The sequence below is a fragment of the Toxotes jaculatrix genome, chromosome 17 (assembly GCF_017976425.1).
Source record: "Toxotes jaculatrix isolate fToxJac2 chromosome 17, fToxJac2.pri, whole genome shotgun sequence".
Classification (NCBI taxonomy): Eukaryota; Metazoa; Chordata; class Actinopteri; family Toxotidae; genus Toxotes; species Toxotes jaculatrix.
This window is the reverse complement of record NC_054410.1, coordinates 15,074,894-15,214,111: the sequence shown is the minus strand read 5'-3', so window position 1 is coordinate 15,214,111 and position 139,218 is coordinate 15,074,894. Positions and strand designations below refer to the sequence as shown.

The 139,218-nt window shown below is 38.4% G+C and overlaps 12 protein-coding genes and 1 long non-coding RNA gene across 24 annotated transcripts; 8 read left to right on the top strand and 5 right to left on the bottom strand.

The window, feature by feature from the left end:
- The first annotated feature begins 37,106 nt into the window (after positions 1-37,106).
- On the top strand, positions 37,107-39,904 carry si:ch211-67f13.7 (uncharacterized protein LOC565426 homolog). Its single transcript, XM_041061310.1, has 8 exons — positions 37,107-37,604; positions 37,698-37,810; positions 37,888-37,994; positions 38,099-38,273; positions 38,362-38,476; positions 38,552-38,631; positions 38,914-39,002; positions 39,192-39,904. The coding sequence occupies exons 1-8, from the start codon at positions 37,107-37,109 to the stop codon at positions 39,902-39,904; spliced, it is 1,890 nt and encodes a 629-aa protein (XP_040917244.1).
- A 288-nt stretch (positions 39,905-40,192) lies between these two features.
- Positions 40,193-66,315, bottom strand: LOC121197386 (uncharacterized protein KIAA1522 homolog). 3 transcript variants are annotated; one of them, XM_041060976.1, is made up of 8 exons: positions 66,169-66,315; positions 57,633-57,951; positions 46,429-46,575; positions 46,229-46,272; positions 45,999-46,134; positions 45,704-45,811; positions 41,691-45,518; positions 40,193-41,186 (listed from the first exon to the last, which is right to left on the bottom strand). In XM_041060976.1, exons 2-8 carry the CDS (start codon positions 57,925-57,927, stop codon positions 41,122-41,124), a joined length of 4,623 nt encoding a protein of 1,540 aa, XP_040916910.1. In that variant the 5' UTR covers positions 57,928-57,951; positions 66,169-66,315; the 3' UTR covers positions 40,193-41,121. The 3 variants fall into 3 exon arrangements, with proteins under 3 accessions (XP_040916910.1, XP_040916911.1, XP_040916912.1); XM_041060977.1 differs by lacking the exon at positions 66,169-66,315 and adding an exon at positions 64,984-65,094; XM_041060978.1 differs by lacking the exon at positions 66,169-66,315 and adding an exon at positions 59,270-59,290.
- Positions 66,316-66,381: 66 nt separating this feature from the next.
- Positions 66,382-70,242, top strand: LOC121197391 (syncoilin-like). 3 transcript variants are annotated; one of them, XM_041060982.1, is made up of 5 exons: positions 66,382-66,517; positions 68,026-68,517; positions 69,001-69,411; positions 69,505-69,629; positions 69,721-70,242. In XM_041060982.1, the coding sequence occupies exons 2-5, from the start codon at positions 68,065-68,067 to the stop codon at positions 69,731-69,733; spliced, it is 1,002 nt and encodes a 333-aa protein (XP_040916916.1). In that variant the 5' UTR covers positions 66,382-66,517; positions 68,026-68,064; the 3' UTR covers positions 69,734-70,242. The 3 variants fall into 3 exon arrangements, with proteins under 3 accessions (XP_040916916.1, XP_040916918.1, XP_040916917.1); XM_041060984.1 differs by lacking the exon at positions 66,382-66,517 and adding an exon at positions 67,626-67,747; XM_041060983.1 differs by lacking the exon at positions 66,382-66,517 and adding an exon at positions 67,657-67,747 and having other exon boundaries at positions 68,023-68,517.
- A 142-nt stretch (positions 70,243-70,384) lies between these two features.
- On the bottom strand, positions 70,385-74,136 carry LOC121197389 (histone-binding protein RBBP4). 2 transcript variants are annotated; one of them, XM_041060979.1, is made up of 11 exons: positions 73,998-74,136; positions 73,407-73,554; positions 73,165-73,310; positions 72,680-72,853; positions 72,472-72,590; positions 72,219-72,379; positions 71,972-72,098; positions 71,774-71,851; positions 70,946-71,080; positions 70,718-70,828; positions 70,385-70,573 (listed from the first exon to the last, which is right to left on the bottom strand). In XM_041060979.1, the coding sequence occupies exons 1-11, from the start codon at positions 74,011-74,013 to the stop codon at positions 70,511-70,513; spliced, it is 1,278 nt and encodes a 425-aa protein (XP_040916913.1). In that variant the 5' UTR covers positions 74,014-74,136; the 3' UTR covers positions 70,385-70,510. The 2 variants fall into 2 exon arrangements, with proteins under 2 accessions (XP_040916913.1, XP_040916914.1); XM_041060980.1 differs by having other exon boundaries at positions 72,472-72,587.
- A 55-nt stretch (positions 74,137-74,191) lies between these two features.
- Positions 74,192-76,660, top strand: zbtb8os (zinc finger and BTB domain containing 8 opposite strand). The gene is made up of 7 exons (XM_041060985.1): positions 74,192-74,381; positions 74,616-74,640; positions 74,733-74,854; positions 74,957-75,039; positions 75,473-75,525; positions 75,837-75,873; positions 75,983-76,660. The coding sequence occupies exons 1-7, from the start codon at positions 74,300-74,302 to the stop codon at positions 76,067-76,069; spliced, it is 489 nt and encodes a 162-aa protein (XP_040916919.1). The 5' UTR covers positions 74,192-74,299; the 3' UTR covers positions 76,070-76,660.
- Positions 76,661-77,808: 1,148 nt separating this feature from the next.
- LOC121197390 (KH domain-containing, RNA-binding, signal transduction-associated protein 1-like) lies at positions 77,809-83,420 on the top strand. 3 transcript variants are annotated; one of them, XR_005896241.1, is made up of 11 exons: positions 77,809-78,202; positions 78,780-78,907; positions 79,055-79,171; positions 79,268-79,414; positions 79,851-79,978; positions 80,187-80,454; positions 80,600-80,676; positions 80,775-80,836; positions 80,976-81,147; positions 82,955-83,016; positions 83,096-83,420. XR_005896241.1 is itself a non-coding variant. In XM_041060981.1 (9 exons), the coding sequence occupies exons 1-9, from the start codon at positions 78,037-78,039 to the stop codon at positions 81,080-81,082; spliced, it is 1,200 nt and encodes a 399-aa protein (XP_040916915.1). In that variant the 5' UTR covers positions 77,809-78,036; the 3' UTR covers positions 81,083-81,995. The 3 variants fall into 3 exon arrangements, 1 of the variants encoding a protein (XP_040916915.1); XR_005896242.1 differs by having other exon boundaries at positions 82,955-83,420; XM_041060981.1 differs by lacking the exons at positions 82,955-83,016; positions 83,096-83,420 and having other exon boundaries at positions 80,976-81,995.
- A 1,132-nt stretch (positions 83,421-84,552) lies between these two features.
- tmem39b (transmembrane protein 39B) lies at positions 84,553-88,429 on the top strand. The gene is made up of 9 exons (XM_041059908.1): positions 84,553-84,720; positions 85,371-85,568; positions 85,658-85,877; positions 86,079-86,162; positions 86,531-86,685; positions 87,102-87,435; positions 87,525-87,712; positions 87,810-87,930; positions 88,059-88,429. The coding sequence occupies exons 2-9, from the start codon at positions 85,438-85,440 to the stop codon at positions 88,290-88,292; spliced, it is 1,467 nt and encodes a 488-aa protein (XP_040915842.1). The 5' UTR covers positions 84,553-84,720; positions 85,371-85,437; the 3' UTR covers positions 88,293-88,429.
- Positions 88,430-89,427: 998 nt separating this feature from the next.
- Positions 89,428-94,610, top strand: ccdc28b (coiled-coil domain containing 28B). Of its 2 annotated transcripts, none has more exons than XR_005896196.1 (6): positions 89,428-89,627; positions 90,868-91,201; positions 91,430-91,599; positions 91,847-92,001; positions 92,206-92,834; positions 92,967-94,610. XR_005896196.1 is itself a non-coding variant. In XM_041059932.1 (6 exons), exons 2-6 carry the CDS (start codon positions 90,966-90,968, stop codon positions 93,019-93,021), a joined length of 639 nt encoding a protein of 212 aa, XP_040915866.1. In that variant the 5' UTR covers positions 89,428-89,627; positions 90,868-90,965; the 3' UTR covers positions 93,022-94,610. The 2 variants fall into 2 exon arrangements, 1 of the variants encoding a protein (XP_040915866.1); XM_041059932.1 differs by having other exon boundaries at positions 92,812-92,834.
- A 139-nt stretch (positions 94,611-94,749) lies between these two features.
- LOC121197661 (TOG array regulator of axonemal microtubules protein 1) lies at positions 94,750-108,067 on the bottom strand. 4 transcript variants are annotated; one of them, XM_041061360.1, is made up of 23 exons: positions 107,873-108,067; positions 106,104-107,279; positions 104,317-104,383; positions 102,622-102,750; positions 102,188-102,451; positions 101,785-102,068; positions 101,355-101,578; positions 100,801-100,904; positions 100,546-100,710; positions 100,386-100,451; positions 99,888-100,054; positions 99,618-99,789; positions 99,197-99,433; positions 98,643-98,766; positions 98,282-98,387; positions 97,738-97,973; positions 97,427-97,585; positions 97,152-97,278; positions 96,943-97,058; positions 96,624-96,807; positions 96,312-96,531; positions 96,131-96,217; positions 94,750-96,035 (listed from the first exon to the last, which is right to left on the bottom strand). In XM_041061360.1, the coding sequence occupies exons 2-23, from the start codon at positions 107,133-107,135 to the stop codon at positions 95,782-95,784; spliced, it is 4,524 nt and encodes a 1,507-aa protein (XP_040917294.1). In that variant the 5' UTR covers positions 107,136-107,279; positions 107,873-108,067; the 3' UTR covers positions 94,750-95,781. The 4 variants fall into 4 exon arrangements, with proteins under 4 accessions (XP_040917294.1, XP_040917296.1, XP_040917297.1 ...); XM_041061362.1 differs by having other exon boundaries at positions 100,801-100,901; XM_041061363.1 differs by having other exon boundaries at positions 102,019-102,068.
- Positions 108,068-108,960: 893 nt separating this feature from the next.
- On the top strand, positions 108,961-116,451 carry LOC121197546 (kelch-like protein 28). The gene is made up of 6 exons (XM_041061206.1): positions 108,961-109,094; positions 110,007-110,267; positions 110,359-110,996; positions 111,133-111,576; positions 113,403-113,611; positions 113,754-116,451. The coding sequence occupies exons 2-6, from the start codon at positions 110,007-110,009 to the stop codon at positions 113,915-113,917; spliced, it is 1,716 nt and encodes a 571-aa protein (XP_040917140.1). The 5' UTR covers positions 108,961-109,094; the 3' UTR covers positions 113,918-116,451.
- A 1,060-nt stretch (positions 116,452-117,511) lies between these two features.
- Positions 117,512-121,641, bottom strand: c17h14orf28 (chromosome 17 C14orf28 homolog). Its single transcript, XM_041060907.1, has 5 exons — positions 121,300-121,641; positions 120,493-121,017; positions 119,936-120,025; positions 119,721-119,855; positions 117,512-118,663 (listed from the first exon to the last, which is right to left on the bottom strand). Exons 1-5 carry the CDS (start codon positions 121,383-121,385, stop codon positions 118,480-118,482), a joined length of 1,020 nt encoding a protein of 339 aa, XP_040916841.1. The 5' UTR covers positions 121,386-121,641; the 3' UTR covers positions 117,512-118,479.
- Positions 121,642-121,818: 177 nt separating this feature from the next.
- On the top strand, positions 121,819-132,745 carry mthfd1b (methylenetetrahydrofolate dehydrogenase (NADP+ dependent) 1b). The gene is made up of 28 exons (XM_041060906.1): positions 121,819-122,008; positions 124,216-124,300; positions 124,546-124,605; positions 124,732-124,785; positions 124,924-125,060; positions 125,256-125,356; positions 125,479-125,615; positions 126,108-126,219; positions 126,338-126,465; positions 126,620-126,717; positions 126,888-127,061; positions 127,250-127,386; positions 127,497-127,543; positions 127,638-127,745; positions 127,841-127,915; positions 128,011-128,113; positions 128,240-128,316; positions 128,618-128,758; positions 128,854-128,922; positions 129,137-129,248; positions 129,478-129,617; positions 129,953-129,994; positions 130,294-130,394; positions 130,671-130,848; positions 131,103-131,210; positions 131,356-131,508; positions 131,894-132,000; positions 132,104-132,745. The coding sequence occupies exons 1-27, from the start codon at positions 121,971-121,973 to the stop codon at positions 131,981-131,983; spliced, it is 2,805 nt and encodes a 934-aa protein (XP_040916840.1). The 5' UTR covers positions 121,819-121,970; the 3' UTR covers positions 131,984-132,000; positions 132,104-132,745.
- Positions 132,746-134,489: 1,744 nt separating this feature from the next.
- Positions 134,490-135,847, bottom strand: LOC121197402. Its single transcript, XR_005896244.1, has 6 exons — positions 135,694-135,847; positions 135,557-135,602; positions 135,038-135,048; positions 134,893-134,946; positions 134,782-134,799; positions 134,490-134,685 (listed from the first exon to the last, which is right to left on the bottom strand). It is a non-coding gene; the product is annotated as an uncharacterized LOC121197402 (long non-coding RNA).
- Between the last annotated feature and the right edge of the window lie 3,371 nt (positions 135,848-139,218).

Sequence of the window (139,218 nt, the reverse complement as noted above, 5' to 3'; positions counted from 1 at the left end):
ACTATGACGTTTTTTATGACATTTTGAGGTCAAAAAAAAATTTGACTTTTTTTGGTCGATTTTGACGCCTTACTATACTATGACGTTTTTTATGACATTTTGAGGTCAAAAAAAATTTTGACTTTTTTTGGCCCAAAAAAATCCTTACTATACTATGACATTTTTTATGACATTTTGAGGTCAAAAAAATTTTTGACTTTTTTTGGCCCAAAAAAAAAGCCTTACTATACTATGACATTTTTTATGACATTTTGAGGTCAAAAAAAATTTTGACTTTTTCTGGCCGATTTTGACGCCTTACTATACTATGACGTTTTTTATGACATTTTGAGGTCAAAAAAAATTTTGACTTTTTTTGGCCCAAAAAAACGCCTTACTATACTATGACGTTTTTTATGACATTTTGAGGTCAAAAAAAATTTTGACTTTTTTTGGCCCAAAAAAAAGCCTTACTATACTATGACGTTTTTTATGACATTTTGAGGTCAAAAAAAGTTTTGACTTTTTTTGGCCGATTTTGACGCCTTACTATACTATGACGTTTTTTATGACATTTTGAGGTCAAAAAAATTTTGACTTTTTTTGGCCCAAAAAAAAGCCTTACTATACTATGACGTTTTTTATGACATTTTGAGGTCAAAAAAAATTTTGACTTTTTTTGGCCGAAAAAAAAGCCTTACTATACTATGACGTTTTTTATGACATTTTGAGGTCAAAAAAAATTTTGACTTTTTTTGGCCGATTTTGACGCCTTACTATACTATGACGTTTTTTATGACATTTTGAGGTCAAAAAAAATTTTGACTTTTTTTGGCCGATTTTGACGCCTTACTATACTATGACGTTTTTTATGACATTTTGAGGTCAAAAAAAGTTTTGACTTTTTTTGGCCGATTTTGACGCCTTACTATACTATGACGTTTTTTATGACATTTTGAGGTCAAAAAAAATTTTGACTTTTTTTGGCCGATTTTGACGCCTTACTATACTATGACGTTTTTTATGACATTTTGAGGTCAAAAAAAATTTTGACTTTTTTTGGCCAAAAAAAAAGCCTTACTATACTATGACGTTGTTTATGACATTTTGAGGTCAAAAAAATTTTTTGACTTTTTTTGGCCCAAAAAAACGCCTTACTATACTATGATGTTTTTTATGACATTTTGAGGTCAAAAAAATTTTTGACTTTTTTTGGCCCAAAAAAAAGCCTTACTATACTATGACGTTTTTTATGACATTTTGAGGTCAAAAAAAATTTTGACTTTTTTTGGCCGAAAAAAAAGCCTTACTATACTATGACGTTTTTTATGACATTTTGAGGTCAAAAAAATTTTTGACTTTTTTTGGCCGATTTTGACGCCTTACTATGACGTTTTTTATGACATTTTGAGGTCAAAAAAAATTTTGACTTTTTTTGGCCGAAAAAAAAGCCTTACTATACTATGACGTTTTTTATGACATTTTGAGGTCAAAAAAAATTTTGACTTTTTTTGGCCCAAAAAAAAGCCTTACTATACTATGACGTTTTTTATGACATTTTGAGGTCAAAAAAAGTTTTGACTTTTTTTGGCCGATTTTGACGCCTTACTATACTATGACGTTTTTTATGACATTTTGAGGTCAAAAAAATTTTTGACTTTTTTTGGCCGAAAAAAAAGCCTAACTATACTATGACGTTTTTTTATGACATTTTGAGGTCGAAAAAAATTTTGACTTTTTTTGGCCGATTTTGACGCCTTACTATACTATCACGTTTTTTATGACATTTTGAGGTCAAAAAAAATTTTGACTTTTTTTGGCCGATTTTGACGCCTTACTATACTATGACGTTTTTTATGACATTTTGAGGTCAAAAAAAATTTTGACTTTTTTTGGCCGATTTTGACGCCTTACTATACTATGACGTTTTTTATGACATTTTGAGGTCAAAAAAAGTTTTGACTTTTTTTGGCCGATTTTGACGCCTTACTATACTATGACGTTTTTTATGACATTTTGAGGTCAAAAAAAATTTTGACTTTTTTTGGCCGATTTTGACGCCTTACTATACTATGACGTTTTTTATGACATTTTGAGGTCAAAAAAAATTTTGACTTTTTTTGGCCAAAAAAAAAGCCTTACTATACTATGACGTTGTTTATGACATTTTGAGGTCAAAAAAATTTTTTGACTTTTTTTGGCCCAAAAAAACGCCTTACTATACTATGATGTTTTTTATGACATTTTGAGGTCAAAAAAATTTTTGACTTTTTTTGGCCGATTTTGACGCCTTACTATACTATGACGTTTTTTATGACATTTTGAGGTCAAAAAAAATTTTGACTTTTTTTGGCAGAAAAAAAAGCCTTACTATACTATGACGTTTTTTATGACATTTTGAGGTCAAAAAAATTTTTGACTTTTTTTGGCCGATTTTGACGCCTTACTATGACGTTTTTTATGACATTTTGAGGTCAAAAAAAATTTTGACTTTTTTTGGCCGAAAAAAAAGCCTTACTATACTATGACGTTTTTTATGACATTTTGAGGTCAAAAAAAATTGTGACTTTTTTTGGCCCAAAAAAAAGCCTTACTATACTATGACGTTTTTTATGACATTTTGAGGTCAAAAAAAGTTTTGACTTTTTTTGGCCGATTTTGACGCCTTACTATACTATGACGTTTTTTATGACATTTTGAGGTCAAAAAAATTTTTGACTTTTTTTGGCCGAAAAAAAAGCCTAACTATACTATGACGTTTTTTTATGACATTTTGAGGTCGAAAAAAATTTTGACTTTTTTTGGCCGATTTTGACGCCTTACTATACTATGACGTTTTTTATGACATTTTGAGGTCAAAAAAAATTTTGACTTTATTTGGCCGATTTTGACGCCTTACTATACTATGACGTTTTTTATGACATTTTGAGGTCAAAAAAAATTTTGACTTTTTTTGGCCGATTTTGACGCCTTACTATACTATGACGTTTTTTATGACATTTTGAGGTCAAAAAAAGTTTTGACTTTTTTTGGCCGATTTTGACGCCTTACTATACTATGACGTTTTTTATGACATTTTGAGGTCAAAAAAAATTTTGACTTTTTTTGGCCGATTTTGACGCCTTACTATACTATGACGTTTTTTATGACATTTTGAGGTCAAAAAAAATTTTGACTTTTTTTGGCCAAAAAAAAAGCCTTACTATACTATGACGTTGTTTATGACATTTTGAGGTCAAAAAAAATTTTGACTTTTTTTGGCCCAAAAAAACGCCTTACTATACTATGATGTTTTTTATGACATTTTGAGGTCAAAAAAATTTTGACTTTTTTTGGCCCAAAAAAAAGCCTTACTATACTATGACGTTTTTTATGACATTTTGAGGTCAAAAAAAATTTTGACTTTTTTTGGCCGAAAAAAAAGCCTTACTATACTATGACGTTGTTTATGACATTTTGAGGTCAAAAAAAATTTTGACTTTTTTTGGCCCAAAAAAAAGCCTTACTATACTATGACGTTTTTTATGACATTTTGAGGTCAAAAAAATTTTTGACTTTTTTTGGCACAAAAAAACGCCTTACTATACTATGACGTTTTTTATGACATTTTGAGGTCAAAAAAAATTTTGACTTTTTTTGGCCGAAAAAAAAGCCTTACTATACTATGACGTTGTTTATGACATTTTGAGGTCAAAAAAAATTTTGACTTTTTTTGGCCCAAAAAAACGCCTTACTATACTATGACGTTTTTTATGACATTTTGAGGTCAAAAAAAATTTTGACTTTTTTTGGCCCAAAAAAAAGCCTTACTATACTATGACGTTTTTTATGACATTTTGAGGTCAAAAAAAATTTTGACTTTTTTTGGCCGAAAAAAAAGCCTTACTATACTATGACGTTTTTTATGACATTTTGAGGTCAAAAAATTTTTTGACTTTTTTTGGCCGATTTTGACGCCTTACTATACTATGACGTTTTTTATGACATTTTGAGGTCAAAAAAAATTTTGACTTTTTTTGGCCCAAAAAAACGCCTTACTATACTATGACGTTTTTTATGACATTTTGAGGTCAAAAAAATTTTTGACTTTTTTTGGCCCAAAAAAAAGCCTTACTATACTATGACGTTTTTTATGACATTTTGAGGTCAAAAAAAATTTTGACTTTTTTTGGCCGAAAAAAAAGCCTTACTATACTATGACGTTTTTTATGACATTTTGAGGTCAAAAAAAATTTTGACTTTTTTTGGCCGATTTTGATGCCTTACTATACTATGACGTTTTTTATGACATTTTGAGGTCAAAAAAAATTTTGACTTTTTTTGGCCAAAAAAAAAGCCTTACTATACTATGACGTTTTTTATGACATTTTGAGGTCGAAAAAAATTTTGACTTTTTTTGGCCGATTTTGACGCCTTACTATACTATGACGTTTTTTATGACATTTTGAGGTCAAAAAAAATTTTGACTTTTTTTGGCCGATTTTGACGCCTTACTATACTATGACGTTTTTTATGACATTTTGAGGTCAAAAAAAAATTTGACTTTTTTTGGTCGATTTTGACGCCTTACTATACTATGACGTTTTTTATGACATTTTGAGGTCAAAAAAAATTTTGACTTTTTTTGGCCCAAAAAAACGCCTTACTATACTATGACGTTTTTTATGACATTTTGAGGTCAAAAAAAATTTTGACTTTTTTTGGCCCAAAAAAAAGCCTTACTATACTATGATGTTTTTTATGACATTTTGAGGTCAAAAAATTTTTTGACTTTTTTTGGCACAAAAAAACGCCTTACTATACTATGACGTTTTTTATGACATTTTGAGGTCAAAAAAAATTTTGACTTTTTTTGGCCGAAAAAAAAGCCTTACTATACTATGACGTTGTTTATGACATTTTGAGGTCAAAAAAAATTTTGACTTTTTTTGGCCCAAAAAAACGCCTTACTATACTATGATGTTTTTTATGACATTTTGAGGTCAAAAAAAATTTTGACTTTTTTTGGCCCAAAAAAAAGCCTTACTATACTATGACGTTTTTTATGACATTTTGAGGTCAAAAAAAATTTTGACTTTTTTTGGCCGAAAAAAAAGCCTTACTATACTATGACGTTTTTTATGACATTTTGAGGTCAAAAAATTTTTTGACTTTTTTTGGCCGATTTTGACGCCTTACTATACTATGACGTTTTTTATGACATTTTGAGGTCAAAAAAAATTTTGACTTTTTTTGGCCCAAAAAAACGCCTTACTATACTATGACGTTTTTTATGACATTTTGAGGTCAAAAAAATTTTTGACTTTTTTTGGCCCAAAAAAAAGCCTTACTATACTATGACGTTTTTTATGACATTTTGAGGTCAAAAAAAATTTTGACTTTTTTTGGCCGAAAAAAAAGCCTTACTATACTATGACGTTTTTTATGACATTTTGAGGTCAAAAAAAATTTTGACTTTTTTTGGCCGATTTTGATGCCTTACTATACTATGACGTTTTTTATGACATTTTGAGGTCAAAAAAAATTTTGACTTTTTTTGGCCAAAAAAAAAGCCTTACTATACTATGACGTTTTTTATGACATTTTGAGGTCGAAAAAAATTTTGACTTTTTTTGGCCGATTTTGACGCCTTACTATACTATGACGTTTTTTATGACATTTTGAGGTCAAAAAAAATTTTGACTTTTTTTGGCCCAAAAAAAAGCCTGACTATACTATGACATTTTTTATGACATTTTGAGGTCAAAAAAAATTTTGACTTTTTTTGGCCGAAAAAAAAGCCTTACTATACTATGACGTTTTTTATGACATTTTGAGGTCAAAAAATTTTTTGACTTTTTTTGGCCGATTTTGACGCCTTACTATACTATGACGTTTTTTATGACATTTTGAGGTCAAAAAAAGTTTTGACTTTTTTTGGCCGATTTTGACGCCTTACTATACTATGACGTTTTTTATGACATTTTGAGGTCAAAAAAATTTTGACTTTTTTTGGCCCAAAAAAAAGCCTTACTATACTATGACGTTTTTTATGACATTTTGAGGTCAAAAAAAATTTTGACTTTTTTTGGCCGAAAAAAAAGCCTTACTATACTATGACGTTTTTTATGACATTTTGAGGTCAAAAAAAATTTTGACTTTTTTTGGCCGAAAAAAAAGCCTTACTATACTATGACGTTTTTTATGACATTTTGAGGTCAAAAAAATTTTTGACTTTTTTTGGCCGATTTTGACGCCTTACTATGACGTTTTTTATGACATTTTGAGGTCAAAAAAATTTTTGACTTTTTTTGGCCGAAAAAAAAGCCTTACTATACTATGACGTTTTTTATGACATTTTGAGGTCAAAAAAAATTTTGACTTTTTTTGGCCGAAAAAAAAGCCTTACTATACTATGACGTTTTTTATGACATTTTGAGGTCAAAAAAAATTTTAACTTTTTTTGGCCCAAAAAAAAGCCTTACTATACTATGACGTTTTTTATGACATTTTGAGGTCAAAAAATTTTTTGACTTTTTTTGGCCGAAAAAAAAGCCTTACTATACTATGACGTTTTTTATGACATTTTGAGGTCAAAAAAATTTTTGACTTTTTTTGGCCGATTTTGACGCCTTACTATGACGTTTTTTATGACATTTTGAGGTCAAAAAAAATTTTGACTTTTTTTGGCCGAAAAAAAAGCCTTACTATACTATGACGTTTTTTATGACATTTTGAGGTCAAAAAAAATTTTGACTTTTTTTGGCCCAAAAAAAAGCCTTACTATACTATGACGTTTTTTATGACATTTTGAGGTCAAAAAAAGTTTTGACTTTTTTTGGCCGATTTTGACGCCTTACTATACTATGACGTTTTTTATGACATTTTGAGGTCAAAAAAATTTTTGACTTTTTTTGGCCGAAAAAAAAGCCTAACTATACTATGACGTTTTTTTATGACATTTTGAGGTCGAAAAAAATTTTGACTTTTTTTGGCCGATTTTGACGCCTTACTATACTATGACGTTTTTTATGACATTTTGAGGTCAAAAAAAATTTTGACTTTTTTTGGCCGATTTTGACGCCTTACTATACTATGACGTTTTTTATGACATTTTGAGGTCAAAAAAAATTTTGACTTTTTTTGGCCGATTTTGACGCCTTACTATACTATGACGTTTTTTATGACATTTTGAGGTCAAAAAAAGTTTTGACTTTTTTTGGCCGATTTTGACGCCTTACTATACTATGACGTTTTTTATGACATTTTGAGGTCAAAAAAAATTTTGACTTTTTTTGGCCGATTTTGACGCCTTACTATACTATGACGTTTTTTATGACATTTTGAGGTCAAAAAAAATTTTGACTTTTTTTGGCCAAAAAAAAAGCCTTACTATACTATGACGTTGTTTATGACATTTTGAGGTCAAAAAAATTTTTTGACTTTTTTTGGCCCAAAAAAACGCCTTACTATACTATGATGTTTTTTATGACATTTTGAGGTCAAAAAAATTTTTGACTTTTTTTGGCCGATTTTGACGCCTTACTATACTATGACGTTTTTTATGACATTTTGAGGTCAAAAAAAATTTTGACTTTTTTTGGCCGAAAAAAAAGCCTTACTATACTATGACGTTTTTTATGACATTTTGAGGTCAAAAAATTTTTTGACTTTTTTTGGCCGATTTTGACGCCTTACTATACTATGACGTTTTTTATGACATTTTGAGGTCAAAAAAAGTTTTGACTTTTTTTGGCCGATTTTGACGCCTTACTATACTATGACGTTTTTTATGACATTTTGAGGTCAAAAAAAATTTTGACTTTTTTTGGCCGAAAAAAAAGCCTTACTATACTATGACGTTTTTTATGACATTTTGAGGTCAAAAAAATTTTTGACTTTTTTTGGCCGATTTTGACGCCTTACTATGACGTTTTTTATGACATTTTGAGGTCAAAAAAAATTTTGACTTTTTTTGGCCGAAAAAAAAGCCTTACTATACTATGACGTTTTTTATGACATTTTGAGGTCAAAAAAAATTGTGACTTTTTTTGGCCCAAAAAAAAGCCTTACTATACTATGACGTTTTTTATGACATTTTGAGGTCAAAAAAAGTTTTGACTTTTTTTGGCCGATTTTGACGCCTTACTATACTATGACGTTTTTTATGACATTTTGAGGTCAAAAAAATTTTTGACTTTTTTTGGCCGAAAAAAAAGCCTAACTATACTATGACGTTTTTTTATGACATTTTGAGGTCGAAAAAAATTTTGACTTTTTTTGGCCGATTTTGACGCCTTACTATACTATGACGTTTTTTATGACATTTTGAGGTCAAAAAAAATTTTGACTTTATTTGGCCGATTTTGACGCCTTACTATACTATGACGTTTTTTATGACATTTTGAGGTCAAAAAAAATTTTGACTTTTTTTGGCCGATTTTGACGCCTTACTATACTATGACGTTTTTTATGACATTTTGAGGTCAAAAAAAGTTTTGACTTTTTTTGGCCGATTTTGACGCCTTACTATACTATGACGTTTTTTATGACATTTTGAGGTCAAAAAAAATTTTGACTTTTTTTGGCCGATTTTGACGCCTTACTATACTATGACGTTTTTTATGACATTTTGAGGTCAAAAAAAATTTTGACTTTTTTTGGCCCAAAAAAACGCCTTACTATACTATGACGTTTTTTATGACATTTTGAGGTCAAAAAAATTTTTGACTTTTTTTGGCCCAAAAAAAAGCCTTACTATACTATGACGTTTTTTATGACATTTTGAGGTCAAAAAAAATTTTGACTTTTTTTGGCCGAAAAAAAAGCCTTACTATACTATGACGTTTTTTATGACATTTTGAGGTCAAAAAAAATTTTGACTTTTTTTGGCCGATTTTGATGCCTTACTATACTATGACGTTTTTTATGACATTTTGAGGTCAAAAAAAATTTTGACTTTTTTTGGCCAAAAAAAAAGCCTTACTATACTATGACGTTTTTTATGACATTTTGAGGTCGAAAAAAATTTTGACTTTTTTTGGCCGATTTTGACGCCTTACTATACTATGACGTTTTTTATGACATTTTGAGGTCAAAAAAAATTTTGACTTTTTTTGGCCGATTTTGACGCCTTACTATACTATGACGTTTTTTATGACATTTTGAGGTCAAAAAAAAATTTGACTTTTTTTGGTCGATTTTGACGCCTTACTATACTATGACGTTTTTTATGACATTTTGAGGTCAAAAAAAATTTTGACTTTTTTTGGCCCAAAAAAACGCCTTACTATACTATGACGTTTTTTATGACATTTTGAGGTCAAAAAAAATTTTGACTTTTTTTGGCCCAAAAAAAAGCCTTACTATACTATGATGTTTTTTATGACATTTTGAGGTCAAAAAATTTTTTGACTTTTTTTGGCACAAAAAAACGCCTTACTATACTATGACGTTTTTTATGACATTTTGAGGTCAAAAAAAATTTTGACTTTTTTTGGCCGAAAAAAAAGCCTTACTATACTATGACGTTGTTTATGACATTTTGAGGTCAAAAAAAATTTGGACTTTTTTTGGCCCAAAAAAACGCCTTACTATACTATGACGTTTTTTATGACATTTTGAGGTCAAAAAAAATTTTGACTTTTTTTGGCCGAAAAAAAAGCCTTACTATACTATGACGTTTTTTATGACATTTTGAGGTCAAAAAAATTTTTGACTTTTTTTGGCCGATTTTGACGCCTTACTATGACGTTTTTTATGACATTTTGAGGTCAAAAAAATTTTTGACTTTTTTTGGCCGAAAAAAAAGCCTTACTATACTATGACGTTTTTTATGACATTTTGAGGTCAAAAAAAATTTTGACTTTTTTTGGCCGAAAAAAAAGCCTTACTATACTATGACGTTTTTTATGACATTTTGAGGTCAAAAAAAATTTTAACTTTTTTTGGCCCAAAAAAAAGCCTTACTATACTATGACGTTTTTTATGACATTTTGAGGTCAAAAAATTTTTTGACTTTTTTTGGCCGAAAAAAAAGCCTTACTATACTATGACGTTTTTTATGACATTTTGAGGTCAAAAAAAATTTTGACTTTTTTTGGCCCAAAAAAAAGCCTTACTATACTATGATGTTTTTTATGACATTTTGAGGTCAAAAAAATTTTTGACTTTTTTTGGCACAAAAAAACGCCTTACTATACTATGACGTTTTTTATGACATTTTGAGGTCAAAAAAAATTTTGACTTTTTTTGGCCGAAAAAAAAGCCTTACTATACTATGACGTTGTTTATGACATTTTGAGGTCAAAAAAAATTTTGACTTTTTTTGGCCCAAAAAAACGCCTTACTATACTATGACGTTTTTTATGACATTTTGAGGTCAAAAAAAATTTTGACTTTTTTTGGCCCAAAAAAACGCCTTACTATACTATGACGTTTTTTATGACATTTTGAGGTCAAAAAAAATTTTTGACTTTTTTTGGCCCAAAAAAAAGCCTTACTATACTATGACGTTTTTTATGACATTTTGAGGTCAAAAAAATTTTTGACTTTTTTTGGCCGAAAAAAAAGCCTTACTATACTATGACGTTTTTTATGACATTTTGAGGTCAAAAAAAATTTTGACTTTTTTTGGCCCAAAAAAAAGCCTTACTATACTATGATGTTTTTTATGACATTTTGAGGTCAAAAAAATTTTTGACTTTTTTTGGCACAAAAAAACGCCTTACTATACTATGACGTTTTTTATGACATTTTGAGGTCAAAAAAAATTTTGACTTTTTTTGGCCGAAAAAAAAGCCTTACTATACTATGACGTTGTTTATGACATTTTGAGGTCAAAAAAAATTTTGACTTTTTTTGGCCCAAAAAAACGCCTTACTATACTATGACGTTTTTTATGACATTTTGAGGTCAAAAAAAATTTTGACTTTTTTTGGCCCAAAAAAACGCCTTACTATACTATGACGTTTTTTATGACATTTTGAGGTCAAAAAAAATTTTTGACTTTTTTTGGCCCAAAAAAAAGCCTTACTATACTATGACGTTTTTTATGACATTTTGAGGTCAAAAAAATTTTTGACTTTTTTTGGCCGAAAAAAAAGCCTTACTATACTATGACGTTTTTTATGACATTTTGAGGTCAAAAAAAATTTTGACTTTTTTTGGCCGATTTTGATGCCTTACTATACTATGACGTTTTTTATGACATTTTGAGGTCAAAAAAAATTTTGACTTTTTTTGGCCAAAAAAAAAGCCTTACTATACTATGACGTTTTTTATGACATTTTGAGGTCGAAAAAAATTTTGACTTTTTTTGGCCGATTTTGACGCCTTACTATACTATGACGTTTTTTATGACATTTTGAGGTCAAAAAAAATTTTGACTTTTTTTGGCCGATTTTGACGCCTTACTATACTATGACGTTTTTTATGACATTTTGAGGTCAAAAAAAATTTTGACTTTTTTTGGCCCAAAAAAAAGCCTGACTATACTATGACATTTTTTATGACATTTTGAGGTCAAAAAAAATTTTGACTTTTTTTGGCCCAAAAAAAAGCCTTACTATACTATGACGTTTTTTATGACATTTTGAGGTCAAAAAATTTTTTGACTTTTTTTGGCCGATTTTGACGCCTTACTATACTATGACGTTTTTTATGACATTTTGAGGTCAAAAAAAGTTTTGACTTTTTTTGGCCGATTTTGACGCCTTACTATACTATGACGTTTTTTATGACATTTTGAGGTCAAAAAAAATTTTGACTTTTTTTGGCCCAAAAAAAAGCCTGACTATACTATGACATTTTTTATGACATTTTGAGGTCAAAAAAAATTTTGACTTTTTTTGGCCCAAAAAAAAGCCTTACTATACTATGACGTTTTTTATGACATTTTGAGGTCAAAAAATTTTTTGACTTTTTTTGGCCGATTTTGACGCCTTACTATACTATGACGTTTTTTATGACATTTTGAGGTCAAAAAAAGTTTTGACTTTTTTTGGCCGATTTTGACGCCTTACTATACTATGACGTTTTTTATGACATTTTGAGGTCAAAAAAATTTTGACTTTTTTTGGCCCAAAAAAAAGCCTTACTATACTATGACGTTTTTTATGACATTTTGAGGTCAAAAAAAATTTTGACTTTTTTTGGCCGAAAAAAAAGCCTTACTATACTATGACGTTTTTTATGACATTTTGAGGTCAAAAAAAATTTTAACTTTTTTTGGCCCAAAAAAAAGCCTTACTATACTATGACGTTTTTTATGACATTTTGAGGTCAAAAAATTTTTTGACTTTTTTTGGCCGAAAAAAACGCCTTACTATACTATGACGTTTTTTATGACATTTTGAGGTCAAAAAAAATTTTGACTTTTTTTGGCCGAAAAAAAAGCCTTACTATACTATGACGTTTTTTATGACATTTTGAGGTCAAAAAAATTTTTGACTTTTTTTGGCCCAAAAAAACGCCTTACTATACTATGACGTTTTTTATGACATTTTGAGGTCAAAAAAAATTTTGACTTTTTTTGGCCCAAAAAAAAGCCTTACTATACTATGACGTTTTTTATGACATTTTGAGGTCAAAAAAATTTTGACTTTTTTTGGCCGAAAAAAAAGCCTTACTATACTATGACGTTTTTTATGACATTTTGAGGTCAAAAAAAATTTTGACTTTTTTTGGCCGAAAAAAAAGCCTTACTATACTATGACGTTGTTTATGACATTTTGAGGTCAAAAAAAATTTTGACTTTTTTTGGCCCAAAAAAACGCCTTACTATACTATGACGTTTTTTATGACATTTTGAGGTCAAAAAAAATTTTGACTTTTTTTGGCCGAAAAAAAAGCCTTACTATACTATGACGTTTTTTATGACATTTTGAGGTCAAAAAATTTTTTGACTTTTTTTGGCCGATTTTGACGCCTTACTATACTATGACGTTTTTTATGACATTTTGAGGTCAAAAAAAATTTTGACTTTTTTTGGCCGAAAAAAAAGCCTTACTATACTATGACGTTTTTTATGACATTTTGAGGTCAAAAAAAATTGTGACTTTTTTTGGCCCAAAAAAAAGCCTTACTATACTATGACGTTTTTTATGACATTTTGAGGTCAAAAAAAGTTTTGACTTTTTTTGGCCGATTTTGACGCCTTACTATACTATGACGTTTTTTATGACATTTTGAGGTCAAAAAAATTTTTGACTTTTTTTGGCCGAAAAAAAAGCCTAACTATACTATGACGTTTTTTTATGACATTTTGAGGTCGAAAAAAATTTTGACTTTTTTTGGCCGATTTTGACGCCTTACTATACTATGACGTTTTTTATGACATTTTGAGGTCAAAAAAAATTTTGACTTTATTTGGCCGATTTTGACGCCTTACTATACTATGACGTTTTTTATGACATTTTGAGGTCAAAAAAAATTTTGACTTTTTTTGGCCGATTTTGACGCCTTACTATACTATGACGTTTTTTATGACATTTTGAGGTCAAAAAAAGTTTTGACTTTTTTTGGCCGATTTTGACGCCTTACTATACTATGACGTTTTTTATGACATTTTGAGGTCAAAAAAAATTTTGACTTTTTTTGGCCGATTTTGACGCCTTACTATACTATGACGTTTTTTATGACATTTTGAGGTCAAAAAAAATTTTGACTTTTTTTGGCCCAAAAAAACGCCTTACTATACTATGACGTTTTTTATGACATTTTGAGGTCAAAAAAATTTTTGACTTTTTTTGGCCCAAAAAAAAGCCTTACTATACTATGACGTTTTTTATGACATTTTGAGGTCAAAAAAAATTTTGACTTTTTTTGGCCGAAAAAAAAGCCTTACTATACTATGACGTTTTTTATGACATTTTGAGGTCAAAAAAAATTTTGACTTTTTTTGGCCGATTTTGATGCCTTACTATACTATGACGTTTTTTATGACATTTTGAGGTCAAAAAAAATTTTGACTTTTTTTGGCCAAAAAAAAAGCCTTACTATACTATGACGTTTTTTATGACATTTTGAGGTCGAAAAAAATTTTGACTTTTTTTGGCCGATTTTGACGCCTTACTATACTATGACGTTTTTTATGACATTTTGAGGTCAAAAAAAATTTTGACTTTTTTTGGCCGATTTTGACGCCTTACTATACTATGACGTTTTTTATGACATTTTGAGGTCAAAAAAAAATTTGACTTTTTTTGGTCGATTTTGACGCCTTACTATACTATGACGTTTTTTATGACATTTTGAGGTCAAAAAAAATTTTGACTTTTTTTGGCCCAAAAAAACGCCTTACTATACTATGACGTTTTTTATGACATTTTGAGGTCAAAAAAAATTTTGACTTTTTTTGGCCCAAAAAAAAGCCTTACTATACTATGATGTTTTTTATGACATTTTGAGGTCAAAAAATTTTTTGACTTTTTTTGGCACAAAAAAACGCCTTACTATACTATGACGTTTTTTATGACATTTTGAGGTCAAAAAAAATTTTGACTTTTTTTGGCCGAAAAAAAAGCCTTACTATACTATGACGTTGTTTATGACATTTTGAGGTCAAAAAAAATTTTGACTTTTTTTGGCCCAAAAAAACGCCTTACTATACTATGACGTTTTTTATGACATTTTGAGGTCAAAAAAAATTTTGACTTTTTTTGGCCGAAAAAAAAGCCTTACTATACTATGACGTTTTTTATGACATTTTGAGGTCAAAAAAATTTTTGACTTTTTTTGGCCGATTTTGACGCCTTACTATGACGTTTTTTATGACATTTTGAGGTCAAAAAAATTTTTGACTTTTTTTGGCCGAAAAAAAAGCCTTACTATACTATGACGTTTTTTATGACATTTTGAGGTCAAAAAAAATTTTGACTTTTTTTGGCCGAAAAAAAAGCCTTACTATACTATGACGTTTTTTATGACATTTTGAGGTCAAAAAAAATTTTAACTTTTTTTGGCCCAAAAAAAAGCCTTACTATACTATGACGTTTTTTATGACATTTTGAGGTCAAAAAATTTTTTGACTTTTTTTGGCCGAAAAAAAAGCCTTACTATACTATGACGTTTTTTATGACATTTTGAGGTCAAAAAAAATTTTGACTTTTTTTGGCCCAAAAAAAAGCCTTACTATACTATGATGTTTTTTATGACATTTTGAGGTCAAAAAAATTTTTGACTTTTTTTGGCACAAAAAAACGCCTTACTATACTATGACGTTTTTTATGACATTTTGAGGTCAAAAAAAATTTTGACTTTTTTTGGCCGAAAAAAAAGCCTTACTATACTATGACGTTGTTTATGACATTTTGAGGTCAAAAAAAATTTTGACTTTTTTTGGCCCAAAAAAAACGCCTTACTATACTATGACGTTTTTTATGACATTTTGAGGTCAAAAAAAATTTTGACTTTTTTTGGCCCAAAAAAACGCCTTACTATACTATGACGTTTTTTATGACATTTTGAGGTCAAAAAAAATTTTTGACTTTTTTTGGCCCAAAAAAAAGCCTTACTATACTATGACGTTTTTTATGACATTTTGAGGTCAAAAAAATTTTTGACTTTTTTTGGCCGAAAAAAAAGCCTTACTATACTATGACGTTTTTTATGACATTTTGAGGTCAAAAAAAATTTTGACTTTTTTTGGCCCAAAAAAAAGCCTTACTATACTATGATGTTTTTTATGACATTTTGAGGTCAAAAAAATTTTTGACTTTTTTTGGCACAAAAAAACGCCTTACTATACTATGACGTTTTTTATGACATTTTGAGGTCAAAAAAAATTTTGACTTTTTTTGGCCGAAAAAAAAGCCTTACTATACTATGACGTTGTTTATGACATTTTGAGGTCAAAAAAAATTTTGACTTTTTTTGGCCCAAAAAAACGCCTTACTATACTATGACGTTTTTTATGACATTTTGAGGTCAAAAAAAATTTTGACTTTTTTTGGCCCAAAAAAACGCCTTACTATACTATGACGTTTTTTATGACATTTTGAGGTCAAAAAAAATTTTTGACTTTTTTTGGCCCAAAAAAAAGCCTTACTATACTATGACGTTTTTTATGACATTTTGAGGTCAAAAAAATTTTTGACTTTTTTTGGCCGAAAAAAAAGCCTTACTATACTATGACGTTTTTTATGACATTTTGAGGTCAAAAAAAATTTTGACTTTTTTTGGCCGATTTTGATGCCTTACTATACTATGACGTTTTTTATGACATTTTGAGGTCAAAAAAAATTTTGACTTTTTTTGGCCAAAAAAAAAGCCTTACTATACTATGACGTTTTTTATGACATTTTGAGGTCGAAAAAAATTTTGACTTTTTTTGGCCGATTTTGACGCCTTACTATACTATGACGTTTTTTATGACATTTTGAGGTCAAAAAAAATTTTGACTTTTTTTGGCCGATTTTGACGCCTTACTATACTATGACGTTTTTTATGACATTTTGAGGTCAAAAAAAATTTTGACTTTTTTTGGCCCAAAAAAAAGCCTGACTATACTATGACATTTTTTATGACATTTTGAGGTCAAAAAAAATTTTGACTTTTTTTGGCCCAAAAAAAAGCCTTACTATACTATGACGTTTTTTATGACATTTTGAGGTCAAAAAATTTTTTGACTTTTTTTGGCCGATTTTGACGCCTTACTATACTATGACGTTTTTTATGACATTTTGAGGTCAAAAAAAGTTTTGACTTTTTTTGGCCGATTTTGACGCCTTACTATACTATGACGTTTTTTATGACATTTTGAGGTCAAAAAAAATTTTGACTTTTTTTGGCCCAAAAAAAAGCCTGACTATACTATGACATTTTTTATGACATTTTGAGGTCAAAAAAAATTTTGACTTTTTTTGGCCCAAAAAAAAGCCTTACTATACTATGACGTTTTTTATGACATTTTGAGGTCAAAAAATTTTTTGACTTTTTTTGGCCGATTTTGACGCCTTACTATACTATGACGTTTTTTATGACATTTTGAGGTCAAAAAAAGTTTTGACTTTTTTTGGCCGATTTTGACGCCTTACTATACTATGACGTTTTTTATGACATTTTGAGGTCAAAAAAATTTTGACTTTTTTTGGCCCAAAAAAAAGCCTTACTATACTATGACGTTTTTTATGACATTTTGAGGTCAAAAAAAATTTTGACTTTTTTTGGCCGAAAAAAAAGCCTTACTATACTATGACGTTTTTTATGACATTTTGAGGTCAAAAAAAATTTTAACTTTTTTTGGCCCAAAAAAAAGCCTTACTATACTATGACGTTTTTTATGACATTTTGAGGTCAAAAAATTTTTTGACTTTTTTTGGCCGAAAAAAACGCCTTACTATACTATGACGTTTTTTATGACATTTTGAGGTCAAAAAAAATTTTGACTTTTTTTGGCCGAAAAAAAAGCCTTACTATACTATGACGTTTTTTATGACATTTTGAGGTCAAAAAAATTTTTGACTTTTTTTGGCCCAAAAAAACGCCTTACTATACTATGACGTTTTTTATGACATTTTGAGGTCAAAAAAAATTTTGACTTTTTTTGGCCCAAAAAAAAGCCTTACTATACTATGACGTTTTTTATGACATTTTGAGGTCAAAAAAATTTTGACTTTTTTTGGCCGAAAAAAAAGCCTTACTATACTATGACGTTTTTTATGACATTTTGAGGTCAAAAAAAATTTTGACTTTTTTTGGCCGAAAAAAAAGCCTTACTATACTATGACGTTGTTTATGACATTTTGAGGTCAAAAAAAATTTTGACTTTTTTTGGCCCAAAAAAACGCCTTACTATACTATGACGTTTTTTATGACATTTTGAGGTCAAAAAAAATTTTGACTTTTTTTGGCCGAAAAAAAAGCCTTACTATACTATGACGTTTTTTATGACATTTTGAGGTCAAAAAATTTTTTGACTTTTTTTGGCCGATTTTGACGCCTTACTATACTATGACGTTTTTTATGACATTTTGAGGTCAAAAAAAATTTTGACTTTTTTTGGCCCAAAAAAACGCCTTACTATACTATGACGTTTTTTATGACATTTTGAGGTCAAAAAAATTTTTGACTTTTTTTGGCCCAAAAAAAAGCCTTACTATACTATGACGTTTTTTATGACATTTTGAGGTCAAAAAAAATGTTGACTTTTTTTGGCCGAAAAAAAAGCCTTACTATACTATGACGTTTTTTATGACATTTTGAGGTCAAAAAAAATTTTGACTTTTTTTGGCCGATTTTGACGCCTTACTATACTATGACGTTTTTTATGACATTTTGAGGCAAAAAAAATTTTGACTTTTTTTGGCCCAAAAAAACGCCTTACTATACTATGACGTTTTTTATGACATTTTGAGGTCAAAAAAAATTTTGACTTTTTTTGGCCGAAAAAAAAGCCTTACTATACTATGACGTTTTTTATGACATTTTGAGGTCAAAAAAAATTTTGACTTTTTTTGGCCCAAAAAAAAGCCTTACTATACTATGACGTTTTTTATGACATTTTGAGGTCGAAAAAAATTTTGACTTTTTTTGGCCGATTTTGACGCCTTACTATACTATGACGTTTTTTATGACATTTTGAGGTCAAAAAAATTTTTGACTTTTTTTGGCCCAAAAAAACGCCTTACTATACTATGACGTTTTTTATGACATTTTGAGGTCAAAAAATTTTTTGACTTTTTTTGGCCCAAAAAAAAGCCTTACTATACTATGACGTTTTTTATGACATTTTGAGGTCAAAAAAAGTTTTGACTTTTTTTGGCCGAAAAAAAAGCCTTACTATACTATGACGTTTTTTATGACATTTTGAGGTCAAAAAAAGTTTTGACTTTTTTTGGCCGATTTTGACGCCTTACTATACTATGACGTTTTTTATGACATTTTGAGGTCAAAAAAAGTTTTGACTTTTTTTGGCCCAAAAAAAAGCCTTACTATACTATGACGTTTTTTATGACATTTTGAGGTCAAAAAAATTTTGACTTTTTTTGGCCCAAAAAAAAGCCTTACTATACTATGACGTTTTTTATGACATTTTGAGGTCAAAAAAAGTTTTGACTTTTTTTGGCCGAAAAAAAAGCCTTACTATACTATGACGTTTTTTATGACATTTTGAGGTCAAAAAAAGTTTTGACTTTTTTTGGCCGATTTTGACGCCTTACTATACTATGACGTTTTTTATGACATTTTGAGGTCAAAAAAATTTTGACTTTTTTTGGCCCAAAAAAAAGCCTTACTATACTATGACGTTTTTTATGACATTTTGAGGTCAAAAAAAATTTTGACTTTTTTTGGCCCAAAAAAAAGCCTTACTATACTATGACGTTTTTTATGACATTTTGAGGTCAAAAAAAATTTTGACTTTTTTTGGCCGAAAAAAAAGCCTTACTATACTATGACGTTTTTTATGACATTTTGAGGTCAAAAAAATTTTTTACTTTTTTTGGCCGAAAAAAAAGCCTTACTATACTATGACGTTGTTTATGACATTTTGAGGTCAAAAAAAATTTTGACTTTTTTTGGCCCAAAAAAACGCCTTACTATACTATGATGTTTTTTATGACATTTTGAGGTCAAAAAAAATTTTGACTTTTTTTGGCCCAAAAAAAAGCCTTACTATACTATGACGTTTTTTATGACATTTTGAGGTCAAAAAAAATTTTGACTTTTTTTGGCCGAAAAAAAAGCCTTACTATACTATGACGTTTTTTATGACATTTTGAGGTCAAAAAATTTTTTGACTTTTTTTGGCCGATTTTGACGCCTTACTATACTATGACGTTTTTTATGACATTTTGAGGTCAAAAAAAATTTTGACTTTTTTTGGCCCAAAAAAACGCCTTACTATACTATGACGTTTTTTATGACATTTTGAGGTCAAAAAAATTTTTGACTTTTTTTGGCCCAAAAAAAAGCCTTACTATACTATGACGTTTTTTATGACATTTTGAGGTCAAAAAAAATTTTGACTTTTTTTGGCCGAAAAAAAAGCCTTACTATACTATGACGTTTTTTATGACATTTTGAGGTCAAAAAAAATTTTGACTTTTTTTGGCCGATTTTGATGCCTTACTATACTATGACGTTTTTTATGACATTTTGAGGTCAAAAAAAATTTTGACTTTTTTTGGCCAAAAAAAAAGCCTTACTATACTATGACGTTTTTTATGACATTTTGAGGTCGAAAAAAATTTTGACTTTTTTTGGCCGATTTTGACGCCTTACTATACTATGACGTTTTTTATGACATTTTGAGGTCAAAAAAAATTTTGACTTTTTTTGGCCGATTTTGACGCCTTACTATACTATGACGTTTTTTATGACATTTTGAGGTCAAAAAAAAATTTGACTTTTTTTGGTCGATTTTGACGCCTTACTATACTATGACGTTTTTTATGACATTTTGAGGTCAAAAAAAATTTTGACTTTTTTTGGCCCAAAAAAACGCCTTACTATACTATGACGTTTTTTATGACATTTTGAGGTCAAAAAAAATTTTGACTTTTTTTGGCCCAAAAAAAAGCCTTACTATACTATGATGTTTTTTATGACATTTTGAGGTCAAAAAATTTTTTGACTTTTTTTGGCACAAAAAAACGCCTTACTATACTATGACGTTTTTTATGACATTTTGAGGTCAAAAAAAATTTTGACTTTTTTTGGCCCAAAAAAAAGCCTTACTATACTATGACGTTGTTTATGACATTTTGAGGTCAAAAAAAATTTTGACTTTTTTTGGCCCAAAAAAACGCCTTACTATACTATGATGTTTTTTATGACATTTTGAGGTCAAAAAAAATTTTGACTTTTTTTGGCCCAAAAAAAAGCCTTACTATACTATGACGTTTTTTATGACATTTTGAGGTCAAAAAAAATTTTGACTTTTTTTGGCCGAAAAAAAAGCCTTACTATACTATGACGTTTTTTATGACATTTTGAGGTCAAAAAATTTTTTGACTTTTTTTGGCCGATTTTGACGCCTTACTATACTATGACGTTTTTTATGACATTTTGAGGTCAAAAAAAATTTTGACTTTTTTTGGCCCAAAAAAACGCCTTACTATACTATGACGTTTTTTATGACATTTTGAGGTCAAAAAAATTTTTGACTTTTTTTGGCCCAAAAAAAAGCCTTACTATACTATGACGTTTTTTATGACATTTTGAGGTCAAAAAAAATTTTGACTTTTTTTGGCCGAAAAAAAAGCCTTACTATACTATGACGTTTTTTATGACATTTTGAGGTCAAAAAAAATTTTGACTTTTTTTGGCCGATTTTGACGCCTTACTATACTATGACGTTTTTTATGACATTTTGAGGTCAAAAAAATTTTTGACTTTTTTTGGCCGATTTTGACGCCTTACTATGACGTTTTTTATGACATTTTGAGGTCAAAAAAAATTTTGACTTTTTTTGGCCGAAAAAAAAAGCCTTACTATACTATGACGTTTTTTATGACATTTTGAGGTCAAAAAAAATTTTGACTTTTTTTGGCCGATTTTGACGCCTTACTATACTATGACGTTTTTTATGACATTTTGAGGTCAAAAAAAATTTTGACTTTTTTTGGCCGATTTTGACGCCTTACTATACTATGACGTTTTTTATGACATTTTGAGGTCAAAAAAAATTTTGACTTTTTTTGGCCCAAAAAAAAGCCTGACTATACTATGACGTTTTTTATGACATTTTGAGGTCAAAAAAAATTTTGACTTTTTTTGGCCGAAAAAAAAGCCTTACTATACTATGACGTTTTTTATGACATTTTGAGGTCAAAAAATTTTTTGACTTTTTTTGGCCGATTTTGACGCCTTACTATACTATGACGTTTTTTATGACATTTTGAGGTCAAAAAAAGTTTTGACTTTTTTTGGCCGATTTTGACGCCTTACTATACTATGACGTTTTTTATGACATTTTGAGGTCAAAAAAAATTTTGACTTTTTTTGGCCGAAAAAAAAGCCTTACTATACTATGACGTTTTTTATGACATTTTGAGGTCAAAAAAATTTTTGACTTTTTTTGGCCGATTTTGACGCCTTACTATGACGTTTTTTATGACATTTTGAGGTCAAAAAAATTTTTGACTTTTTTTGGCCGAAAAAAAAGCCTTACTATACTATGACGTTTTTTATGACATTTTGAGGTCAAAAAAAATTTTGACTTTTTTTGGCCGAAAAAAAAGCCTTACTATACTATGACGTTTTTTATGACATTTTGAGGTCAAAAAAAATTTTAACTTTTTTTGGCCCAAAAAAAAGCCTTACTATACTATGACGTTTTTTATGACATTTTGAGGTCAAAAAATTTTTTGACTTTTTTTGGCCGAAAAAAAAGCCTTACTATACTATGACGTTTTTTATGACATTTTGAGGTCAAAAAAATTTTTGACTTTTTTTGGCCGATTTTGACGCCTTACTATGACGTTTTTTATGACATTTTGAGGTCAAAAAAAATTTTGACTTTTTTTGGCCGAAAAAAAAAGCCTTACTATACTATGACGTTTTTTATGACATTTTGAGGTCAAAAAAAATTTTGACTTTTTTTGGCCCAAAAAAAAGCCTTACTATACTATGACGTTTTTTATGACATTTTGAGGTCAAAAAAAGTTTTGACTTTTTTTGGCCGATTTTGACGCCTTACTATACTATGACGTTTTTTATGACATTTTGAGGTCAAAAAAATTTTTGACTTTTTTTGGCCGAAAAAAAAGCCTAACTATACTATGACGTTTTTTTATGACATTTTGAGGTCGAAAAAAATTTTGACTTTTTTTGGCCGATTTTGACGCCTTACTATACTATCACGTTTTTTATGACATTTTGAGGTCAAAAAAAATTTTGACTTTTTTTGGCCGATTTTGACGCCTTACTATACTATGACGTTTTTTATGACATTTTGAGGTCAAAAAAAATTTTGACTTTTTTTGGCCGATTTTGACGCCTTACTATACTATGACGTTTTTTATGACATTTTGAGGTCAAAAAAAGTTTTGACTTTTTTTGGCCGATTTTGACGCCTTACTATACTATGACGTTTTTTATGACATTTTGAGGTCAAAAAAAATTTTGACTTTTTTTGGCCGATTTTGACGCCTTACTATACTATGACGTTTTTTATGACATTTTGAGGTCAAAAAAAATTTTGACTTTTTTTGGCCAAAAAAAAAGCCTTACTATACTATGACGTTGTTTATGACATTTTGAGGTCAAAAAAATTTTTTGACTTTTTTTGGCCCAAAAAAACGCCTTACTATACTATGATGTTTTTTATGACGTTTTGAGGTCAAAAAAATTTTTGACTTTTTTTGGCCGATTTTGACGCCTTACTATACTATGACGTTTTTTATGACATTTTGAGGTCAAAAAAAATTTTGACTTTTTTTGGCCGAAAAAAAAGCCTTACTATACTATGACGTTTTTTATGACATTTTGAGGTCAAAAAATTTTTTGACTTTTTTTGGCCGATTTTGACGCCTTACTATACTATGACGTTTTTTATGACATTTTGAGGTCAAAAAAAGTTTTGACTTTTTTTGGCCGATTTTGACGCCTTACTATACTATGACGTTTTTTATGACATTTTGAGGTCAAAAAAAATTTTGACTTTTTTTGGCCGAAAAAAAAGCCTTACTATACTATGACGTTTTTTATGACATTTTGAGGTCAAAAAAATTTTTGACTTTTTTTGGCCGATTTTGACGCCTTACTATGACGTTTTTTATGACATTTTGAGGTCAAAAAAAATTTTGACTTTTTTTGGCCGAAAAAAAAGCCTTACTATACTATGACGTTTTTTATGACATTTTGAGGTCAAAAAAAATTGTGACTTTTTTTGGCCCAAAAAAAAGCCTTACTATACTATGACGTTTTTTATGACATTTTGAGGTCAAAAAAAGTTTTGACTTTTTTTGGCCGATTTTGACGCCTTACTATACTATGACGTTTTTTATGACATTTTGAGGTCAAAAAAATTTTTGACTTTTTTTGGCCGAAAAAAAAGCCTAACTATACTATGACGTTTTTTTATGACATTTTGAGGTCGAAAAAAATTTTGACTTTTTTTGGCCGATTTTGACGCCTTACTATACTATGACGTTTTTTATGACATTTTGAGGTCAAAAAAAATTTTGACTTTATTTGGCCGATTTTGACGCCTTACTATACTATGACGTTTTTTATGACATTTTGAGGTCAAAAAAAATTTTGACTTTTTTTGGCCGATTTTGACGCCTTACTATACTATGACGTTTTTTATGACATTTTGAGGTCAAAAAAAGTTTTGACTTTTTTTGGCCGATTTTGACGCCTTACTATACTATGACGTTTTTTATGACATTTTGAGGTCAAAAAATTTTTTGACTTTTTTTGGCCGATTTTGACGCCTTACTATACTATGACGTTTTTTATGACATTTTGAGGTCAAAAAAAATTTTGACTTTTTTTGGCCCAAAAAAACGCCTTACTATACTATGACGTTTTTTATGACATTTTGAGGTCAAAAAAATTTTTGACTTTTTTTGGCCCAAAAAAAAGCCTTACTATACTATGACGTTTTTTATGACATTTTGAGGTCAAAAAAAATTTTGACTTTTTTTGGCCGAAAAAAAAGCCTTACTATACTATGACGTTTTTTATGACATTTTGAGGTCAAAAAAAATTTTGACTTTTTTTGGCCGATTTTGATGCCTTACTATACTATGACGTTTTTTATGACATTTTGAGGTCAAAAAAAATTTTGACTTTTTTTGGCCCAAAAAAAAGCCTTACTATACTATGATGTTTTTTATGACATTTTGAGGTCGAAAAAAATTTTGACTTTTTTTGGCCGATTTTGACGCCTTACTATACTATGACGTTTTTTATGACATTTTGAGGTCAAAAAAAATTTTGACTTTTTTTGGCCGATTTTGACGCCTTACTATACTATGACGTTTTTTATGACATTTTGAGGTCAAAAAAAAATTTGACTTTTTTTGGTCGATTTTGACGCCTTACTATACTATGACGTTTTTTATGACATTTTGAGGTCAAAAAAAATTTTGACTTTTTTTGGCCCAAAAAAACGCCTTACTATACTATGACGTTTTTTATGACATTTTGAGGTCAAAAAAAATTTTGACTTTTTTTGGCCCAAAAAAAAGCCTTACTATACTATGATGTTTTTTATGACATTTTGAGGTCAAAAAATTTTTTGACTTTTTTTGGCACAAAAAAACGCCTTACTATACTATGACGTTTTTTATGACATTTTGAGGTCAAAAAAAATTTTGACTTTTTTTGGCCGAAAAAAAAGCCTTACTATACTATGACGTTGTTTATGACATTTTGAGGTCAAAAAAAATTTTGACTTTTTTTGGCCCAAAAAAACGCCTTACTATACTATGATGTTTTTTATGACATTTTGAGGTCAAAAAAAATTTTGACTTTTTTTGGCCCAAAAAAAAGCCTTACTATACTATGACGTTTTTTATGACATTTTGAGGTCAAAAAAAATTTTGACTTTTTTTGGCCGAAAAAAAAGCCTTACTATACTATGACGTTTTTTATGACATTTTGAGGTCAAAAAATTTTTTGACTTTTTTTGGCCGATTTTGACGCCTTACTATACTATGACGTTTTTTATGACATTTTGAGGTCAAAAAAAATTTTGACTTTTTTTGGCCCAAAAAAACGCCTTACTATACTATGACGTTTTTTATGACATTTTGAGGTCAAAAAAATTTTTGACTTTTTTTGGCCCAAAAAAAAGCCTTACTATACTATGACGTTTTTTATGACATTTTGAGGTCAAAAAAAATTTTGACTTTTTTTGGCCGAAAAAAAAAGCCTTACTATACTATGACGTTTTTTATGACATTTTGAGGTCAAAAAAAATTTTGACTTTTTTTGGCCGATTTTGATGCCTTACTATACTATGACGTTTTTTATGACATTTTGAGGTCAAAAAAAATTTTGACTTTTTTTGGCCAAAAAAAAAGCCTTACTATACTATGACGTTTTTTATGACATTTTGAGGTCGAAAAAAATTTTGACTTTTTTTGGCCGATTTTGACGCCTTACTATACTATGACGTTTTTTATGACATTTTGAGGTCAAAAAAAATTTTGACTTTTTTTGGCCGATTTTGACGCCTTACTATACTATGACGTTTTTTATGACATTTTGAGGTCAAAAAAAATTTTGACTTTTTTTGGCCCAAAAAAAAGCCTGACTATACTATGACATTTTTTATGACATTTTGAGGTCAAAAAAAATTTTGACTTTTTTTGGCCGAAAAAAAAGCCTTACTATACTATGACGTTTTTTATGACATTTTGAGGTCAAAAAATTTTTTGACTTTTTTTGGCCGATTTTGACGCCTTACTATACTATGACGTTTTTTATGACATTTTGAGGTCAAAAAAAGTTTTGACTTTTTTTGGCCGATTTTGACGCCTTACTATACTATGACGTTTTTTATGACATTTTGAGGTCAAAAAAATTTTGACTTTTTTTGGCCCAAAAAAAAGCCTTACTATACTATGACGTTTTTTATGACATTTTGAGGTCAAAAAAAATTTTAACTTTTTTTGGCCGAAAAAAAAGCCTTACTATACTATGACGTTTTTTATGACATTTTGAGGTCAAAAAAAATTTTGACTTTTTTTGGCCGAAAAAAAAGCCTTACTATACTATGACGTTTTTTATGACATTTTGAGGTCAAAAAAATTTTTGACTTTTTTTGGCCGATTTTGACGCCTTACTATGACGTTTTTTATGACATTTTGAGGTCAAAAAAATTTTTGACTTTTTTTGGCCGAAAAAAAAGCCTTACTATACTATGACGTTTTTTATGACATTTTGAGGTCAAAAAAAATTTTGACTTTTTTTGGCCGAAAAAAAAGCCTTACTATACTATGACGTTTTTTATGACATTTTGAGGTCAAAAAAAATTTTAACTTTTTTTGGCCCAAAAAAAAGCCTTACTATACTATGACGTTTTTTATGACATTTTGAGGTCAAAAAATTTTTTGACTTTTTTTGGCCGAAAAAAAAGCCTTACTATACTATGACGTTTTTTATGACATTTTGAGGTCAAAAAAAATTTTGACTTTTTTTGGCCCAAAAAAAAGCCTTACTATACTATGATGTTTTTTATGACATTTTGAGGTCAAAAAAATTTTTGACTTTTTTTGGCACAAAAAAACGCCTTACTATACTATGACGTTTTTTATGACATTTTGAGGTCAAAAAAAATTTTGACTTTTTTTGGCCGAAAAAAAAGCCTTACTATACTATGACGTTGTTTATGACATTTTGAGGTCAAAAAAAATTTTGACTTTTTTTGGCCCAAAAAAACGCCTTACTATACTATGACGTTTTTTATGACATTTTGAGGTCAAAAAAAATTTTGACTTTTTTTGGCCCAAAAAAACGCCTTACTATACTATGACGTTTTTTATGACATTTTGAGGTCAAAAAAAATTTTTGACTTTTTTTGGCCCAAAAAAAAGCCTTACTATACTATGACGTTTTTTATGACATTTTGAGGTCAAAAAAAATTTTGACTTTTTTTGGCCGAAAAAAAAGCCTTACTATACTATGACGTTTTTTATGACATTTTGAGGTCAAAAAAAATTTTGACTTTTTTTGGCCGATTTTGATGCCTTACTATACTATGACGTTTTTTATGACATTTTGAGGTCAAAAAAAATTTTGACTTTTTTTGGCCAAAAAAAAAGCCTTACTATACTATGACGTTTTTTATGACATTTTGAGGTCGAAAAAAATTTTGACTTTTTTTGGCCGATTTTGACGCCTTACTATACTATGACGTTTTTTATGACATTTTGAGGTCAAAAAAAATTTTGACTTTTTTTGGCCGATTTTGACGCCTTACTATACTATGACGTTTTTTATGACATTTTGAGGTCAAAAAAAATTTTGACTTTTTTTGGCCCAAAAAAAAGCCTGACTATACTATGACATTTTTTATGACATTTTGAGGTCAAAAAAAAATTTGACTTTTTTTGGCCCAAAAAAAAGCCTTACTATACTATGACGTTTTTTATGACATTTTGAGGTCAAAAAATTTTTTGACTTTTTTTGGCCGATTTTGACGCCTTACTATACTATGACGTTTTTTATGACATTTTGAGGTCAAAAAAAGTTTTGACTTTTTTTGGCCGATTTTGACGCCTTACTATACTATGACGTTTTTTATGACATTTTGAGGTCAAAAAAAATTTTGACTTTTTTTGGCCCAAAAAAAAGCCTGACTATACTATGACATTTTTTATGACATTTTGAGGTCAAAAAAAATTTTGACTTTTTTTGGCCCAAAAAAAAGCCTTACTATACTATGACGTTTTTTATGACATTTTGAGGTCAAAAAATTTTTTGACTTTTTTTGGCCGATTTTGACGCCTTACTATACTATGACGTTTTTTATGACATTTTGAGGTCAAAAAAAGTTTTGACTTTTTTTGGCCGATTTTGACGCCTTACTATACTATGACGTTTTTTATGACATTTTGAGGTCAAAAAAATTTTGACTTTTTTTGGCCCAAAAAAAAGCCTTACTATACTATGACGTTTTTTATGACATTTTGAGGTCAAAAAAAATTTTGACTTTTTTTGGCCGAAAAAAAAGCCTTACTATACTATGACGTTTTTTATGACATTTTGAGGTCAAAAAAAATTTTAACTTTTTTTGGCCCAAAAAAAAGCCTTACTATACTATGACGTTTTTTATGACATTTTGAGGTCAAAAAATTTTTTGACTTTTTTTGGCCGAAAAAAACGCCTTACTATACTATGACGTTTTTTATGACATTTTGAGGTCAAAAAAAATTTTGACTTTTTTTGGCCGAAAAAAAAGCCTTACTATACTATGACGTTTTTTATGACATTTTGAGGTCAAAAAAATTTTTGACTTTTTTTGGCCCAAAAAAACGCCTTACTATACTATGACGTTTTTTATGACATTTTGAGGTCAAAAAAAATTTTGACTTTTTTTGGCCCAAAAAAAAGCCTTACTATACTATGACGTTTTTTATGACATTTTGAGGTCAAAAAAATTTTGACTTTTTTTGGCCGAAAAAAAAGCCTTACTATACTATGACGTTTTTTATGACATTTTGAGGTCAAAAAAAATTTTGACTTTTTTTGGCCGAAAAAAAAGCCTTACTATACTATGACGTTGTTTATGACATTTTGAGGTCAAAAAAAATTTTGACTTTTTTTGGCCCAAAAAAACGCCTTACTATACTATGACGTTTTTTATGACATTTTGAGGTCAAAAAAAATTTTGACTTTTTTTGGCCGATTTTGACGCCTTACTATACTATGACGTTTTTTATGACATTTTGAGGTCAAAAAATTTTTTGACTTTTTTTGGCCGATTTTGACGCCTTACTATACTATGACGTTTTTTATGACATTTTGAGGTCAAAAAAAATTTTGACTTTTTTTGGCCCAAAAAAACGCCTTACTATACTATGACGTTTTTTATGACATTTTGAGGTCAAAAAAATTTTTGACTTTTTTTGGCCCAAAAAAAAGCCTTACTATACTATGACGTTTTTTATGACATTTTGAGGTAAAAAAAAATGTTGACTTTTTTTGGCCGAAAAAAAAGCCTTACTATACTATGACGTTTTTTATGACATTTTGAGGTCAAAAAAAATTTTGACTTTTTTTGGCCGATTTTGACGCCTTACTATACTATGACGTTTTTTATGACATTTTGAGGCAAAAAAAATTTTGACTTTTTTTGGCCCAAAAAAACGCCTTACTATACTATGACGTTTTTTATGACATTTTGAGGTCAAAAAAAATTTTGACTTTTTTTGGCCGAAAAAAAAGCCTTACTATACTATGACGTTTTTTATGACATTTTGAGGTCAAAAAAAATTTTGACTTTTTTTGGCCCAAAAAAAAGCCTTACTATACTATGACGTTTTTTATGACATTTTGAGGTCGAAAAAAATTTTGACTTTTTTTGGCCGATTTTGACGCCTTACTATACTATGACGTTTTTTATGACATTTTGAGGTCAAAAAAATTTTTGACTTTTTTTGGCCCAAAAAAACGCCTTACTATACTATGACGTTTTTTATGACATTTTGAGGTCAAAAAATTTTTTGACTTTTTTTGGCCCAAAAAAAAGCCTTACTATACTATGACGTTTTTTATGACATTTTGAGGTCAAAAAAAGTTTTGACTTTTTTTGGCCGAAAAAAAAGCCTTACTATACTATGACGTTTTTTATGACATTTTGAGGTCAAAAAAAGTTTTGACTTTTTTTGGCCGATTTTGACGCCTTACTATACTATGACGTTTTTTATGACATTTTGAGGTCAAAAAAATTTTGACTTTTTTTGGCCGAAAAATAAGCCTTACTATACTATGACGTTTTTTATGACATTTTGAGGTCAAAAAAAATTTTGACTTTTTTTGGCCCAAAAAAACGCCTTACTATACTATGACGTTTTTTATGACATTTTGAGGTCAAAAAAAATTTTGACTTTTTTTGGCCGAAAAAAAAGCCTTACTATACTATGACGTTTTTTATGACATTTTGAGGTCAAAAAAAATTTTGACTTTTTTTGGCCCAAAAAAACGCCTTACTATTCTATGACGTTTTTTATGACATTTTGAGGTCAAAAAAATTTTGACTTTTTTTGGCCCAAAAAAAAGCCTTACTATACTATGACGTTTTTTATGACATTTTGAGGTCAAAAAAAATTTTGACTTTTTTTGGCCGAAAAAAAAGCCTTACTATACTATGACGTTTTTTATGACATTTTGAGGTCGAAAAAAATTTTGACTTTTTTTGGCCGATTTTGACGCCTTACTATACTATGACGTTTTTTATGACATTTTGAGGTCAAAAAAAAGTTTGACTTTTTTTGGCCCAAAAAAAAGCCTTACTATACTATGACGTTGTTTATGACATTTTGAGGTCAAAAAAAATTTTGACTTTTTTTGGCCCAAAAAAAAGCCTTACCATACTATGACGTTTTTTATGACATTTTGAGGTCAAAAAAAATTTTGACTTTTTTTGGCCGAAAAAAAAGCCTTACTATACTATGACGTTTTTTATGACATTTTGAGGTCGAAAAAAATTTTGACTTTTTTTGGCCCAAAAAAACGCCTTACTATACTATGACGTTTTTTATGACATTTTGAGGTCGAAAAAAATTTTGACTTTTTTTGGCCCAAAAAAACGCCTTACTATACTATGACGTTTTTTATGACATTTTGAGGTCAAAAAAATTTTTGACTTTTTTTGGCCGAAAAAAAAGCCTTACTATACTATGACGTTTTTTATGACATTTTGAGGCCAAAAAATTTTTGACTTTTTTTGGCCGAAAAAAAAGCCTTACTATACTATGACGTTTTTTATGACATTTTGAGGCAAAAAAAATTTTGACTTTTTTTGGCCCAAAAAAACGCCTTACTATACTATGACGTTTTTTATGACATTTTGAGGTCAAAAAAAAGTTTGACTTTTTTTGGCCCAAAAAAAAGCCTTACCATACTATGACGTTTTTTATGACATTTTGAGGTCAAAAAAAATTTTGACTTTTTTTGGCCGAAAAAAAAGCCTTACTATACTATGACGTTTTTTATGACATTTTGAGGTCGAAAAAAATTTTGACTTTTTTTGGCCGATTTTGACGCCTTACTATACTATGACGTTTTTTATGACATTTTGAGGTCAAAAAAATTTTTGACTTTTTTTGGCCCAAAAAAACGCCTTACTATACTATGACGTTTTTTATGACATTTTGAGGTCAAAAAAATTTTTGACTTTTTTTGGCCGAAAAAAAAGCCTTACTATACTATGACGTTTTTTATGACATTTTGAGGTCAAAAAAATTTTGACTTTTTTTGGCCCAAAAAAAAGCCTTACTATACTATGACGTTTTTTATGACATTTTGAGGCCAAAAAATTTTTGACTTTTTTTGGCTGAAAAAAAAGCCTTACTATACTATGACGTTTTTTATGACATTTTGATGCAAAAAAAATTTTGACTTTTTTTGGCCCAAAAAAACGCCTTACTATACTATGACGTTTTTTATGACATTTTGAGGTCAAAAAAAATTTTGACTTTTTTTGGCCGAAAAAAAAGCCTTACTATACTATGACGTTTTTTATGACATTTTGAGGTCAAAAAAAATTTTGACTTTTTTGGCCCAAAAAAAAGCCTTACTATACTATGACGTTTTTTATGACATTTTGAGGTCGAAAAAAATTTTGACTTTTTTTGGCCGATTTTGACGCCTTACTATACTATGACGTTTTTTATGACATTTTGAGGTCAAAAAAATTTTTGACTTTTTTTGGCCCAAAAAAACGCCTTACTATACTATGACGTTTTTTATGACATTTTGAGGTCAAAAAATTTTTTGACTTTTTTTGGCCCAAAAAAAAGCCTTACTATACTATGACGTTTTTTATGACATTTTGAGGTCAAAAAAAGTTTTGACTTTTTTTGGCCGAAAAAAAAGCCTTACTATACTATGACGTTTTTTATGACATTTTGAGGTCAAAAAAAGTTTTGACTTTTTTTGGCCGATTTTGACGCCTTACTATACTATGACGTTTTTTATGACATTTTGAGGTCAAAAAAAGTTTTGACTTTTTTTGGCCCAAAAAAAAGCCTTACTATACTATGACGTTTTTTATGACATTTTGAGGTCAAAAAAATTTTGACTTTTTTTGGCCCAAAAAAAAGCCTTACTATACTATGACGTTTTTTATGACATTTTGAGGTCAAAAAAAATTTTGACTTGTTTTGGCCCAAAAAAACGCCTTACTATACTATGACGTTTTTTATGACATTTTGAGGTCAAAAAAAATTTTGACTTTTTTTGGCCCAAAAAAAAGCCTTACTATACTATGACGTTTTTTATGACATTTTGATGCAAAAAAAATTTTGACTTTTTTTGGCCCAAAAAAACGCCTTACTATACTATGACGTTTTTTATGACATTTTGAGGTCAAAAAAAATTTTGACTTTTTTTGGCCCAAAAAAAAGCCTTACTATACTATGACGTTTTTTATGACATTTTGAGGTCCAAAAAAATTTTGACTTTTTTTGGCCGAAAAAAAAGCCTTACTATACTATGACGTTTTTTATGACATTTTGAGGTCGAAAAAAATTTTGACTTTTTTTGGCCGATTTTGACGCCTTACTATACTATGACGTTTTTTATGACATTTTGAGGTCAAAAAAATTTTTGACTTTTTTTGGCCCAAAAAAACGCCTTACTATACTATGACGTTTTTTATGACATTTTGAGGTCAAAAATTTTTTTGACTTTTTTTGGCCCAAAAAAAAGCCTTACTATACTATGACGTTTTTTATGACATTTTGAGGTCAAAAAAAGTTTTGACTTTTTTTGGCCGAAAAAAAAGCCTTACTATACTATGACGTTTTTTATGACATTTTGAGGTCAAAAAAAGTTTTGACTTTTTTTGGCCGATTTTGACGCCTTACTATACTATGACGTTTTTTATGACATTTTGAGGTCAAAAAAATTTTGACTTTTTTTGGCCCAAAAAAAAGCCTTACTATACTATGACGTTTTTTATGACATTTTGAGGTCAAAAAAAATTTTGACTTTTTTTGGCCCAAAAAAAAGCCTTACTATACTATGACGTTTTTTATGACATTTTGAGGTCAAAAAAAATTTTGACTTTTTTTGGCCGAAAAAAAAGCCTTACTATACTATGACGTTTTTTATGACATTTTGAGGTCAAAAAAATTTTTTACTTTTTTTGGCCGAAAAAAAAGCCTTACTATACTATGCCGTTTTTTATGACATTTTGAGGTCAAAAAAATTTTGACTTTTTTTGGCCGAAAAAACCGCCTTACTATTCTATGACGTTTTTTATGACATTTTGAGGTCAAAAAAATTTTTGACTTTTTTTGGCCCAAAAAAAAGCCTTACTATACTATGACGTTTTTTATGACATTTTGAGGTCAAAAAAATTTTTGACTTTTTTTGGCCGAAAAAAAAGCCTTACTATACTATGACGTTTTTTATGACATTTTGAGGTCGAAAAAAATTTTGACTTTTTTTGGCCGATTTTGACGCCTTACTATACTATGACGTTTTTTATGACATTTTGAGGTCAAAAAAATTTTTGACTTTTTTTGGCCCAAAAAAACGCCTTACTATACTATGACGTTTTTTATGACATTTTGAGGTCAAAAAAATTTTTGACTTTTTTTGGCCGAAAAAAAAGCCTTACTATACTATGACGTTTTTTATGACATTTTGAGGTCAAAAAAATTTTGACTTTTTTTGGCCGAAAAAAAAGCCTTACTATACTATGACGTTTTTTATGACATTTTGAGGCCAAAAAATTTTTGACTTTTTTTGGCCCAAAAAAAAGCCTTACTATACTATGACGTTTTTTATGACATTTTGAGGCAAAAAAAATTTTGACTTTTTTTGGCCCAAAAAAACGCCTTACTATACTATGACGTTTTTTATGACATTTTGAGGTCAAAAAAAATTTTGACTTTTTTTGGCCGAAAAAAAAGCCTTACTATACTATGACGTTTTTTATGACATTTTGAGGTCGAAAAAAATTTTGACTTTTTTTGGCCGATTTTGACGCCTTACTATACTATGACGTTTTTTATGACATTTTGAGGTCAAAAAAATTTTTGACTTTTTTTGGCCCAAAAAAACGCCTTACTATACTATGACGTTTTTTATGACATTTTGAGGTCAAAAAATTTTTTGACTTTTTTTGGCCCAAAAAAAAGCCTTACTATACTATGACGTTTTTTATGACATTTTGAGGTCAAAAAAAGTTTTGACTTTTTTTGGCCGAAAAAAAAGCCTTACTATACTATGACGTTTTTTATGACATTTTGAGGTCAAAAAAAGTTTTGACTTTTTTTGGCCGATTTTGACGCCTTACTATACTATGACGTTTTTTATGACATTTTGAGGTCAAAAAAATTTTGACTTTTTTTGGCCGAAAAAAAAGCCTTACTATACTATGACGTTTTTTATGACATTTTGAGGTCAAAAAAATTTTGACTTTTTTTGGCCCAAAAAAAAGCCTTACTATACTATGACGTTTTTTATGACATTTTGAGGTCAAAAAAAATTTTGACTTGTTTTGGCCCAAAAAAACGCCTTACTATACTATGACGTTTTTTATGACATTTTGAGGTCAAAAAAAATTTTGACTTTTTTTGGCCCAAAAAAAAGCCTTACTATACTATGACGTTTTTTATGACATTTTGAGGTCAAAAAAAATTTTGACTTTTTTTGGCCCAAAAAAAAGCCTTACTATACTATGACGTTTTTTATGACATTTTGAGGCCAAAAAAATTTTGACTTTTTTTTGCCCAAAAAAACGCCTTACTATACTATGACGTTTTTTATGACATTTTGAGGTCAAAAAAATTTTTGACTTTTTTTGGCCCAAAAAAACGCCTTACTATACTATGACGTTTTTTATGACATTTTGAGGTCAAAAAAAATTTTGACTTTTTTTGGCTGAAAAAACCGCCTTACTATACTATGACGTTTTTTATGACATTTTGAGGTCAACAAAATTTTTGACTTTTTTTGGCCGAAAAAAAAAGCCTTACTATACTATGACGTTTTTTATGACAATTTGAGGTCAAAAAAAATTTTGACTTTTTTTGGCCCAAGAAAACGCCTTACTATTCTATGACGTTTTTTATGACATTTTGAGGTCAAAAAAATTTTTGACTTTTTTTGGCCCAAAAAAAAGCCTTACTATACTATGACGTTTTTTATGACATTTTGAGGTCAAAAAAAATTTTGACTTTTTTTGGCCGATTTTGACGCCTTACTATACTATGACGTTTTTTATGACATTTTGAGGTCAAAAAAAATTTTGACTTTTTTTGGCCGATTTTGACGCCTTACTATACTATGACGTTTTTTATGACATTTTGAGGTCAAAAAAAATTTTGACTTTTTTTGGCCGATTTTGACGCCTTACTATACTATGACGTTTTTTATGACATTGTGAGGCCAAAAAAATTTTGACTTTTTTTGGCCCAAAAAAACGCCTTACTATACTATGATGTTTTTTATGACATTTTGAGGTCAAAAAAATTTTTGACTTTTTTTGGCCCAAAAAAAAGCCTTACTATACTATGACGTTTTTTATGACATTTTGAGGTCAAAAAAATTTTGACTTTTTTTGGCCGAAAAAACCGCCTTACTATTCTATGACGTTTTTTATGACATTTTGAGGTCAAAAAAAATTTTGACTTTTTTTGGCCCAAAAAAACGCCTTACTATACTATGACGTTTTTTATGACATTTTGAGGTCAACAAAATTTTTGACTTTTTTTGGCCCAAAAAAACGCCTTACTATACTATGACGTTTTTTATGACATTTTGAGGCAAAAAAATTTTTGACTTTTTTTGGCCCAAAAAAACGCCTTACTATACTATGACGTTTTTTATGACATTTTGAGGTCAAAAAAAATTTTGACTTTTTTTGGCCCAAAAAAACGCCTTACTATACTATGACGTTTTTTATGACATTTTGAGGTCAAAAAAAATTTTGACTTTTTTTGGCCCAAAAAAACGCCTTACTATACTATGACGTTTTTTATGACATTTTGAGGTAAAAAAAAATGTTGACTTTTTTTGGCTGAAAAAACCGCCTTACTATACTATGACGTTTTTTATGACATTTTGAGGTCAACAAAATTTTTGACTTTTTTTGGCCGAAAAAAAAGCCTTACTATACTATGACGTTTTTTATGACATTTTGAGGTCAAAAAAGTTTTTGACTTTTTTTGGCCGAAAAAAAAGCCTTACTATACTATGACGTTTTTTATGACATTTTGAGGTCAAACAAAAATTTTGACTTTTTTTGGCCCAAAAAAAGCCTTACTATACTATGACGTTTTTTATGACATTTTGAGGTCAAAAAAAATTTTGACTTTTTTTGACATTTTGAGGCCTTTCTAAAGTATGACTTTTTTGGCATAATTTGACGCCATAACGCGGTATGGTTTTTTTTTTATAACATCTTGAGGCCTTTCTAAACATTATCCTCTTCTAATTATCTCCAGCCGTGAATGAGCGGTGGTTTGACGCGCAGATTGAAAAGGAACGGTAAAGGACAGCAGTCGTTTGCGATGAAAACAAAGCGTCATCTCTGTATTTTGTGGAGTCTTTTATATCTCGGCCTCCTCTGCTGTGCAGCGGATACTTATGAGTCTCCATTTACCAGGAGGAAAAAGGTTTTCAAACTCGATATTCCAAAATCCAAACCAACCAAGCTGTCAACAGCAGGCGACAGACAATCAGCCCGGAAGGTACCTGCGAGCGCCTCTCCTTTGTCTCAGCTCAAGTTTCAAAGGCCCTTCCCTCCTCCGACACCTGTAACACCTCGATCCACGCGTCCAGCAAAGCCCGAGGCAAAGATCCAGTCGGACTTTGTGTACCTCCCAGACGTCTCTGTTACCTGCTCCACATCTGACTTTGTCGTGCGGGTCAAATCAACTTTCTACGGTCTGGGCGCAGATGCAGAGGAGTTGAAATTAGGTAGCAGCTGCAAAAGCAACGGGGTTCTCGGACCATACGGGGACCTGCTCTTCACGTATCCTCTGGCAGCGTGTGATGCCGTGCGCGAGGTAAGATGCCCATGCATGCAATTTTTTTTTCCCAGACTATGGAGACTCTGCATGTTAACTCTCGAAATCCCTGTTGACCCCCCTCCATGACAGGTGCCCCGAGGTTACCTGGTGTACAGATTCGTGCTCCATTATGAGCCTTCGCCAAAACGGTTCCCAAGCAGAGCGCACCGGATCGACGTCGACATTGAATGCCGTTACCAAAGGTTGGACTAGTCTCTTTGCTATTTTCAACATTTTGTGTGTGAAGGCCAGCTGCTCACATCCTCCAAAACCTGTCCAGGAACCATCACGTGTACCAGCTGGCTGTGAAGCCCACATGGCAAACTGCCGTTATGCATAAAAGGCTAAGAGGGCGACCCAGTGACTTCCAAATCGAGTTGATGGACGGTATGCGTGTAGTTAAGAGCTGTTACCGTTTTCAGACTTTGATTTCTCAAAATCCAGTGGCTTCATGTGATACAATACCCTTGAACCCTTGAATTCATTCTTAGATTCGTGGAGCATACCAGCCAAGTCCCAGGTGTACCAGCTTGGGCAGACAGTATATGTCCAGGTCTCTGCTCCGCATCTACCCTCTGGAGGAAAACTTTACATCAACAGCTGCTATGCAACACCATCCAGTGGCTCTAAATCGTCTCTCAAATACAATATCATCGACAATTTTGGGTATGTGAGATATTTAATATTTCTTGGTTTTGTCCTTGTCCTGATTTGCATTTACCTGGGATTAGTGACGTATTGTTGTCATCCAAAGCTGTATGCTGGACAGCAAGACAGACCCAGGGGCCTCTCAGTTCATCTATCGGACGGACAAGACCCTGCGATTCACCCTAAAGGCCTTCCAGTTTATTGCTGACCTTGACACTGAGGTGAGAGAGGAGAAGCTACGATTCCCTGAATTCACACAGTTGCGATTGTGGCTTCTAACCCTCTCTCTGTTTTAGGTCAGCATTCACTGTAAATTATCTCTCACATCAGAGGAGCCAAGTCCTGCACAGAAATCTTGCACCTACAGAGGGAAAAAGTGAGTCTTACTGCTATAATTCCCCTACCATCATTAACTTTTCAGTTTCCAAGCGGACTGAGCATATCTTTTTTTATAATTCTTTTTACATTTTTGTATAGTTTTCTTTTTATATATTTCCTACATTCTTACCCTAAACTTATTTAATTTTATTCTATTCTATGTTGTATATATTTACACACATTTGCACTGGAGGAGGAGTTGTTTTCATATTGTTGTACATGTAAAAAAATGTATAATGACAATAAAAGGCATTCTATTCTATTCTATTAATTATGATAGGTGGAAGGCCCTCACTGGTGACGACTCCATATGTGAATGCTGTGATTCACAGTGCACGACCACTAAATCCTGGAGGGCCATGATGGAAGGTCTGTGACAGTCTACCTTTATGCATTTTCTAGATTATAAGGAGATATTTAAGTACCCATTCCTAATTGGATTGATTAGATTTTGTAGTTTCTTTACCTTGCACTACCAGTGTCACAGCTTTAGTAGTCAACTCAAACTCAAAATCAAAATTGACATTTAAAATGTTTAAAATGTTGTTTTTTTTCAAGGTTCTGCAAGCAGTGAGTCGCTGCTTGTCTCCGATCAGCCGCACGCTGCAGAAGATGAATTTCTACCAGTCAGTCAGTCACTGGTCAGCATGAGCAGAGAAGGCAAGGCCACAGTGAGTCGTCACATTGATGAGCTGCACAGTCCTGAGCATCAGTGGGAAAGTGCAGATATTGTGAAGTACAGTGATGATGAGAATGATGAAAAAGAAGAAGGCCACCCGAAAGAGGAACCTGAAGATGAAGCACTGCTCCAGATGCTTGGAGCAGTGACAGAGCCTGAGCAAGAGAAATTAGCTTTCAGCCATGGTGTTTTATTGGAAGAGAGGAAAGAGGCTGACGTGAAGGATTTCAGTGAGTTTGGAGAAGATGGCTCAGGGTATGAAGCCGAGGAGGATTTTTTAGAGGGCGGAGAAAAGGAGGAAAGATCTGAGAGAAGAGAGGACGAGGTCTCTGATGCACAGCAGGTGATCCATTCGAATCAGAAGGAAGGTGATATGCTCCATCACTGGGTGCAGTTGGAGCAACTAAAAGGCAGCCTACAGAGTGAGGTGCAGCCACTGGAATCTGAAGGTGAAGAAGAAAATAGGACATATACAGGTAGAGGTGAAGAGAATGAGAGGACAAGAGCCTATGAAATGGAGGGGAAGAATCACGATGGTCCGGTGGATGTAGAAGGTGGCAAGGAAATGACCTGGTATTTCACATGGAGGTAGCATCAGTACTCTGCTTAAAGACTCTTATCACTGGTAACAAATTCCATTTCAATAGAAATAAACATGAAAAAGCAATTGACAGACTGTCTTTTGTCTTAACAATATACATCAGACTAAGACACCATTTCTTTTCTAAAATTATGAATGTCAAAAACATGGAAAATGTAGAGTCTAAAACTAGATACTTGTAGGTTTTAACTGGAAAATTAATAGAAGTCTAAAACAAGAAAATGCATGGACAGCAATCATTTCAGCAGAGAAAGTGATCCTCATCAGTCATTGCAATGGTTTCATTTGTCCATAAATCTTTATTTTTTCCATTATAAATGATCATTTAAAACATTATGATGTCTGAAAGCAACTTGAAATATATTCATAATTCAAAACAGAAATATCCACTGTTTGAGACATAATACCTGTAAGAAAGGCAAAGCCTTCATTATCAGTAACTAAAAGCAGCAGAAAATGTGCTCCAAAATAATGATTCCAGTATTACTTGCCACATCTGGTCCTTGTTTTTGTGATATCAGCGGTCATGCACTTAGATAGCTTTGAATCATAAAAAATGATGTGGGATTTTTTTGTGAAAAACATAAATTTGGATATGATTAAGACTTATATAAACGAACTCGATTCATATCATTATATTTGGCTGTAACACAACATTGCAAAGAAGACACTGTCTGCAGAGACCCTCCTCTGAACATGAACAGAATATATCAGGAAAAATAACTTAAGATAATTAATATTTTTTAACAAATATAATTGGTGTGGAAATACAGAAATATAGAACAGAACTCTATAGCACAGATCCATCATTACTGGATATGTTAAATGTACAAAATGTTGCTATATTTACAGATGAGCACCCAAAAGTCCCATTGTTAAGAGTACTGACTACAAGCTCTGATTCAGCAGGACAAAAGTGGTACAATCATTGTTTGACACTAGAGGGCGATGCAAACCCATCTCCTGCAACAGTAAAACCTCTGGCAAAAGAAAAACTATTTAGTCAAATGCAAAATGCGTACTTTAAGACCCACACCATTAACATCACATTCAAAGGATTTTCTACAAAATCCTGAATGTTTCAAAATGCATTTTTTGAAATAAGCAACTCATCTGTTTCAGTTTCTCGTCTTTCACACACAAAGACCGACTTGCAGTGAATTCAGTGTTATTGGTATTTTCTTCCCAGTCTCCTTCAGTCTTCACAATCATGTTGAAGGTGTCTCTCCTGCTTCAACAGTACCAGCTGTCCCATTTGTTTTCTCTGTAGCATCTGAGGTTGAAGAATAAATGCAGAATTAGTTTAATTCAGTGCAGAGGAGCTAGCCAAGCTAGTGCCACGGCTCTAAGGATGCCAATGTCGGCTGGCTTAGATGCAACTGAAAACAATGATGGTTTTGCAGCCACTTTGCCAATGGTCAGTTCAAACTTTGTAACTCTTTTCACCAAGTGTGAGATACTGTCGCGCGATATCTGAGACTGAGAAATGCAATTTGGAGGCTGACATGAATTTTTTTGTTACTCAGTTTGTGTATAATTACCGCCTAAATGTTATGGTGTGAATGCATCCTAAATATCAGCATGTTAGCCATGTCAGCGTGAGCATGTCAGCATGGTGATTTTAGAATTCAGCTCAAAGCATCATGGTGCCAAGGTACAACTTCACAGAGCTGCTAGCATGGCTGTAGCCTCTTGTACATACTTTTGTTTCAAATAGAAGAATCATTACGCCATCACAGCCAAAGTCTGACACATTACAGCAGATAAGCTGTCTTACCGTGGATACTCTCTTGCCATGCTTCCTGTCCAGCAGTTTGCTCCGTCCCTACACTGGTCTCATTCTCTTTGGACTTTGATTTGGGTTTCTTTGCTACAGGTGGTGGCACCTTGCCTCCCTTCTTCACTGAATCTGCTTCACTCACCACCTTTGTTACAGAGGAAATCTCCAGGTTATTCTGCACACTCGCCTTGGCCTCCGGTGCAGTCTCAATCACCACCTTCCTGTTGCTCTTGGAGAAGATAAAGCTTGCTGTGCTAGAGGGGGACTTATGGAGGTCTGTTGGTGATGTAGGTGAGTGCAGGCTGAGGCGAGATGCAGGGCTCTCTTTTGATCTGGCTGCTGTCCTCAGGCGGATGGCCTCCTGCAGGTTCATGGAAGGAGAGGCAGTCATGGCAGGAGGAGACTTTTTTGAAGGGGAGGGGATTGTGGATGAAGATGTAGATGGAGCCATAAGAGACTGGGACTTGGGCAGAGCTGGTTGTGAAATAACTGTGACAGGTGAAGAAGTGGATGTGGGAGAGGTCATTATCAGTGACTTTCTGATGGGCTTTTGAGGAGCTTCGCCACTCGCAGATGAGGTTGGGACTTGATCGCTGGACTGCTGTTTCCTCATCGTCACCTCAGCCTGTGGTGGCTCTTGAGTTGTAGGGGGCTCAGGACTGCTGTTGACAGACCGCAGCTTGACCATCTGCAGGAGGGAGGGGGTGACAATGGGAGTGGGTTCCTCTTGTACAACAGAAGCAGGGGTCGGTTCTTGGCTTTGGTTTTCTGTGCTTGCAGAACTAGGCTGGTGCTTAATGCTGGTAAGACCCTGCACTGGTAAAGGTGGAAGTAAAGGGATGTTTACAGGTGCAGAAGGAGCAGGAGCAGGTTCCTGAGCCTTTTCTGGTGAAGGAGAGCTTTCAGGAGCTAGTGGGACTGAGATGTCAGATGGTGGCAAAGTTGGGGCCTCATGAGCTCCTGCACCATCAGTGTTTGCGGGTACAACCTCAGGTGGGAGCAGAGGCTCTGTGGGAGGTGGAGGCGGAATACTCTGAGGGGGAGTAAGAATGTTGTTTGATGAAACTGGATTAGTTTCAGATTCGCATGGGATGTTCTCTTGTGGAAGTTCAATATCCTGCTCTGACAACTGGGATTGTGATAGGGGTGGTGGAGGTGGAATACTTTGTGGTGGACTGAGCTTGCTAACAAGTGTTGCTTCTACAGAAGGCTGAGAGGCATCTTCCTGAGAAAACGAAAGCGTAACCTCTTCAGTAGACGGAGAGGGGTTCTCTTTAAGAGGCAGAGGGGAGGCCTTGATAACCTGAGGGAGGGAGACATCTTTATCAAGTGTAGGGGGGACTTCTTGAACCACAGGAGTAGAGGACTCTTTGGGCCTCAAAGGAGGAACCTCTTGAGGTGATGGAGATGAGAACTCTTTGGGTGGTGGTGGAAAGACGTCTTTTGGTGGCAGAGAGACCTTTTTAATCGTAGGAGGGGAAGCTGCTTTTGGTGGAGGGGGGGCTGTGTAGGGCGGGGGAGGAGGGATACTCAGTGGTGAGGGCACAATACCCTGGGATGAACTGGATTTCTGTGGTTCAGCCTCTGTGGTCACCGTAATGGATTCAGTTGTCACCACTGATACAACAGATGTAGATGTCCAAGAGGAGTCACCACCAGGAATGGACTTCGCTGGTGGCGCCTGAACAGGCATGACTAACCCTCCCTCACCAAACAATGGGGGAGGTGGTAGGGGAAAATCTATCTCATCAGACCCACCAACACGCACTTGTGCCATCGGTGGAGGTGGTGGGGGCCAGGATGACTCGGGGGATACAACAGGTTGTACTGATGTGAGCCACTGATTTACATCTGTGGCTTGTGTTGATGTCTTCTTGGCGTCTTCTTCTCTCATCGCTGCCAGCCTTTCTTCACGTTTCTCCACAGCCTTCACTAACATCCCATTTAGTATGTCACTTACTTTTACTTTCTCATCTTTTTCTGTCACTTTGCTATTTCCTTTCAAATCTACATTTTGCACCAGTCTTTCATTATTCTCTTTATGAACCTCTGCATTCAAAATCACACTTTCTTGACCTTTCTTTCTCTCCAGCACACATAGGGATCCATTCATGGACTCCACTGTAATAGCTGAATTATTGTGCTTTCTTTCTACCACCATGCTCTTCACAGAGCCCTCTGTAGATGCAGAAAGGGACTGCCTCTGTTGTCTCCTGTCCTTTGGGTTCTTCTTTATAATGGCATAAACATTGTCAGGTGCCGGGGGTCCCAGCAGCAACTCAAAAGTACGCTTGTTGTGAGCCCAGACCTCTGGAGGAGGGGGTGGAGGTGCGTGGACTTTAGGTGGCGGAGGGATATTGAAGAGTTCTCTCAAGGTCCTTACAGAGGCGCTGACGCTCACAGTGTCAGCTGAGTCAGGTTTAGGATCCTCAGTAGATTTAGTGTTTTGAGGAGCCTCTGGCTGTATGAGAGGAGATTGAGCTGAACCAGCAGAAGTGGGCCCAGGAAATAACCTTTGAAGCTTTGCTAAGATGCCTCTCTTATGTCTGGGAGATGAGCTGTGAGACTGTTTAGAAAGCTGTGGGGATGTGGCATCTTGACTGGAGTAGCCACTGGATGGAGAGATTATTTTGCTTAGCTTATTCTCCTGAAGTTGTTCCTGCTTTTCTTCTGAGGCATTTCTGAAACCCTTTTCCTCAACCTTTGCAGCATCCCCTGCTTTTAGTGCCTGAGATTTAATCGGACTGAATGACACAGAGCCCGTAGAGTCCTCCAGAGAACTGGTGTCAGCATTGTAGCCAGGGCTATCCATGATTTTGGAGGCCATAAGAGAAGATCCTGATTTGTTTTTTTCATTTTCCTCACTTGTGGCTGGCATTCTGTGGAGAGAAGATTCCCCTGAAATGACCCTAAACTCCAAATCACGTGATCGTCGTTTCATCTTATTGTGGAGGGAATAGGAGCGGCTTGGAGGAGGAGGAGCCTTCTTGGGCTTCATGACAGAGAGGCTACGCACAAACTGCCCCTCTTTCTTAACCGCATCTACCTTCCCAATGACCTTGCCATTGGAGGTGCATTTGGAAGCCTTGCTAACAGAGGAGTGGACACTGACTCTGTCCTCTTTAGCAGAAACATCTCCATCCTGTGACCTCTTCTGCCTGGGGGTGCTGCTGCTGGAAATGGTAGAGGAGTCAGACACTAAGGTCTCTGAGGACTCAGAGTTGCTCCAACAGGAGCTATCGGACAGATTGGGGGGGTTCTGGCGGGAAGCGGAGGTGAAGTTGGAGGCTCTGGAGGAAGTGGTTCTGGATGAAGAGGCTCTAGAGGAAGCACGAGATGGGGCTGGGCTGGAGAGCAGCAGGCTGCTTTTGCTGACAGTGCGCAGGCTGCTGCGACTCCGTCCACGGCTGATTTCAACCACTTCGATGGACGGAGGCAACACAGCATTGGGAATGATTTTGGACATGTAAGCAGCCTGAGGTGACATGGACATGACAGGGCTGGGCGGCTCCTGCTGGAGGCTGTTGGCAGTTGTCATCCAGGGAACGGCTAAGGACCGGGGCCTCTGTCCACCTGACAAGTCAGGACCCAGGCAGTGCAACAGGGCCAAGTCATCCCTATGACCAGCATGGGTGGCATTGAGCTGCTCAACTTGGTCTTTGTTGAGGGGCTGAACGATGCTCTTATAATGGCCAGCAGCGGCTCCCTTTTGTGCCTCTGCTGCCTGATGTGGCCCATCAGTGGTGGGGCTGACGTCACTTTCACCATTATAAAGCTGTTCCTCATCTAACTTCTGAGTCAATGTCCAGCCCACTCTGTCCAACCCTGACGGGATACAGGATGACTAATTAGCGCAAGGAAATGGACATGCAAAGATACCATTCATTTTCTAATGCAAGACAGAAACATTAATTCCATGATGTTTGTAAACATAGCACATACAATTTAAAGAGTCATTCACAGACAGATGTCTTGTGTAAATAATACATTTTAAAAATCTTGCTGCCTACCCAGCTCTCTCTGAACATGCTGTGGGATACCCACAACAGTCTTCCTGTGTCTTCTCCTCTTTGCCTTTTCTGACTTTTTCCCAGAGTTCAAGGGCCTGAATGTTGATCCTGGGCCGACAAAGACGTGAGAGAAAAGAGAAAAACTTGATTCTTTGATCTTTAAAAAAAGTTGAATTTAAACTGAATTTAGTGTCCCATTATAGGTTAAATTAAAGGTCATTTTATGTATTTTTGTGTGTGTATCATGAGAAGTTGTATAATGATGGAGAGGATTTCTGAATTATGGTGAAGTTACCTTGCCTGGTGAGTCCAGAGCGGGATGATCTAGTGGACACTGATGATTGTACAGAGACGACAGAGGATGTGTCAGGAATGGTGCTGTCTGTCATAAACCCTCCGCCTTCCCCATCTGTTTGGGCCGTCATCATCGACTGACAAAAGGAGAAAAAAAATCACTTGTACCATAAATCTGAATTTGAAGTAAACATAAGAAAACAGCAATTCTGAGTGTGATGTGTCACTTACAATTGTGCTTTCATTATCCTGGTACTCGACTCCATTGTTGGTTTCTGCAAGGAGAGGAACATGTAACTCTGCAGATTTACAATGACATTTAAAATTCTTAACAGTGTGTCACACCCTCTTGAGCAATATGCAGAGTGTTATCAACATGTTGGTAAGAGACACCTCTAATTTAGTGCTGAGATGTAACGATGCAAAAATACCTTCCTGCTGCATCATTTTCAATCCCTCCAGGGCCTCGGTGTGCAGGTCCTCCAAGTACTTGGGTCTGCTGCTGGCCTCATTGAACACATTCTCCTGGAGCAGCAGGGGTGCTGAGGTCATGTTATCATTATCTCGCTTTGGGACAGCTTGAAGTAAAGAGATGGGGAGAGGGGATCAGTGTGGATCAACTCCAAGTTCTGTGTTACTGTAACAGCAGATAAGGGGTTCATATTGGCAGAACAAGATAATCTAAGCACTATAACAGTAAATATGTTTGAGAGTGTGAGTGCGAATTAAAAAGTCTGCACTCTGGTTCCACTCATGCAAGATTAAACTCAAGTGACTCTGACAATGCCTTTTAAGCAGGGATTATCAAATCAAAAATCTACTGTCAGTAACATATGCTTGGTATTATGCTTTTTTTCTCTAGCCTAAGCACCATTATTACAATTAGACATACTACTGATTAAATTGCTATCACATCTTGTTGCAAGAGTAGCACATTAGTTCAATCTTTCATTATCTAATTATAAAACACCTGAAATACCATGTAATGAACAGTGGGCACCATCCAAAAAAAAGACAATTTGCTTTGAGAGGCAAATTTCATTAAGTTGTATGAACTCCTCCAAAAACCCGAAAAACCTCCTCCAATGACTTTCTGTCATACATATTAAAGTTGAGTTGCTTGGTTGCTGTACAGATTATTGTCATTCATATATATATATATATATATAATTTCAACTAAGAAAAGACATAAAATCAATGATAATGTTTCAGTATCTTCACATTTGCTGACACCTGGTATGTCATGCAATTCTGTAATATATACGGTGCCCTCACTTGTCCAGGGCACAGTCTGGGATCATGGAGCTAACAACCTGCTAAGACACTTTTATGTAATGGTGACAGCTGCTCTACATTTAGCCACCTACTGTACTCTGCTGTCCAGACGGTAGCTGTAAGACCATGCTGGAATTAGCCTTGACAGCCACGTGCCCAGCGATCGTTTCTAATTGTTATCACTGTCTCTTTTGTAACAGCATTATGGATGTTCTGGTGTTAAAGAATCCCAATAATCAATTATCTCTAAATAAGTAAAACTCAAGTCACTTGTTTTCCTGGCTATTTGAAATAGCTAAAGTGGGACTGTGACTCACAGCACATCATATATAAGCAGAGTAAATATTATACACAGATTACAGTGAATGACCACACTTTTATAACTTTATTGTCTGCCTAAGGTGAGGCAGCCCATCCACCCTGACCTGGCAATACTTCAATAGTAAAAGAGAAATGTCAACAATCAGAGCATGAGCATTTTGATTTGAGTCAAAAATCAATCAGCTCCATTGTCTCAAAATAACAAAGAAGCGGCATGTACAGCTTTCACTTACCTTTCCTCTTGAAGACTGTTGGAAAGCAATAAATACTAGTACTGGAGTTATTAGTCAGAAGCACCACCATGATCTCTCTGATATCATATAAAAGTACACCAAAACTAAGTGGTGTTAAAGAATAAAGACCAAAAATTAGATCTAAAGGTGTAGTCCACAGTCTGTCAGTTCAAAAAACATCCTGGATAGATCGAGACAGGATGATAATCTTGCTTGTTTTTTGATGAAGTTGTTATTGTCAGTTCTGGTCTATGCAGAGCAGAGAAGGTCTCTACAGCCAATAGACAATCAGAGCTCAGACACTAATCCTCACCAGCCTAATTCCTGCCATCCCTCTCTCTCTTTCGCTCTGTATCTACCCCTCCCCATCCACTGCTCAACAAGATACCCAGCATCCCCACTGTTGCTCCCCATCTGCAGAGACGCTCACCCCGGATTGGTCAGTTAAGACACAGATAAAACCGAGATCACAACACATGTAAACATTAAAAGCAAAGCGAAAGCTGTTGTCAGGGATTTTAGGTATGAGCTGGTCACGGGCGGCTGCCTCACAGCTTTAGCCATCGTTACTAAATAACACTACACTGCTTTGTTAGATTCCACACAATTTTAAATATAGAGCTCTTGCAACACAAGGTGATTTATATACTTCCTCAGACCTCATTAAGAGACATATAACTTTACTGTTTTGCCACAAGGGGGAGTAAGTGATTTGAAATAATCTATTCCCAAAACAAGATTAAAAACATTTTTAAAAAGGGGCCTGCACATGGTCACACATGTGAAAAATGTTCCCTATTGTTTCCAGCAGCACTACATTAGAATTGTCTCCAAGCAGCAAGAACACAGAAGATGACAGACAAAATTCCTCAGCTAATCAAGACCTTCTACCAAGACATGAATTTTCTGATCTGGAGAAGTATCAAACTTTATTTAAAAAAAAATATTTTTGAGACAAATTTCTGTAGTTGAGACAAATTCTTCAACTTCTTTTCTTTTTTTTTAAAATTTCCACATAGGACACCTCAAACTAATCTGCAGTTGAGCAGTTTGCTCACTTCCTGGTGTGCTGAGCAGACATGACATGGAATGTGTGACATCTGAACAAATGGAAAACATTCTCATGGTCATGATCCTACCAAGTGAGTCAGACAAAAGCAGTTCACAAAGAAAAGAAAAGAAATGAATCGCATGTGTTACCAGTATATAGTAACAAGAAGAAACAGATCATTTTGATAGAACTCACTGCTAAAGGGGATACTTCAGCCTAAAGATGTAAACAGAAAGTTGACATACGTGTGTGGTAATGTCTGCCCAGGACAACATTTATCTAGTTACCATGACAGCACACACTTGACTAAAGAGGCCTAGAGTGATGGGCGGGCCATGACGGCAGGCTAATGAGGGGCTCATATCGTCACTGGTTCCATGATCACATTATAATTGTGTCCATATTAATCTTGACATATCAAAGACACCATCTGTCACTGCTGGATTGTGCGGAAGCTGGCGGTATTAGCGGGCTGGTAGTGATTATGTATGGAGCCCAAACTGATGTTTACATCTCGGATTTGGATAAACACATTAAATCTAATGGATGCGATACTGCATGACCAGTTCACTCAAGTTGCAGATTTCAGCCTCCAGAGAGGAAAAACAATATTTAAAAAAAAAAAAAAGGTGGGGGGGATTATGATTCAAGTTTAAGACATGTAAATAATGGTGGATTTAAAGTAGAACATTTTAACTGAGCAAACATCTGTTGGCAAGTTTGTTTAGGTAAAATATGGATTCTCTGACAGTAAACAGAGACAGAAGGGCTGAGGAAATGTGTTGCATCACCAACTGCAGTAAACAAATTATAACCAGTGAAACAGACAGCAGGGAAGGGTGTTTATGATATGAAACCATGCCAATACCTATTAACTTGTAGATATTGATACTGATTGACTAATGATTTTAGATGAGCATATTGGAGATATGTAAGATATGAGTATATATGAGAGCAGTAATTTAAGCTTTTTCAACCAAACTGCAAATGGTAAATAGCACTGTCAATGGACTTATTAGTTAGAGTGGTTGTGGAGACTGGAGACTGTAGATCAGGGGTCTCAAACCACCTGCCCAGGGGCTAAATCAGGCCATGAGAAAATGTCCTAACACCCCTCAAATGACTTGACCTCAAATTATTTTCTGGGAATCATTTATCTAACAATCATTTATCTAAATAAGAGAATAAAAACTGGCTTTGTATTTCTTATTTAACATTTAGCAAGCTGCAACTAATTGCACAACCGAAACACTTCAGCTCTGACCAACAGCAGTGTCATTTTCCATTTCACACCTGATAACGTTTAGTAATACTCAAGTCATGAGTTCACGTCTCTAAAATGTTCTGTTTGGATATTTCATTTTGTATTTATTTAGTCCACTGTTCAATTATAATTTATGTAAATTTTATTTACATAAAGCTGTGTGGACTAAAATTCTGGTGGGGAAGTAAAATCTTATTTGGGATAACAGAGCAAAAATTGAACTTGTTTCAGTCTAGAAATACTGGTATCAGTCTGTATAATAATACCCATGTGTGTTTGAAGAATTTAAACCTCCTTCCAGGTGGCTAATATGCCCGAACCCCCCCCCCCAAAAAAAAACTACTGAGGATGTGACCTCACTGTCTGAGCTGAGCTGTAGCTAAGGCTCTGCTTGATGCCAAAATGCCTCCTTCTGAACCTGAAAGATAAACTGACAAAGAGCACAGACGGTTTAAAAAAAGGGCTGGGCAGCTATTCTCCAGGAATACAATATCTGGTGGCATTACTCTGCTAAATGTGCATGACAGTAGGAAGGAACGGGGAACAGGAGAGAGGAAGATGAGCTGATCACTGCTTTAGGCAGAACACCACACACCAACAACATCAACACAGACAAGCTGACATTCATGTGATGTGACTCTTCCTAGAACTGCTTCATGGGAATCAAACAGATGCAAATATCCCCCCCCACTCCACACACACACACACACACCTCTCATCCCTGCCCTAACTTGCCCCTCTCTGTTTTGCTGCACCGCCAGGCAGACAGCCATGCAGAGACATTCTCTCCAGCTCTGAGGGTGCTGTCTGCCAGGTGCTTAAGCCTCTCTAATCAGCACAAACCGAACTGAACGCACTGTGGTGAGACTGGGAAAGGACTGAAGGCTCACCGTTTCTCTAAAAGCAAGTGTGTACAGTCTGGACACACTGGACAAAAGCATCCTGGTCAAAGCCGTGCGCTCCACTGACTATTCACGGTTTTCAATGAATTAAATATAAACATCACAGCCAACAGAAAAGAGGGAAGAGGTGTGGTATGACAAGGACAACAATCCAGGTAACAGATATACCTGCATTATCTGGCACGCAGGGATACACTCTAATTCACTCTCAGACAATACAATCTGTGTGTCCGAAAGTCAGCATCAGATACCTCCAAAAACAGACCCTCAATGTGCACAGATGCACACCTGCACCATAGTTAGTATCACAGCATCACTTTACATCCTGAACCTCCACACAGCCTTTATCGGTCAGTTTAATGGTCAAACTTCTGTTCTCAAACTCAGTGTCAGTTTCACAGTGATGAGGTCTCTGTCGACCATAAGTAAGAAATCAAATCCCATTAAAAACTGTGCAGGAGAATGTAAAATATTCAGGCCTGCTAGTGCATGTTTAATGTAAGCAAAACGTTGCTACAGGCTCCTACAAAATGTGATTACAGATGATAAAACTGGTGCAAGTAAGCAACACTAATAATAGAGCAGGTTTGCCAAAGGTGAAACTCTTAGTAAAGCATTGTGAGTCGAAATTAAAGAGAAAGAAAATCTGACTCATTTGTTTCTGGCTAATGTGGACAGATGAAAAAAAAAGAAAAGAAAAACTCCAAAAACTCCAAAATCATTTTCAGTCCACCACTTTGATCCAGACTGAAACATCTCAACAACAACTAAAATGAATTGTCATGTAACCTTGTACAGACATTTATGATCCCCAGAGGATGGATCATACTGACTTTAATGATCTCAAGATTTATTACTCTAGTGCCACCAGCAGGTCAGAGTTTTCAAACCAGGTCAAAACATTGCTGCTGTGTGCATGTTAGCATGATAATTCTAATATATTTAGCTGAAAGCACCACTGTGCATCAGTATAGCCTAACAGTGTTTACCATTTATTCTGTGCCGCAGAATGAATTAAATGGTGGATCACCATTCTAACACATCTGGACACTAAAACACCAGGTTGTGCTCAAGTACACTGGGCAACTCCATTATATACAAGCAGAGCCCAGGCTTATCACAGCTCCCGTCCTAGAACAAGTCTCGAAAGGACAGTGTGTTCCCAGAAAGGAACCTTTACTAAACTCTGCAGTGCTAATCAAATAAAACCAACAAAGTCATCTTTAGTAGCTGCATCATGAATTTCGTCTCTTTACAGTAAGCACCATTGCTCCAGCACCAAGCTGTCTAATTTAACTGCAAAAGTCATGACTGGTGGTGACTCATAAAACTTTCCAGGCACATTTTTATCAGTCTCTCTGTAGACTTGCCACAGTGTGTTGGCAAACATTTTCCTTTCGTGACAATAGCATGTGCAGTTGGTGCAAAGCCACAGCAAGGTATCTGCATATCTCCACAATGAAACCATGTATCATTTCATAAATTAAAAAAAAAAAAAAAAAAAGAAATACTGCTGCTTTCGGCTGTCCTGTTAGGTTTGGCAACATGGACACCAAACATTAAAGGATTGCAAAGAATAAAAGGAACCTGATGAAATGAAACATGAGCACAATATTCAGGTGGGACTAGAGGGCAAACTGGCACTTAGTAAACTTCTCTTACCGTTTGAGTGACCTAAATATGATCTTCTCTGCCATTTGGGTGTGGTGACTCTTCACCTATTGAAATAAATCCTAGTAAATGCTGATAAAACCCTGTGATTATAAATAAGAATTTGTGCAAGTGTTTACTATACAGGTAGTCAAGCCCTTAACTACAGAAATTCCCACGACGTCAGCATCAGCATGACTCTTACCCACATGCTATATATAACGCGTGGACAGAGTGTGTGTCTGACCTCAACTTTAACATATTTTATACTCAAAGCAACAAAGGTCCGTGCCCTTATCCTTAAAGGTAACATGGAAATCGACCACTTCCTTGCTTCAAAAAGGTGTTTAAATTTATAAAAGCACGAGCAATAATGATCAAGTGAACTTCACATAAAGGGTAAATAACGACAACATCTTTCAGAGGGACATATCTCCCTGAGGTGACAGTCTGTAAAAAGGCTGTTGATCAGTTCCCGCCATGAGAGGAAGAAAGTGAAACTCTATCATATGTCGGTTTTCTCAAACCTGTTCTCCTGCCCTTCATTGTTACTGTGTCATCATCACAACACAATAAGGCATCCTACGTCCCACAAACACACACAACTATTGTGCCGAAGCAATATTAAAGCCTACTTTTAACAGGAATGCAATTTTTCTCTTAATTGGATGAAGGTTGATGTAGTCTTTGGCCTCTAATAAGGATGCTGTAAGTCGTGCCTTGTTGCCTCCATGGTGACGTTTTGATTGTTTTTCTTTCACTTTCCTATATGAACCATGTGTTTCATGTTATTTTTCCATTTGTCTTTTACTTCTTCTAACATGTTACATCCCAAAGCTGAAAATGTGAGCTCCACTTACTGAAAACACGCCGCCTTCCTGATTTATGCTATAATGCTATCTCACCTTTGTGACTTAAACACAATCTAGTTGAGTGCACACAAAAGCTAACCTCATGATGAACCCGTTAAAGCTCCAAATCTTTTATACAGCTACATGTGGCAACGGTTTATCAGAGTTCAAATGTTCCACATAGCGCTTTTGAACTGATAGGCCTTTACATTACATGATAAACTGACAGAAAATAAAATAAAGCAACAGATAAATACACTCAGGCTTAACAATCCTGTTCCACTTAAGCAGTGTCTATGACTGAGTTTTCAACAAAAGAAGTTAAATAAATACACACATCATGTGATGTGAACCTGGCATGCAAATCAAACATACACACACACACATACACTCACACAAAGGGCTCCCTATTTCTTGCTTCCTCAGAGAAATATCTTTATAAAGCTCAGGAATGTGAGGAATCTCTCAGGGAGTGTTTAGAGTGAACAGGTGACCTTGCGAGTGTACCAGAGTAGGACAGTATGACCTAATCAGTCTTTCCTTCCTCCATATTTTCATTTTAAATGAACAAGGGAATTATTATTTAAGCCCACTACGAAGGTTAGACAGGATCTGAAAGGCCAGAGTTGCATAACAGCAGCATGTCATCTAGTTTTACACGGGATCGAGTGAACTGACAGCACAGCAGCGACATAAATCACAGTCAGACAGGTGCGCAAAGACCAGCATTAACAATGCAAGGAATCAGACAAACTGAAGTGAATTAAAATGTAAAGACAGATACCCTCTGCCCTCTGGCTCAGGTTGAAACATTGGTCAGGTTATCAAAGAACACAATGCAGAGTTAATGGGTTCATCAAGCTGAAAAGTTCAAGAGGCCAGAGTTTATCACTCCAAAACCTGCTACTATGCAGTTCCCTCTCTGGTCAAACTCCATGGGCCTTGTTTACAAAAATAGATTCACGCAAGAGCAAGGGGTAAGACAGCCCTGTGCAGGGTGACAGAGAATCCAGATGAACCTGCATTGTCATCCTTAAATGAAAGTGAAACGCAAACACACTTGGAGATTCAATCCTCCACTGTGTAAATAGAAGGTTCCTAGATCTTGTTTATCATCCAAATGAAGACAATATCACATGAATGCATGCAAACACTGGAGGGCCGGGTGGTATTTTCCATGCTTGGTGACACAGACACATTTAAGTCTGTCAACTCTTCTCCAGCATATAGAAGAACATACATGTTCTATGAGGGAACTTTTTTTTTTTTTTTTTAGGAAAAATATGATTTGCGAGAAGTGCTTAGGTCAGCAATTTCCGCATCCTGTGCTTCTTTCTACAAAAAATATTTTTACCCATGGATGATTTAAGATCAGATATTGATTTTTGTAACAAACCTTTTTGAAAAGTCAGTTGGAATATTGTGTGCTTTTCTTTTTTCCCTGTATCTCTGTATCTGTATCTCTACTTCACATGGGGGATTAGCTCAAATGGTAGAGCGCTCGCTTAGCATGCGAGAAGTAGCGGGATCGATGCCCGCATCCTCCAAATAATCTTTCAACCATTATCCTTTAAGGGATAAAGAAAGTTTATCTATCTACCTATCTTTATAAAAGACCTGAAAACATTTGGTGACTAAAACATGGAGAAAAGGAAGAAGTGCGATGAGTTTTAATTTTGATGGACTTGCACTGAAGCTCACACTGATCTTCAACTTCCTGTGTGTGTGTGTGTGTGTGTGTGTGTGTGTGTGTGTGTGTCTTAAAGATAGAACTTGAAACAGCCCAATATAACAGTCTCTCATATATACTCACTCCACGAGATCCTCTGTGGGTACCACTGTCTCACTGCGATGAGGAATGGTGTGAGTAGAGAGGTCAGGAAAAACAGAACCCCTTGTTCCTCCCTCACTGTAACGGTCCTGGCATTGCTTTTAATTAACTGGCACTGTGCCTGCCATACCAGGCATTTAGTGGGCAGGAGGCCCCTCTGGCATCAATACAGATCATCATCAGGGGCTCAGCTTAGAGGTATTCAATTTTATGGCCAAGTGTGTTACATTGCGCCATGTCCTGGTCCTGTAATAAACCTCCTCTGGATGCATTTTGGGAATTGCAAATCCCAAAATGCATCCAGCTCCTTCTCTAATCAGAGGAAGCGTCTGGCGTTTAGTTTGTTATGGCTGTTGCCAGAACCAACATTCTGCACACCATACACAACACATTTATAGCTGAGGGCTCCACAGCAGCATATGTTACTAAATGCTACATAAATCACAGTTAACAGTTGACGCTTCCAGCTTGGTAGTGATATATTTCTGTAACCTTAAGGCTTGTTACCTTAATGCAATTGATATACCCTTTACAAGAATATTCATTCTGACAGCCATAACAACAGCATTTAAAGGTTGATGTGTGTTTTTGGTAAAAAAACAAAAAAAAAAAAACAAAAAAAAAAACAAGAAGTTCACCAGGGCCTCTGCTCAATGTGGGAGGTGGCCTCTAAGCCGACCTTGGCAAAGGAGAAATACCTTATCTCTCTTCACAGTTTACCTTCTCTTACAAAACCCTTTGCTTCACACTGCTGCTGTAGTCAACCATAAGCAGCAAATATTGTGTAATGCTGACTAGTATACGCACACTGACGTATTTGTCTATGCATTCATCATCTTCCAAAGCCACAGTTGTGACTGAAAGCGTGTTTATACATATTCTTCTTCTGTTGTGGGTATAGTTTGTCTGTCCAAATTTAAGTCCCATGGAAATCCCCCTGACACTCTTCCTGAAGAACTACAAGCTCTGGGCTTCCACAATGAGAAGACGCAGCAGAAGAAGCAGGCGGAGCCTCCTCTGTCTGTAAAGCCATTCGCCAAGAGTGCACAAGCACTGCCAGACAACCATACACAAAACAGACCCAACCAAATACTGCTGGTACTTTTGTGTTTATTGCATAACCCAACTCAGTAAAACAAGGTTTTCCTTGTTTGTATGATGTTTTTTGTGTTTCAGGTCTGACTGCATCGAGGTGTGATTAGTGTGGGTATAAAACTGAAGTTAATACTTACAATTTACACCAAGAAAAAAAAAATTGTTCACAAAAAGAGGACAATGCCGCTACAGTGCAGCATGCTGACATACGAGTGCACGTATGCAAGCTCCAACAAGATCTGGTCGAGCACAGCTCTGGGAGTGTTGCTGCAATTTTCGTGGGAGTGTGAGAATACGTTTTTACGCGTTCACTTTGTGTGTGAATGAGGTTTTACTTAAGCTGTTAACTGTACAGGCGTTGTTTGTGTAAGTTAAGATGAAATACACCATCCACTTCATGAATGTCCTGTCTGGAGGACAGCCACCCTCTGTATAACCTGACGACCAGGTAAGCAACTGGCGGTATCGCAGAACAGGACAGACAGAGATTTTTTCACAGCAAACAAAGCGAGCCGAAGGTCAGAGGGCGAGTAGGAAGTCAGTCTGTTCAAACATCTTGCCAGTGAACAAACACACATGCCTGGGAGGCAAGGAGCAGGATATTCAACTAGTTCCCAGAACCTTATCCCTGCTCAACTTGGATGTCATGTTATTAAACTGCTCTCTCTATTTAACGTACTTAGAAAGAAATTATTGTTAAGCTATAATACATTACCCACAGGACCACAGTGCAATAAATGGCTTCCCTTGGCAGTAATACACTTCATCCTATTGACAAATATGTTGTTTGATTTACAAGTTTTGATTTCAAACTTCCAGACGCCCATGGGTTTCTTTCATGTCAGAACAAAACATTAATCAACTGAAAGGGTGTTGACTGAAATAGATGATTATTCAAAATACATAATATATTTGTGTGTGTGAGTGTGTGTGTACTTGCAGATATATCTTTGAGGGGACTAATTTGAACATAGACCTTACAGAGTGAGGACGTTTTGCTCAGTCCTCACAACTTTAAAGGGCTGTTTGAGAATTAAGACCTGGTTTTAGGGTCATGGTTAGAACTACTGTCAACTACACCACAGAGCACCTGACAAAATGCAAACTCACTTATAAAAGATGGGATGAAACTGCAGCACTACAGCATCCTGTGTGTTCTTACCATGACTGTTTCCGTGTGGATGCACCTGCCTTCCTGACTTCTGCCCTCCCTTGTTTCCACCCTGATGCCCAGCAGGGTGCACATCCAAGGCCAAGTCAAGTGCGGGGCCTAGACCCAGATTTTGCCCATTAGCGCCAAGGTCCTTCCTCTTCTTGCCCTTCAGCCAGCCCAGAGCCCGACCAAGGGAGCGACTGCGCTTCTTGCGTCCCCTTTTGCCGTGCTTCTCCTGGGCAAATATCTGAACCACATCCTGGGGAAGCAGGTCCCCAAAACCCAGGGAGTCACGGTTCGACATACCACCTCACACTGGAGCTATGTCCTGGGAAAAAAAAAAATATCAGAGAAGGGAAAGAGAACAGCGGATAAGTCAGAAATTTCAGTCATCACCATCCACATGTGCTGGTGCTGAAGGAGAATTAAAGAACCCCCGGCAGATTTTTCATTGATTTCTAACCTTTTCTTGGTCCCAATGATTTTATTAAAATCAACATACAGAGACTGTAGACTCGCTTTAAGTAATTCATCACAGTGAACTCAGTTTAAAAAAAAGTAGACAAACTGTCCACTTTATTTTTGTTATGCAACTACAAGCGGGGAGCAATCATGAAAACCAACCTTGCTGTTACGTTCATGGAAATCATAACATCCGATATTTGAGAGCTGGCTGCTGCAAAGAAACCTTTTTAAGTCAAAAAGCAGCCAAATTCAGAGCTCTTACAACAATGTCTGTATCTGATTACTGTCTGCCTTCCAGCTTTGATTTCCCATCAACAAAGTTCATTATTCTCATGCTGTTCCGCAGCTGATGTAGTAGCTATTCGGTTCCTCCTTGAAAGCACCACAAAAGCCACAAGAATCAGGATGATGGATGAACTATGACAAACAGGTTTCAAGTCTCAGCAACGTAAAGTGTATAAAACTGCAAGTATGAATCATTAAAAGCTGATAAATCCAGTTGTTCTACAAATAAATACAGCGTCAGACCACCCCAAATGCTATGTATGTACATATATCTGTTTGTATTTGTATTGGTGCGTCTCCGTGGGCACTGCTCATTCAGTCCACACGCTCAGCCTACACAGACCCCCCTCCTGTCTCTAAACCAAACTTCACAGTTCTGCAAAGAAAGAACTGGCACCGCTCCCTTCATTCCATAACATGGAGTCATAATTCACAAAGCCGCACCCGTAGGCTCATGCACTTTTACACACAGGCACAACAGCACACTAGGAAGAGCTAAAGAACAGAATAATAAACAGTCACCAATGTGCATCGAGGCGTTTTTAACAAACGGTCTCCACACACATATATCATTACAGTTTCTGTGTCATGTTTCATTGTCTTCCTTTATCCTTTTTCTTCCCTTTTTTCATTTTCATTTTAAGGAGCTCATCGTCTTCTCTCAGCCTCCTTCCTCCACCTTTCACCTTGCTAAACTCCTTTACTTCAAGGCAGATTTTTCAGCTTTTCTGCTCCTGGGAATCTATAGCTTGTATTGGGCTTCATCTAGCCGTGTACTTTATTAGATACTCATGTACAAATCACTGGGCTAAAAAGCAGGAACAAGCTGTTGAAGTGACAGGAGTCAGAGTTTGTAAATGCACAGGAGAGAGAGAATTGGAGAGAATTATGAATACCTGGATGAGCTGCCGTCCAGAAAATTCATGAAAAGTTTTGGGCTGCGACGCCGCTACAAGGTCATGCATGAAAAAAAAAAGAAGTGCAGACAAATTTTAGCACAAGCAATGTGTGAGCAATACAGTCTCTGGGAATACTTTCCTGTCCTGTGACAAGACATGAAACTAAACCACACAAACCTATGTCATGTTCTCTGAGGATTACAAATGTGACTTTTCCAGGCTGCTTCTCACCATCAAAGCTCTGTGTAACACAGAGGGGGGAGTTGTGATGAGAAGTTAAAGGACTATGGTTTGGATGTATCATGTGGAAACTTTTTCAAACAGATGTGGACTTTATAAAACCAGATGTTTTACCTATTATAGAGCGTAAATTAAACTTTGATCAGTTAAATCTTGATAATGTCAGGATCTATTAGATTTACCTGTACCCGCCCAGTTTTTGCTGACACTGTATTGTGTAAAATCCATTATAAGTTCATTACTGAAGTTATAGTTAATGGTGGAGCTGTACTGGACTACATTTTATCATATATAATATTATACGCAGTCCAGCAACAACAACAACACCTATGACCTCAGCGCTAAAACACAAACTGAATATTACAGCCATTAAAAAAATCCACTTAATGGCAGAACGGTTAGACTTGATTCCCAGAGGAGAAGTCAGAACAAGTTATCAGGATTTATTTTCTGGGCACCGTGAATATTTGACACAACAGTGTCATTGTTAGAGGAACGCTGCTAGCATGGCTAAAACTGGAAGTAAATCTGGTTCTGGTCTGTCCAGAAAGAGAAGTTTGCATCCAAACTCATGTCAGAAGTATGCAGCCCCATATGAGAGGCTTAAGCTGAATACTTGAAGTACTTCAATGCTTTTAAACTTTATACACATGGGGGCGTTTTTTGGGTGGTTTTGTTATCTTAATGTAGCCAAGCTGAAGCTGTTATTCACTGTAGCACATCTGAAGCGGCAGAGCGTGTATGGTATAGACGTACTACAAGGTGTGAGTTGTAGTGAAAGGCCAATAACAAGACAGAGCATCCATCACCTCTCGAGAAAAGTGCCATGCCCCTCCCTGCACTAAGCCCTGTGTTTCTCCAGCTCCAAATTACAGTCATTTGGCCATGACTAAGATGACTAAGATCCGTGCATCTGTATTGGCTACAGTCGCCAATAATCAGACGCTTCTCTCTGGGGGAAAGCGGGGCTGGTTCATTCGTTTATAGCCCACAGGCTGCTGGGAGTGCAACAGTTCCTCGTATTATTTCCATCACAGCGGGACCAGAGTAAGGCTAAGAACTTAGGGACGCGGCAGAGGACCACCCAGTGGACTGCTGTCTGTGTAGTCCGATCACAAGGAGTTGACTCATGCCACCGTTGTCATGGTTACACAAAACAACCTGCATTTTTCTGTTTTTCAAACAAATTTAATGAGGTGACACATGCCGTGGAGAAAACCACACCACTCCATACGTATATTTTTTTTGTTTTTAAACAATTTGTCTAAAGAAAACGTCATAGCTTTTAGGTTTATTTCCTGTCATAATCTTCTCTCTTGTAAATAAGCTTTACACTCACAATCTCTTTTCAAAGCTAGTGCACTGACATCTTAATTACAAAGCTGCTCCATTGCCCCAGCCATTACCTAACCCCTAACCACACCTCTCAGTTCATAAAAGCTGATACACAAACCACAGACAGGAAAGAGGAATTTCTAATCTGATCTTTTGTGAATAACAACAGATACAAAAATCAGACTAAAAACCTCCACAAGCATCGCCTACGCCACACCACATCAGGGTTTATCATGTTATCATAAAGATCATGATCAAGTCATGTGCCCTAAGCTGATGTACATACAAAAAAGCTGTATGCTCTCTCTCTCTCACACACACACACACACACTAAACCCGCTGTGGTTTTAAAGCCCATCCCCAGTCCTGCCAGAGCAGCCATGTATTCCAACATGCTGTTTACTTATCCTTTACAAAAGACGTCAGGCCACCACAGTGGACAGGAGGTACTGCTCTAACACAGCAAACCTCAGCGCAGTGTGTCAATACCTGCAGCAGTGACTGATTATCTGACATTGACAGCAGTGTGTACACATCAGCATAAAATAAACTGGGGCTGATAATGGTTTACACACTGTCATGAAATAGACTGCGAGATTCTGGGAACGACATTTATTGATTATGTACCTCCGAGAGCTACTGTGTACGTCGTGGAGCTTCAGGACACAAATTCCAGAGAAAATCTGGGTCTCCTCTCCACTTTTACGCAGGCGGGTCTACGGAGTTAAAGCAAAGCAAAGCGCTGACACCTGTCTTGCCTAAAGCAAAGCACAAGTAGAAAAGGTTACTACACATAGCCAGGTCCTAAATCCAGGATAATTTAGCACAGATCTCTATCTTACACTGGGCTCTACTGTACCTTTCTTTGACAAAGTGGTGTGTAAAAGAAAGAGGGAAAGCCAGTTGTTGTCGTAAAACCGCTTTAAACCCAAGTGACTCGAACGTACACACCCTAAACAGATCTTCATCAAAGCAGAACTGCAAGTAATTCTCAGTATTTGTTTTAAACAGAATGCCTTTAAGGTGGGATTTACAGCACAGGAAAATTCACTATCACTATTTACTAGACTGACTCTAAACACTATTCAAACTGGAGGGTTTAGCGGCCCTCCATCTGTGACAGAACTTACAGTGAACTCACATAATACTCATTTTAGTCTAATAGTCTAATACTACCCTTATCGACTCTGGCAAATATGAACAATGAGAATTTCGCAGGAAGTGGCGAACACTGGGGGTGGGGGTTAGGGGTCCTCCAGGAACTGAAGCTTTGACGGCAGTGAGTCATACAGGCAGACTGACGGAGCAGACTCCACTGCCTCACGGGGGGATAAGGCAAAGCCAACAGGGAGTGGCGGTGATGCAGGCAGCCACCTTTGTTTGAATTAGAACTGGCTCAGTTTAACCAGAAGGCCAGCCATATCTACCACTGAGCTGCAGGATTTCACATGGTATGACTTGGCTGTCACTGAGCCAAGGTTAAGGCCGAGCTGAATGTGGTTAGTCTCCACAAGAAGGAAATAACAGATTAGCAAGGTTAATAATCTCCATTTTTGGGGGGGAAAGGGATGTTCTGGATCTGTTCCAGTCTTCCTGCTGAGGTCACCAGAACAGGCTTCACAGACAATAACACTTTTCAAACTACACTTAAAACGACACTGTAACTAAATGGCAAGTGTTCAGCAGCGTGGAAACTGGTGTTACTGTGAGGCACCTGTAGGCTTCAGTCAGGGCGTTGGCTGTCTTCTCTGGGCATTATCAAACAAAGGAGAGCACTGCTACTCAAGAGCAAACTTAAGCAACCTTGTCTGGGCTAGAACTCTGCACACTCATGTGCAAACACTCAATGTGCAAGAGTTGCACTGTGATGGATGATGAGGCTACTTTGAGATAAACTGGGAATACGAAGTTCCACAACTTGACGAGGTGTGAAACCAGGGTCAGTCAGTGGAATGAGATTCTTCTCTTTGGGAGAGCCCTGTGGGACTCATGAGGCATCAATGAAGGATTTCCACTCTTAAAGGAAGTGGTCTCGTCTGTCACAGTGATTTACACAGTGACAGTGAGGATTAAGAGAAACATAAATAATGGCACCAAGTAGCTCATGAAAATTCTGTTTCAAGAGCGGGAGTCCAGGATGGCCACAAGTTTCCTACAATTTGGTTTTCAAACCAACATATCAGCATAAATACACACAGTGGTGAAGGACTTGGCCTGAGAGACGATCCCTTGCAGACATTATGTGGTCCCTTTGTTTGGTGCAGAAAGGATAAAGTTTCAGAAAAAGACCATGTAAGTAATGACAGTGATAAAAATAAACACATCAAGGCTGTAAGACAATAATGGCACAAATAAGCCAAAATGATATGTAACTGAGCTCGCTGACGCTCAGTCTGTGTGGTGTATGTTGAGAGGTGGTACCGTGCAGAGATCTGTGGACGGGGTAACGCAAGTTGGCGTGCTGCGAGGCCGCTGTAGCCATGCAGCAGCTTGTCTGGTAAGAGCAGCAGCTACATTCCTGAGAGATTGATAATTACCGACTGAAGAACTCTCTTCTCTCTCTCCAAATCTGCTTTCACCCCCCGACACACCTCCTCCTTCTCCTCGTCCTTCACCCATCATCCCCTCCTCTTGTTCTCCCTTCCCCTCCCTCGCTGCAACCAACCCCTGCCACACATCCTTCATACAGTGGCCTAGGAGACCGAGCCATGAAAGAAAAAAAGGATAATGGCTGGCGCATGAGAGTCATTTTGAGATAACATTATAATATGGGGTTGTGTGCACTGGCTGAGATTATTGTTCACTGAGCATGCTTTTCAGAGGGAAGTTACAAATATTGTAACTCCATGGAAACAAGAGCACATTTTGCAATATGCAATACAAAAATATGCATCAAAGAATGAAAAAACATTCGTTTGCACACACATTTGACACACATTTAAATATATTGTCAATAATATTAGAAAAATGCAATTTTCCTGACTGTAGAAACACATTTTGATCAATTTGTTACTACACTGGAAAATAAAATTAGCAAAACCTCAAAACAAAGACTTGCAACTCAAAATGGTTGCCGATTCATTTTCTGTCGAGCAACTAATCAATTAATGCACTGATGCAGTTTCAGCACTAATATTCTGAGTGGCTGACACACTGTTGTTGTCAACAATGCCTAATAAGTGCACCTTGCTAGTATGTGACATAATTGTACAAACAAATTTTTGGTCAGTATCTTAGACCAGAAGAGATCCTACAGTGTTAGTGTTTGAATCCACGTAAATTTAAGTTTCCATTGTTTTTTTTTGTTTGTTTATTTCCACAAATAGGATTAAAAAAGTGGAAATCTTAATATTCTGGGTCAGTATTCATAGATGGCAGACAGCAGAGAAAGTGGCAGACCACTGTAAAGTGTATTGTTTGCTTTACTTCCAGGGGTTGCCAGGGGTGTAAGTTTGGACTGCAGCCTCTGTGGAGCTTAAGACCCTTGAACTGACGGGTCAGACAGGGGTAAAAAAGAAACTGTTGTGCAGCCACAGTGAAGGCAAACGCAGCTGGACACTAGGGGTTTAAAAATACATCCTGGCACTTCAGTGTCTCTGCTCTGCCCCAGTCAGAACAAAGACTCTGCAGCTGTTTCGGATTGTTGTCAGTCTGAAGCTCGTTTGGTCCGACAGTCGTCTGAGTGGACAGAAAATTGCAGTGTGGGAATAAAAAGTCCCTCAGTTTAGAGCACAACTTATGTGAACTCTTAGAGGAAAAGAAACACACATGGGCAAGCTTTTTCTTTTTCATGCCCTACTGCCCCTAACAGCTACTGATTCAGTTTTCCAGACGTGTTGATAAGGACCCACTGATGAGTTACTCATCAGCTAATCCCTTTGATTAACAACACACTGTGTCCCACTCATCAGCCTGGAGTTTTCCCCTCTCACTGCAGGCCTGCATGAAACACACACACACATCTCTCACTCAGAGTTCACACACAGTCATATGTCTTTATCCATTACAATACCAATTGTTCCACCTGTTGCCCTTTCTGACAGCTTTCCCCTTTCCTCCACTGAGCTGGCACTTCATCATGGACGGGTCACGAGTGAACACGGTAAACAAGCTCTGCTGCACAAAGTTGAACTCACCTGTCTGCACCATGTCCCGAATACAGAATGCACTATCAGTCTTTCTTTCCAGTGAATTCCTTATCCTGTCCTATCCCTCATGTCTCCCTATACTTCTGTGTTATCATCCGGTCTCTTTCATTGGTGTCTGCCTTGATCTCCCTCTGAATCTCAGGTGTCTACCAGGCTCTGCTCTATCTCTCGTGCTTACTTAACACACCTGTAATCTCCATGGGTACAAGCCCTGGCACGGCAGGCTGGCTAAGGAAGGAGCACCAGTATGCGACACACCCTTTCTAAACAAATGGCACTGTCTCAGCCTCACCTACCAGAGGGTACAAGAGGTAAACGTAAAGCTATGAAGCTGAGAAAAAAAAACAAACTGTTATCGACCAATGATAGCTGCAGAGTTTTCAGAAAAGTTTGGATTTGGAGCTCACTTCTAGTCCAAAGTCCAGGAGAGGCAGCAGACAAACACAGAGGAGGGGGGGCTGAGGGGACACCCCCAAGAAGTCCTGAGGTGGTCGTGTTATCTGCCTCAGGTTAATCAACAAGCAGAGGGCCTATTAAGAACTGCACACGGACTGTCATTGAGCGGTATAGATTAAACCAAGTGTCAGAGCACCATGCTGTCAAACAGTCATTTGCTGCTGGGTCAGTGACGGGAGATAACACAATAGTCTTCATTGTCATAGGCTCCATAGCTGAGAGAGAAGCACTACAGGTCTTAAATTACCTCTGCTTAGGATCCCTCAAGGCCAAGCTAAGCAAATGGCCCACACCTAGTTTTTCATGCATGCCTATACTCAGCCTGCTGCCAACCATTTTCACCACACTTTATTTGATTACACTTTAGAGCACCCGTTTTGACATGTGGGGACTATTTTCTGTATTTTTAGAACATTTTTTTTCTGAGAACAACTGTAGTCAGAGACTAGTCAGACGACATAATGCTAGAGTTTCACTTAAACGTGTATGCTCTGCACATCTTTAAAGTTGACTTTGTAGATCCTGGTGTCAGTGCGATATAATTTTGATATATTGCAAGAACACTAAACCATATTTTCCACTATTTAAAATGCCAAAGCGTCGTTTAAGAGGCTTTATAGGGAGGAGCTGACAAAATCCATAATGGGTACTAATAACTGCATTTATTTGTTAAAGTTTTTACACAAAATAATAACAGTTACAAATACTTAATCATACCTTGTGAAACTTTACTGATCCAGATGGGCTGGTTCACCCTCTCTCCATTTGAAGCGTCTCCCCTGCTGCGTCCTTTCCTCTCCAGCTCCAAACTTTCACCGTCCGATGGAAAACTTCAGGTGAAGCATTTCCGCGAAAAGGACTTCAGGAAACAACTGCTGTCTGGATTTGTTTGTACTCGCCGGAGCTGAAGAGTTCGTTTGGATGCCAGCAGCTAAACTGACTTCTCCGTTGTCAGCACTGTTTTGTCTGCGGACGCTCCGCCGCACCACACACGGGAGGAAATGAAGAGAAGTTCGCGCTGCCGTCGACCTGCAGCTCCCACCTGGAGGAGAAGGGGCGCGCTCAGGTGAGAGCGAGAGGCTGCGGGAAATGTTGTGAGGACATCTAGTGGTGGAACCGAGGAACAGCAGGTCACAGCTGAGAAAGAGAGGAAGAGCAGGGATTTTCTTTACCCACGCTTAGTTTGCATTATCAGCTTTTTCTGTGAAGTCAGAAGTTTTATGTGGAAATGCACTTTTCCATACACAACATATGATTGATGATAAATGACAACCTGACCGTGAAGAGAAAGATTCAGATGCGTTAATCTAGATTACAATATAATTTAAAATATTATTTTGACTGTGACTTGAGTTTTGCCAGCAGGACTACCCCCCCTTATTTTTAAACCTTACGTCTTTATTGTTGGTTTTATTCTCGCAAAAAGACAAAACAGGACAAAACCAGGCAACATAAATACGACACCCAACAGTAAATGAACAAAATGCATGCATGTGTTTGCTGTATAATATCACACATATGGAGGTACGTGGTTTTCACAGGACAGTGAGACACTTTAGTAAACTATGACATCCAGTGTAATGAGTGATGATCATACTGTGCTGCCATGGACACACAGTAGTGTTGTAGGAACATCCAGTGCCCATTTATAACTGGCTTGTTTGCATACTTCTTTGCAGATGCTCACATCTCTCGAATTGTCTCTGTCATGACATTCCTCATGCATATCCCAGTGTCAGCTGGTGCATGTTTGTTTCCATTTGTCTGTGGGGAATTTGACAGGCAGGATGCAAAACAGCAACAACAAACACTGTATATGAACCATGCAAAATTTATGGGCAGCTGAGCTCAATACTCGAGGAACCTATCTGCATGGGCTCGCTAATATTTCCGTCTCAGCCTGTATGGGAATCTGGAGGGCAGGAAAAAAAAATTGAGGAAAGTTATTGCTCAGATAGTTTTCAACCATGATGCCACCGCCTTCTTAGATGCACATGAAAACAGGCCATAAAGCTGTTTAAATATAGTTTCTCTGTGACACCCAGGCTGGTCCAGACATGTGTTAGCTGACGCATCCAGAGCATGTAGGCCAGTCAGGCCTCAGCTCTGACACAGTTTGTGCTCCCATGCAGGGGGTATGAGAGAATCTTAGATAGAGTTTCTCCCGTGCCTCCTGTGTTATTAATAAACACAAAGTGTGCCTATGTTTTCCTGGAGACAGACACACCGCTGAGCTGTCCTTAAAGCTCAAAGCACACTGTGGCCATAGCTGTCTGGACTGTTGCCTCTGAACAAAGTGAGTAGAAATATGAGTTAATGTGAACTGTTACTCATTAGTATAAGATTTAGTATTTGACAATGACTCAAACAGGTTTTAAGGCGTTCTTATGTGTGGTTGTTTGCAGCTATCAGAGTTGTTAACTTGATTACATTTTACATTGAATACCTCTGTTATGCAAATTAACCTGAAACTAATGACCAGATAAAAGGGATTTCATCATCATTTACTGTTTTTGGTCATGTGATTAATAACAGTTCTCTCCCTCTCCTTCCTTCTACTTCACTTCTTAGCAGCTCATGGACATTTAAGGATCAATAGAGGATGAAAAAGAGATGGCATCTACTAAGGACTCACCCATGGAACTTGGATTCGTTGGAGAGATCACAGAAAGCAGCCACACCGATTCTGAAATAGAGACAATCATTCCCCCAGATGAGTGTACACAAGACCCCACAATGGAAATGGACCAGGCGGTCATGGACAACTTGGGGCAGCTTTTCGAGCGATGCATCCAGCAAGTGTCCCGTCTAGAGAAGCAGCGGGACGAGCTGATACAGGAGCTCCTCCATCTGCAGGAGCCCATGCTGCGGGTTGTGGAGCACCTGAGAGGGAAGGTGGTGGAGAAAAATAGGCTGCTTACTCTGACTCAGCTGGATTACATGGCTGTTTATGCGGAGGTGCAGCAGGTGAAGAGGAAACTGTTTGCCATGGCCAGAGACTGCATCCAGAGCCAGGTGACACTGGCTGCACAGGAGTATGAGGTGGCTCAGTCTGCTGTTACACAGGTAGGAATCAGTGGATTCATGATCTCTGGAGGGTTGATGGTGGGTCACTGTGAAGTATGCTGCTGAAACTGAAAGGATATCTGAAATCAAACCCATACAAATAAAGTTAGAGCAACGTTGTCTGTATTGGAGCACTGCATAAAATAAAATCAAACAAATAAAATCACAATTGCACACCTTTCAATGCTCACTTATAACAGTCCCATACATTACTCAAAGTGTGAAGTATGGGAAAACATATGTAGAACAAATACACACTTCATTTTCATACTTCAATACAGAATAATCATAAGCAAAACTTCTAACAAGAAAAAAAAACTCTTAGCAAATGAATGGCTTTAAATTTGGTATTAAAAATAATCCAACAGTAAAAAATGTCTAAAACTCAGGACTAATGTAAAAAGTCACTGTATTTCAATTCAAGAGATGAGCTGATCTTCTACATGTATAGGATATATTTTGTTTTTGTCAATCAATCCATAGGAAGAGCTCAAGGCCCACATCCAAAGTCTGACTCAGGAGCTATGCGAGCTCCCAGAGGCCCACAAAAACCAGCTTAACTCCCTGAGGGACCGGGCTACTAAGCTCTGCAGGCCCAGGACCATGAGCGATGTCAGCCAGTGCCGCCAGGCTTCTGTCAGACTGCAGCGGCGGTTCAGCGGCAGCGTGACGGCACTGGAGGGCTGGTACGAGCCTCGGCTCATGGCCCTGCTGAAGAGGAGGCAAATTGGGGAGGACGCATTGAGAAAGAGCAGAGAGCAGGCGATGGACCAGAAGGCCAGCCTGGGGCCCCTGCGACAGGAAATACAGAGACTGGAGGTGCAGAAATCCTGTCTGGAGCAGAGGATCAATCTGATGGAGAGGGAGAGGGAGGAGAGCATCACACAACACAAGGTACAGAGACTCAAGACAAGTAGGATACAACACGTTTAGAAAATGTGAAGTAAAACTATACTGTTTTTCAGATGTTTCTCCCCTTTACTGCAGGAGACTGAGGAAAAATTAAAAGAGACTCTGAGAGAACTAGAAGTGGAGTTTGAAGTTCAGAGAAAATCTAAGAAAGATTTGGAGGATCTTAAAGAAGGCCTTTTAACAGAGCTGAAATTTCTGAGGTAGGTTTATTCTGATGTATTTGTAACTTACTAAACATTGTGATCATCAGGATAAAAATTAAATATGACTAACAAATACCTTGTTTTGTAGAGGCTGCGATTAAACCAGAGGAACCACTGCAGAGGAAGAGCACTAAATTTCTATTTACAGTGGATATTCTTACCATGGAGATCTACATCAGACCAAACCACAATATTCACATTTAATGTCTAACAGCTGAAAATTCTGACTTTGTATTTATTCAATTCTACAGATTAATTAACTTAGCAATTCGTTTTACAAAATACTTCTTCAATACAACCTCACGTCTGCCACGTTGTGCCAACAACAAAAACAGGTTTAATGTAAATATTTTTTTATTATGAATATACTTAAGTTCACAAGAGATCAGATGCAGCACAGAAAAAAATGCAGAGAGAAAAAACACATACAAGTGACAACACACAATCTGGAAAATTCATACTACAAATATCAAGCAAAAAAGAAAACCTACAGTATGTACAATTTTATTAAAAATGGATCTCTGTAGAAAGGTTTCAGCACAACTAATCAAGAAGAAAGAAATAAAACCATCAAAATCCAAACCTGAACGATGATGGATTCATCTGCGATGGTTTCCATCACAACCCAGAATGGAGTACTGTGAGCTGGAAAAACTAAAAGATCTAAAAGTCTGACCGATTCAGACAGTGTTTTAAATACTTCACAACATGACGACAAAGCAGCATTTTCTTCTTTAATTTTCTACAAAACCTCTGCTGCCCAAAATGTTTGTTTGTTTTTTTTTTTCTTAAAAAGGCATTACTGCTTATGCACCCAACACTGGAAAAGTGATCCATTTTTAACAAGCATGTCAAATGAAGAGACGTGGAGACTGGACTCATGCCTGGACCTCTGAATCTGCAGCACCTTCTGGGTCCTCGTCATTGTAGATATTTTCAGCCTGAAGCAATTTAAAAATATTTACTTTAACTCATATGGACTGTTGTAATAAATGCCTTTTAATATTAAAGTTCTCCATATTGTGTCTTATATTTACGCAATTAAATGAAGCTCTGACACCTCTACCATGTAACACAGCTCTTACCATCTGCCAGACTTGCATGATGTTGTCCTCTGATACAGAGCAGATGACCCATGGCTCGTTGGGGTTCCAAGAGAAATCTGAGATTTTAGCTGTGTGTCCTCCATGGATGAACTAAGGACAAACAGAGCAGGAGGGATGACTACAGCACCTGAAATTTAGTTTTAAAAATACACTTTTTTTGTGATCATGCCGTGGGCACACACACGCACACAAAACCATAAAACTGACCAGCAGCTCAGGAGGCCCATCCTCAGCATCCTCTGGAGACTGCTCCTCTCCGATCTTACTGAGGTCCCAGACGTTGAGCCTTCTGTCTGTGCCGCTGGAGGCCAGGATGGTTTCGTTATGAGGAGACCACTGAACCTGTTGGGTTCAGATGGACTAGATGTTACGTTTCTGCCACAAAGTAAAACAAACAAGGCACCGATCCACCCCAGCTCCCTGGGCTCCTCACTAGGGAAGCCCCCTGCCCCAGCGTCTTTAGTGCACGTACATGCTTTTGTGTGTGTTTCGTTCACTTGGTGTGGGTAAAATGCAGAGAGTAACTGAAAAATGACTGTTGGCTTTTAGTTGTTTTCTATTAACAATGGCTCCTTTGAATCATATCATACAGAAAATAATTATACTATACTATTCCAGAACATGGTCAGCTGCACTCACTTATGGCTCAATTTTTTATTTACCGGCCAGTGTATAACATAACTCCAGTTCTTTGGGATCAAATTTGGGTATTAGAAAAACTGCAAGTGCAGAAGAGCCAACTCCATAGTTCATCTTGAAAATTTACTAAACCTTTCAGGTAAACACCTGCCCTCTGATTGGACTGTCATTGTCCAATCAGCTTCAGGTGTAAAAACTAGGTCATAGTTGTAACTTCAGCATCACGCAGTCTGTGGACACATGTCTTTGTGTAACTTCAACACTGACACCACTTGTTTGCAGATTTTATTCAGTCTCTCTCTCACACTAATCTGAAACCCATACAGAGTCGCCAAACAATAACTGCTATAAACTTTAGATCAAATGAATGTAGCTGATCAGAGGTTCAATTCTTACCTGGAAGATCTCGTCTTTGTGAGACTCAAACGAGTGCAGCTTCAGCTTCAGGTTCCTCAGGTCCCACAGAGCCACAGTCTAAAAATAAAAGTAGTCCGTTTTCACTGATTAACCTCATTATACAGAGAGAATAAGAACAGATTATGCATCATTTTATTGCAGCGTGCTGTGTAAGAGCTGTATAGAGCATGGACCTACCTTATCTGCAGAACCAGTGGCCAGGATGAACTCGCTGTAGGGATTGAAGGACAGGCAGTTGACCTCAGCTGTGTGAGCGTCCACTGCATGGCTGGGCTTGGAGGTGTTGTTGGATCGCGTATCCCAGCTGTGCCAACACAAACAAAAGCGCCATTGTTAAGAAGAGTTCAAACTAAACAAAAACTTTGTTTCTTGCAAGTCATCACAGAGGTTGATGAATTCTGTTGTTGAGATAAAGGCTGCTCACATCATGAGTTTCTGGTCATCGGCCACAGATCCAAAGAGTGACTCATGGAGCAAATGCCACGAGACGTCCTCCACCACAGCAGTGTGGCCTGTGAAGATGGTCTTGGCGTCAACAATCTTCCCTTCCTTGGGCACTGTGCTGATGTCCCACAGGCAGATAGTCTGTAACAGGGAGCGAGGATGGGTAAAAAATGTACTAACCAAACACAGTAAATAAACAGAAACAGTAAAGAAGAGAATAGCAGGCTGCTTACATGGTCATCAGAAGCACTGAGGAGGCAGCCACTGAGGTTTGGGTTCCAGGAGAGGCCGTAGCCCTCTTTTTGGTGGCCTCTCAGCCGCAGATCTGGGGTGCACTCGCCCGAAGGATCTTCAATAATGATAAAAACAAAGTAACAAAAATTGTGCAGACACAACACTTGCCGTACACTTTTGAAAAAAGTGTTTTGCCTGTAATCTTACCAGGTTTGGAGGGATGCTTTGTGTAATCAAAGACCAGCACATCACTTGTGGGGGTCTTGGTGGCAATAATGCAAGGATTCTGAGGCATGTAGCGAGCTCTGTTCACTTCTCCCTCATGGTTGATCTTGATTTCAATCTCTATCTTCCCACTTACAGATCCAAAGCCTCCAAACTCTGAAATAAAGAGCAGCATGTGCATGAAGTGATTGTTGCAAATGTCCATGTGTGGAAAAAAAAAACTCTATTCTACAATGGTGTAATTTAAGTAAGCATGGCAAACTGCATTTTTTAAACTAAAATATTATCAAAAACAAATGTACATACCTATATTTTCTGAAGCATTAAAGATTTCAGCAAAATTTAAATTTATTAATTCATTGAGAAAAATGGTGAGCCACAACATCCTAATATAAGAACTTTATGACAGCTTGATTACAATGAATGACAGTAATGTTTACAATAAAATATCACAGATTTTCCCTCACCTCCTTTCTCGCTGTCATAGTGCGAGGCATCAAACTGGGCATCATCATTTGGGAGCTGAACACTGGCGATCACAAGGTGATTCTGCTCATCAGAAGTGTGTGTCCCCAGAACCAGTCTGTGCACACTGTAGTCTTTACCCTCTGGTCTGCGAGTACGAGCATTAACACAAATATTTCATTCAGGCCTTTCTCTTGTCATGGTTTGGTGTATGTCAGGATGCAACAGACAACACATCACTCACCTGGTGACATCTGGCAGCCACTGGGCAGTGAGGCTGGGCCACTCCAGGGCGTGAGTCATGACCAGGTCATAGAGGAAAGGGGTGTTCTTCTTCCAGATCTTGTACTCCTCATTAATCACCCTTTCCTCCACAGCATCATCAAATGCGGCTGCAAAGTAATAGTAACCAGCAACACAAAGCTGTCAAAACTCAGCCATGCTGCGTTCAAGTTTCAAGGACTGAACAGGGAATAAATGGGACGCAGTGAAAGTTAACATTAGCTAGCACTCGGGTTTATTTTGCCGATAAGCTAACGTCAGCACACGTTGCAAGAGTTAGCTACATAGAAAGAAAATCCCAATCAGCCTGTGAGGTGGATCCTCAGCAACATATCAATCCATGTGGAACAGTGAGTTAACCTGCACTCGTAAATTAAAACCCAGCAGCCAGCCTGCTAGCCGCTAACGTTAGCTAACAGTTAGCTGGTTGGTTTCTAACAATGAAAGGAGACGCTGGCCGGCGCGCCAACAACCACCGGTCCATCCGGACTCGTACTTCAGGACACTCTGGACTCCACACAAACATATTTGGTCGTCTAATGAACTCCCTTACCGTCTTTATCAGCCATTGCGTCGTAGTTAAACCGCTAATACTGGCAAAGAACAGTATTTTTTGGAGGGGGACAGCGCTCCGAAGACAGCACGAAGGCTTGCAATGGCGCCAACTCCATAGAACACGACCAGCCAATCAGCATTCACCAAAACCGACAGGAAGTGATCACCGTAACACATCACTACTTCCGGGACCTCCTCCTGATTTCCATGTTGTAACCAGGTTGTAACTCGGGTGTACAACGACATGGTGAAGAGTTCGTTTGTTCATCTTTTTAGACGTTAAATAAACTCATAGCTACAATGGACGACCGTAAGTTAGACCTGACAGAGGCTCAGGAAGCTGTCAAGTCAAAATACCCACCGATCAACAAGAAATATGAATGTAAGTCTGCATTTATGATGAATAATGTAGTTGGCAAGGCTCCGCTACTGTTACTTTACTAGTGAAAACAATGATATAAAGTATTTTCAGTGTTCACGTTATAGCTTGGTTCATGCTTAACTAGATAAAACTGTTTATCTAAATTAAGTGACATACGGCACACATATTCGGCTGCTCTTAGCAACAAGTTAACTTGCTCTGTGTGATCATGCTACCATGTTTGTGATTTTACAGATTTGGATCACACAGCAGATGTACAGTGAGTGTGTTTTGAAATCTTCATAAAGTGTTTGTCAGATCACATGTTTCTCTGTTGTTCCTCGGTGGTCATTATATGTTTTCTCTTCCCAGAATTCACTCCTGGGGAGATTCTCTGGAGGAAGCGTTCGAGCAGTGTGCCATGGGCATGTTCGGCTACATGACGGATACAGAAACAGTGGAACCCACTGATACTGTTGAAGTGGAATCAGAGGGTGAGATTCACTGTCTGTTCAACACAAACCTCAATCAAAATGATTCTATCAACTGTACTGTCATTAAACTCTATGTTACCCCTCATCATACCTTCTCAACAGGTGAAGACATGGAGTCTCTTCTCTTCCATTTCCTAGATGACTGGTTATACAAGTTCAGTGCAGATCTTTTCTTTATTCCCAGGGTGAGTGTGTTGTGGTTAGTTCTGAGTTATGGCTTGTTACACCTATTGGTGGTGGTGCTACAGGAACAAACAACATTGTTATTTTTCTGTGTGAGGTTTGTGTGTTCTCCCTACCCAACACATGCACATCCTACACTACAAAGACACAATATCAAATGGATTAGAGACTGTTAACTCAAGATTGGTATTATGGTGAGAGACTGTCTTCATGTGCCTGCCCTACTGGCAACCAGTCCTAGTGTATACCTGCCTTGTACTTACTGTTTTCTGGGATAGACTCCAGACCTGTGCAAAATACATCCAGTAATTTTTACACCACTGTATCTTTTTCTCAAAACACATAAGTGGTTGTTGTTTATGCACAGACACCTTCATTATTTATGGCTCAATTACACAATAATAATGTGTTTCCTCATGTTATTCTCTTTGGCAGGAGGTCAAAGTGTTGCACATAGACAGAATGCGCTTCAGGATCCGCTCCATTGGGTAAGTCTAGGTACCTGTTCGTAATACATGAATGCTTTGTAGAACCTTGTTAGTTGTCTAATGTTATTTTGAAAACATGCATTTCTGAGTTCTGATTGCTAGATTTTTACAGCTGACAAAGGCTGTACATTGCCGTTCAATCTCACATAGCCCACATTGGTAGCTTTGTTTGTAAGTGTGACTAAATTTCCTCAGAGGTTAAGGCCATAAGCCTTAAATGTTTACACTATTTTGTTTATCATCTGTATTTTAGTTTTTAAAGCTTTTATTTTTCTCCCTAAAGCTTCTCATTTTTCTTTTATTTGTTAAAGGTGGGGTGAAGAATTCTCTCTTGCAAAGCATCCACAGGTAGGCTAGTGAAGGAAGTGAAATGATACTTAATAGAAAAATTATGTGAAATTAATAATGAAACATTACTGCAGTGCATTTTATGTCAAGTTCTATGTTGTGATTCCAGGGAACAGAGGTGAAAGCCATCACATACTCAGCAATGCAGATCCATGATAAAGACAAACCAGAGATATTTGCCATTGTTGATATCTGACGACACCTCCAGAGGCAAATCGCATTCATGGTTCGATGGAACTGGATATATCCACACGGCCAATTTAAGTGGCCTTTTTATCTAAGGCACTGATTATTGACTTGTAAAACCTTTTCTACTCGTAGGATGAACTGTTTTACTAACTAATTCTCTGATTAATTATATGACACTGATATCTCAAGAAACATTATTTCAGAAATCACGTTACTTTAAAATTGAATGAGGGACAACAGAATGGAAATAATAGAACTTTTTACTAAAGTCATTATAGAAGTAAAACTTATTTATTGGTTTTTTCAGCCAAGTTTTACTTGAAATCCTTTTGCAAATTCTTATTCTTATTTATGACGTTTGACCTTATGTTGATGCCTTATTAATCATTGTAAATAAATCAACAATTAATTGTTTATTTCTCTAGTGGGATTGAGGAAATGGCCTCTCGTACTTAAAATTAAAATCTAATTTTTGCATATTTTGTGAACTCATTCTGGGGCACAGAGCCATAAATGGGAACTATGTTATTAATAAATACATTTGAGAAAAGAATTACATAGAAAAGATGGTAAATAAACGATGCCCACATATAACTTTCACACATTCTTTTTGAATTATTTAAACCTCCACACATCGAAGTCTATAGTATATCTAAATGTGAGTATGCCGTGTTCTTTTGTTGATAACACTGTGGTTGTTATAAATTCTTCAGTCAGGACAGTCAAAATTGTGACTTTCTAGTTTTTAAAAGAATAAAAGCTAAAGATACATTGTGAACTTCATGGCGTTCGAAGGATTGAAATATTAGAATATGTAACCTTAAAAGAAAGGGTGCTTCCATTAAGACAACATAGAATACTAGCAGGAGGGTTTCTTTTCTAATACATCAGTTCAGTTCAGTTCAGTGAACTTTATGGTCATTCACTTTATGTCTCGAGTACATATAATGAACGAGATTTCATTGCACCAGCATTGCCAAAGTACCAAAGTGTAACGCCAAAGTGTAACAAGCTGTTTGCCACCTTAGAAATATTCTATATTCTAAGTCAAACAGGTTGGCTTGTCAGGGTGCAGGCCGGGCTTGTATGGACATTCAGAGGAGTTGCAGAACTATGTCTTGCATCCATGTGGTCATGAACTCCCTTCAACTAGTCCAGCTAGAGTTTTCACCTCAAAGGCTGCCAGAGGAGAACCATGGGATCTGGCAAGAAAGATCACAACAAATCCTGTGCAGTGATTCATCAAATGTAAGATGAGCATATTTTGTACAGCTGGGTATTTCAGGTTACACAACAATCAAAGACCCTGTGCTGTGATTATAGCTTCTCTTTGAAGGTTTATTTGTCAAATTGTGTTTTAGAAAACTTGGTGCTTGCTGACTTTAGAGGAAATCATACAGAAACAAACTTCTAAGGATATTTGATTGCAGAATAAATAGACAATAAATAGAATAAAAAAGGTACTTTATGAAAATGCAATTTGGCTTGAATGGATATATTAGTTTATGTATGACACTCTCAAGTTTAATAGATATTTCTATAGCATGCTCTCATCCAGTATGATGTCAGGGGAAAAAATCTAATCAATCAAAGAATATAAAACGGGGTTGAACTATTGGAAATCACTACTACCACGATAACAGTGACCCACTTACTGAGGAAAGTAAACAGAGCAAGGAGGCTACTTACTCCTCAGGGTTTGGTCTGCTCCTTGCTGCTCTCTGACGGTGACGTCATTGTCTCCACCACACTCTCTTCCTCCCATCACTCTCCGATGCAGCTGCGCCATCTCTCCTTTGTCCACTGAAGAGAGGAAAAAACGACTTGCGACTGAAAGACAGCGAGGGGGGCGCAGGTTGACGTGACCATCGTCTGCTTCGCCGCAATCCGAAATTGCTTCTGTTATCTACTTGGCTGCATTTTCTGCCTGAGGTCAGGCTAACGAACCTAGCAGAGGCTCTGTGCCAGTGCATTATGAGCCAAGCGAATGCTAACAAGAGCACACCCGAATCCGCCGTAGAGTCAAGCCCAGCACAGAAGAAAATCAAAATGGAAGACACTAAATACCTCCCGGAGCTCCTGGCAGAAAAAGACAGCTTGGATTCCTCGTTCACGCACGCCATGAAACTAATCTCTGCAGGTACTGCGATTTCTTGCTAGCTTCGTAAGGCTAATGCAGACTAGCAAGCGGTTGACCGGCGCGTGGCCTAGTTTCTTTTTGTTGGCCGGGGCAGAGCGACAGAAATCGGCCTGAACAATGGCGCACAGAGCACGTGGATGTTACCGATGTGGGTCAAACCCCTCTGGTTAAAATGGTGTCGAATTTTGTTCATTCAAATCACCAGGTTCTCAACGTACTCAGTTTCTTATGTTAATATTTCTAATTGTGCAAGAATCAGAGTTCAGTGTATAGCTTCAGCGACCCATTCATTTTTGCAAGTGCGTGGCATTTGCTATAGTTCACTCAATGCAGTTAATATAGTGTAGCCTACGACACAGAGGACACTTAAGAAACACCGAATGAGTGATCCAAAGGTTTGATATTTATATAAAAGATACAGAGTATAAAGAAGCTTTGTTTTGCCTGGTTTGCAGGCTGCTACAAGATCACCTGAGATGCAGCTCATTTTTGGCTAGCATTGCTAATACATTTGTACGACTAGATGGTCGTTGGATCTGTACATACATAATGTCAAAAACCATATTCTTGGCTACAGAGATCGAGAGGATCCAGAGAGGCGAAACCAAGAAAGAGCCAGAGAAGGAAACATATCTGGACCTGTTTGCTACCAAGAATCTTAAACTCAAAGAGCGAGTACTCATTCCCATCAAGCAGTACCCAAGGGTAAGAGCTGATCTTCTTTTCATCACACGGAGCTTTACCACTGTCTTAATGTGTGTTGTCCTGGGGTGCTCAGTCCCCCAAGCAGGTACAATCAACTGAAACAGCTGTGTCTGTTCTGCAAATTTTTTGTTTTAACAATTCCTGCAGGTGAACTTTGTTGGTAAGCTTTTGGGACCTCAGGGTAGCACAATCAAGAGACTGCAGGAGGACACTGGGGCAAAGATTTCAGTTCTGGGTAAAGGTTCCATGAGGGACAAGAATAAGGTATGTGTTTTCCTTGCTGCACTGTTCAAAAGATGTTACCCCGTAGTATTCCTGTGACTGATGTTAATCATCATTCACCTTTGATGTGTTTATCAGGAGGAGGAGCTGAGGAAGGGTGGCGAGGCTAAATATTCTCACCTGGTCATGGAGCTTCATGTGTTCATTGAGGTGACGGCACCCATCCCAGAAGCCTATCTGCGCATGGCTCATGCCATGGAGGAGGTCAAGAAGTTCCTTATCCCAGTATGTATCCCAGTGAACCTCTTATACCCCATTCACAGAAGTCAGAAATATTTTATGTACTCGTAAACCTAAAGATGTAGGGAGGACTGTTGGCAGATGGAATACAATATTCATAATTGTGTTTTGTTAAGTCTATAATGTGTGTTATTTGTTTAATCACCTGAAGCAATGTAGCAGTGCCATTTTTCAACAGTAGCCCAGAATAGACAAACTACACACTGGCTCTAGAGAGGGCCTTTTGTGTTTTTACGTTGTCTGAAGGCCACTGTAGGTTCTCCTGCATGCTTTGAAAGAGGGGGGTATCAGTTGATTAGAATTTGCAACCTCACTGCTGTGTGCCACTAAACCCTACACACTGGTCCTTCCAACATTTGCTTTCTGAACGTGCAAGCAGTTTCTTGTCTGGCCATGCTTAATTTTTTTGTCACGTCTGCAGGAGCCTGGTGAACACGACCCATACATGGATCCTCACTTCCTGAATGGATCCCAGGATGGTTCAGGCAGGGGGCGAGGTGGTCACTTAGGAAGGGGCAGAGGTGGACCACCTGGTGCTGGAGGACCAAGGTAAGAGCCTGATTGATCAGGACAGTAAAGCTAATTTCTTTTGCGGCACATTGTAACGTCATCTTGCATTTGTGTAAACGCACATACGCCTTCTCACAGAAACATGAAGCAGCAGTATGCAGCAAAGTGCTCAACTGGACATGGTTATATTGTTGTAACCGGTTTTATACATTTGATCACATTTTGCACACTGGCTAACTTTCCTCAGGGGACGAGGAATGTCACGTGGGGCCATTCGAGGAGCAATGCGTGGTGGAGCTCCACGAGGAGGACTAGGACGGGGCAGCGCTCCCAGAGGTGCACCATCTGGTAGGGGTGGTCCACCTTCTGTTCCTAATAGAGGAGGCTCAGCTCCCCGCTCTAGACCCCCTGCAGCTGGTGCGCCGAGAATGCTCCCCTCCTCAGCCCTGTCCCACCAGCAACACCAAGTTCCTCCCTCAGCATCACAGCCTAAAGCTGATGCTTATGAAGACTATGTAAGTGTCTTGAATCCTGTTTTTTGATTTCACATGAATTGTCTATTAAAAAATGGCGATTTCTTTCTCAGCCCAGTGAGTTCCATTTGTCTACAGCTGTGACTTCATGTGACATTGCTTAACTGTTAATTTGTTTTCCTTTTAGCCTCCATATGAAGAATCCTATGCAGAGCCTGCCTATGAAGGATATGATAGTTATTATAGTCAGCAGTCTGCACCTGCGTGAGTTAAAATTACTTTTAGGTGGCTTTATGTGCCCGTTTAGTGTGACCATATTTAAACTGGAGGTGTATTGTACTAACTCTTCTTTGTGTCTTCAGGGATACTGAATATTATGATTATGGACATGGGGAAGTCCAGGATACATCATATGAGCCTTATGGTAAGATTATAAATTTGGCATTCTTTGCCCTTGCCAATGAAACACACACACTGAGAAACACTGTTAAGCAATGATTGTATCGCCTGTCTACCACACTCTCACACGTTTTCTTCTTCTTCTTTTCTCACTGTCTTTGCAGCTCAAGATGAATGGGACAACTCATGGTCCAGCTCCGGGGTTGGAGGCAAAGCCCCCCCATCCAGGCAGAAGGGATCGTATAGAGAGCATCCCTATGGAAGATACTGAACAGCTACTGGTAGAGAGTTGCTTTGGCAACTGTCTCCGATTGTAACTCGCTTAACTTTTCAAAAGTAATTTTCCTCCCATTTGTTCCCTTTTTTATGCTTTATTTTATTTTATTTTTTGTTTTTTAAAAAACTTAGTAGAGATGTTTTGTTGGATGTATCATAGAGTGCCAGGGGAAAAACTTGAATGCAAGGTTTTTTTCATTGTTTATCTGCTTCCACTTAATGCTTGTTTCAGTTGCGTAGTTGGCAGTCAAGGTCCTAGTGACATAAACCTTAGCAGAGGAACAGGAGTGACATTTTAGTAATGGTTATCAGTTCAATTTCAGCGATTGTGGCGATAAACTCTTCTCTCATAGGCTGCATTTTAAAAGTCCTTCATGACTGGACAAAAATTCCCAGATTCATAATGCCTCAATGTAACTTGACCATAATTAGAAATAGATTTAGTTGCAAACTCAAACACAGCCCTGAACCGTTTAGATTAAAAACAAGTATTATCATATGTTTGTTTATATCACAATACACATCTTGTATTGTGTGACGTTATAGGATCTCCTAAAACTATTACGCTACCACTAATACATTTGACAAAGAAAAATGCCTCTATTTTTCCCACTCATTACAATTGTAATATTATGATCTGTTGTGCTATTACTTGCAAAATCATCACTGATGTTAGACTAATTCTTGTAAAGCTTGAAGGATTAATAATCCTTACTGTGTGTAAGGAAGGCTGCAGCCAACTCAATATTTTGTACATAACCTTAGGACAATTGTGTATGCTATAAGTCGTGCCGTCTCCAAAATGCATAATGCTTGTGTACCTTTGGCTAAATAGGATCCTAAATATATCCCAAAATGTTTTTCTGCAGTGCGTGTTTCAATAAAGTTTCTAGTTTCTTTTTAATCAATCTAAACATGGTATTTTGCCTTTGTTGTACCAAAGGAATGCCTTCAGTTTGTGAAAGTGGTCTTCAGTGGTTTCTCAACGCTGAAAAAGCTGTATGTATACACATGTCAGCCTGATATTTAAAAAAAGAAAAGAAAAAAAAAATCCAAACAAAAAAAGCAGTGTTTTGCCAACGTGTTTTTCAAAACTTATCTAAATGACACTTGTCTAAATGTCCAAATAAAAAAAAGAAAAAGCTCATCATTCCCTGAGGTAATGTGCTGCCAAATACATGTTTGACTTGAGAATGATATAGTGCTTGAACATGTATTGTTATTAACCTTTAGTTAGTTTATCTCTTCAAGCTCTCGAGAGCAATGTATCTTCAGCCACTTGAAATAACTGAATTTCAACAGTATTTCAAATCAAGCTTGCAGGGATCTTACTTGACTTTGATGCAAAGTCATGCTGGCTGGTTTTTATAAAAGAAAAAAATCGCAGTGGAGAGGATTCTAAAAGCCTAAAGATCGCCACAAGAAGGTAAAACTAACCCCAACACTCATTTGTTAGATTTTTGTTTTGTTTTCTGTGCAAAACATCAAGTAATGCAAGTCATCCAAAACATATCAAAAACATTGCAGTACAAAATTATGCTATCAGTAGTTATTACGAGCAAAATAAGCCGTACAAAACAATCAGAAATGGTTGTGATGCAACTCTTGCTCAAATAAAACCAATAATGGCCCATTCATTTCACTCAATACTTACCAATTTCCATCTTGATTATTTCTGTAGAATGTAGATTAATGAAAATTAGTAGTTGCACTCAAAGCGTTAAAATATCCCATTGGTGGACAAAAACCCTTCAGCTTGAGTTGCATGATACTTCTGTAGTCTAAAATTAGTCCTGCATGTTTGTTGTCTGTTGTGTACTTGTAGGCACTGGCATGTCCACGATCTCATTTCTGTTTCTCCTCTTAGGTTGTCAGAGAACTGCGTAGTTGCAGTTGGCACATTGAACTCCAGCTTACCGGGCCTCTGAGGTCAGTTGAAAGAAATTGCAGAAAAGTATTAGCCTTGAATTTTGCTGTTGAACTGATTCATTTCTTCTGTCTTCAACAGGTTCATTGAAATACCCTGGAAAGAGCACAGAGGCCTTGCGAGAGTGATCACTTCTTAATAAACAGTGATCCCCTGAGGGATTTGTCAGATTTTTTTTTAAGTGTAAGTGGAGCTTTCTCTCAGTGAGCAGAAATTTCTCTGCTCTTCTGAAAAAGTGTTGAAAGAATGTTTATTTTTGTTTTTTCGTTTTTTTTGTTTGTATGATCACCAATTGTGTGAATGTTATCCTTTTATTGAATGTCCAGATTTACAATATTTTCTTATTTGAAGACTTTTACCTTTTATTAAAAAACAAACAGAAAATAAAGTTTTTTTGTAACCTAAATTGTGTTTTGATTAAATATTTTGCTGTAAGAAGTTTGTCTTTACATCAGATCATTGAATGGTGGGCTGTAAGGATTAGCAGGTCAATTTGTTTTTATATTTAACCTACATTATATATGCAATATTTATCATATTTTGTCTCGTTTGAACTCATCTGTCACTTTTGACATACATTAATAAGGACAAGAGTGAGATTTACCCAAGAAAAACTACTGTAGTTGTGCTGTTCTCAGTAATATACTACTTGTTTACCCAGGACAAACCGGTTTGTAGACCAGGTTTTACACCATGTACTGCACAACCCTTTTCAGGATATTACAGATATACACCTGGTGTTATGAATTACTTCCCTATTTAAAACCATACCTGAGCTAAGAGGCCTGAGGCCTTTGGTGGGGCACAGCTGAACACCAGTAAGCTGAGAAGGTGCAGGTGACCTTAGTATTTGGCAAAACCTTGAGATATGCCACATTTTAACATTTGAATATGGCTCAAAATAGATGTGACAATATTAGGTTCCACATACCTTTCCCAGTTTATTCATTTATGAGTCATATGTTTGCCAAATGTGAGCAAAAGTTGGCACTGATTAGATTTAGTTTCACTAGGGTTTGTAAATGTTTCTCAAGCGTGCAAAGTTCATTCAGATATAATGAAGAGTGAATGCAATATTTTTCATACTGTGTTGATCCTGTAAGGTAGAAAAACACATTAAGACTAAAGCATCCCTTTGCACTAATATAAAATAAATATATCATCTGAGTTTATGGGTTAAGACTTTCGCTGGCCTGGTGCCAGTATCCATAACAGTCCAAAGATCCTGCAACTCTCAGCAGAGGTAGAGTTCATGTGTGGAAAAAGTGCTTGTATATGCAGCTGAAAATTAAAAGTTCATAATAAACCTTGTGCAGCAGGAAGGCAGGAGACCCTACTTCCCTTCAGTAAATGTTTTTATAACACAATATATTCAGTTGTAAAACGTCGCTTAATGATCCTGCGGCTGTATTGAAAAGAAACAAACACGTGTTAGCATATTACCTGTCATCTAAACACACTGCTGTCCCTGCCTGTCCCTGCCTTGCTGCGGCGGAATGTCCCTTTAAGTCACTCTCCTCCCACAGGTCGCTAACACATCCGCGCCCCCATCTATCAGCGGCTAGTTTCACATCAACAATGACTGTCTTGGCTGATATCAGTGAGCAAGACGCTAGCATTTCAGTAAATAACTGGAAAATTTGTTACGTTTAAGCCATTATCTATGCGACAGAGCAGCATCTAACAGACGACAGACGCTGTCTCTGGTAAGCTTACATTTTCTTGTCTAGCCTGTTTGGTAGGTTGGTTGGAAGCTAGGTAGCTAGCCAGACGTACCGTTAGCCTAGGCCTCAATCTTTGTATTTATTGAAGCATGGTCTTGGCGGTCACGCTGGGGTCCGTCCCTCATTGTATAGGTCCATGCTGTTTTTCCGCAGGCTGCCTCATGTCTCAAATGTAAACGGCTCCTGCGAAATATTTGATCTGGGAAGTGAGCAAATGATGTAGCTAAGAGGCTAGCTTGTAATGTCAGCTTCCGTAAAACTTGCACCATATTAAAGGGTTTGCATGCAGACAGTGCGAAGTACTTTCAAGTTAAAAGTTTGTGCTGCATATGTGTGAGGGAGAATTAATGCAGGTCATTGGATGCGTTTGTTTCTGGTGGCAGTGAAATGTTAAAATTTCAGCGAGGCATTTATGTGGTGTTTGTTTTGGCTCCGTGCACCACACCTTTCATTATCAGCTCTGTGTCAAGTCCAGCCACTGACCCAAATATCATTTCATTACTGATGCTCTGCCATGAAATTCTGTCTTACTTGATACACGCCCCCAGCTGATTTCAATCATTTATAACAATCACTCATTGAGTCTTTCCTCCCAGTCTGCTCAGTCTCACCTGCTTACTTCTTGTGAACAGGTACAAAGGAAAGAAATAACATAACTAGACACGTAGCTGAGAGAAGCGAGCCGTGGGTGTGTTTGCGATGGCTGGTGGAAGGAGAGGGGCTAACCGCACCACGTACTGCAGACCTCCACTAAGCAGTGAACCAGGCTCGGTCAGCAATGGCAACCACTCGACCAGTTCCCCGGTCACAGGGGTGCGATCTCGTACGAGGTTAGTCACATTCTGATACACTGCTCGTGATCACTAAACCTTTTTAATGGTTTCTTCAGGATTCTCTACGTCCTCTGTTCTGTCTGCAGGAATGGGTCTGGAACATGCATGTCCAGCCCCCCGCTGGCTGCTCAGACGGTGGTTCCTCTGAAGCACTGCAAGATCCCAGAGCTGTCTGTGGATTGCAACGTGCTGTTTGAGCTCCATCTTTTCTTCTGCCACCTCATTGCCCTCTTTGTCCACTATGTCAACATCTACAAGACTGTATGGTGGTACCCCCCATCACACCCTCCCTCACACACATCATTGGTGAGTGCTCAATAGTCAGGTGGTGACTGTTGATCATGTAGGAGTATTAGATATCAGTTGTTTATAAGACTTTATATGGACTACAGGAGATTAATCCATCACAGTTGTTTTTGAAGTTTGTATGTTTTGCTGTATGTGTTTTAGGCCACTGTTTTGTGGAGAGTGGGAGCAATAATTCTGAATTAATCTTGGTATTTACAGAATTTCCACCTCATCGATTATAACATGCTGGTGTTCACCATCATCATACTGGCAAGGAGATTAATTGCAGCAATTGTCAAAGAGGTAAGAAATCTAATTTCAACTTCAAAATGTCACTCTTTTTTACACTTGGAAGTGCTGAATAAAATTTTTGAAGCCTATAATTAGCTCAACTTCTGTTTTTCTGTAAATGAAAATAAAAGCAAAGCTGCATAAGCAGATACTGGAATTTGTGAAACAGGTCTTGCATTGTGTTTACAAGTCCAGACAGTCACCTCTGCTTTCAGAAATTCTCAAGAAAACGTGCATTTGAAGAGTTTTGCCAGTGGCTTTTTACTTTTACTCTGCCCATTTGTTTCTTGCTCTCATACATCTTTGGTTGTGTGTCTATGATGAATAAAAGTGTCTGCATGTAACTCTAATGTCTCTCTGCCTCCTCTTCTCTCCTCCAGGCATCACAAAGTGGGAAACTCTCCTTCCCACATTCCATCTTTTTAGTGATGGCTCGGTTTGCTGTGCTAACACTGACAGGCTGGAGCTTGTGCCGATCCCTTATTTACCTCTTCCGAACGTATTCTGTCCTCAGCCTGCTCTTTCTCTGCTACCCGTAAGTATCTTTAGGAAGAACAAAGGGACTCAAATTCATAGCAGCCACATGATGAAAGTCATCATTCAAATCTTGTTTGTTTATGTTTGGTATTTTGTTAAACTCTAGAGCACTGTAGTGCAGCCTTCAGTTGAAGCACTGCTTTGTAACATTTGGTTTATGAAATATTAATAACTTAATGCAGCTTTAAATCGAGCTACAATGATGTACCCCCTCATTTCCTGGCAGCCCTGGGAGCTTATGCTGTTTGGATGCTTCTATGTGAACAATATATATATATATATATATATATATATATATATGGTATCATTAACCTATATTTTGGCAGTATTACTCTGGCGGTAGTGGTGTAATTCCATCTACATGCAAAGGCCTCAGCTCCAGGAAAAGTTAAATCGAGTCATTGTGTCCCACAGATTTGGGATGTATATTCCGTTCTTCCGGCTGAACTGTGACTTCCGGAGAGCAGGTCCGCTCTCGCCCATCGCCAGCATCGGCTCCAAGGAGGTGGGCAGCGTGGGCCGGGGCAGGGACTACCTGACTGTGCTGAAGGAGACGTGGAAGCAGCACACCAGCCAGCTGTACGGCGTCCAGGCCATGCCAACACACGCCTGCTGCCTCTCCCCGGACCTCATCCGCAAGGAGGTGGAGTACCTGAAGGTGGACTTCAACTGGAGGATGAAGGAGGTGCTGGTCAGCTCAATGCTCAGTGCTTACTATGTGGCCTTTGTACCTGTCTGGTTTGTCAAGGTGAGAAACTGTAGGATTTAAGCATTCAGTACGCTGTAATAATGCTGCTCAGAATCTTAATATCCTTCCACCTGTATATTTTCCTGCAGAGTACACAGTATGTGGACAAGCACTGGTCTTGTGAACTGTTCATCCTGGTGTCAGTCAGTACGTCGGTCATTCTCATGAGGCACTTGTTGCCACCTCGATACTGTGACCTGCTTCACAAAGCTGCAGCTCACCTGGGCTGCTGGCAGAAAGTGGACCCCTCACTCTGCTCCAACGTCCTTCAGCACATGTACGTACACCTCGTAGTTTATTACTGGACTCTTAAGTTTGTTTGGATTTTATTTTAGTCAGATTTTGATCTCGTTCTTCTACCTCGTTTTGCACAGCTGGACAGAAGAGTACATGTGGCCTCAGGGAGTCCTGGTCAAACATAATAAGAATGTCTACAAGGCCATGGGCCACTATAATGTCGCAGTTCCATCAGACGTGTCCCATTATCGCTTCTACGTGAGTATTCCTAAATGAACAGGTCCTGTGGAAGCAGACTTGGAGATTTCATTTGTGGTGTTTTAAAGAGGCGGCCATTTGCACGGACTTTAATTACTGACAGCATCCTGTCTTTTTCCATCCCCCAGTTCTTCTTCAACAAGCCTTTACGAATTCTTAACATACTCATCATCCTGGAAGGTGCCATGATATTCTACCAGCTCTACTCACTGATATGCTCAGAGAAGTGGCATCAGACAATATCGCTGGCTCTGATTCTCTTCAGCAACTACTACGCCTTCTTCAAACTTCTCAGAGACAGAATAGTCCTAGGAAAGGCATATTCTTACTCAAACAGCTCGTCGGACCAGAAAGTCAGTTAGACTTAAGTTATTGTTTGTCACATTCACTTTGGAACAAGACAAACATGCCTAAGAGCTCTGTATTTTTTCTATAAACTGCATTTCGTGTCACGTTTTTGTTCTGATCTGCCATAATAAAAAGAAATATTTTTGTATTACTTTAAAGGTTTGTTTGAGTTTTATTTGGTTCTAAAACAAGTTTCCACTCTCGCCACAAGAGGCCTCTGTGTTTCAAAATGAAATTTTCATTAGCAAATAGGTGCGAAATGCTGATATGGAGACAAAGACAGACTGTAAGAATCTTAATCTTATTAACAGAGCACTAAATGTTGAAATTCAAATATCACTGACTAAAACTAACTGAATTGAAGTGGTTTGAAGTTGAATTTTAGATATTAAGTTGTTTATAAATGTCAAATGATCATGACCTGTCTGCATCCATAGTATTTCACTTTTCGTAAAGCTGGCGATAGTGCCTGAGTCAGATGTTGGAAAGAATGTGTTAAACCAATGCAACACAGGCTGAGATAAGTCACTATAAAATGGGAGCTCAGGAAATGCTGGGTCCTACAATTCCCATAATGCAAGTCAGTCTTTTACTAAGGGAATTATGTTAGAACCTCACTGCGTACGTAAAGCCTATGTTTTTCAAACTCCACTTTTATTTGAGGCTGTAAGGATAATGGGTGCTGTTGTGTTGTTGTACACTATACAGTATAATAAAACGGACTTGGCAGAAGGCACTGCACGACTGTTTTCACAGGCAGTGTATGTCTATAAATGAGGAATCAGAGGTAAGGCCCTTGAAGTTACGAGGGAAGGCGCTTATTTGTTGACCATCAACAGAGCTGCCAGTGACTCATATATGAAGATGTCAGTGAAATACATGTAAATAGACAGATGGACAACATTGGCCTCACCGTGTGGCCTGTCTGTATTATGCTCAGGTCTCGAGTATCTCCCTCCAGCCTATAGTAAGAGATATAAGGAGGATATTTGCAAAGAACCAGCAGCAGCTGATGGGTGTTCAGCGGTACGCAGCATCCCGCTCCATGCACCGAGTGAACAGTCGGCGCTGACCCGCAGATCTGCTCCCTCTCCCCGGGCACGCGGAGGGGCGCACTGGCCCTTTAAGAGAGAAAAAGACGACAGCTCCGCACGAGCTAAGCGCATCGATGCCGCGCTTTACATTTCATCAGTAATTTACACGGCTGCCGCGGGGACAATTCAACATTATGTTATATTGTTTAGAAAGGTTAATTCATATAAAGCGTACCTGCACGTTTTAAATCCCTGGAAGAGAAATGTAATGCTGTGCCCAGTCGGGTTTTTTTTCTGTGGTGCGTAATTGATACGGTAAGTCTTATTTGTGTCAGTCGTAGACGATAAATCTGGTTTATCTGTCTTCTCTCGTACTGGATGTAACAGTACGGTGTAACAAACTACTGTCTGCATAATGTCCTTAAATCATATATTCTACAGTAGTGATATAATCCAAGTGAAGAAGGATTTTAGGCGTATAAAGTTGGCTTTGTGTATGACTGTAGTGGCCATCTTTGGATTGTACTTTGAACGGAGGCTGGCGCAGTGTTCAGGAGATGTTACAACGGTGATTTCATTTGTTGTGATGCGATGAAGCCTTATTTAGGCCCTGTGCCGATGTTATAATAGCATTAATGTAAACACTTGGCTTAATACTGACATGCCATAAACAACGACTCTGCTGCTGTAACAGTTACATGGCACAATAACCACTGCAAAACTGCTAAGAGCTATAGGAATAATGTGGTCTAAAACTACTCCAAACAAACCAAATAAGTCTTATAATACTACTGTACCTTTTGGGAACTTAATTTATGTTAAGTATTTTATTTGTTGGATGTTTCAGTGGATTACCCTGCATTACAAATGTGTTCTATTTTTTTAGTCACTTAGAGTAAATAGATGGAGGGTTAGAGCTTTTAAAGTCCACTGACCTACTATAGATAAGTCTCAAGAATGCAGTACATTGATTTTCTCATTCAGCCATTTGACTGAAAGAGATGCACATTAAGTCCATTTGCATAAGGTTCTATAAGGTCTTGTGAGGTTCTGAATCTTTGTGCAACAGTATTGTCAGTTGTAGAGAGGCTTCTTTAAAATGTTATTTTGGTTTGTTGGGTTTGACTGATGCCCTCAAAACACTAACACTTCACTTCACACATATGCTCTAAGGTCTTTCCACTCTGAGGCTGCTCTAAATATATTTTTCCAGGCTACTGTTTCACTCCCACTTTTTTACACCAGGGAAGCAAAAGCCGGAAGTTGCTTCCATTAAAAACTTTCAAACAGATGCAATCCCATTTAGGTAGGTAGGTTAGTGGTACGCTCTTCCTCACTGTTACTTCTTATTAAAATGTAGTAACTCCCACTGTTGCTGTGGTTATTTCCATGCCAGATATGTTGTTGTGATTCCACGGGGATGCTGTTAAACTAATGAAAGCATTACTAAATGCTTGTTTTTCCTGCAGTGTGGAGAATGCTGAGCTGCAGCACTAATTTTGGCACAGGAAGGGAAGGCTGCTGCTTTTGAACTAACCTGCCTTTGTTGTTTCAGGACATCCTGTACACCAGTCGGGCAGAGCGTGCCCCCTCATCTTGCCCCAGAGGGCTTCACTGAAAAAAAAAAAAAAAAAAGATTAAAAGAAATAAATAATGGAAGACAAACGCAAGAAGCGCAGTCCAAAGGTGTCTCTCCCGCAGCCCCCGCCTCCCCCCATAAACCCCCGCAAACTCTCCGTCCTGCCTGCCAGCAAAAGTGCCACCTTCTCTCTCGGCCTGCCGCAGCCTCCCTCCCCCAAGAACAGAGGCAAATATAAGAGGTCCATAGGAGCACCAGGACAGCCCAAAGAGGTGTTCACAGCCGTCGTAGCTCCACCAAAGACCACCAGGTTTGTATCTGCGAGTATCAGAAAACTGTATTTATAACAGCTGCTGAAAATGCTTTTTGCTTTTTTGTCCCATTATTCATTTTCAAACACATAACTACCTAAATAGAAAAATGTATATCATCAAAGTCTCAATTTAAGGGTTATCAAATCCCTTCTGGGAAATTTCACAACAGCAGAAATAGAGGAGACAGGCTGCCAGAGATCATGATGTTTTCTGTTTTTCCTCAGGCCCCATAAGGAGAAGCCCAGGGCCCCCCAGCCAGCAGGGCCCAGTAAAGTAGTCCAGTCTTCACCCTTGCAGCACTCATTTCTCACAGATGTCTCAGACGTGAGAGAAATGGAGGGAGGGCTCCTCAACCTCCTCAACGACTTCCACTCAGGCAAACTACAGGCGTTCGGTAAGATAACCTTGGTTAGAAAGGCCACCGAGGGAATATTCAGTTACGGGCTGGAAATAAAGCCATTTGAAAAGCGGCTTTGTTACATGAATCAGACTGAAATCAAATAGCGGCAATGCTATTTTTACACATCTGCTGCCATGGAAATACTTATGACTTTGCTGTAATTCTCCTGCAACCAAAAGGGATGACACTTTATGCTATGGTGAAGTCACACCTCTCTGGTTTAACCCCTCTGTTTTCCTAGGTAAGGTGTGCTCCTTTGAGCAGCTGGAGCATGTGCGCGAGATGCAGGAGAAGCTGGCGCGATTGCACTTCAGCCTCGACAGTCACGTGGAGGAGCTTTCAGAGGACCAGAGGAAGTGCGCCTCTGACCACAACCTGGAACACCTGCTCAGTAACGTAAGCACAAACCACAGCAGCAGAGGGTCACCCTTCTCACACATAACCTCAGCTTTCACCAGGTCATAAAGCTATATACATTTCTACATCTAAAACGAGTTTGACTAGTCTGGTGGACTGTAATAAGTATCTGTCAGACTTTACAGCCATGTATAAGAACATTTTATTTTCTTATCTTTTCCTTTTCCTTTCTTTTACTTTTAGCTGTGAACCTTCCAATAGACTGGACAATACTGTGTAATGAAGACAGCCCATGTTGCTCTGTACTGGTATTAAAATTGTTATCACATGCTCTGCTGAGCTACCAGTATGTCCAAGTGTTAAATATTATCCAGCACAAACAGTGATGTGCAGTCCAAGAATGCCTTGAAAGAGTTTCTATTGTTAGCGTGTTGTGTGGCTCCTAGTTACCCACGCCTGGGGCTGGTATGCTCACTGTGGGGAAGCTGCAGTGCTGTGTGTGTGTGTGTGTGTGTGTGAGGGATGTGAGAACAAGCCTTCAGCTCACTGCAGACACTGATGCCAGGAACACTTGCTAGCTCTAACAGCAGTGGGTAACTGTGCCTCAGAGCAGATGGGCTGTGAAGTGACTTTCCTTTGTGTAGGTAAGGGAAGCTGACCATTTGCTTTTGTAAACATTGTAGTTGAACGATGGGAACTTCATTCAGATATCGACGTGACACACACACACACAGGCTATTATGTAATATGATCCCATTTAGTGCCTTGCAGTATCACTTCAGTTCCTATTTTTGGCTGTTTGTATTTTCGACACAACCTCTCATCCATGTGTTCCTTTGTTTTCTGCAGCTGGAGGAGCTCAGCACCTCAATGTATCCTTTTCTAATTAAATATCTGTTTATTTATGGGAAGTCACACAGCACTCCAGGCATGGATGCTGGATTTGAATAATGTTTTCAGTTCAAAGTCCTTCGGTGTGAATCCTTAATGTGTTCGCGTCCTAGACAAAAGCTCCACTTGGCTGAGAACCAGGACCTGCCCAAGACATCTGGTCCCTGACAAAGTGAGGTGTGGAGGACGGCGACCGACACACTCATCTTCCCCCAGCATCTAACCAGTCCAGGTTGCCATGGCATTGATCCAGCTGCCTTAGTAACAGAATGGAAAGATCCAGAGGAGGGGCTATTTTTTTTTCCATTCGGTCAATGAAGCCGAGGGAATGATACAGTGACTCAAAGCAGCGGAGCATTAAATGAACACTCAACCAAAAATCATAAACCCCTCATTCATGGCACAAGAAGCGATCAGAGGGTTTACTTCCCAGTTGCAGGAGAAGAAAACATTGTGTGTTAAAAAAAACATTTTTGTGGCATCATTTTACTTGGCTTCAGTTAGTAATTACATCATTTGGTATCAAATAATTGAATCCAAGTGAGTGTGGTTGTTGGTTCTGTTTTCCATTACGAAAAGCACATTTCATGAGAGTTTAAGACTTTATATTGTGTTTTTTCAATGTCATGTTATGCTCAGTCCTTTCCATAATTTTAGATGGTACATGTCTTTGTCAGAAAAGGTATAAAACGTGAGCCACACTTACGTAGCAAGTAGCAAACATAGTTGGCCCATGTTGACCACATCACTGTGGTTATCTCTGAAGTTAAAAGGGAGTTTTCACCTTTTGCTATTATTCTCAGTGCACTCTCTCATTTTTATATCTTTGCTAAATGTTTAATACTGGAAAACTGGGTTGGATTTAATCTCTGGGTGACCGTTTCTTATAATTGTGCATTTTAAAAGGGACTATGTGAGGAGACCTAATGTACAAAATGTATGTTTGATTAACTTATACTGTTTGGAAAATGACTAAAGATGTTTTGCCAATGTGCAGTTCAGCTACTGTATTTGCAGACTTTGATGGTTTAAAATAATTTAAGTAGGATGATTTTGTCTGTTCTGTCAGTGCTTCTTCAGGATTGCCTTTAGGTTTTATTTATAGTTACATTTGTGAATTAGAGCCCGGTAGCAGCATCCCTCCAAGCACAAACTAGTCCACCCTGCTACTGAAATGCTGTAAAATCCCCTACTTGAATCGTTTAATTTACACAGGGAGTTTGTCCACTCTGACACAGGAAGGCATTCACTTGTCTCTCATGACACTGTGATGGATAGCACATCCACAGAGTGATGCAGCTGGCACAAATCTCTGTGCAGTACCATTTCAGAATGGCAGCTACTTTCATGGTTAAAAGATTTAGGGGCTGAGATTATGATTTCCATTGCATTTAAACTCCAAACTTGGCAGCAACATTACCTTGGCCATAGTATTTAATCCCCGACAAGCCAATTAAAGTGATATAAGCGTTCAATCTGAAAGATCGAAGCACTGGCGCATTTAGTTATTTTAAAAAATTGTACTGCTCGCTAAGCCTACCTCTTTTCCAAGGCCTTGGAACATGTGATACCTTTCTCATTCTGGTTAGTCCATCAAAGACCATAGACTGCTATTTTTTGTTAGTTTACATATTCAGAGGGGTAATTCACCAGAACGCAGACTACCGTTAGCTTTACACAACATGCCATAAGAATTAGACACAGTCACAACAGAAAATTTGTGTGTTCTCATGTGTATTCAGTGACTGTATCCATGAATAAAGGCATATTAGGTAAAAGGCATAATAATGTGTGTTTCTTGGATAAAATGTCATTCAAAATTCATCTTGAAAAACAGTAAAATGTAGCTGTGACTCATTTCCCGCAACCCCCTCTCTCCCTTTAAAATCTGAAGGAGGCACCTGGAAGTTAGTTTTACAGAAATAAAACACTTTATTTATAGGTCGATCTGTCTTTGCTCTTGTTCACAAGCAAGTTTGATATAATTTAACAATAGATGAATTAAAAGGCTACTTGAAGACTGGCACTATTACAGAGACAAAATCAGATCTGGGCCTTCACTGTTTCTCAGGCAGCCACAGGAGTAGAGCAGAACTCCTTTTCCTTTCACGCTGGTTCCATCCAGCAGCATTAGTTAGAACCCAACTGTGATCTAGGCATCGGTGTACATATATATCTCCTTAACAAAAATAAACAATTTTGATCCTGCCAGTAAATTTTGGTCATGCACAAAAAAACCCCAAAAACAAAAAAAAAAAAACGAACAGTATCAACTCAGCACATCATAAACAGGACCTTTAAACCATTACACAATAGATAAATTATAAACTGTACCATCATACAGCGTACGATTAATACTGTGCAAATACACATTTGAGCTGTACAAAAGTGTTTTGTACTATTCTTGTTAATCTCAATTCACAAATCATCATAACAACTACATAAGACAGCTTAAAAATATCACATCACTTTTGATGAAACAGCAAAAATATACACCTTTCAGTTCCCTGTCTTCTTCCTCTTCCTTTTGTGCATTGCAATCTTACATTCTGCAATAGTGTCTCTGATTTGTCTACAGTACATGTTTATAGATAATGAAGAAAAAAAAAAGCAATGACAGTCATAGGATGAAATAATGTAAAACTCATGACGTCTTTCATGATAATGAGCTACCTTTTCAAAGTGCAAAGAGAGCAGGTTGAGTAAGTGTAAGACCTGATGTCAGTATGTTACATTGTCCATGTTTCTGTACCAGAGGAAATCTCACTGAGATAAGAATTAAGAGCTCCTAATTTTTAAGAACTTTCTCTTTATTGATATAAAAGTGCAGGCACTATAAGAAATGTAGAACATCTCTGTTTTCAAGTAAGGTCAGTGTTACTGTTCTTCTCTTCCAACATTTGGTTGTGTTTGGACTCGGCTTTACCATTAGGATAAGGTCCTCAGGAACTCGTTTAAACCTTTGTGGACGTTGGCAGGCTGGGAGGCAGCACACTCACTCAGGCTGGACCCCATCTGGGCGTAAAGCGCTTGGCACAGGTTGGCGGTAGCACCCCTCACGCTTCCGCCCCGGCCATGAATGGTGCCGCTGTGGGTAGAGGTGCCCAGTAGGTGCCACAACAAGGGCAACACTTTCTGCTCCACCACCTGGGGTTTGCGAGGGTAGAGCTCTGTCACAAGATCTGGAAATAGAAAGTGAGAAAGTGGTCAGAGAAACCAATCAGAGAGTGGAGGTCAGAACTTATTACAGCTTTCAGAATAATCACGACAGACGTACCTGCAACCTTTTCGATAAGATCCACCTTTGCTTTGCCACTTAAAAACTGAGCCTTGGTGCAGAAAGGCTGTAGAAGGAGTATGTTATCTGTCATGGAAACAAAGAAAATTACAATATGAAATCAAATTTTCCAAATCAGATGTAAAATTTCACCAAAAATCGGAATGCTTGAAATGAGTACCGAGATTTAAGATAAGTGCATTAATGGCTCCAATAGCAGCAGAGTAGATGGCATTGTTCTTGGAGTTGAGGTGATTGTCCACGATTGCTGGGACCAGGATGTTGACCACTTGTGACAGGTTGTCCTTCATCAAGTGGATGATTTTCTGTAGTGACTCAAGGGCATACAGGTTGACCTTGCTGTTGGACTCCTGCAGCCGGGCCTTGAAGGCATCAAACACCTGGCAGAAGAAAAACCGAAACAGAATAGTATGATGGCGGCTGAAAACTATGACAAAGAACATGATTTTTTTTTAAAAATGCTTGTACTAACTGGGAATATACTATTGATGACCATGTTGGGGTTGCGCTGGCAGTCAGCCACCAGCTGGTCGATTCCCTTGATCCTCTCTCTGAAGTCCTTTGAACCCAGCAGACCTGAGATCTGCTTGATGTATTCAGTCTTGTCTGCAATACTCTGTGTCTGAGATCTACAGCTGTAATGGCTATTGGACTCCCTGTAGATGAAGCAGAATACATTAAATGCTTTTCCTTTATATACATGTCTGTGAAAGCTACAAAAAGCTCTGCTTAAAAGGCTGAACGTATTGTTTACAGGCACCTCTGCTGTAGTGCCTGATATTCACACCCACCTGTTGGTCTGGTTGAGAGGCTCCCTGGTGAGAGATGAGGCCCTGACTGTGCCACTGCCTGGGAGGGAGCGTCTACCCCTGGCTGACTGAGTGTCTTGCGGCATCTCGCCAAGACCCTAAAAATAACCCACAATCTCCAGGTAAGATGAGAGTGCAGCATGTACCAGAAACACCAGTGTTGTAAATGCATAGAGGAACAAACGTTGCACCTTTGTCTTGAGAGTTAAGACAGTGTCTCTGACAGTTGGCAGGTCTTTGGTGGGGATATATTTCTCCAGGATCTTGTCGAAGTCGGGGTGGGATGACAGGGACAGCAGCATTCGACGCCCAAAGTACCTGTGGGAGGAACCGTTGTAATAATTACTCAGACACTGAGTCCCAATGTTACGAGCCTCTGTCTTACTTATGACTTATGGCTTCTCAGCAATCGAAAACTTAAGGACACATCTTTGTGTACAACCATGAAAGAGTCGTAGAAACTTACCTGGCTTCCTGTGAGGAGTCTTGTGCGAGTTTGGTGACAGCAGGTAATATTCTGTCCGTGAGATCTTTTGCCCCAGAGAGAAGACGGGCAGCACCAACCTTCTCTACCAGATTGGCCAGATGCTGAGCAGTGCATTTTCTCACCACTGCGTTGAGGTGACTGCCAGTGGAGGGCAAACCAATTCAGCAATCAAATATTCAACATTTTTTTTCAATATTTATTAAAAAAAAAAAAATAATAATAATAGGGCAAAGTACCAACAGCGATTCCAAATTCACTATGTGTGTATATGCTGCAGCATGCGTACTAACCTGAGCCCTCCAGTGAGCAGAGCATTGATGCTACGAGTGGGGGTGCAGTGCTGCACCATGCAATCCAGTGCTGCATCAACATCTTGCCTAATGAAGGCGTTGCTCTCCCCAGCCTTGTGCAGTAAAGCTTTAACTGTCCCCTCTAGCTCCTGGTCCATCGCCTTCTGCATGTGTGTGTACAGGTCACCCAGAGTACACACTGCAACCCTGGACACACCAGACCGGAGGTTCTTCACCTGAAGAGGATGAACCTTATTAATGCTCCAGGGCAAACAACAGAATTCCAGCATCAAACAGCAGGACATGGAGAGAGAGTAAAATTATCTATCTGGCAAAAAACAGTAAGAATTTTACAAAAGTACCAGATAGCCAAGACAGAGAATATATACTCTGTAATTACTGAGATGACAAATGAAACTGATCTGCAAAATGAGATATGAACATTTAAATTAGGAGAGAGGCAGTTCTAGTTCAGATGGAGTAAGGCAGCACATTGAAAACATGTAGAAATGATGTGGGAGTGTTATCCAACAAGTTATGCTACCTCTTGAATGAGAGACAGGCAGACATCATGAAGCCTGCTCTGGAGTGTGTCTGAGTGGTAGTGGGCCAGAGAGCGCAGGAACGTCAGACCCTCAATCTTCTTCTCCCTGAATTGGAAAAAAAAGGACACAGTTGGCAGCCATTTGGTATTGTTTTGGTACTTTCTTGATCACATTTAAAGATACTGGCTTCTGTTAAATAGAATGTGTTGGAAGTGGCTGGACATTATAAAAAGCTATAAATCTATAGGTTTAGTGGGATAGTGTTAAATCTTTAGGTTTTCATGCGATCCTATGTTTCAGAAAAATGATGTTGGACCCCTAAATTTGAGTTATCCATACAAGAGATTGAGTGTTTCTCACCAGTCCTCAGAGTTCAGCAGGTTGAAGCTCTGTGTCAGTGCTAGGTCAGGTTTGGAAAACGGACACAGCTCCGGAGACTCTGAGAGATTTTTCTTGTGCCCCATAGTGCCAGGGGACAGCTCATCTGAAAGGCCCATCAGACACCACACAACACACAGACACTGAGATTCGGTTTCATGTTGCATCTCTATCTGTCTGAAAACAAGTAGCATGTGTGGGTGGCGGTGCATTAACGGCAGGTTGTCAAAACAAAGGATTGTGGCACATTAACCGAAGCAAACATCTTATTCACCCATGCTCTGATGGCTCTGACAGCCTAATTAATGCACCAGCATTTTCTATAAACAAAGGCCTGTTAAAGTACTGGTTCATCTATTTGTAATGCACTGGAACACTGCTAAATTGCATGCCAGTGTCACACCCGCTGAGAGATTACACAGGGCAACATAATAAAAGATACACAAGGACATTTGTTTGGTTGATAAAACTAGATGTCAGAGCTTGGCATTTGGTGCAGCGTGCAGGTGAAGTGTTGGCTTTTTAGATCAACCAACCTGAGCTATGTGACAATGAAGGTCGGGTTCTGCTGAGACTAGGAGCCCTCCTAAGCCGCGAGAGGTTTTTGGGGTTCGGGGGCACTGTGGGGGGGCTTGGCTGGTGGGGTGGAGTGAAGCACTTGATGGGGCTTTGGGGTCCTGGTGGGCTGACAGGGCTGGTGGGGTTGAGAGGGGACTCATCAGAGAGACGGTCTGTTTTGGTGGAAGTCAGTGTGTTGCCGTTCAGATGCAGATCTACAACAAAAAAAGAAAAAGGTGTGGTAATTTAGGTGAAGAGCTAAAAGGTCTTGGAAAAGTTCATGTATAAACCAACAGTAAAAATCAGGAAAAGTAAAATGAGCTACTTAAACTCAGAAATCGATACCAATATAAGAAGAAACACATATTGTTTGTTCTTGTTTCCAGAACTTTCTCTTACCTTTGATGACTACTGCTTTGTTCTCTTCTGTAGGTGAATCAGACAGCATCTGTCTGACACGGTGGCGGATTCTGTCTCGTGTGTTTTCCCCCTGACCGGACTGCCTCTCGTGCTGATCCAGATGCTGCAGCCGCATCCTGTCCCGGCTGAACCTAGCATTCTTCACCCTCTCCTGCACATGCATCAGTAGAAAACACACCAGGTGGTACTTTGGTGAGTGGAAAACCTTCTAATGGTGTACTATGATTTGGTGGACAAAGTGTGACTAACCTTAAGCTCATCTGGACGTGGGCTGTCATCACTGTCTAAGTGACTGCCAGACACAGCGTGGCTGTAAATGCCAGCTGAGGGATCAGTGGGGGGTCTGGCTACTGATTCACCCTGCTCAAGTGACAAGGCGTCTCCTGGACGGCTGGATACCGCAGTGCCAAACATGCCTGAGAAGTGTGAGAGATGCAGACAACTTAAATGCATGACTGAAAAGGTGGACATGACAGTCTGAACTGAAAAAGAAATTAGTAGTAAGATCTACTTCCTTTTCAAACAATTTAACTGCAAACAGGATGGGAATCGCATCTTTGTATTCAAGAGCTTCACTAGAAAATGAAAACTGTATTTCATAGTGTTTCTTTGTAACTTGAGAAAGACTTTGGGAAACAAGACATCTTACCTTTGAGTCTGCTGTACAACAGCACAAAGACACTATCTCAGTAAGAAAGCAAAAATATGGGACAACCGACCAATGATTTGTGTCTTGTACAAACTGACCTCTTCCAATGACTCCTTCAGGCATGTCTGTGCCCGGTGAGTTCCTGCTGCTGTGGCTCTGTGATGCTAAAGATCAAAGGAGAGGATTTACTGATTGAGTTAATTATTTAAGCCCACAAAATATTATTACCAGGTGAATCCACTGTCACTGCTGACTGACCTCTGGCAGGCTTCAGGCCTCTGACTGATTCACGAAAGACAGGTTTGACCAACGGAGGGGAGGGACCTGTTGTCTCCTCCTCAGTTTTGATTGTGCCGTTCGAGTATGTGACTTTCTGCCCAACAACACCCACCTCAGGTGACAGTTCGTTTCTCTGAGTCAAACCTTGACAAAGCAGAAAAAAAACAGATGAGATGTAAATAGAATACAACCCAGTGCAACAGAGTGGGCAAACCCCCTTCACCCCTTTTATACCTTGAAGGCTGCTGAAGTCCATGGACACAGAAGACCTCAGTTTTGCAGAAGGCACTCTTGCAATGCGAGGTTTCATTCCTGAAGAGGCAGAGTTTCCAGGACTGCTGACAGATGTGACAAGTGAGAAAGTGAGAAATTACGCTGTGAAACTACTCAGCACAGTTCAACACACTGTCACACAACACCAGATCAATACCAGTTTACCACTGCTTTAACTCAGTAGGTCTGTGAGAAGGTAAAGTGCTCCAAAAATTAAACACCAGGCCGGACTTGAGACAACTAATGTTATAATATACTGTACAAAGTTGCACCAAGATAAAATCTGATTATTTAGTCAACTAGAGAAACCTGTGGTAGAAGTATAAGGCTTTTTTCATCTCTGTAAAAAAAAAAAAAAAAAAAAATTAATAATTAAAAAAAAAGGCTTTTTTCATGATCTCATGTTATTCTATTTAAAGAATGAGTCAACTCAAAGACAGACACAATGATGACCTCATATATGAAGTAGTGGAAAAATATTATACCCAGTATTCACAAAAAGCAGAATCCTTTACCTGGCTTTGATGCCATTGGAGTTCAAGTTGGCAACCGAGCTCAGACTGGAAAGACCACTTTCACTGGCTGAGCTGGTAAGCTTCGGAGAAGTGTGTGATGGTGAGTCCAGACCCAGGTCTAACCTCACAGCAGAATCGGGGCTGTCTGGATCTGGACTGCTAAGGCTCACTTTGGCCCTCTTCTTGGCAGCACTATTGCGCAGTGAGCGCAGAGAGTTTAGCATCTGTGAGCAACACACAAATTGGCACATATGAGCATGGAAAGGACTATTATTAATGGAACCAAACTTCGACCACCTGGACAAGCAAACTGGGCCCTCGTGACTTTAAGAACTTGTTTCTTTAAGAACTCTCACATGCAGAGTTGGAACTTTCAGTGTCCTACTTTTTCCACCTTTGTCTTTCTAAGGAAAAAAAAGAGTTTGCTGACCTCCTGCATGTCTAGAGGATCATCCTCTAGAGGATCTTGCACTGCACTGAAGCTGTCAGGGTCCAGGTGAAGGCTCTTTTCTAGCTGTTGGTTCTGAGGGCTGCCAGGAGCATTGGACCTCTGGCCATTATGAGACTGGGCCTGTTCTACTGGAGGGACTACTGGTGAGATAGAGAGAGTTGCCCTGGTGCTGCTCAGAGCCCGGCGGAATGATGAAGTGGAGGAAGAACTCACAAGGGAGGCGCGAATAGGCCTGGGAGAGCATCTGCTAGATAACTGGTCTCCTGGAGGGGGAAGAACAGGGAAGACAGCCAACATGATGATAAACAACAGACGCCACAAAATTTTCACATTCGGCAGACAAACCAAATATATATCGACTAATGTCTTTTTACTAGTTTACCCTTTGCTGTGCCTGCTGTGTCTCTCCAGGGGCTGGTGTCTCGCTGGTGAGGGCTGTTCTCTCTCTTGTTGGGCCAGGTGTTGGACATTGACAAGGAGGGGTCTCCGTGATGGCGGGAGAGCGTTGGAGTAAGCATGCCTCCAGGGAGTGTAGCCAGTGGGTAGGAAGGCAGTAGGAAGGAGCCGGATGTGGTGGGATTAGAGGGGAGGGAAAACGTGCGCTCAACACTGGGGTTCCTGGGGAGCATGCGCCCCTTGGGTGCCACTGTGAGACAGGGTATTCACACATCAGGAACCAAGAAAAAACTGGGTGTGGTAAAAGGTAGCAAGGTGGTGATATGGTTCATGTTTGGCTGAAGGTTAAAATTTGTTTTTACTGCAACCAGAGTTCTTAGTATAACTTCTGCAAATCTTTTTAAGGTAATAACTTCTTACCAACATCTGGGTCAGAGAGGCTGGTAGATTTAAAGATGTCAGGATCTAAGTTGAGGCTTCCACTTCTCCTGAGGCGTGAAGGAGACTCCCTCCTTCTAGAGAACTGTGGCTTCTGTGGTTCTGCAGAACCTAGATGTAAAGTATATTTTGCCATTTTGATTACAAATCTACAAGGCTTGCAAATTACTCAAACAGTAATTGAGAGAATCAATCCGCCCGGAAGCCCATAATTTAAAAAAGGAGTCTGAACCATATAAAGGTTGGACAAATCATAAATGATCAATCCAATCTTTCCTGTTATATATTTGATCTCATGGTATCATAGGGAAGACATTTAAAACTGTTGACAAATCTCTTTCCAGGACGATCTGCAAACCTTTATTTAATACATGATTTAGATATCTTCGTAAACAATCCTTAAATTCAGATTAAACTTAGAACTAACTGGAGTGGTAAACACAGCTTGCAAACTTTCCAGCCAGAAATTCAAAAAGTTTAGTCTAGTTGCTCCTGTGAGCACAGACACACGGAGCCTTATGCTGAGAGAACGCCACAGAGGGGCAGCTACAAAAACTGGGCATTTACGTAGTAATGTTATACAAGAGTGGAAAAATTTAGCAAGGCACATAATTGACTTTCATGGGGCATGGAAAACCACACTGCATTCAAATATCCTTGGTACACACGCCACACTACTAATCTCAATTTTCAGATTAGCACTCGCATGTGTCCTGATTACATAAGATATAGTAGGATCACTGGAAGTAATCCCTTTGTAGTGTAGTCAACATCAAACAGCCAATGAGTTGAGGAGATACAATCCAATATTGAATCTGATGTGAGAAATATTTTCAAAGCATGACATTCTGTCAAGCATAATTACATCAAAGAAAGCCTTTCCCTTCATAAAGAGTACTGTACACATTCTGGATATTTCCCTTTCATCTTTGGACTTCTACTTTTATTTTTTCACTGCTCTTGCTGAAACTGAGGAGTTGTCAGTTTAGGAAAGCTTCTAGCAGGTTATCTCTAACTTGATCGCACTGACAGGCTGTTATAAACCTGCAAAAGCCTCGCCACAGTCATAACAGCAGTAATGTCACACATTTGCTAGGCTAGATTCTCTACTGAAGCTGGCATAGTGCAACATGCTGCCCTCTGATATTCACTACATTCTCTTTAGGGCTGAAAATAATCTTTCACAATTAGCCTCCATCACGTGTCATGGTCTGTTTACTCTGTGTATTAGGGGAAGTGCTGCTGGCAACAATAAAGAACATTTTATCTTGTTTACTAGTAAAATGACAGATTTGTAGAGCTTCTCTAGCCTTGTAAAACATTAATTTAAGCCTCTAAACAAATATTCCAGAAGAAGGGAAATGATCAAGCCATGCTCTTAAGCTCATCTGAATTAAGAGATACAATAATTAGATAACAAAATCATTAGCATAATGGTCTCCTCTGGCATGTTGTGAGAGTAGTATGACACTTATCTGCCATGCAACTGTGCTCATCTCAGGGCTTTTGGTGACATGTGGCACGGTGACTCCACTGACTCAGCATGCTAATCCAATTTAAAGCTGCTCTAATTTCAGTCCAGCTGAAGCTGACCATGACAACCATTCAACTGCACTTGTCACCTCATCGGGAAATAATGTGAGCATCATGTTATGAGAAGGAAATATTGGCACTTACTAAAACTGGGTATATAGGTCTCTGGACTCAGCTTCCTGGACATAGGAAGGAAATCCTCGCTGGCCACCTATGGATGTGCAGAAAATTATTTAATTGCAAAAATTAGAGGATGAAGTTCAAATAACTGATGTACAACAATCCTTAAACATAACAGGGGCCTCAGTGTAATTCCATCCACTGGTCTGAACAAAGCAGTGTAGCAGATATTTGGCCCGCTCAGACAACAGACACTGGCCTTTGGGTGGATCTTAACTTAATGTATATGACCTCTACTGTTCTCATTAAAGTTTTACTGTCGCCACGCAACCTCTGAAATTTTGATCACAGATAAATGAACCATAGAGAGGGTTATGACAGATTTTGGCAGTGGTGCATGCTTTGAGCGAGTGAGTGTTGCTGGGGTTAGCTCTCCTCCCTACATCTGATCGAAAGTCATTGCAGAGCACTTGTTGAGATTGCAATCAACACTACAGCAGTAAATAAACCATGTTTTACAAGCATAACCCTGTGATATTTCCAATTATGTTTCACGCCCCCTTCACTAAGTGTGCTGTGTGGTAATGAGGTTGCTGGGAAACGGACACTGCTGTAAACAGAACGTTTTTCCAAACTGAGGCTCTAAGCTGGATGATAGTTTCCAGAACAAATATGGTCAATTAATACCTCATGAAACACAACCAATGGCCATTATTAGAACAGAGCTGATAATAGCTTATGTTTAATGTTTCATTCTAGTTTGTATGCCAATAAAATGTGAAGCAGTAAATGTTCCAGAATACATCCTTTAACACGGCAAAGTGGTAGGCTGACCCCAACTGTCAAGGCGTATTTTCACGACAATGGATTCTCCTCTTTGCCGTGTCACTGTGCAGGGAAATGAGTCACCCGCTGTATTTCTTCCAGGAAGAGTGTCAGTGATACTGGTGTTTACCTATCTGTTCCCCTCTATCTCTCTCTGTTTATAAAGAATTGAGAGCCACATTTTCAAGATACTGATTAATTTCTAAAAAAAAAAAAACCCAACATATTTCTAATGAAATGTGTGTTATGCATTAATAAGAATGCATTAATGAAAATCATATATAGACTGAGAGGTGGTTGAAAAGGACACCACAGAACTGTATAATACGATGTAGAAGATAAATCTGTCCCTCTCCTCCAAACTGTCACTGAGGAAAGTGCCACCTCTAAGATATATTTAGTCTCTTTGGACTGGTTCATTTAGGTGTGACTCAGCTTGTTCTAACAACAGAGTAAAAAGGCAAAAAAAAAAACTGACCCTGCAGAAATTGCCAAGATGATTAATTTCTAAAAAGGAAGCAAAGATATCCAGTGCACCATCCACAACAACTCCTTTCATGTTCTTTGCAGTGTCTGCACTTGTTAACTGATTGGGGGCAAATTGACATAACTGCCTGGCAGCTGAGATGCTCTGTAATTTCAGAGTCAATATGAAAAACACTCGGGTGCTCCTAGAACCTCTGTACAGGCAGAGAACAAATGACTGATTAAGCCCTAATTGCTTTGGATCTCAACGACTATTTTTAAAAGTCCCTTCAATGAAAAAGGTGAACACTGCTTACTGAGTCAATAGCTGCTTCATCAACGTCAAACACTGGTAGCTGGATAATCTAACCTCCAGCATACCTGATTATACCTCTAAGCTCTATGTTTTATTTTGACAGTGAATCATAAAATTAGTAAAAGTAAATGCCAAACTGGGGAAAGTTCCCAGAGGGCTTAATTATAACAAAAGATAAGTGAGAATATAGCATGACAGACCCCACCTGCTCAGAGCACTTTCCATTAGGTGTACTGCATTGCTGGTCATTCTCGGTGGATGAGAAGCTTGACATCTCCCAGGGTAGTTTGTTTTTCCCTTTACCTGCGCTGACAATCCTCCTTTGAAGTGGAAGGTCATCAGTGAGAGAGCCTAAGCTGCCATAGCCATACAATCGGTCACAGTCCGGTTCAGTTCTGTGGCTCCTGGCGCTGCTTATCCGCCCTCCGTTCATCACCCAGTCCAGATCGGCTCCCGAGCCATACTGCAGTGAGCACCGCTGTCCTGGTTTGGGCACTACTAAGCCATATTCCACTATACCCTCTGAGGAGAGTTTCGGAAGGACATGCCTTGCTCGTCTTGCCTGTACAGCTGCCATAAGACCCTCTGCATCCTCATTAAGCTCAACCATGTCCACAGCTTTCATCAGAGGCTGCTTTTTTCCTGTGTCAAGGCAATAGTCAAAAACGGCAAACAGTTCAAGGGCAGCGTGACGGACTTTCCTTTTGCTGTCTGCCAGATATGGTGCAACCTCAAAACAAAGCTTGGGGATGTTGAAATCTTTCCTAGGATGAGTGAGCATAGCTGCCATAATGATGTTAAGGACATCTTCCCGAACCCTTGAATTTTTGTGCTTCAAGTTGCCGATTACAAGATCTAATACTTGTTGTGGTGCAACAGTTTTCATCAGCTGTCGAAACACATTCATGTATTCATTCCTGGTGATGGTGCGAGTGTCCCCGAGGGCCTTGAGAGCCACTAAGACCAAGTGTTTGAAATATTTGTTTGCACTGGTATCTAACTTCTGAATGAGTAAGTTTAAAACTTGTAAGGTGCTGTACAACACTTTAAAATTACTGTCATCCAGAAGTCGGGGAAGAAAATTTATGAAGTCCTCAATACTATCAGATGGGACTGACTTAATGTCCACTTCTGAGAGGATGTGTTTGAGCTTTTCCACCCCATTTGTGCGATTTTGGTAATTCTTCGGGTCCAGAAGCTGATGGTGTAACTCCTGGGAGATCAATCCAGGTATCATTATTGATGGTCTTATGGATGTGGTCAAATCTGAGAATCCAAAGAAGCAAGCACAATCCCGTGAGGACAATAATATTCCTCCTTTTTAATTAGTGCTTTCATCCTGAGTGGTTGGAGATGGAAAACCACTCTCCTGTTTGTCAAGCTGTGAAAGCAAAACAGAGAAAATCAACAAGAGCAGAGAACTGGGCTGAACTAATTCCCATTTGCACGCTATGAGGATCAAAATGCATGGAGACAGCCTCGGCAATAATGTATTTGAACATGTTTCAACACTGGGCTTCGTAACGGTACTTTTTTTTTTTTTACCTGAGGGAGTGTGTTGTTGCTCCTTACCATCCCGATCGATCACCATGAACTACGTTAGATTAAAAGGGGCACGGACACAACCACTTGTGGCTGTCAGGCGCGGTAGTTATCAGCAGAACAGCGGCGATAACCTTTACCGCTGTATGTTGTGTTATTCCCTGCTTTTGTAACGTCAGTTACCAAGTGTGCTGACCGGAGTCTTAGCCTGTTATACGGTTCTAAGTAACGCCTTCAGTGGGCTTACAATCAGTCCCTGACTACTCGTTACCGTTAAGCAGCCTAATTAGTTAGCTAGCTACCTAAAACCTTTGCTAACTGCAACACCGCTCAAACGGTGCTAAGCTAACTCGCTGCTCCGCTAATTGTGTTGGTGGATAGTGGTGGCTGACTGTGGGCTAGCAAAGTTAGAAAAACACCAAGAAAACAGACCTTGCATTTCTCCTCGTCCTCTTCGGTGACGCTCGACGAGACTATCTAATGTTACGTCGTCCAAATTTCCATGTCATGCTTCGGCAGCTACGGTTGTCTAAGTCCAGACATTTTCACTGGTTGTTTTAGCTGGTGATATATGGAGTGTTTGGGAGCTACAGAGGTATTCACATCGAGAGGAGCCCACACACACACACATACTCGCAGACAGACACACACCGCGGCAGCAAAATGGCGAATAAATGTCGCAAACTGAGCGCTTCCATGGTGACGCGAGTTCCAGGCTCCTCCAGGCGGCATCATCATCACCGAGCTGCAGAGCAGACTGGGATAAACAGAGAGCGAGGCACGGTCTAGAAATTAAAATATAACAGGACTTAAACTGCATGTTACATGAACATTCTTAGAGTTCGATGTGTGCGCTTCCATCTGGTTTAGAGAGCACTTCAAAAAAACACAAATAAAGTGAACTGCCTTAGAATAATGATTTACGAAGTGCTCTCCTGCACCCATACTGTGGAGCAAGAGTTTTACATTTATTATAGTTATTTTAATAAATTTCACATAATAATATAACATATATATCACCTAGTATAGATAACACGTTTATTCATGCCATTGTATATAATAATAATTATATTATGTAAAGCTTTTAACAATGAAAGTAACCATATTTACTCAAAAGCACTCTGATGCTCTCTCTTTACTTAAAATGTATGTAACTTTACACATAATATCTCGTCATGTTTCAAATGGCGAGGCAAATGTTGAAGTTTTTACTCCACTAATTAACAGCTATAACCAATGGCTAATTTGCAAATTAAGGTTTTGAATGCAAATTCAGTAATGTGTCTGTGTGTGTGAATGTGAGTGAATGACCCTATGAATAAGGTCTGTGGGCTAATGTTTTTTATTTCCTTTAAATATATATATATATATTTTCTTTTTCTTTTCTTTTTTTGGCTTGTCGCTTACTAACACAAACATGGCTCTTCCTTGTAAACATCGCTGAATAGCGTTTTATTTTGAAAACAGCGGAAGTGGGTGTGCTGCTCTGATAGCTCGTTATTATAAGAGCTCATCGGTAGCTTAAAGGCTAGTTTGGCAGTAGGTTGTTTTCCTGATAGCCGCCCGGGGTCCACACTCGTCGCCGCTGAACTCCGCCACTGCAAAATCTGTCAATAACGTTACAGCGGCACACGAGACGGACTACAGGTTACAGGTTTGTTCTCCTTGATGTGTCGCTACGAAAATGTTATCTGACAGCTAGCTATAACGTCACGTTTTGTATCTGTCAGCCATGTTACTGTATATCAATCAATGATGCAGCTAGCCACAGTAACCGTGTTTATTTTTAGCAGCTAACCTGCGCTGACTGCAGTGCAATGAAACAGAGATATAGGCACGGTGTATTTTCTCGTGTCGAACATTGTTGACAGTACGATGGTTATATGAATGCTGGCGTTGATGTAAATACGATGTGCGTGGAAATTTGTTCCTGCAAAAAAAAAAAAAAACAAGCTGTTGGTGGGCTTGAACGTGTGTTAGCGCACTAGCCGTCTGCTGATGTAAAGCTAAGAGGCAGCTAGCGAGTTTTGATGTGGCCGTGTTCTCCGTTCAGAAATCAAACCAAGGCCCCAGTCAACAAACTAACCTTTGACGTTACTGTGACTGCATGTCATAGAGCAGCAAATGCACAGCATCATTTAGGCAGTCGGCTTGAAGTTAACCTGAAAATTGCATGCTTTCTAGCCTGTACGGCTGCTCAACTTCAAGCAGCGTTAGCATTGGATTAAGAAGATCATGCTTCTTTAGCTTGCCTCGCTGTAGACTGCCAACAGAACAGGTCAGAATAACTACTGCATTATTTCAAAACGTCCCTGAATGCATCATACTGCCCAGGCATGTTTCCGACGCGTGCAATAATTACGTCATGTTGCACAGGCCTCTGTTTAGTTTTAGTTGACTTTGTGGTCTTGTAGTCTTATGGACTAGATGACAACTGTTTAATTTCCAGGATTTACAGTATTTCCCTTGGTTGTTATTCACATGTCAGTTGATTAGACGGTATCACTGAGTCAGTATCCTTTACACTGTGTCAACACTGCACTGTTGTGTGGATTCCCGTTCTCAGATGGACCAGCAGGACCAGTCCTATATGTTTGCCAGTCTGACACGGCCTCACTCAGAGCAGCTGCTGCAAGGCCTCCAGCTCTTGCGGCAGGATCACGAACTATGTGACATTGTCCTGCGCGTGGGAGACGCCAAGATACATGCCCACAAAGTAGTGCTGGCCAGCATCAGTCCTTACTTCAAGGCCATGTTCACAGGTAATCTGTCAGAGAAGGAGACCTCTGAGGTGGAGTTCCAGTGCATCGATGAGACTGCCTTGCAGGTATGCTTGGAGCCAGCAGACACAAACTGCACTGATTAACTGCTGAAATGTGTGTTTTGTTTATGTGATGCATTCACTCTCTCTCTTCCAGGCCATCGTTGAGTATGCCTACACTGGCACGGTGTTTATCTCCCAGGAAACAGTGGAATCTCTTCTACCGGCTGCCAACTTACTCCAGGTTAAGCTTGTACTTAAGGAGTGCTGCTCCTTCTTAGAGAGCCAGCTGGATGCTGGGAACTGTATAGGTATCTCCCGCTTTGCAGAGACATATGGCTGTCATGACCTGTGCCTGGCTGCAACTAAGTTCATCTGTGAGAACTTTGAGGAAGTTTGTCAGACAGAGGAATTTTTTGAACTGACAAGGGCTGAGTTGGACGAAATTGTGTCCAATGACTGCCTTAAGGTGGTCACAGAGGAGACTGTATTTTACGCCCTGGAATCGTGGATCAAGTATGATGTAACTGAGAGACAGCAGCATCTGGCTCAGCTGCTGCACTGTGTTCGCCTTCCACTTCTCAGCGTCAAATTCCTCACTCGCTTATATGAAGCCAACCACCTTATACGAGACGACCACGCATGCAAGCACTTGCTCAATGAAGCCCTCAAATATCATTTTATGCCTGAGCACCGACTCTCCTATCAGACTGTGTTGTCGGCACGGCCCAGGTGTGCTCCGAAGGTGCTGCTTGCAGTTGGGGGCAAGGCTGGACTTTTTGCCACATTAGAAAGGTAATGATAATGTCTAGATAATCATTTTAAGCAGTATGAAAAAGGTAGCTTTCCAAACGTCTGTATTGTCTATGCATTATGTTCTGTGTTTACAAACAAAAAGACTTATCGGACAATATCTGCCTTTCTCTTGCAGCATGGAAATGTATTTCCCTCAGACAGATTCATGGATAGGACTGGCCCCTCTCAGTGTGCCACGATATGAGTTTGGTGTTGCAGTACTGGACCACAAGGTGTACGTGGTGGGAGGCATTGCCACGCACATGAGACAGGGCATTAGCTATCGGAGGCACGAGAGCACAGTGGAGAGCTGGGACCCTGAAAGCAACACCTGGTCTTCGGTGGAGCGTATGGCCGAGTGCCGCAGCACTCTAGGTGTGGTGGTCCTGGCTGGAGAGCTTTACGCCCTGGGAGGCTATGACGGCCAGTATTACCTCCAGTCAGTGGAGAAATATGTCCCCAAGTTGAAGGAGTGGCAGCCAGTGGCACCCATGACAAAGTCCCGCAGCTGCTTTGCCACTGCTGTGCTAGATGGCATGGTGTATGCTATTGGTGGCTATGGCCCAGCCCACATGAACAGGTAATACCAGTGAGAAGGGTAACGATATTTAATGTTTATGTTATGTTTATGTTTTCATGTTATGTACTAGTGGGGTTTTAAAAATACACAGTACACATGTTGTATTAAACATTAGAAGTCTAATTAACTTGCGTTAAAATTAGAAAGTACCAAAACTTTTTATGAATGTGTGTATAAACTGTAAATAGTAAAACCATGCATGCCCCATACAGTTTTGATTGGTGACATGAAGGGTAATCAGTAATTCACTATTTTACTGAATTATTAACAAAGCTGAAAATCATTCGTTCCGTATCAGCGTATTTTCTTTCTATGTATGTTATGATACATATCTTACCCTTCAACTGTAAACTCTTCCACTGAATTTTCTCTATAATGTGAAGACTGCCACATGAGATCAAAACATGCAACTAACCTTTCTTTGTTCCTACAGATGACATTTGACATCAGTAGCGTAAGGTTGTGGTGCTCTACCACATCTTTTTATAATAGCCTTTGATCCCAGTAAAAAGCTTCTGGCCCCTTTCAGACCTCCTAACCTGGCTTTTTCTCTCAAGGTCTTGTTAGTTATTTAATAGAACTGGCAATCAAGTGAAGGATGTCAAGTGTTGCTGAGAAAATGGTCAGGAACCTGTTAATGAATGAAGAGGAGTCAGAGCAGAAGTGGTTGCTGAAGTTTCATTGAGAGGGTGCCTGTCTGTGTGCTGCTAGTTAGACCTCTGTTGTTGCTGTGGATCTCTAGAGAGCAGTGTCTCTGTTGCTTGTTTCCTTGACTCCCAAAACCCCTCAGGAGAATGTGTTTGGACAAAGAATCTTTGGGGACTATTTTTTTTCTTCCCCCAGTGGTTTATATGTCCTTGCACACAGCAAAACAATCCCAGATTGACAGTGTTCCAGTGACTGCCAGGGGTTTCATTTGACTCTGGTCAAACTCTGTAATTCACCACTGTCATTGGTGGCATTGTTACTAGTTGCTCTGGTTGTGTGCGTGTGCGTGTGTGTGTGTGTGTGTGAGAGTGATCAGGCCATCTGAACAAAAATGTTCCTCTCTGTATCTTGAAATAAGAATTTATGACAAAATATTGCTTCAATTACATACTATAGTGCCACATTAAATATGCATGGTGTCCTACTTCTGAAACATATCTTTTGAAAGCATTTTTTCCTTTTTTTTCAAAGCTAATTAAATCTAAATTGCATTTACTTAATGCCTCTGACAGTTTTCAGAAGCATTCCACGAGCTTCCAGGCTGCTATTGTTTCAATTTATTTGTACAAGATTTGCTCGTATAGACTTGAAACTGTGATAGGTAGTCCATTGCAGCATTAAGCTGGGGCTCTCTTGAGGAATTAGGACTGCACTTTACTGAATATCTCTAAAGATATATAAAACTAATGAAATGTTAATGGCCTATTGCCACTCCAGTGCCACTCCATTATCTTTATAACAGTTTCTTATCTGATATATACAGGTTCATGATACATAATAAAACTGATATGCAAAGCAGATGTACTTAGTGTAAAAAATGGAATGGTTATATTACTTATTAGCATGTTCAGTGGTGTGTGCCTATGCAGCTGAGAGTAGGGACTGTTTGAAAACTATGGTGTCTTCAAGGATGTTCTGACATTAGACTTAGGTGCTGCACAGCTTGGCAGTCACTAGGGTTGTTGCCAGAACTTTTTCGGACACAGACATTTCAGAATCAAGAGACACAAAACCAAAACTGTCAAAGCACAGCACTAAGTGATATTTGTTATATGAGTGAAGTTTCCTTTTTAAATCATTGTACATTTTGTTAATGTTGCTGCATTTCTTGTGCACAGCGTGGAGCGGTACGACCCCAGCAAGGATGCTTGGGAAATGGTGGCTCCCATGGCAGATAAGAGGATCAACTTTGGAGTAGGCGTCATGCTCGGCTTCATATTTGTGGTGGGTGGACACAATGGAGTGTCGCACCTGTCCAGCATCGAGAGGTATGATCCACACCAGAACCAGTGGACAGCCTGTCGGCCAATGAACGAACCACGCACCGGTGAGTTCAGCTCATACTTGTACGATCTGTTTGTAGGACACTTTGTTGATAAGATTTGAACCTGTTGTGATTACTGCATCCAGAAGATGGTGGGTGACACCTGTAACTGACCACACGTGACTATGACATCATTATCTTTCAGGTGTGGGCTCTGCCATCGTGGACAACTACCTCTATGTGGTGGGGGGTCACTCTGGGTCATCCTACCTGAACACTGTCCAGCGCTATGACCCCATCTCAGACAGCTGGTTGGACTCGAGCGGGATGATGTATTGCCGCTGTAACTTTGGTCTGACTGCCCTTTGACCCATGGCCCAGCCAGCTAGGACCCAATAAGAGAACTTAGACACAAAGACTTTTCTTTTTTGTTGTCTCCTCCTTCTTCCCCACATTCATCCTCCAGGTGCAGGGGAATGCTGCACACCAACGGGAACACCAGAGGAGAGAGAGTCTGCTGGGTGGATGGATGTGCCGGGCTAGCTGGCTGGCTAGAGGGAGGCTATAGACCTGGCTGCAGAGATGAAGAGCTACAAAGCTGTGCGGTTAAGAAAGGAAGATGATTGGATGGCTGTTGTCACAGGCACAAGGAGATGACCGCTCTACTGCTGCTGGACCACAATGAGGACTCTGAGCCATTTCCCAGAGGATTGTGGGAGAAATCTTGTCACTTTTGTTTCAAAATTCTGTGTTATGTTAGCAGACATAATTTTCTTTGGTTTTCCTTCATGCCATTAATTGTGTTTCACACTTAATTTTTTTTTGTTTCCCTGCTGCAACCGGAACCATGTGTTTAAAATTTTGTAGAACACCGCAGTTTGCTTGTGTATTTGTATGAATATGTGATTGTTGGCCATGTGGTGTGTATGTCTGTGTGTATGCTCGAGGGGTACATGCATGTCAGATAGGATTGTTTGTTTTGTTAAGTGTTTGCGTGCAGAACTGATGCTCGGGCTGACACTGGAGTTCTGCATCAAAATCAGTGCTTCACAAAACAGAGAAAAGTTGGAATCTTTATATTTTCTCAAAAAGGGCTGCCTTTTTCTCTCTTGTAAATGGTCTAAATGAAATATATAGATATGAATATATCCTCTAGTGCATTGCCTGTAAATGTTTTTCTGCACTGGGTCACTAGTGTGTGCGCGAATGTGTGTGTAGTTTGTTTCCAAGGGTCAGTGTAGAGGTGAAGGATGAAATTCTCCTGAGAGTGTTTGCCACTAGCCTCTGCTTCATCCTTGGAGCCATTTAAACATCCCCATGTTCTAGCTTCTGTTACATCTTCCTAAGGTCAGGTCATGCACTTGCTACTCTTCACAATAGTTGAAATCGACCTTGGCCCTCTTCTCACCCTTTGGTCCGTACACAATACCAACTGGTGCTATATTTAGGATTCAGGATTCAGCTGTTTGTCTGTGTTGCCTCACACAATTAGGTCAACCTCTGTTCAGCCTCTGCTACATTACTGCGTTAGATGTTTAGTCATTTGATTTATGTGCATTTAAATGCGTAAAATCTAAATGGCCCCCAACCATGCAATAAAATGAAGTCCTACAGAAAGGGAAGCCTGTGGTTGGACAACCATCGACTTTCTCATAATTTTCTAACTCTAAAAAAAACAAAAAAAGAATTTGGCACTATCTTTGTTTTGATTTATTTATTTTGAATTATCATTTAAATGTTATCCTTGTTCATGTTTCTTTTCCTTCACTCTGGCTCTTATAGGATATGAGCATGCTTTGCCATTGTCTCAATGCCTGTTGTCAGTACATTGTCAGTCTCTTAGCTATGAACAAGACTCTTTTCTGCATTTGATCGGGTCTGACACCTGGTCTTTGCACTCACCAACCTGCCACCAAACATATGATCTTCATGTGGCCAAGGTCTCGCTTGCAAGCAGCTCAGGTTTGAGGTAATTTGTTCACTGCTTCATGTAAAGTGCCAAAACATGACAAATCCCCCCATTTTTCCTCACTCCTAGCACTAGAAACTCTGTCACTCGTGAGCCACAACCGAATCTCTTTCTTCTCGTCTTTATTGCTAATGTACTAGCATTATATTCTTCCATACTGTCACATGGAGATGGATGATAAAGCACCAAGGGCTGTGCTTGCCGACTCAGGCCAAGTTGTAAGTGTCACCCGTCTTGTGTCCTGGGAGAAAAACCAGACTAGCGGACTCTGAGGGCTCCCCTGGTTGTGTTTGACCCCAGGCTGGCTGAGGGTGTCACTCTGTGCAGCCTTGGGCTTGATTGACGGACAGGTGAAGCAATGCACAGCAATAGACCGGGGGAAAAAGCTAGGCGTGGTGTGTCTTGTTGAGTCACTGTTCATGTTCAAGTCTAGTTTCAGTTGCTTTGTTCACCGTTGTTTGCACATATGTGGAAACTTTAACCAAGCTCTGCATTGCACTTACCAAACTATTTGATACACATTGTTATTTGTACATATGTTTTAATTTAGGCTAATGGCATTTAGATAATGCAATAAGACTTCTGTTCCCCGTGTGGATGAATATGTTTTGTGTTTTGTCTCTTTAAAAAGCCAAGGCATTTCATATTGCTGTAACAGAACCTCACATGGCATGTCTGTGGATTCACACTGTTGGCTAGCAATGTGGACGTCCAGTGAAACATCAGATGGTACCATTGACTTTGCCTCATCCTACCAGACATCTTGTGTTGTTGTTTTGTTGTGCATGCTGGTTCATTTTTTACAAGGCAAATGTTTATTTAGGCAGATTCTAATGGATAGCTATTAATGAATCCTATTAATGAATGGCCAAATTGGAAAAAAAAAAGATATATATATATATTTAAAAAATCAGCCGTTTTTCACCACATAAAAGTCTTATAAACACTAGACAGGGACATGTGCTCTTCCACTTTGCCCTTGTACCTGATATGTTAGATGGGAACGTTAATGACGTTTGCCTTGCATATTGGTCAGGGTGTCACTGGTGAGACTTTTTGTTGCAGATTGTTCGCGTCACCATATAGAGTACTTTTCTTTTGATTTCTGGTTTATTTTGAAAGGGTAATCCATAGGCAACCTATTCGGTGTTCCTGCAAATATGTATTTTATTTTAGAAAGATGTGAATGACTTTCGTTTTGTATTTATAATTTGTACTGTTTGTGTTCTGTAACCTGATTTCGGTTCTCTATCTATTGTAATTGGTTTTGTTAAGTCACTTTACCACAGCACAAATCACGCAGGCGTAATTATGTGCTGTCGCCATGATTCATCGAGCATCAATGTTGTGTATAATGTCGTGATTTCTGAGGTGTATACTAACTACTACTAAATGAATTTTGGAGAGAGGCTGATGGAAAATCTGCAAACGTGAATCTGCAAAAGGAAGGGATGTTAAAATTTGAGTTTGTACGCATTTTTTAATATGGCCTAACCAATGTCATGTTTTTGCCACCACTCTCACCAAAGTGCTTGTTCAAAGAGAGCAGATGGACGACTAACACCTGGTCTGCAATGGCCTGCCACTCAAATGTTTTGTGTCTGAAAGAAAAATCCTTCGAAACTGATGTCAATGTTAGCCAAATGACCACTCTGCTTCTTTTACATTTCCCATCGTGTGTCTGGAGTAAGGTGATGATCTTGAATTTTATATCCTGTGGATTAATACTGGAAGTACAAGATAACCTTAGGTGTAGAAACAGTAGCTTTTCACATTTTATCATGTTTTGATTGAAGACATTTTACATACATTTTAGTCAGTTTGTGTGGTGCAGTTGTACCCAGTTTAAAATAAATGCCTGCCTTAAAAGGTAGTCTGCTTTTATGTGGCTCTTGTTGTATCCATCCATGCTATTCATACATGCAACAAAATAAATCAATACACACGTACGCCAAAATATTTGTATTTGCATTAGAAAGACAGTGTCTGCATAGAAAAAAAAAAAGCCATCGAAAACTGGTCTTGATAGAGAATTTATGCACAACTTTCATAAACTTTCCTTGGCAGAGGCACTGTGTGATACCGGTAATTCTTTGAGGTTAAAAACTATTACAAAATAACATGTAAATTTACATCATTTCTGTGTTGAAGACCGCAGTGTGTGCAGACCTAGAGTGGTAGAATTTTTGAATTCAATTTATCAATACGGACATGCTGCCAGCTCAGTGGCTTGGAAGCCAAACAGGTATTATTTTAAGTCCTCAACATGTGTTTGATTTATGAACTTTGTATTTTGACACTCACTCATTTAAGCATCCTAAGAAAAAAAAGAGTTAACCTGACATGGACCATGATCCTGTTTGGTTGTTTCTCATCCTCAGACCACAGTGTACATAGAAAAAGCACCAATTCAATTTTAGGAACGTGCTGATATGCATAAATGTAAAGTTAAACAGACCTTAGCAAGACTGCACACATGTAAAAATGTGGTACACCGTCAATGCTATCTGCTATACAAGGCTCCTAATTAGAAAATGCACCCTCACAGTGTAATCCATTTAACAACCTTGACATTTTTTAAAATCATATAAGTCTCCCCTGTGTGGCAGGTAATGCATACTGTGTGCATTATTCATTGTTGTGGTCATTTATGCATATCAACCCAGAACTATTATAGTCCATTATATTCTTGGATTCCAAGCATGCCCAAAAAGAAGTCATTTTCATTTTGCACAGTAAGCTTTCTGCAAGCATTCAGGTGAAAAGGAGCATGTGTCATTCAGAACTGTTACAGCTAACAGAGGGAGTAAATGCTAACAGGAATGAATTAAAAATTCTAATGATGGGATAAGTAGAGGAGCATGATTACAGTAATGCAATGGCATCCACGTAGTCATGACAAAATAATCATAGGCAGGGTGGATGAATGCTTTCACTCTTGTGCTTAGTGCGACTCCTGAGTTCACTTGTCGGAGGCACGGATGTAGACCAGAGAGGACAGCAGCAGGAGCTCTGGTGGCTTGTGTAAGAGGATCAGATTGTCACTCCTCAACCCGTCATAGTGCATCCAGCAGCCGTCAATCTGGAAGGCTGCAGAATAGTGATGCTCCTCCTTGTTGAAGAGTGTGGCGCCCTCTAGTAAGTACCTGTGAAAGAAAGAGAAAGAGTTCTTAAGACCATTTTCTTTATACTGTGCAGGGAAATATTCAGAGTCGTGAGGGAAAACAATGTGATTTTCTCTTTGGTCAAGGGACGAACGTGCATCAAAGGCTGAGATGAATCAAAAAAACGGCATGAAAACATTTAAAAATAGTGGTTTTAATGACAGCTATTTTGTGGATATTGAGTGCTGGATGGTAGAATCTCCTATAACAAAATGTTTTTTTCACTCTTGCTGGTACAAAGCCAGCAGGAGTCCTTTGCTTGGTCCTTTTTTATAGGAGGTGGCACTTTAATTAGAAAAAAGCTTTAATTAGCATGTTTTTCTTAACATTGTGTCTTTCACCTGAGTAATATTTCTAAAATAAGCCTATTTTTCCTCGACTGATGTAGAGAAAGTCATTCTGCTTTGATCCTGTAATGCTCAGACTCACACATTATTTTCAGCTTGTAAAAACAAAACACAGCAGCTGAGATTCAGGATCCATTTTAGCAGCTCTACAGAGGCTGTTCCTAACTTTTCATATCCTACTGCTCATGTTGGATGACTGTGGTATCAAACTACATGTATACTTTTAAGTGTACCAAAACCCCATCATAGCTCATACTTTGATGCACATTGAAATCAGGCAGCTATTTGTCTGTAAAGATTCTCAGTGATCCAGATCATGATATTTGTAAATGCTATACAAAGGCAACTGGACTTGTTTGAGCAAGTCAAGTCAAGCAAGTCCAGTTGCCTTTGTATAACATTTAAAAAGAAGCAATTATTTGGCTACACAAACATATTTTCCAAAAATAATTCATGACATGTTTTTATTTAATGTAATGACCATTAACTATTGGTCTGGCCTCCCTTTTATGACTCTTGCATTGTTTTTTTTATATCTCTGCCAAAATGCTGGAAACATGGCCCTGTGCCAAAGCCATAATATTACAGGTCAGTGCAGAGGAAATTCATATGATAGTGGCTTGCACCACGGTGTGGCCAAAGCATGCTACTGTACACCAAGCTAGTGGAAACACACTGTGGAAGTTTCATACCTGTGCTGACAGAGAGCTAGATGGTAAGGAACATAGGACAGCTCCTCTGACTTCCACTGCTGCATGTTGAGAATGACAAAAGGTGGAGGTCCATGACAGAAAACCCTCTGAGAGAGCTCCCTTAGTCCATCACACCTGTTTCAAAAGATGAGAAATTTGTCAAGACTGAGACTGAGCTGAATTAGAGGATGATGAACATCATTGCTATGTCTCACCCCAGTTCTGTGCAGAGCAGGAGCTTGGGGCAGAAGAACTCGTCCACGGCCGACTGAATGGGGTCTCTGTGAGGCAGCTCATGAGGAGGGCTGGAGGAAAAAAATTATAAGACACTGAAATTGTGTTAACCATCTAACAACGCTCCATTCATTAGGATATGACCTAGTCTGTGAAAGAAAAACACCACTTTTAAAGACTATTAAAGGTAGGTGGAGCAGCAATAAATGCACCAAGGTGGAGATTATTAAAGTCTAGTGTGTCAAAGGGTGAAAATTAAACGCTATTTAGGATTGACTGGTACACTGGAAGACCAGAACCATTTGTATTATTTACAGTGGTGACAGGGGACAAAGTCCAGCTGAGCTCTGCTTGGGGACGTTAGATATTTTTCACATTTGATACAGAACAGAACTGAAATCTACAAGAAAAATGCAGCAGCTGGTGCCAAGTTTTGACACCGAATGTTTGCTAATGTTGACAGAATGAAAAGAGGGGAAAAGCTGTCTTAAGCTCACTTTGCAGCATTGGGACATTGTACTGCTTGTGCGCCTTATACCTGATGTTGATTGTAGTCTTGACGAACTCCTGGAAGCGGGCAGGACAGCTCCAGTTGGTGCACAGGCTCTCCTGCATGGTGGACAAGAGGTTCTCCAGGTTCTCTGTGAAGTTCTCATGCTCATTACCAAACAGGTCAATCTCCAGTGCTGCCTGGTGGATCTCTGAGCGGTACTGTCTTTTAGACATCCTGTCCCAGATCCACAGCATCTTCACTGTGGTGTAGTCACAGGAGTCCATCAGGTAGAGGAAATACTCCACAAACTGCTTGCCCAGGAAGACGGCCAGCTCTCTGGAAAAGCCCTGGTTGTCCCGCAGGATCACATACAGGATCATGAGGAAGCCATCAATGGTGCAGGTGTTTTTTAGGTTGATTTTGACGTACAGAGGGGTGCATGATATGGCTTTCCGTCCAGCCTTAATGGTATAGACGCCACCCCAAGGCAGCACAGGCCTCCAGAAAGAACGGTCCTCTTCGTCATTGTTATTAATAGAGGCACGGATTTCCTCAAACAGCGTTTTAGACCTAAAGACACATATGCATGTGAGTTAGCATGAGAGGATCACAGAGAGGTGTTTTGAAGGAGGGTGAGGTTTAGCTTGTAGCACCGATGGATTTAGACTGGGTCATTTTGACAGACGGCGAATTTGGTACAAACGTAAACAGAGACTATGCCAATAGCTGCACGTAACGCTGGGTTAGCTTACAGCAACAAAACAAGCCAGTAACGTCGGGTTATCATTCGGGGAGTAGACATAGTGCAAAATCCTGCCAGTTTACACATATTAACAGCTACTATCAACTTACCGTTCGAAGTGGAGGTTGTTCTCAGTGTTTGAAATTCGCGTTTGGAGGTCTTCGGTGTCGTTCAAAACACAGAATCTACTCTCCATAGCTCCCTGTATTTCTTCATGTCTTGCATCGGACTAAACGCCAGATAGGCAAGTATAGTATTTTCTAGCACCTTCTAATGAATACCTTGATGGTGACACCTTAGCGGGGGATAAACCTGGATAAGACATTAAGTTGGGCCCATATAAACACTGCTCTTTTTTTTCGCTGTATAAATACAGTGCTGCCCTCTGCTGATTCTCGGCGTAACTACGTCTCAACACTTCCCTCTCCGTGGGCGGTAAAGCCGAACCGAGGATGCTATTGGTTAATAGATTTTTCTAGCGTGCTATAACAGATATATGATTGGCTCTCAGAGTTGACTGTGTGTCACTAGCCCCGCCCTCCTCAGTCGTCATGCCCACTGGTGAGATTTCGCTCTGCGTCTGACGCTATTCCTGAAAGTTAATACGCTGATTTTCAGCGGCAGTGCTGGACTTGTGAATGGGGCCTGCGCCACCGCCCCCCCCGACTCCGACGCTTTTTGAATAGACATAAGTTTTTGGAAGTACTCACTGCGCTCTTGTCAGGCACGGAGTGTGCAGGAGACACCAGCATCTTAGACCACAGACTTTCAGGAACAGAAGATGTCTGCTCAAATCATAAGTGGGAAAGAGGTTTCTGCGTAAGTATCAGGTTTTATCCGGCACGTTTATGAATGTCACAGAGAGACAGATAGGTGGAACCAGCCTGACGAAACATGTGTCTGTGTACTTGCTAACTAGGCAGCTAATAAGCCATCTTTGTTACATTAACTTAATAGCTAAAGTTATATGCTTTAAAACAGTTTTATGCACATTTTATATGCAGCTGTTTCATATATTTCATATTTCACTCCCGTGGTGGCAGCAGAAAATGGTTTCATAACTTAGTTTGAATTGGTTGTACATGGTGCGGGCCACGTGAAAGAAGTGGGGCCAGTAGTTTTGACTGATATTTGTGGATGATAAGCAGAGAAATCACAGTGGACTCTTTCTTCAGCTGCAGCTTCAGATGGATATTTGTTTCCTTACAGTTTTGCAGGTCAGCCTAAATGTGTTGACACTAAATGCACCGACTCACGATTGCCACACTTAGAATGTGGTAATCCATAAAGTTGGGTTGATTGAAAACATTGAATCCTGCAGTATTATGTAAGAAACTGTGTGGGGGGTGTGATATGATCTTTGCCCTATTGGTCCAGTGACCTCAAGTGGTGAGGCGCACAGACACTAACTTTTTAACAACTGTTCATTTGACTTTCTTTTAATATTTGTTTACAGTCTGCAGTTTGTTTCCTTATGTTACGAGTTCAAAGTTCAAATGAATCCAAATATTACTTACTATCAAAAGCTTTGACAGTTCCAAATATGTTTGCCTAAGAGACAAAATAAGTCCCTTCTCTAGAAATGTGCAAGACGTGTAGCTGCATGTGCTCGTCACAAGACATGACAGCCTGCCCCTTGTTAGCTGCCCCTCACAGTACTAATTAGTCAGATTATTTAATGCAGTACAAATTGTCTGTAGAGCCTCTGCACAGATCTGCCGTCTCTTCAGTTGTCTTTGAAGCTTGACAAAAGCTGATTGTGCTGGACAAGTGACCTGTATAGACTGAGACTGGCTCTTTCTTTCAGGAAATGTCATTTGTTACAACCCTTCACCCAAAAGCGTTTTCTCTAAAGAAGCAGGATTTACACAGGGGAAACAAGGAGAACAACTACAGTCCTGTAGTTGATCAGTGACCAGGAGTTGTTTAATCAGCCGTCATCGTGATAAGGAATGATCAAAGTTTTTATTAATAGTCCTTAGTTTCTGTGTTCTCCTGGGTGAATAAATATAAACCAACATAATAAGGTAGAAAATAACACTCCTGAATAATGAAGTTTCAATAGCAGGTCTATGTTTTATATTATTTGCACTGTGCCAAATGTGTATTGTGTCATTTTTATTTGTCTGGGTCATAGCCGCTTCAATGGGTGAGATGTAATTGCCTTTGGAATGCCTGATGTTGTCAATAGGGCTTGAAGACACTGGGACAAGCTTATCAGAGCACACTGTGGTTATTTGGACAAAAAAAACTGTTAGAGTACAAAACGCAAGTCACTACAAGGTCACTGGGGCACAAACCCTCAGATATTACTTGAAAGGAATTTGAAATTGGTGTCACTCCGTTGTGTCATGCATCCATAATCACTCACATGGTGTGTTTCATCATCTCTGCCAATGAAGTTCATGTGATGCACAGAGATGCTGCGTTTCAATCTAAATCTGTTTTGTAGGTTCAAGTTTTAAACAAGATAATCAGTCTACCCTTAGAGCTTTTTGTGTGACTGTTCTCATTCTCATGCTCAGTGAATTAGATAAATAAAGCAGCTTAGGCATTTGATTGATTGTGAGAATAGTATACAAAAAGAAATACAATCAGAGTTGGTCTTTGCTTATAATTATTATGAGCTTAAGTCCAGTTACCTTTGTGCCACTGCTTTGTCTTTGATTGGTTCAGTTGACTTTTTGTTGAGTGAAGTGATAAGACACATCTGAGACAGAGTATTGGAATGTCTCCAGACCATTAAATAAATAAAGATTAAGCAAAGACACAGACCAAAGGTAAGGCAAGTGACTCTCTGGTGTCCTGGTTTTGCATGTGCAGACAGGAGTCATGGCTGGGTGACTGGAAAATGATTACCAGATTCACCATGAGATGAATGAATCAAAACATGATGAGTTTGCATGTATCTGGGTGCAAAATCTGTAAATATTACGTGTGGTCCTAATCTTTCCCTTAAAAAATATGCTACATGCACAGAGTTTAACAACGCAGTGTGGTTTTATTCTGTTCTCTTGTGTTCTCAGGCAGGTGAGGGAGCGTCTGAAGAAGAATGTGGAGCAGATGAAGCTTCATGACCTCAACTTCAGGCCTGGTCTAGTGATTTTGCAGGTAAGTGCAAGATTCATCATGAAAAAAAAAACAAAAAATAATTGTGGCTAATTTTACCATGTGCTTTCCCACGGCTTTTAGATGGTTGGCAGGTAAGGATTTGGGTTATTTGTGTGTTTCTTGACCTTGTGTCATTGTGACACAACTGACACAGGTGTGTCAGTTTGTTTCCTTGCTGTAACACAGCATGGAAACAGACAAACTGTTCTTTGGTAAATGGACATGTTTATGTAAATGCTCTGCAGGTTGGAGACCGTGATGATTCAAATCTGTACATCACCATGAAGTTGAAGGCAGCAGCAGAGGTAAAAAGTTTATTTTTTGACATTCAAGACAATTACATGCAATCTGTACACTATAATTAAAACTGTATTTTGTCACTGTTAATCCTAACTTTAGGCCTAAACTCTTTTTTTTTTTTATAAATGTAGATTGGAATAAATGCCACACATATGAGACTTCCCAAGACGGCAACAGAAGAAGAGGTGAGGACGGATTTGAAGAATTAGTGTAGCCCTGACTTTTATTCATCTTTGCATTCATCTTCTTTTCGTCTGTGCTAATAAAGCTCCCAAATTACATTACGTCTACCTGAGAGTGTAAAAGCATCTGTCTCTCTGTAGGTTCTTCACAGCATCACTGAGGTGAACGAGAACTCGTCTGTCCACGGCCTCATCGTGCAGCTGCCCTTAGACTCGGTCCACAAGATCAACACAGAGAAGGTCACCAATGCCGTGGCCCCAGAGAAGGATGTAGATGGGTAAGATCCCACATAAACTAAAGATCAGGTTGCTCATCTTGAAGTTTCACTTACTCTGCTTTTGGGTCAAGTTGGTATTTTTCCCTGCTTCCTCTCGGTGAGGTTAAAAGAAGGATCTGGCTTGGATACTTTTAGGTCTGTTGACACTGTTAATTTAAGGTATTTAATGTATTGTGTGTTTTGGTCCTTTTGCAGGCTGACCAGCATAAATGCAGGGAAGCTGTCTCGTGGGGACCTGGGCGACTGCTTCATCCCCTGCACACCAAATGGCTGCATGGAGTTGATCAAGCAGACTGGTAAACACAGTAAATAAACACTATAAGAAAGTAAACACTAAAAGGCCGAAGTCTGTACGTGGACTGCAAGAAAGAAGTAAACATGGTCTGAATAAATCGACTGATTGACTGCTTTTCTACAGGTGTGTCTGTGGCAGGGAAGAGAGCGGTAGTGATTGGTCGCAGTAAGATTGTGGGTGCGCCGATGCACGACCTGCTGCTGTGGAGCCACGCCACTGTCACCACCTGCCACTCTAAAACTGCTGATCTCGCTGCAGAGGTACAGCAGCAACACCCTTATCCACTCTAGGAGAACAGTCACAGTTAAAATTGTAATCATCTTAATAGCCATTAGCGGTTGTGTATCTCACACCAGTGCAAGCAGAACATCAATTAGACTTTAGCCAGAAAATTATATAATGTAGCCAACAGTCTTGTTTGCCTCCCTTTTTTTAACAAACTGCATTTCTCTGTAGAGATGGTGAGATGGCTTACAGCCAGTAGCAGCTCAAGAGTCTAATCTAATTAACTATGAAACTTATTTAAAAGCTCTATAAACAGCGATGACATACTGGCAATTACTAATCTTTGCTGCCACCAAGAGGTCTAAACTATAATGTCTTGAAAAACAATATTTAGAAAATCTCTATTGAGTCTTGTTAAAAGTCCAGTCTTTAAAGTCTTTAAAGCCCAGAAATCAGTTTTCCACATGATATTCTGCTGTTATTCATTAAGCATTGATTCATTTGTGTCCATCACTGTTTATGTCTAGGTGGGAAAGGCAGATATCCTGGTTGTTGGCATCGGGAAACCAGAGATGGTGAAAGGAGAGTGGATTAAGGAGGGAGCGGTGGTCATCGACTGTGGCATCAACCACATTCCAGGTTTGGCCTTTTTGGTTGACTTGAATCATGGCACTGTGCAGTTTCCTTTAAATGAATCAGTAGATGTTGTGGTAATTGCATGATATTTACTTCAAAGTTCCTGACTGTGTCTTTTCAGATGAGACTAAACCCAGTGGGAAGCGGGTAGTGGGTGATGTCCACTACAGCTCAGCTAAGGAGCGGGCCGGCTTCATCACCCCTGTGCCTGGTGGCGTAGGACCCATGACTGTGGCCATGCTGATGGCGGTAAGGGCCACTTGTTTTCAACTGTATCTCATGTTCTTAACACAGGATTAGGTCACTTTTTGCGTAGAGGATGAAACTGCAATATGTCCTTTTGTAAGTTTCCCCTAATCTAGACGTTAAAGGAACGACTGACTGGCTGTGTATGTGTGTGTAGAACACAGTGCTGAGTGCACAGCGCTTTTTGGAGGGACATCAGCCAGGGAAGTGGAACATTTCTTACACCAAACTCAACCTGCAGAAGCCTGTGCCAAGGTTTGTCTCCTTGTCTTCCCATACTCTTAGTTATGTGCGTCATAAATTGTCACTGAAGAGTTTGTAAAATTACATGCAAGGAAAGCTGGTAGAAAACCCTTTACTGTGCTCTTTCCTAGCTGTTTCTCCCTTTGCTCAGGTTTTGCTTGGTGTTTTTGTAACCCCAACAGTGACATTGTGATCTCTCGCTCCTGTGTGCCCAAGCCCATCGACCGTCTGGCAGGAGAGGTGGGCCTGCTCTCTGATGAAGTGGAACTCTATGGCAAAACTAAGGCCAAGGTCCAGCTGAATATCATCAAACGGCTGCAGACCCAGCCAGATGGCAAATATGTGGTTGTGACTGGGTATGACGCCAGAACTTTTATCTACTGAACTGTTTCTTGAAAAATCTTTTAATTCCCTTTATTTTTCGGATCAGTTTACGCATATAATAATATACTGTCAATGAAAAGGGATGCTTCCCAAACGGTTAAACTATTTTCTACAGTTCCACGTGTTGATGTTCAGTTCTGACAGTATTTTCTGTCTGCAGCATTACACCCACCCCTCTGGGTGAGGGAAAGAGCACCACCACCATTGGCCTGGTGCAGGCCCTGGGAGCCCACATGAACCTTAACGTCTTTGCTTGTGTCCGACAACCTTCTCAGGGACCCACCTTTGGCATTAAAGGTGAGCTTTGGAGTAATGTACTTTCAGTGAAAGGTTGTGCGGGTTACAAGGTGTTGAGATCTACATTCTACACGGGTTCATGTATGCGTGGTTTTGTCCTCTGTTTACAGGTGGTGCTGCAGGAGGTGGATATTCCCAGGTCATTCCAATGGAAGAGGTACTGCACTGTTGTTTGAAGCTAGAAACTACGTTGATTATATAAAAAAATACAAAGAAAATGTAGAAATAACGAATAAATCTGTTCATTTTAGTTCAACCTTCATCTCACCGGTGACATCCACGCCATCACAGCTGCCAACAACTTGGTGGCTGCTGCCATCGATGCCCGCATGTTCCATGAGTCCACACAATCTGACAAGGTAGATTCACTTTTTAATTCAGTTGTTTTTATTTTTTTTAATACACTGTTTATAAGTTAATTAATAGACTGGAATCACTGTCTTTCTTTCTGTAGGCTCTGTACAACCGCTTGGTCCCACTCAGTGGAGGACAGAGGAAGTTCTCCCCCATCCAGATCAACAGACTGAAGGTAAGTGATCACATCACAGACTTGTAAGATTTGACTAAACTCACAATCCATGTTAAAGGGTGCCTTAAACACTGAATTCTTCTGTATTTGTGTAGAAACTGGGCATAGAGAAGACAGATCCCTCCACTCTGACTGAAGAAGAGATCACTCACTTCGCCCGCCTGGACATTGACCCAAGCTCTGTCACCTGGCAGAGAGGTATGAACATCTGAGATGTCCCTTAGTCTTCATAACTCTGATGCTTTCTGCCTCAACGCTGTGTATGGAATCCGGCCTTATGTACAATTTATATAATTCTCACATGGTATTTGTGTTTCACTTCAGTGTTGGACACCAATGATCGATTCCTGAGGAAGATCACCATCGGCCAGTCGCCAACTGAAAAGGGATATACAAGAGAGGTAAAAAGAGATGATTTATCATTCAGTGAGGGCTATTATGTGGAACCTTAGTAAAATAATAACTTTGGTGTCCCCCAGTGGTAGTATCAAAAAAGACGCAATTGCAAATAGTGCAACAATGATAGAAGTACAAATAGAAGCTACAATCACATACAAATTCATACATGGTGGATTTAACAATTGGATTGCCAAGTCTAGCCTTGACAAAGCCCAATAAAAAAAATACTCCTACTTCACACAACTGCACTGTTATTGATGAGGAGACTTGTATTTACGGTGCTTTCCTCCGTTTGTCCTCCAGGCCCAGTTTGACATCACGGTGGCCAGTGAAATCATGGCGGTGCTGGCCCTCACCAGCAGCCTGGAGGACATGCGTCAGCGTCTGGCCAAGATGGTCGTGGCCACCAGCCGCAACGGACAGCCAATCACCGCAGAGGACCTGGTAAGTGCTCTCCCCCGGAGCCTTCTTTACAGCCTGACCTTTTCTATAAGTACTGGAGAAACAAGGCCCCTACAATGTACTGTTTTGCTTCACAGGGTGTGAGTGGTGCTCTGTCTGTGCTAATGAAAGACGCAATAAAGCCAAACCTGATGCAGACTTTGGAGGTAGGTGAAACCGCAGCGTACATACTAACCTACACAGAACTTCACAAAAGCTCCAAACTTCCAAAGTTCAGCCTTTAGACTGATATTGTGCTTGTTTGTTGGTTTTTCAGTGGTTCTGTATATTTTTTCCACTAAATCTTTTGTGATCCATAAATGTATGCCACAGAGATGACAGTGCCTTCAGTTATGGGTTTTGTATCACATACATCCACAGGGAACCCCTGTGTTTGTCCATGCGGGCCCCTTTGCCAACATCGCCCATGGCAACTCCTCCATCCTGGCTGATAAAATAGCTTTGAAGCTGGTTGGACCTGAGGGTTTTGTAGGTAAGTGGAGCTGAGAAAATGACTCTATAGTAGCTGTTTTCAACAATAATATTATTTTGTGACTGATCTAGTGCTGCACTACTACTGCTACTGCTGTAGATGGTTTGCTTACACTGTACATGTTGATTGCACAAGTGATGGTGTAGCAGATATTTTATTATAGTAAGATGTTACTCTGTATTCCTACTATTCTCATCATCTCACGACACCTGTCAATTGTTCCCAACAGTGACTGAGGCTGGTTTTGGTGCTGACATTGGCATGGAGAAGTTCTTTAACATCAAGTGCCGCTACTCAGGCCTGAGGCCACATGTGGTGGTGTTGGTGGCTACCATCCGAGCCCTGAAGATGCACGGAGGAGGACCAACGGTGCGTTTGCATGAATTTTCCTCAGCATTTCAATAACAAGATGATTAGTTTAGTGGCTTTATTGTGGAAAAAAACACCTATGCTTTTACGTTTATGTGTGATTTTTACGTGACATTCTCATTTCTCTATTATGAACGTCCACATAATCACCCTAAGCATTTCCTGTGCACAAATCAACGTCTCTGTCAGTGAATGACAGTGCACCGCTGGGAAATTACATTTCCTGCTGAGCTGACGTCATAAAGCAACAACTCATTCATATTCTCACTTCTTCATTCACACAATTTGTGGCTGCATAATAAATGTATATTAAAATAAACATAATTTTTGTTCAGGTTACTGCTGGGATGCCACTGCCGAAGGAATACATTGAGGAGGTAATGCAAAATGTTCTTTGCTTTAAACGAGAACGGTCTTTTAATGAGCTGTAGATTAATGTTGAGTCATTGACATTGTTTATTTATTAGTTTGTTAGAAGAGTCTGAGCCACAGCTGCTCACTTCGTTAATCACATGTTAAGCAAGCATTTCCTTTTTAAAAGCTTTATCTGTGTTATAAGCACACAGCAAACACTTCACAAGCATCTACATTAAACTTTAATGGAGGCTGTGAATAGCTGTTTTTAATGACACTCATAAGTTTATGTAAAAGTGTGTTGGTGTATATGTGCTTGTAGAACCTCGAGCTTCTGGAGAAGGGCTGCAACAACATGAAGAAGCAGATAGAGAATGCACAGCACTTTGGTGTGCCTGTGGTGGTGGCTGTCAATGCTTTCAAGTAAGTGATGGATGATGACATAGAAAAGAAAACTAAAATGGCCTATACAACAACAAACATGCAGACATAACTTTAATTTCACTTAAAGCAGCACTAGTCAATATTTTAAATAAGCAAAGGATGACAAGGAGCTATATGTAATGTAAAAGGAGCTGCTTACAATAGATTAGGTGATAATAGTGATGCAAATGTGTTGTGTCATATATTGACATGCAGTAAAGATTATTCTGTGTCTGTTTATCTCTCATGCCTTTGTTATGCTGACACCTCTTGTAGGACAGACACTGAGGCTGAGCTGGACTTAGTTTGCAGAGTGGCCAAAGCCGCCGGAGCCTTTGATGCCGTGCGATGCACCCACTGGGCCGAGGGTGGTGCCGGTGCAGTGGCCCTTGGTCGGGCTGTCCAGAGGGCCTCTGAGGCCCCCAGCAAGTTTAAGTTCCTCTATGATTTGGAGGTATGGACTCTAACCTTGCTTGCTGCAGTTCGTCGATAGGGTAAAAATAAAGTACTTCATTTAATTTGATAGAAACTGTGTATATTTTTACTGTTTTGAATTTAAAAGGGCAATCAACATATTAGCCAGAAAAAATGGAATTTTCTCATCTACAAGGAAATGCTGCACATTTTGTTCAGTTGGCATTGATGTCCAGACATGTCAACTAAAGCACTGTGCTGACAGCCATATGTGTATTTTTAATTCCACTTTAGCTCCCTATTGCTGATAAGATTCGAATAATTGCCCAGAAGATCTACGGTGCAGATGATATTGAGCTTCTCCCAGAGGCTCAACACAAGGTGGAGCTCTACACCAAACAGGTCAGCAACCCCCAGAGTTGATTTGTGTTTTTTTTCATCTGTCTAGTCAGGCCTGTTCGTTGGCTGCTGCCTGCAGTGGAGATCATCTATAGTTGGATGTGTATGTATGTAAAGAATTTTTTTGTGTGTCCTCTTTTGCCCTCAGGGTTTCAGCAGTCTGCCAGTCTGCATGGCGAAGACTCACCTGTCGCTCTCTCATGAGGCAGACAAGAAGGGTGTGCCCACAGGGTTCATCCTGCCAATCAGAGACATCCGAGCCAGTGTGGGCGCTGGGTTTCTGTTCCCACTGGTTGGCACGGTAAGCTCTCATTTACATTGAGCAAATAGTGCCTTTGTTTTTACATAGTTTTGCCCCAGATTGTGTCTGGGAGACTAGGGTGTGTGTCTGCACCTACGCACCATCAGCTCCAATCACAATATGCACAGTTTGACTTTACTTTAACATTAATTTGTCTTTCTTATAGACCAGTAGCCTGCTTTTAAAAATTGAAGCGAGACTTGTAGTTCACAATTCAACTGTCTGAATCTTTTCGTTTAACTCAATTAGCTCAATTAGCTTGACTCAAAAGCTGCATTATGTGTATACACACTATGTGAGTGCAATAAGTGGCCAGGTTTTGTCGTGCATAATTTTTTTTTTTTTGTCATTAAAACTGCTTTGTCTGTCTGTGTGTTAATCTTAGATGCCTACAATTCCTGGTCTGCCCACCAGGCCTTGTTTCTATGATATTGACCTGGACCCTGAGACTGAACAGGTCAACGGGCTCTTCTAAAACTGGATTGTACGACAGTAAGGAGCCCAGTTAACACATACATGTATAAATCTCACACAGACGTTGGCTGTCACAAATCATAACTGCATATTTGCCCTTTCTGTTTCCTTTCTTTCTCAGTGTATAGATACAGCCCCCCCCACTGCGCCCACTGAGTCTTAATGAAATGTGATGGACTAATAACTGGGAGTGCCTCGAGCTCATCTGCTGGTGCCTTTTCTTTGTTGTTTTTCACTCACTCATTGACATCTGTAAATAATTGATTGGCTTTGCCCATAGGGCTGCTGATGGGTAAATCAAGGAACTTAATTCTCTAGAGACTTCCAATCTGTGATAGAGTTTTTCCCGTTGCACATAAACAAGCCACGCTTGTATTTTCACTTCCCAGAAATCCAAATAAATATAACGAGCATAGGCGGCGATCTGGCAGATCTGGAGTCTTGCATCAACTACTTGTTTACGTTTTTATATGCACTACACTAGGGGCATTTCCTCCAAGCCACCGTCTTTAACAAGTCCAAACATTAACGAGTCTGAACATAAAAATAACGCCTTAGAAAATATTTTATAATTAAAAATATTTTTAATTTTGTAGTAGTCTTGTGACTAATGCCTGTCAAATGTCTTATTTTGCTGTCCTGTATCCTAATTAAATGTTAACACTGACATTGCTGGACCACTCTACACTGCTGTGAAAATGAACTGTGATTTCCACTTTTCTTTCAGAAAAGATGAAATAAAGTCTTCTTGATGGAAAAGCCACACATTGACATTTTCTTGAGATTTGATGGGCTTTTTCTTTTCTTTTCTTTTCTATTTTATTTTATTTTACTGTATTTGAGGAAAGAGAGCTTTTCCTGCTACAGATAGCATGCTCTGTGGTTCAGCGTGTAATAAAAACTGCACATAACTGGATGCCCATACGAATCTCTGCAACTGACGCTAGGTAGTTAAACTAATTATGTACATATGTGCAATACACGGTGTGTTTAAAAGCAAAGGCTTCGATGTATTAAAATCAAAATAGCTTTTGCCTGCAGGGGGATAAAATCAGTTTATAAGTAAGCTGTCCATTGTGTGCAAATATTTCAATTTTTTTGTTAATAACTGAAACTTTTTGTGTTTTGCTGGTGCAACAGGAAAGCTTAACAGTGATCATCAGTCACTGTCAATTACTCTGTGAGAACAGGACTGGCTTAGCCTGTTTAGGAGAATGTAACATATAAGCACAAAACTAATCAAATGAAGGTCTTGAAGAAATAGATACGTTTTGGTAAACACACTATTGCTTTTTCTTTTCTTTTTTTTTTGCCAAGAGTTAAAAGATGGATACCCTTCTCACGTTTTACACCAAACATGAAGCTGCTGCCAGCTTCCCATTAGCTTAGCCTAGCATAAAGACCGGAAGCAGCTGGCCTCTCTCTGTCCAAAGGTAACAAACTCAGCTGACTAGCTGAAACAGTAATTACACATTGAGGCTCATTTGCATTTACAGGAGTTTTACAAGTGGTTGTGTGCCGGGATGTTTCTTGAAAAATGGTAAATAGCTGTTTTACACTGCTTTTTTTGGGTCAGATATAAGAAACATGACATAGCATGTTAATTATTGAGCTTTTGAGGTGCTTGTTAGGTTTTTGTTACCTCTACACAGAGCTAGGCTAACTGTTTCCCCATTTGTCTTTATGCTAAGCTAAGCTAACTGGCTACTGGCTGTAGCTTCATATTTGCCACACAGACACGAGAATAATGTCAATGAATCTCATGTCAGTTCTTTCTGTGCTTTAGCAGTGCATGTGCACTACTAAGTAACCATCTCCTGTGGACTGCTTTATTTATTCTGCACTTTATTCACTAAATTTGCACTACTGCCGACTATGCTACTGCCATACTGCACATTCTGTATTGTACATAGGTTTTTCTTCTCTTTTCTTCTGTTTTATTCATACTGAAATATTATCTGTACATAGGTTTTACTATTCTGTCTTTTTTTGTTGTTGTTTATTTTGTGTTTCGTTTTTTTGCTTAATGGCATCTCTCACTTGGTGAAGGAGAAACAGTTTCAATTTGCGTCCTGCACATATAGCGAATTGCGAATCTTTGAATATTTGAATGTTATTAAACCAATTTTATATTTGCACAGAGAGAAATTAGCATTCCATTGGTGATTTTTGAATATCCAAATTGGTCAGATATTCTGCTCTGGACTTCCTACAGGATGAACTCTTTATAAAGCTTCATGAACTTTTATCTTGCACCACCTTTAGCTCTGAATGTTCATCATTGTAATGTGCAGCCCTCATGGAGCCAGACACAGCCAGAAGTTCGTATTCCTGCCTTTCATAGTTATCAGCCTTCTGATAACTATGAAGGGCATCCTTTTGACCTGTAAAATGATGATGCTAAAACACTGAACTATAAAAGATCACATACATCTGTGGATGAATGTGTTAATATGGAGTCTCTCACTGACTTCATATTTAAGTGAAAAAACAACAACCCAGTCTTGCCCTTTTTGGGATTAATTTATTAGATATGTGAATAATTCTTTACAATTATTATCACAGAATGGCAACTCAAGGAGTTCTTTATTACTTATGGTGATGACCTCCGCGACCGCCACCGTGCTTCTCTCTCATTTCTTGTCCACGTCCACATCCTCCATGTTCTCCTCCTTTGCCTCCCTTTTTCTCTTTTCCTCTCCCCTGTAAACAACCAAAAGAATAATGACTGACTACATTTCCAAAAACACAGTCAACTGGCTGTATAGTTTTAATTCGAAAAGCTTGTAAAAGTTTTACCTTCCCCTTTCCTCCCTCCTGTAAAAAGATAATGTGAAATTAACACAATGGTCCTACAGAATGAGTGAATAAACCAGTGAGCACACATTAAGAAAATTAAAGATGCCTTACTCCATCTGAGTCAGACCCTGCGTTCTCCTCCTGTGGATTCTTTCCCATCTCGTCCTAAGACAGGGAAACAGCTTCATAAGTGCACATGTTTTCATGCTGTTAGTCACAAGATAAAAAACCCTGTAAGAAAACAAAAATGACTCACCCCTTTGCCTTCTGTGAGGGGAAGACAACAAACAAAGTTAAAAATGTGCAAAATGAGACAGAAATTACACATGAACTAAAATCAGATGTGTTTAAATTGTTTGAAAATGCACAGTATATGGACACAACACACGAATGACTCGAATTATTTTTTAGCAATAAACAGAACAACTGCACTTTCTGTTTGTGTGTGTGAGGCATTTGATTTTAAGGGAGCCAAAGTTTTACAAATGCAAATTATGTTTGCACAAATATGTATGCATTCGAAAATAAAACAGCTGAAAAATTAAAAGTGATTATGATATCATGCCAAACAGAGATCTGGTATACTAGACATGCAGTAAGTGACTGAGTACAAGATGCAGGCATTGTGGTACAGTGAGCATTGTAGCGATTGTGCCAATAGTACAGTACATAGCTCTCAGTCTAAAGGAATAATTAGACATTTTTTCAGCATTCTGCACAGAAAACAATTCTAAAACATTCTTTAAAAATATAACAATTAATCAAAGAGACTTACGTTCACTCATTTTGTTTTGTTGTCAAATGCCTTAGAAAGTCTTTGCCTGGAGAAAAAAAAATACCCAATGAAACAAGGATCTTAAAATTTAATGATTACATTCATAGCAGTCATTACAAATAATCAAGGATACAAACCTGGTGCAGAAATCAAAGTAATCTGTGTCAATATGTGTGTTCTCTCTGTATTTATAAGGGGAAGTTTGGGATGAAGAATGTGGGTGTGTTTATGCTGCATGCAAGCCTCAAGTTATGAAATGTGCCTGTTTGATAGCTGCAGGACACGTAAGATTTGGGTGTGGCTATGAAAACAACTGACAGTGTTTTTCTCTCTGAGAGTGATTGTCAGTTCTACCTCAAAACATTAAATGAAGGACTCTCAAAGACACTTGAGATCAGGGGCGTAACATCATGAGCCACGTTTTGTTCGTCGTCAAACCCTTTCTCAGAAAAATCATCTTCATGCACAACTATTTTCTGTTTGCTAAACAGTGTATGTTGTCGGGGAAACATGCTGTCTGGATTACATTTTATATACAAAAAAAACAAAAAACAAAAAAGCAAACATATCATACATATATGTCTATACATATATACACACATAAATAAATATATATAACTTTGTTCATATTTGGAAAATGTTCATTGCTGTCATGCTGATTATAGAGAGATAAAAGTTAAGTTTGTGTGCAGATCATGTAATTTTTTTTTTTTAATGTAAGATTAGGAATGCTTGCAGATTTGAAGACTAGCAGTGAGCATTAATCGAGTCCTAGGAGTAACAGAAACATTATGATGAGTTTGCTTCTGCAATGGATGCATTTATTTGGTTTATGCCTTGTGGCAAACTTGTTTCATTCGAACAGGTTCTGCAGGATACAACAAACCTATGTTGGAGCAGCAGCATTATTGTGGCTAAAACAATTTCTGAGTCTCAAATAAACACTTGCATGACAAACCAAATTCACGTTGAGCAGCATTAGTGGATGAAGTAGTGAGATTTATTTCTATCATAATAATACATCATTTTATTGATTTATTTCATAAGCTGGTTCCATGATTTGCATATAAATTCTTGAAATTTAAAAGAGCATAAGTTAAGTAAGTTCCACTAATGCTGGAAAGTTGCATAAAAGCTTGGTAGTGCTTCCTTTGGGCTTCATCATGGTGCTGTATGTATAGTGTGAAATGAATCACAGTACAGAGTCAACTTTAGAAACTTTAAATGCAATAGTAGTAACACCCGTGATGGAGGTAATTCTGACACAGGCGTACACACGTTTTTGTTTGTAAGCAGTCACCATCAGTTCAAACTGCAGCAATAAAACCACCACTCCCACTGTCTGAGTATTGACTATAATTGTACAGATCTCAATTATGAGACACACCTTTCACTGTCTTAAGGCATTCATACAAAACTGGATTTGGAATGCCACATCAGGTGATCCAGGTAGTTCACTAGCAGGCAGGCAGGCAGACAGGTGTACAGTACACACCCAAATTACTATGACCTGAAATGATCTGTGTTTTGTTTTCTGAACTGTTAACAGCTGCTCCACAGCCTTTTAGTGTCATGTCTGGTGATCATCACCAAGAAATGTTGGATTTGTGTGCTCAAACTCAGTGAAGTTAGGCAATATGTTGGTGCAAATGTGTGGCTCAGGCAAAGGATCACCTCATCTAGGTTTCATCTGAACATGCACAAACTTGAATCTTTGTGGTGCATACCACCCTCTGTGCAAATTATAGGCCACCTACTTCAACAACAAAGACCTTGTCAGATCATATTAATTTTGGGTTTCATCTCAGGAAAGTACTGTACAGGAAATTGAAAAAGGAGCGCTGCATCTGTTTTAAAACATAATGTAGATAATTACACTATTATGACTTTGGATAATCCTTTGTCAATAAATCAGGTAATGGAATAAAGAGTGGACAAAAAGTGGAATCGATACTCAAGCAAATAGAGCCTCTGAATGAGTCTTTTGAACTGTTAAAACAATGGACACTGAGATTTTGAGCTTTCCAAACAAGCAGCTCTTGATTCTTAACCAGGAAAAAAAATTTTTTTGTTGGTTTGTTTTTTTAAAATAATTTTTCTTAAACCAGATTTTATTTTCCCATTTAAAAAACTGTATATTTTTCTGTTGTAAAACATCTGTTCATTACAATTTACAGTATACAGGGGCCTCTGGTGGTGAGGAAGCAGCGACACTACACAATTTTACAGTGCACACATTACAGTCCTTTTTTTTGATTGTTGGTGATTGTTGTTTTTTGTTCATTTATTTATGAACATATATATAATATACTTATAACATATATATACACGTGTATAAATATGATTTTAAAAGATATTCTTTTTATATTATCTAATTTAATTAAAACAACAACAAAAGAATATCAGACCATAGTCTAATAGTTTCATTTATTGTGACATAACCTATAATACCTGACAACATTTTATCATATTTTACAGTTGAACTTGACAGCTTGTCCCTGACCTTGGACAAAAGAAGGAAAAGTCTGACAAATTCATTGTGGTCAGATGAGGACCATGGGATACAGTGGAAAGCTCCAGGACATGCACCAAAAGCATGGACCAAAAGCCCCCCACCCCCACCCCTTCTCTCTCTCTCAGCCTGGGGCTGCCTGTACTTGTGTCCAACTTGTGACAAAGGATTTGGCGCCAACCAGTGGACATGATGTGAAATTGCTGCTTCTGTTGGCTTGTCGACGATGGTCCAGCTAGTGTGCAGGTAAGTACAGGTTTAAATCAATCTATCAATCAATCAATCAGTCAATTCTTCTCTATCTAAGACAAACCAGTAAAATCAACTATACTGTGGTATAATACTGGAAAGTATGGTATTATTGGGAAGTCAGTTGCAGTTGTGTGAGCGATAAAATATTTATTATTTAATAATTTGTTGGTTTGTCGGTTGGTCCATCACTTTGGCCTGGACTGAGATATCTCAAAAACAACAGGATGGATTGCTGTGACATTTTGTACAGACATCCCTGCAGTACTGATTTTGTCTAGCATCAGCAGCAGGTCAAACTTTTCACTTTTCCCATAACATATCTCAACATCTACAAGCTGGATTGGCACGTTTATTTGTACAAACATTCGTGGTTCCCAGAGGATGCATCTTAAAGACTTTGGTTGTCCCCGACATTTTCCTCTAGCACCATGATGAGGTGAACATTTGTGGTTTTGAGAGGAATTTCTCAAGCATTTGCAGGATCTGGTGCAGGCAATGCCAGGCTAATGCCTCAACCTAATTAGCGTTCAGCGCTAATTAACATGCTAACATGCTCAACTACGCATGTTAGCATGCTAACACGCTCAACTACGACTGTGAACATGGTAAACACTGTACCTGCTAAACATTAGCAAGTTAACATTGTCATTGTGAGGATGTTAGCATGCACTGAGTCGACAGCACCGCTGTAAACTGGGCGTGGTTGTACACTCAGGCTTGTTAATTGACTTCTAGGTTAAATGACCATAAATACTAATAAATACTAATAAATACTAATAATTAACCATTCCCTTTCACCTGACATCGCCCTGATAACAGGCTCCTATGTCTAGACGCCTTCAACTGCAGTTGCAGTTCATAAACCTGGGCTGAAACTCAACTACTTAGTTCCACACTT

Bases quoted from the DNA above. Each gene is read 5' to 3' on its own strand.
- LOC121197386 (XM_041060976.1), bottom strand. From the start codon at position 57,927: ATGTCGAACCGTGACTCCCTGGGTTTTGGGGACCTGCTTCCCCAGGAT. The intron at 46,135-46,228 runs GTAAGTGACACA...TCCTTTTGTCAG, and splicing joins AGGATAATGAAAGCACAATT to TCGATGATGACGGCCCAAAC. The intron at 45,812-45,998 runs GTAACTTCACCA...TTGTCGGCCCAG, and splicing joins CTCTGGACTCACCAGGCAAG to GATCAACATTCAGGCCCTTG.
- LOC121197546 (XM_041061206.1), top strand. From the start codon at position 110,007: ATGGACCAGCAGGACCAGTCCTATATGTTTGCCAGTCTGACACGGCCT. The intron at 110,268-110,358 runs GTATGCTTGGAG...TCTCTCTTCCAG, and splicing joins TCGATGAGACTGCCTTGCAG to GCCATCGTTGAGTATGCCTA. The intron at 113,612-113,753 runs GTGAGTTCAGCT...ATTATCTTTCAG, and splicing joins AATGAACGAACCACGCACCG to GTGTGGGCTCTGCCATCGTG.
- ccdc28b (XM_041059932.1), top strand. From the start codon at position 90,966: ATGGAAGACAAACGCAAGAAGCGCAGTCCAAAGGTGTCTCTCCCGCAG. The intron at 91,600-91,846 runs GTAAGATAACCT...CTGTTTTCCTAG, and splicing joins AGGCAAACTACAGGCGTTCG to GTAAGGTGTGCTCCTTTGAG. The intron at 92,835-92,966 runs GTATCCTTTTCT...TTCGCGTCCTAG, and splicing joins GAGGAGCTCAGCACCTCAAT to ACAAAAGCTCCACTTGGCTG.
- c17h14orf28 (XM_041060907.1), bottom strand. From the start codon at position 121,385: ATGGAGAGTAGATTCTGTGTTTTGAACGACACCGAAGACCTCCAAACG. The intron at 120,026-120,492 runs GTATAAGGCGCA...TTTTTCCTCCAG, and splicing joins AAGACTACAATCAACATCAG to CCCTCCTCATGAGCTGCCTC. The intron at 119,856-119,935 runs GTGAGACATAGC...CTTTTGAAACAG, and splicing joins CTGCTCTGCACAGAACTGGG to GTGTGATGGACTAAGGGAGC.
- zbtb8os (XM_041060985.1), top strand. From the start codon at position 74,300: ATGGACGACCGTAAGTTAGACCTGACAGAGGCTCAGGAAGCTGTCAAG. The intron at 75,040-75,472 runs GTGAGTGTGTTG...TCTCTTTGGCAG, and splicing joins ATCTTTTCTTTATTCCCAGG to GAGGTCAAAGTGTTGCACAT. The intron at 75,874-75,982 runs GTAGGCTAGTGA...TTGTGATTCCAG, and splicing joins CTCTTGCAAAGCATCCACAG to GGAACAGAGGTGAAAGCCAT.
- LOC121197391 (XM_041060982.1), top strand. From the start codon at position 68,065: ATGGCATCTACTAAGGACTCACCCATGGAACTTGGATTCGTTGGAGAG. The intron at 68,518-69,000 runs GTAGGAATCAGT...ATCAATCCATAG, and splicing joins CTCAGTCTGCTGTTACACAG to GAAGAGCTCAAGGCCCACAT. The intron at 69,412-69,504 runs GTACAGAGACTC...CCTTTACTGCAG, and splicing joins AGAGCATCACACAACACAAG to GAGACTGAGGAAAAATTAAA.
- si:ch211-67f13.7 (XM_041061310.1), top strand. From the start codon at position 37,107: ATGAAAACAAAGCGTCATCTCTGTATTTTGTGGAGTCTTTTATATCTC. The intron at 37,995-38,098 runs GTATGCGTGTAG...ATTCATTCTTAG, and splicing joins CCAAATCGAGTTGATGGACG to ATTCGTGGAGCATACCAGCC. The intron at 38,632-38,913 runs GTGAGTCTTACT...TAATTATGATAG, and splicing joins TGCACCTACAGAGGGAAAAA to GTGGAAGGCCCTCACTGGTG.
- mthfd1b (XM_041060906.1), top strand. From the start codon at position 121,971: ATGTCTGCTCAAATCATAAGTGGGAAAGAGGTTTCTGC. The intron at 127,544-127,637 runs GTACTGCACTGT...TGTTCATTTTAG, and splicing joins AGGTCATTCCAATGGAAGAG to TTCAACCTTCATCTCACCGG. The intron at 128,317-128,617 runs GTAAAAAGAGAT...TTTGTCCTCCAG, and splicing joins AAAAGGGATATACAAGAGAG to GCCCAGTTTGACATCACGGT.
- LOC121197661 (XM_041061360.1), bottom strand. From the start codon at position 107,135: ATGATACCTGGATTGATCTCCCAGGAGTTACACCATCAGCTTCTGGAC. The intron at 100,905-101,354 runs GTAAAGGATTCT...CACATCTGTCAG, and splicing joins TCCAATGGCATCAAAGCCAG to CAGTCCTGGAAACTCTGCCT. The intron at 98,388-98,642 runs GTGAGAAACACT...TTTCCAATTCAG, and splicing joins CTGCTGAACTCTGAGGACTG to GGAGAAGAAGATTGAGGGTC.
- LOC121197390 (XM_041060981.1), top strand. From the start codon at position 78,037: ATGAGCCAAGCGAATGCTAACAAGAGCACACCCGAATCCGCCGTAGAG. The intron at 78,203-78,779 runs GTACTGCGATTT...TCTTGGCTACAG, and splicing joins CATGAAACTAATCTCTGCAG to AGATCGAGAGGATCCAGAGA. The intron at 78,908-79,054 runs GTAAGAGCTGAT...CAATTCCTGCAG, and splicing joins CCATCAAGCAGTACCCAAGG to GTGAACTTTGTTGGTAAGCT.
- LOC121197389 (XM_041060979.1), bottom strand. The intron at 72,854-73,164 runs GTGAGGGAAAAT...TCTTTATTTCAG, and splicing joins CTATGACAGCGAGAAAGGAG to AGTTTGGAGGCTTTGGATCT. The intron at 72,099-72,218 runs GTGAGCAGCCTT...GTGTTGGCACAG, and splicing joins GATGACCAGAAACTCATGAT to CTGGGATACGCGATCCAACA.
- tmem39b (XM_041059908.1), top strand. From the start codon at position 85,438: ATGGCTGGTGGAAGGAGAGGGGCTAACCGCACCACGTACTGCAGACCT. The intron at 86,163-86,530 runs GTAAGAAATCTA...TCTCTCCTCCAG, and splicing joins TTGCAGCAATTGTCAAAGAG to GCATCACAAAGTGGGAAACT. The intron at 86,686-87,101 runs GTAAGTATCTTT...TGTGTCCCACAG, and splicing joins CTGCTCTTTCTCTGCTACCC to ATTTGGGATGTATATTCCGT.